General features: G+C 32.2%; 7 protein-coding genes and 2 long non-coding RNA genes across 11 annotated transcripts; 4 read left to right on the forward strand and 5 right to left on the reverse strand.

Annotated features, from left to right (window-relative positions):
* Positions 1-4,945: 4,945 nt before the first annotated feature.
* Positions 4,946-7,990, reverse strand: LOC121219427 (uncharacterized). 2 transcript variants are annotated; one of them, XM_041097585.1, is made up of 4 exons: positions 7,810-7,990; positions 5,977-6,077; positions 5,718-5,892; positions 4,946-5,523 (listed from the first exon to the last, which is right to left on the reverse strand). In XM_041097585.1, the coding sequence occupies exons 1-4, from the start codon at positions 7,835-7,837 to the stop codon at positions 5,474-5,476; spliced, it is 354 nt and encodes a 117-aa protein (XP_040953519.1). In that variant the 5' UTR covers positions 7,838-7,990; the 3' UTR covers positions 4,946-5,473. The 2 variants fall into 2 exon arrangements, with proteins under 2 accessions (XP_040953519.1, XP_040953518.1); XM_041097584.1 differs by lacking the exon at positions 7,810-7,990 and adding an exon at positions 7,124-7,798.
* A 12,403-nt stretch (positions 7,991-20,393) lies between these two features.
* Positions 20,394-21,378, forward strand: LOC107961857 (thylakoid lumenal 17.4 kDa protein, chloroplastic). Its single transcript, XM_041097586.1, has 2 exons — positions 20,394-20,661; positions 20,956-21,378. Exons 1-2 carry the CDS (start codon positions 20,409-20,411, stop codon positions 21,177-21,179), a joined length of 477 nt encoding a protein of 158 aa, XP_040953520.1. The 5' UTR covers positions 20,394-20,408; the 3' UTR covers positions 21,180-21,378.
* Positions 21,379-41,001: 19,623 nt separating this feature from the next.
* LOC107954226 (uncharacterized) lies at positions 41,002-43,992 on the reverse strand. Of its 2 annotated transcripts, XR_005916165.1 has the most exons (4): positions 43,191-43,992; positions 42,991-43,093; positions 41,593-42,097; positions 41,002-41,517 (listed from the first exon to the last, which is right to left on the reverse strand). It is a non-coding gene; the product is annotated as an uncharacterized lncRNA (long non-coding RNA). The 2 variants fall into 2 exon arrangements; XR_005916164.1 differs by having other exon boundaries at positions 42,991-43,992.
* Positions 43,993-45,769: 1,777 nt separating this feature from the next.
* Positions 45,770-49,259, forward strand: LOC107961685 (pentatricopeptide repeat-containing protein At2g27610). Its single transcript, XM_016897763.2, has one exon. The coding sequence runs from the start codon at positions 45,981-45,983 to the stop codon at positions 48,600-48,602; it is 2,622 nt and encodes an 873-aa protein (XP_016753252.1). The 5' UTR covers positions 45,770-45,980; the 3' UTR covers positions 48,603-49,259.
* A 1,383-nt stretch (positions 49,260-50,642) lies between these two features.
* LOC107961675 (protein SUPPRESSOR OF K(+) TRANSPORT GROWTH DEFECT 1) lies at positions 50,643-55,664 on the reverse strand. The gene is made up of 8 exons (XM_016897755.2): positions 54,933-55,664; positions 53,359-53,464; positions 52,273-52,471; positions 51,863-51,931; positions 51,651-51,725; positions 51,396-51,494; positions 51,081-51,236; positions 50,643-50,928 (listed from the first exon to the last, which is right to left on the reverse strand). The coding sequence occupies exons 1-8, from the start codon at positions 55,414-55,416 to the stop codon at positions 50,803-50,805; spliced, it is 1,314 nt and encodes a 437-aa protein (XP_016753244.1). The 5' UTR covers positions 55,417-55,664; the 3' UTR covers positions 50,643-50,802.
* Positions 55,665-63,630: 7,966 nt separating this feature from the next.
* Positions 63,631-64,558, reverse strand: LOC121219428 (uncharacterized). The gene is made up of 3 exons (XR_005916166.1): positions 64,406-64,558; positions 63,923-64,001; positions 63,631-63,851 (listed from the first exon to the last, which is right to left on the reverse strand). It is a non-coding gene; the product is annotated as an uncharacterized lncRNA (long non-coding RNA).
* A 4,367-nt stretch (positions 64,559-68,925) lies between these two features.
* LOC121219429 (zinc finger A20 and AN1 domain-containing stress-associated protein 3) lies at positions 68,926-70,169 on the forward strand. The gene has a single exon (XM_041097588.1). It carries the CDS (start codon positions 69,498-69,500, stop codon positions 69,978-69,980), a length of 483 nt encoding a protein of 160 aa, XP_040953522.1. The 5' UTR covers positions 68,926-69,497; the 3' UTR covers positions 69,981-70,169.
* Positions 70,170-76,099: 5,930 nt separating this feature from the next.
* On the forward strand, positions 76,100-78,283 carry LOC121203243 (beta-1,6-galactosyltransferase GALT29A). The gene is made up of 2 exons (XM_041097589.1): positions 76,100-76,250; positions 76,606-78,283. The coding sequence occupies exon 2, from the start codon at positions 76,753-76,755 to the stop codon at positions 77,941-77,943; it is 1,191 nt and encodes a 396-aa protein (XP_040953523.1). The 5' UTR covers positions 76,100-76,250; positions 76,606-76,752; the 3' UTR covers positions 77,944-78,283.
* Positions 78,284-95,676: 17,393 nt separating this feature from the next.
* LOC107953272 (zinc finger protein WIP3) lies at positions 95,677-98,677 on the reverse strand. The gene is made up of 2 exons (XM_016888518.2): positions 97,882-98,677; positions 95,677-96,565 (listed from the first exon to the last, which is right to left on the reverse strand). Exons 1-2 carry the CDS (start codon positions 98,521-98,523, stop codon positions 96,131-96,133), a joined length of 1,077 nt encoding a protein of 358 aa, XP_016744007.2. The 5' UTR covers positions 98,524-98,677; the 3' UTR covers positions 95,677-96,130.
* Between the last annotated feature and the right edge of the window lie 45,502 nt (positions 98,678-144,179).

Consider the following 144,179-nt stretch of genomic DNA (forward strand, 5'->3'; position numbering starts at 1 on the left):
TGCAAATATTTTATAAATAAATAACTACTAAATATTTTGTGGCAAAGATACTTCGACAAAGAATAAAAATATAGTGTCTATGATATTTATGCGGTAGGTTGGGATTATTCAGAATCAACCTTCATTGTCGATAATGTTATGGCAAAATCCTGATTAACTTGCTGTGCAGAAGAGTCCTAAAGTGGTCTGTCTCTTTTGGGGGTAAAACCTCAAGTTCTTGTCCTTGCTCATACAGGGTCTTACTACAACAGCTTGTATAATTCTTTCTGTATGATACAAGCATCATTTGAATGCTTGCTCATGCCATCCGATATTAGTTAAATTAATCTAAAATTTTTCGTATTAAATTAACTTAACAAGAATAATATGCCATCGACTATTCCTAAGGATTGCACTTATAACCAAGTGCACTAGGGTTTAGCCAACAACCCAAGATTATCTTTTCTCTTATTAAATTCTTTTTGGTTTAAAAATCCATTCCTTTTGGATAGGTGGTTATGAGCTCATTATCTCATAATCTTTTTCCTCTTTTTAAATTCTTTTTCTCTAAGATAAAACCAACAACCCAAGATTTATTTCCTCTTTTTAGGAAGATTTATCTGGTACAGGTAGAGTTGGCTGAAACTGGTACGTGTTAACTGTTGACTCGATCATTTCTCGGAATCGCGAATTGCCACTGCATACAAGTCGAAAAACTGTCCACCTTTTTGCCTCAGTAACCTTCACTCGTTTATTTCTTATTCCTTATCCTGAACTTGCAAATCCACCAATCACAGCCCTTCCACAAGTAATTAAAAGTAACAAATAACATTTAAACACAGTCCAAGCTCCTAATGCAATGATTCAGAAAAAATACTAATGAAATGTCCTAAAGTGCAACTAAATGTACTTAAGTACATGCAATTAGCTAGGTCTAAAGGCATGAAATATAACTCTTTTCAAGAGTTATCACACCCGCAAACCTATTTTATTGCTTGTACTCAAGCAAAATATACATGCATGCATGAATACAAACATTTTGCCAGCACACAAACCAACTCATACTACCAAGCTATTCGAAGAACAACATATTACATCATTTCTCAGCAATCTTATTTTTCCTAAAACTCGTTCGAGTGTCAAAGGTTTGCTTAACAAAGGCAATGTAAAAAATTTCTCCCTAAAAACAAAATTTCCTAAGTACTCATGTATTCTCTCTTTCGGCCTATAACAAACATCTCCTAATTTACTTAGTTCATTTTTTACCTAAACATAAGTCACTTGCTTCAAGTCTATTCATAATATATTACTCACAATTGATTTTGCTTTCTTTTTTTTATGTTTTTTTTTCTTTTTGAAAGTATTATTATTAAGGGATTTAGCATGTCACAAAACTATTTTGACTTGACAATCACAGTGGAGCATACACTAAATTGCGGAGTACTTAATTATGTCACAATTTCAATCAACAGCCACTCATGAAGCGTAAGGCTTTTGACTAAAAAGACGAATGGAGCATACAACTACCTCCTTAGCCACTTAACCCTTTACTACAATGGAATGCCCCTAATTTTTATTTCTTTTATTTCACACTCTCATTTAAACTCACCTTTCTAATCAACAGTACAATGGAGCAAACAAAATGGTGTTGACGTACTGGCAATTCTAAGCATTGGAGTGCCTACTGTCCTTTTATTTAAATAATGCTTTGGCAATATAACTAATGTTTGGATTGAAAAATCCCTAAGTTCATTAAAAGATACCTACTATATTCCAAAAGAAAACTGAATGTTAGGCCATCTCATTTTTAGGAATCAATTTTCAAGCAACCTAAGCTAAATTCACCAAATCCACTATCACATATTCTAGGTATATCGAAAAATTTAAGCTTATCATTGAACATCATAAGTAAAGACTATACTTCTCATAGATAAACAGTACTTTGATAGTTACATGACAGTGGCAAAACAAATTAACTATACTAAAATGAGCATACATAATATAAGGTGCAGCCTAGATGCACAATACACCCCAAACATAAGGGATGCATTGTCCTCAATGCATGTATAAATATGTAACAAGAAACAAAAAGATAGATATGCACAAAAAATGTCATCGAAAAATAAATAAAATGCATGAGATAGGGAAAGAAAACTTTCCTGGCTTGGATTGGAGTGTAGGTACTTCATTCGGCCCTACGAGTGGATTTACGGGTATTGTGTTTATCAGTCTCCGTGAATCTAGAAAAAAAACTGCTCATTTATTCAAAAACAAAAGTAGAAATGAAAACAACATGAAATAAAGATGAAACTAAAGTAAATTAATTAAATAAATGAAAAGTAAAATAAAATAAAATAAAAAAACTACTAACTCAAGCATTGCAGAGGTCAATAGATTGCTTGTCTCATTCCACATGAGCATGCCAGTAGTGCTTTAAGCATTGTCCATTATCTTTAAATGTGACCCTCGTTTCGTGTCTTTGACATCAACAGCTCTTTGAGGATATATGTGAGCTACGAAACAATGTTCATAAAAACTGAAAGGTCTATTTTGCTCCAGCAAAATGCACAAGGGTTTAGATATCTTCGGAAAATTCTTAATGAATCTTTTATAAAATGCTACATGTCCTAAAAATCTTCTAATACCCTTAACACTAGAGGTTCTTTTATATAAGAGCGATCTGATAAATCAAACTTCTCCCTCGATCTAACTACAAACTGCTTAAGTTCATAAAAACTTACTGTATCACTCTGCTCAAGTGATTCTTCGTCAATATCAGAATTGCTATGGCAAAATCTTGTGAATTCCTCCACTGTTGTTTCTGTCAATCCAATGACACGACATTCTTTATTCTCATAAGCACATTTCAGGGCATTAAATTCATTGAACGTGATCTGCTGATCACTTATCCTCATGGTTAGTTCACCTTTCTGCACATCAATTAAAGTTCCGCCTAAAGCAAAAAAAGGTCTTCCAAGAATAATTGGCACATTTCGGTCAGCTTCAAATTCTAAAATGAGGAAATCCGTAGGAAAAATAAATTTATCTACTCTTATCAGCACGTTTTCAATTTTACCTTCCGAATGGGCATAGGATTGATCAGCCAGTTGCAACGTAACCATAGTAGGTCTTGCTTTCTCGATTTTCAGCTTCTTGAAAATAGACATAGGCATTAGATTTATACTCGCTCCTAAATCACATAACGCCTTACCAACATAATGATTTCCAATTGAATAAGGGATAGTGAAACTCCTTGGGTCTTTTAACTTCGGAGGCAGCTTATTCATCAACATTGTTGTGCACCCTTCAGTGAGAGCAATAGTCTCAAATTCTCCCAATCTGTATTTTTTCGACAGTATGTCTTTCATGAATTTTACGTAGTTGGCCATTTGCTCCAACGCTTCAACTAGCGGTATGTTAATGTGAAATTGTTTCAAAACATCCAAAAATCTTTTGAACTGGGCCTCTTGTTTACAATTGTAGAATCGTTGTTTTTTACTTTATTTGTTTTTTTTTATAACAAGTTGACTTATTTTAAATTTAAACTATTATATTATAGTCAAATTATTATTTTAATAAAATTATTTTTATTTAAATTTAGATGAAAATATTTATCTAATGTTTTAATATATTTTAAACAAGATTGCATACGTACAGACTAATAGTGTTTGTCAATGTAATTGTTTTTAAAAAGAATGTTAACATAAAAGAAATTTGATAATACATATTAATAGTATATAAAATGTATGTTTTATTATGAAGTTTGAAAATATTATATTAAAATGATTATAATAAATAGATATGCCAATTGTTAAAATAAATCGAAAAAGTTTGGATTTGAAATATTATATTAAAATGATTTTAGTAAATAGATATGTCAAGATTTTATTATAAAATTTTGTACTAACAAATAAATTTATCTAAGAAAAAAAATTATAACTTACAGTAACAAAAAGAATTTTTATTATAAAAAAATAATAATGAGATTAATTTAAAAAGAGTCTTATAAATTGTAATATATATATATAATAATTAAGTTATATTTAAAGTAAATCATCTAATATAAAACTCAAAAGAAAAATAAATACTTCAAATAAGAAACACCAATTGTCAAAAATTATAATGTCAGCATTCTTATTTAATTACAAACTTCTAATATATATAAAATTGATTTTTCGGATCCCGTGGATTGGGCCAAGTCTTCAGCAAGCAGTTTGTATTTTTTTTTATAGGAATAAAATAGACAAAAATCTAAAGTATTAATTCTAATAATCAGTGAAAATATTGTAGGAATGGAGTTAACTAGAATTTTGATTATCATCATGTAGTGATAAAAGACATTAGATGTTTTAGTAGAAAGTTTAAATTCAAACTCTAGAAATGATATTATTAATAAGGACAACTGAACCTCGAAATGATTAAGTTTATTGGATCATAAATGATATTGTTGAAAGGGGTAATCATGAATCTTGAAAAGATTAATTTTAATTAATTGTAAAATAGACCAGAAAAATACATTAAGGGTCTGTTTGATTGCCAGTAAAATGTTTTCTGTAAAATGATTTCTGGAAAATGCTTTACTTTTCTATAAAATGATTTACTGGAAAATATTTTCTGGTGTTTGATTGAATCTGTGTAAAATATTTTCTGGAAAAGTTGTTTTTACATATATTAATATATTAATAAATTTTTATATTTTAAATTGTTTTTACATATATTGCAATGATTTATTTATAATAATACTCAATTATTAAGCTACAATATTAATCGTTATAAATTGAAAAAAAATGCTTTCTTATTAGTTGGAAAAAAAGTGAAGAGAAATGGCTAAATTTACCTTTTTTATTTTATTATTTATTAAATGGGAAGTAAACTTCATACAATACAACATTCTTGAGCAATAATTAAATTCCCAATAGACTAAACTTGTGATTAATTTGGTCAAAAATCAATCAAAGCTTAGGAGTTTGACACAATTAATTCAACCTTTCTCTATAAAATGAAGTATAAGCTTTATGGTAATCGAACATCTCTCTTAAGATCATCAAATGTTTTGTGAGAGTCAAAATTTCTAATGGTTAACCATTTACAAATGATGAAGTATTGTTGTCTAAGAGAGAGAGTAGTGATATATGTATACCATATAAACATACACTACTTTTTCTAAATGTCTGTACATATTAACAAACTTTAATACAACAATACAACTACATGTTGTCTAAGAGAGAGAGTAGTGATATATGTATACCATATAAACATACACTACTTTTTCTAAATGTCTGTACATATTAACAAACTTTAATACAACAATACAACTACATGCATGGTATTGATCCTTTACCTCTTTTTATGTATGTATATGTACTAGTTGATGTAGAATTTTAAGGGCAAGACTGGCTTGAAGATTCTTCTTAAGTCGGCTCCTTCCTTCATAGGGAAAAAAATATAGAACGAAGCTTGAATGAAGAAGAAGTCTCAACAACTTCAAGCTGCGTCATGATGATTGAGAAATTCTATTATACAAGGATACACTAGATCTACGGCCTGCATCAAAAGGAAGTGTAAATATTTAGGAGAAGCTAATTATGTTGCATCATATATGAAAGTATTAAATCTTACCCATTGGGCACCCACTATATCATAGTGCGCAATATGACAGTTAAAAGCACCAATGCCAAAGTCTACATTTAGCATTTGTGCATTATCCTAGAAGCCAAAGGTGAAGCATATTTTCTTACCGAAGTTTTCCGTAACAAGCTTTTCAAACAACTTTGGCTGCAACATGTCCGGGGCAGAAATTTGAGGACTCAACCAAGACAGGAGGTAGGGAGGGTTAGCTGCAAAAGGATGGGCAGCAGCAAGCAATGTTCCAATTGGAATAATAGGAACATTTAGGACCTGTGCAGGGTCTGCCTACTCACCGAAGAGAAATAACATCAGATTATTGTCAATATATATACAAGCAGATAATAACAATTTCGCTTCAATAACACTTGCCAGGGGTAAAAGCAGTTTGAGTGACGATCTAGAAGACATATAGTCCAATGATGATGCCAACGTAGTGACTGCTGCCAATCCAGAATCCTTTCCTTCATAACCTTATAAAAACAAGACATTTTAGCACTCCTATATATTGTTCAAGATACAAAGTCAAAGTAAGATGAAAAGTTTACTGATTGTTTTAGCCAACAACAGTGTAGTTGGTAGAGGACATGCTCTTTATTCCAATGTTCAGGTTTTGATCCTAGCAATGCCATGTATCAAGAGAGAGAGAGAGAGAGAGAGAGAGAGAGAGCCAGAGAGACAAACGTTCTTTTTTGAAGTTGTGACTATGTAAGGAACTTTTTCTTTTAAATTGATTATAAAACTATTCCATCAAGTAGCCTACCGGGACATATAGAGCTCTTTTGGACTTATACAACAATGATTTTGATTCCATCTAAGGGCCTTAAAGAGTTCAAAATTAATTGGCTCTACTCATAAATGACTCAAAATCATCCTGGTTGACATGCTTTAGCTGTGATAATTAAAACGCAACAGTTTGAACTCTTAGATCAGCCTCAATAAGCAAAATAAAAAGGTTCAAGCATCAGATAGTTGAACCAAGCGTAGCATTTTCTTTTGTGAGTTTAACCAATATTATCAGTACCTAGATCAACATAATTTGTGCACAAAGTTTTCCATTCTTTTATCTATAAATAAATTGCTGTTAAAATGTTTAACCGGTCTAAAAAGTGATTATAAACTGTTTACAAGTCTATTTCAGTCGGTGTTGTGTCCAAAAGAAATGAAATTCAAGTTGGTCTTAGCTTCAAAATGCTAAATAAATTCTAATCATAACAGAACAGAGAAATTAAACATGCAGTTATGTGTTAATATAGCAAACTATTTTGCAATACCAAAAAGGTAATAGCCAAAAGGATATGCAATAATAGGTTTTACATAGGTCATAAATGTAGATGAACAAGCAAGTTTTTACAGAATCTTACCACATCATGATAGCATCGCATATAACAAGATACCACCCATAGAATGACCAATTGCAAGTAACTTGCCATTATTTGTTTCATTCTTATCCTTTATGTATTCGATCTAAGATAAAAATTTTAGTTTAACAATACTCAAGTTAGTTGTCATGGCTTACGAATTGTCAGCTGGTGTACGCATCGCATAAGGGATGGCACCTCACCGCAGCAGGGACGTCTTCTTCTAGGTAGTTGTCAAAGTCCCAATCATACTTGGAAATAAGATTAAGTTGTTTCTGCATATCTTTTAGTGCTGTAGAAATGCTGTTTTGCATATCAAAAGCACGTACTGGAGATGATCTTTCAGCTTCTTCAATTATATTTACAAGCTTTTCAATTAAATCCGTAATTTGACTGGAAAAAGCATATCTTTTTTCTGTTTCTGAAAACCTCTTATAATCTGTACCCTTACCATAAAAATCCTTCCTCTGAGACATAGAATCTAAAGGGTTTATATATTGTCCAAAATTCATTCCTTGTGTACTCAATCCAGCACCTCTGAGTTCAAGAATCTAGGTATCATATCCTTGACCGCACATGAAGCGTGCGAACGAGGACTGAACATGAATTTGCATCATCAATAGACTTAAAAACAAGAACCCCAAGAAAGCTAAAAGCTTAGAAATGACAATCCAATGGAAGAAACTCTATAAACAGAACAAGCATAACCCCACAAAGCCATAAGCTACGAAACCACAATCCAATGGAAGAAAAAGTTAAGAACACCGCGAAATACAATTAAAAGCTAAAAAATTAATAACAAAAAGAAACCCATAAAAGCTATGAGGTTTAGAAAATTACAAACCCATCATGTAGAAGCCTGGAAATTGCATTAATTCACCAAAAGAAATAATTCAATGAGAATGAAGAATGGATTGGAATTCGGGTACAGGGTCGGAGTGGGAAGGATTGAGGGAATCGAAATGAAGAATGGATTGGAATGGGAGAAGCCACAGCAAATGAGTAGAAATGAAAGTGGATATAGAAAACATACCTTTCTAAAGAAAGTCTGCAAAGAAATTTTTGAAGCTGAGACGATTAGAGTGTAGAAAAAGGAATGGAAAATGTCTTACGGAAGGAAAATCGGTAAGACGTTTTCCAAACCTAAGGAAGTGATTTTACCCGTGTTTGTAAAAGGTTTTCCTTGTGGAATTTATTTTCCACTAAACAAACGCCGGAAAATCCAAAAAATAATTTCTGGAAAACCAAATCCCACAATAAACGGACCCTAATATAAAGATTTAAAATTTGGGTTAAATATAAATTTGGTACCTAAACTTGTCCATTTCTCTCAGATTGACACTTAAGGTTTTTATTTTCCTTGATTGATACCCAAACTTTTTTTCTATCAACTAATTTGGTACACCTTTTTAACATCGTTAAGTCTGGGACAGGTGACAACACCAGACAGTGACACGTGTTATTAGTGACATCATGATGATGTCACCATATAAAAATTAAATTAAAAATTATTAATAAATTTAAAAATATATATTGCCTCGTTTCTTTTCTTCTTATTTTTTCCCTATTTCTCCTCATCTCCTTCTTCCTCCTACAACTCCAACCAGCACCTAGCCTACACCATCATGATTGGCAACTTTTCTGGCCCAAAAGTGGCACCTAATTGTTGCTCTCCATTCCCTCTTTTGAATGCCTCCGATTAGATTTCTCGGAAAATTTCTCAAAAGCCACAAAAATGCCTTCAACTTTTGAACTTCTTTAACGCTGATCTGAAGATCCGACTGTTGAACCATCTTATAACTTCGACCATGACTTCTCCTTGGTATGATGAATTTCTTCACCATTCAGACCTCTCAAATGGGTTTCACTGCTCAAATTTCTCAAATGGGTTGGTTGTTACAACCATGGTGGTCGATATTTGGCCCTTTGTCAAATCATTTTTTGCAGTTATGGGGTTTGAGGATCTTGGTATTATTAAGGGTTGATTGATGGGGGTTAGGAGTTGATGGTTCAAGTACCTTATATCCCATTGTTGTAGTTTCTTATAAGCAAACAAAATTGTTGTAGATTTGGGGTTTTCTTTTTTTTTTCACAATTTCAAATTTGAGTTTTTTTCTTTTGTTTCTTGATATTCTAATTGGTTATGTTGAATATCCATTTTAAATTATTAGCAAGCGGTTGTAATATTACTAGGTTTTCAATATTATTCTGAATTTGTGTCTATTTGTTATCTTAAATCATCATTGCTTCTTCTTTTTTTGTATAGAAAACTAGTTAATATTAATTTTCTGAATGTCTATATGTTATCTTGAATCAATGTATTATTGAATTATTGATAATGTTCTTCAATTTTTTTTAATTTTATTTGTAAAATCCCATAAATTCTTAGAACATGCTCTCTTTTAACGTGAAAAAACCCTTCGATGAAAGTAAAATCGATAAAAACTCAAGTTGAATACATCCAACTTAAATAGAAAATATATAATAAAAGCTCTTGTAAGAAAAAAAATGAAGCAGGAGATAAAAGACAATGCAAGCAAAGGGAAATGGAACAAATTTGATGGAGATAATAGAAAATTTAAGGAAGAATTCTTTTATAATTTATCATTTATATATATTTTTAGAGTTTTAAATTTTTTTAAAAAATTTAGATTATGATATTTAAACTTTTTTATTAAATTTTAATATATATTTAAAATTATGACATCATCATGGTGTTATTAATGGCATGTGTAGTTGTCTAGTGTTGACACCTGTCTCATACTTAACGATGTTAAAAAAAACCAAATTAGTTAACGGAAAAAAAATTCAAGTACCAATATGAGACAAAAAAAACATTAAATACCAACCTAAAAAGAGCGGACAAATTTAAGTATGAAATTTATATTTAACCCCTAAAATTTGGATTTGTAAAGGGAGGAAAATAATTATTTCGTTATTATTAAATTGGCAGGAGTTGCATGTCTTGTTGGAAGTTGAGCTTGAAAGTAGGCTTCATTTTCTTTAAAGAAAAAATTGGTGTGGTATTCGGGTGAGCATTCGTTCGAATCGAATAAAAAATTTTCGAGTTAATCGAGTTTTCGAATCTCATTTTATTATCCTAACTTTATTTTAAGTTTTCTCGAATCGAGTCGAGTGAGATGGAATTCGAATCGAATCGAATATATTTGTTCGAGTTAAATTTTAAAAAATAATTTTGGGTCCTTGTAACCATTGTCACCCATCGTAATAAAATTTGTCCACTTTAATCAAATTTTTTATTAATTTTCATCACCTCATAATTTATTTATTAATTTTTTATATACTGGTTAGCTTTTTTGCTTGCTTAGTTGTTTCAATTATCTTCAGATTTTTGTCACTATGTATTTTGGAATTAAAAAATATATTAAATGTAAAAATATAATTTTTAATAAAATTTATTTTAAAAATAAAATGTGAAATTGATACCAATATAAAATTTTAACATGAATATATTAATAATTCAATTTTAATATAAATATTCAATATAACTAAACAATTTAATAATATAAATAATATAAAATGTGAAATTTAATTTAATAATATAAATAGTAGATATAAATAAAATTATTACTATTCATGTTTATTGATTTTTTATTTGAGAGTAAAGAGTGAGCAGTAAAAGTTTAGAGGAAAAATAAAAAAATTTGGGGAATAAAAGTTTGAGAGAAAGTAAATAGGGGGAGTAAAATTTTGGAGGGAAAATATTAAAAAAAAATTGGAGGGGGGGGGAGGGTTTGGGATAGATGGGAGGTGGGATGGGAAGGGAATAAAAGTTTTAGGGAAAAGTGAGAGGGAGTAAAAATTTTGGAGGAAAATAAAAGGTTTTGAGGGTTTTGGGGAGTAAAATTTTGAGAAAAAGTAAATGAGAGAATAAAATTTTGGTGGGAAATAGATTTTGGGAAGATTGGGGGTTGAGAGGGGAGGGGAGTAAAAGTTTTGGGGAGAAAGTGGGAAGGAGTAAAAGTTTTGAAGGAAAAGTAAAAAGGTTTGGGAGTTTGGGGTAAAAATGTAAAATATTATAGTTTGATATTCGAATTATTCGAATTATTCGAATTCAAAAACTCAACTCGATTCGAACTCGAAATTCGAAAAAAAGTTCGAGTTGATTCGAATAACTCGATTCGTTTAACTCGAAATTCAAAATTTTTTTCGATTTTTTCGAATCGAATCGAGTTTTGCTCACCCCTAATATTCATGTGTTTTATTATAAAATATTTAAATCCGTGTTATATTTATTTTATTTCTATTTAAAAGCGATATATGAATAAATTTTGAAATATTTAAGCTTATATACTTCATTCAATAAAAGACACTTACCCATGAATTAATTAAACCAAAAACTAATAACAATTTTTAAAAGCATTTAATATATTAATAAAATTTTTTCTTGAAAACATAAATTTATAGTACAAGTGAAATAGAATTAGGTGCGTAGTGTCATGCTGTTTTGATGGGATACAGAATTCAAGGTTATCTATCAAATCATGAAAACAATAAGAACAGTCTAGGATTAGGGCTTTTTCTTTTTTGCAACAAACAAGAAAATTAACAAAGCAAATATATGAAGAAGTCATATAGGCATGGACTCAAATAATGATCTTAATCATTTCCTAGGGTTAAGCTTTGGCAATGACATAATCTGTTTCCACACTAAAAGGATAAATTTATAACACAATGAAAAACTTGCAACAAAATATATCATAGTAAAGTCATATATATCATCATTAGCTTTCTACAAACCCAATTTTTGCCCTGCCCACTAGCAAATAACCCAGTCTATTATAGCATTAAACCCAATTACAAAACCAGCTCTAACCCGGAGCCCAAACCAAAGGCCCAATGACCAAGGCCCAATTTCACAAAAAAATCAGCCTAGGGTTTAAGAAACAGAAACCCTAGGCGTCGCACTAGGGTCTTTGACCCTTGGCCTCCTGACAGCGCCGAATCTGCTGACTCTTGGCCTCTGCCACCACCACTGTCGCGCCGCACCTGCCACCATCCCATCGCCACTTGCACCTGAAGAGAAGAAACAACAAGGAAGACAGAAACAGACCACAAAATCGGGGGGGGATTTTTTCTTCTTTTTTCTCTTTGCTTTCGGTTATAAAAACCGATGATTGTAAAACAATGGGGTTCGGCCCCTCTTTCATGATTTCAAGGAATAAAAAGGCAAAGAAAACAGATTCAAAAACCTCTTTTTCGGTATAAGCTTTATTTTTTTTCTTTTCTCTTTATTTTTCTTCCATTCGTGTGCATTCGATTTTTTTTATTTTTCTTTTATTTTTAAACAACGTATAAACGTAAAAAAAAGAAGCAAAAAAAAAGTAAAAAATACCTTTTTCGAAATTTTCGGCCACCATGTACGGTGGCCGACATGGCGCCGGCGGGACGCAGGTGCGGCGAACCTGAGGCCGAAGGAAAAGGGGGCATTTGAGAGGATTCTCTCTGTTTTTTTTAAGATAAGAGTCAAAAATGAAAATTTTTAACAAATTTTTGGCTTTTATATAGCCTATACAAAACGACGTCGTTTTACCTTTAGGGGTCAGGTGCCAAAACGACGTCGTTTTGGTCTCTGACCCACGCGGTGACCCGACCCGAGGGGAGGATCTGCGTGTTTTTGCCTCTTGGATTATTTGTGCAATTGGTCCCTCTGATTTTGTGGTGTTTTCAATTAAGTTTTTCGCATATTTTCAATTTTGGCCTTAAATTGTTTCTGTTGTTTCGATTTGGTCCTTAGACCGTGCGCTTGGATTCCGCTGGAACGGCACCGTTTCAGTGACGTGGGAATATTCCACGTTTGGTCCTCATCCATTTGTAGCGTGCTTTAATTCCCTTTTTTTTCATTTTATGATTTGGGCCTTTAAATTTATCCCTTATTTCGATTTAATCCCTTCTGTTTTTTTATTTTATTTTATTTTATTTTTCTTTAATTATTAATTCTTGTTTTGTTTATATTTTCATTTATCTTATATATATGTGTCTACGTTATTTTAATATGTGCCTTTTTTATTATTATATATTATTTTTAAAACTATTGTACATATTTATTATTATTATTTTACAATCTCAAGTATATATATATGTGTGAACAAGTTTTTATGATATATGAATGTACATATTTTTTAAATTTGTATAAGTATATATATATGCACATTGTTATATCTTAGTTTTTTATATTTATGTACATACACATGTTTTTATAACGTACATACTTATATTTTTTTATATTTTTGCATTTTATAATCTATATACATATACATGTAAATACTTATATTTTTATATATATTTTTCATATTTTTTATAATTTTATGTATATACATACATATATAGCCCCCTTTTATATACATATTTTTCATTTTATAATTTTCATCTATTTTCCTTTTTATGTTTGTTTATGTATTTATTTATATGTTCATTTTTATGCTTTAGTTTATTTATGTATTCATTTGCTATAGTATATGCATGATTGATTCATTCTATTATTGTTTTCTATTCATATTTTTTATTCACATCACCATGTTTATTATTCCATCATACATATAAACATCATATTTCAAAAAAGGGGAAAATATTTCTAATTGAGGCAATGTTTTACATTTGGAAATTCGAGGGACGTGCCCTAAGGTGCTGGGTTTCGATTTCTCGTTCAACCAAATGGGTTAATATCCTTTTCAAAAATTACAAAATAAGGCAATGTTTTGCGTTTGGAAATTCGAGGAACGTGCCCTAAGGTGCTAGGTTTTGATTTCTCGTTCGACCAAATGGCTTAATACCCTTTTCAAAAATTTCAAAATAAGGCAATGTTTTGCGTTTGGAAATTCGAGAAAACATGCCCTAAGGTGCTGGGTGTCGATTTTTCTCGTTCAACCAAATAGCTAAATATCCTTTCAAAAATTTCAAAATAAGGCAATGTTTTGCGTTTGGAAATTCGGGGAACGTGCCCTAAGGTGCTGGGTTTCGATTTCTCGTTTAACCAAATTGCCAAATATCCTCTTAAATTTTAATCCATGCCATTCAAGTTTTTTTTAAGGATCGTATTTTAAATTTCTTTAAAATTTTTAGTTTTTCGACATTAAGACATTAATTAATCAACTAGGTACCAATTTTGGGCGTATCGAGGGTGCTAATCCTTCCTCGTGCGTAACCGACTCTCGAACCCATTTTTCTGAATTTCGTGGACCAAAGTCGTTGTTTTAATAAAATTAAATTGTTTATTAAAAACAACCGCTTTGCAAGGTGATCCGATCACACCTCATCAAAAAGGATCGGTAGTGACTCCCATTTTCGTTTTCATTTTCCAAAACCCAAGTCGACCCTGTTTTCCATCCAAAAAAATGGTGTCAACAAGCTTCAATTCCATATCCATCATATTCATAATTAGCGCTTTAAAATCTCTCGAGAAAAAAGATAAAAGCACTAAGGATGAGCAGCAAAGAAGTGAAGGTCTAGAACAAATGGAAATCAAGAGTGGTGCAAAAAGAAGGGCCTAACCTAGAAAATGTTTTCTAGTTACAACAAAGGGGAAAAAAAACATACTAAGGATGATAGACTTGTACGAAGATGGAATCAAATCATAGCTTGAATTTGATCACATTATTGCTTAAATTTGGCTAGAAAGCTTGTATCATTGTCCAAAATAATATTTTATATGAATACATATTTACACTTATGTTTAAACAAAATAATTTTATTAATAAATAATAATGTGTGTCAAATTCAATGAAAATAAATTTTTACTCAAAATAAAATTTGTAGATAGCAATTAGCAAGGTTATATAAGAGCGTTGGTAATTTTTTAATAAATAAAATAAAATAAAATAAAGGTTTTGAAAGAGATATTTTGTAATGACTCAACTTTTGTCAGTATCAGAAAATGAAATTTTAAAATTCCATTTTTGTAAACTGAATCTGTAAGGATGAAATAGGAAGATTTATGGAGTTAATATGAAAATATATTAAATATCGGTTAAATAATTTAATCGAGAAAATTGTTAATTAAAGAAGAGAGTAAATTATAAAAGTTCAATTGCTATCAAGTTTCAATTTTAAATATATTTGAGGACCTAGTTAGCAATTATCCAAAAGATCAAAATGGTTATTTAACCATTTTTAAAAATGAGAAAGTGGGAAATGATGATGATAGCTGCTAAACTTTTATAATTGTAATTAGTAAATATATATTCTTTAAATTAATGGATTAAACTTGATTAATTATGATTAATCAAAGGTTAATCTAAGTATAAATATAAATTTAAGTGGGAGATGAAAACATTGTCATCTTCTCCATTAAGCTTCAACCGTCCAAGCTAAAAAGAAGAAGAAAAACTTCTTTGTTTCCTTCCCATTGTGATCCAAAATCAATTAAGGTAATCAAGCTAGTTCTTTAATTTTACTTTTTTTTTTATAGATTTTGAATCATGGGAGTTTGATCTAGCTAGTCCATGTGTTAATTTCTTCAATTATTTGATGTTTAGCAAGTTTTCATTAAAGCATAATTTATGAAATTAATCTTGAAATTGAAGAGATTGTTAGATGGTGAACTCAGATTATGTTAAGGATTAAGTTAGAAATTAAATTAAACTTGTTAGAAGATTTTGTGACATTAGGGACTAAATTGAATAAATTGAAAACTATCATGAAATTATACTATAGATGAAAATTACAAGGTCCCTAATGAAAGAATATGAAATCAAATTTTGATCCGATGTTAGATATCGAAAAATATAAGCATTTTGAATATATAGACTAAAATGAATAAAATGCAAAATATGTTGATTTTGTGTTTGAATGTGATTTGGATGTGAACTAATGTCATTTTTATAATTGACTTATCAAACGTAGATAAAGACAACGTCAGGCCGTCTCAAGAGAAAGGAAAGATGAAAGTTGTAAACGAGTAATGAAAATATAGTTTGTACTTTTATGATTTGAGTTCAATATATATATACACATACATACATACATGATTGTTGCAAGCTAGCTATTAAGGTAGGCTTATTACTTGTACCATGGCTCAATTTGTATATAATGATATAGAATGCTGAGAATTAAATTGAGCATAGTATAAACCTACATGGTATGAAACTATGATATGTGATCATGAACTTATATGTATTAATTCATTGGTTACCCTATTAAATGTCTCGGATAGAGTCATGTATAGTTAACATACCATAGGATTAGTGTACTGGATTATTGTAAAATCCCAAATTTTTGGTTTAAAGTTTGTAGAATTAATTCTAGAATGAGTAATTGGCTTAGTGATTAATAGTTAATAAAGTTGTCCTTGAGATCTGAGTCTGATTCCCCTTACACGTGCAAATTTTATTTTTGTAAATTTTTGCTTCCCTTCCTTAGGTGTGTCGTCCAACCTAGTAAAAGCCTTAGGTTTAAATACCAACTTTTAGTTCAGAAATTAGCCTTTTGCATTCCTATTCTTTTCTCCTTGCCGCCCAACCCTTCTCCCTCTCTGTTCATCTCCATTTTTCTTTTTCTTTTCCTTTCTTTTCCTATCATTGGTGTTGTGATCCTTAAATTCCATTCTATTGTTTCTTTACTTGTTCGTTGTCATATAATTGGATCGAGAAGGGTAAGATACTTTGAGTTAGATCCGAATTTACATTTTCTTTTCTTCCATTTTTTATTTTTCCTATGCTAACGAAATATGTGATCTCATGAATTAAACCTTGGTGAAGGTTCAGATTTGGATCCCTCATGTAACGCCCCATACCTGGCCTAAACGACAAGGCCAAGTCTAGAGAATTACATCTATGATTTCTCAAAAAAATGAATTCCCAATATTTAGTTTTTTTTTTCTTTAAAAACATTTAGAATCAAAGGAACTTAACAAACATAAAGTTCAATCCACGACTTAACATCTAGGAAATCAAATTTACGAAAAGCATATTAAAACTACTAATAACGTAAAAAAATAATAAGTAGAACGACTAAGCTCCCGATTCGTCGACCCGATCAGCCTTGTGGGTTATCTACAGTTCAATTAACAGTCAAAGTGACTAACTAACTCAAAAAATGAATTCAAAATACAATCAATAGAATCACGTCTGCAAACGAAACTTCTCAACCATATACATAATCAGAAACAAAAATGTACAGTTCAGCTTAATAGAACAGATGTTTAGCAGAGTAACCAATTTCAAATATAGAACAGATTAGAATAAAATGCAGCTTCTTACCCCCATGCGCTACACACCGTCTCCGTCCAACCCAACACACCATAATAGGTATTTACTACCCATCTAGCCCTACACACCACATAGTGCCGGAATGACACATTTCAGAATATTTGCAGCTTAGTTGTTGTACAAATTGCGTTAAATGCCAAATTCAATTACAATCTCCATGTCTTAGCCACTGATTTAGAGCACATCACTACCTCCAATATACAGTTCCCAACCCAATGCAAATACAAAATTCAAATGACGATTAATGCAAAAGTTTATATAACCATTCAGATACAGATCACGCTCGTGCAAAAAATATATATCAACATTACTAACGATTTTCACATGCCATACGCATACAAATATCCAGTACCCAGTCTAGAATCATAAAATAGCAGTTTACGTAATTCAATGCAGTTCATACGAACACCACAGAGGACCGGCATTTGTTTCAAATAAAGTATGCGGGCCGAGGGAAAAATAAAGTTCTTGGTCCACACGCCTGTGTGATTTCACATAGCCTACACAGTTGGCTCGTATAGCCTCACATGGTCTGGCACATACTCGTGTGCCTGCACTTGTGTCTCACACAGCTTGACATACACCCGTGTCAATGGTCGGTATGGTCCTAACACGCAAAAAATGAGTCACATGGCCTGGACACATGCCCGTGTCTCTAGTCTGTATGTTTCTAAGTTGTGAACAGTGAGTGATACAGTTTGCCACACAGTCGTGTGGCATCATAGCCATGGTTTTTGGCGTCCAAAATTTGTAGAAAGTCGGGTTTTCAGTATGCACCTATTAGTGATTCGAAGTAGGAACAACGCAGCAGACTTTCGAAGCCTAAAACGACCATTCAATAACTCCATTAACAACTTAGGCTTCCTTTGGTTTGGTTGTAAAAGCCAGTGAGGTGCAGTTGGGGGGAAAAATGGTACCAATCTCACTGTTATGCTGTTTGGTTCAGCAAATCGGTACAGTGAGATTGCATCTCCACCACACTGCTAAGCTGAAAATCAACTGGAGATTTTAGCTACAATTGAAATCAACTGAACTGTTGGTATTTTTAACAGACAAAAATACCCTGCTGCAACTAGAACCATCGTCAATGGATAAGCTCTCAAAATGGAGATAAAAGAGACAGAAAAATATATACCCTCAAAAATGGTGACCCTTTCAACTCCACTCTCCCATAACTCTTTATCCTCTCCAGAATTATCAACGAAACGCCATGGTTGTCCTCTTCATCAACCCATGTACCTCTCAGAGTCACATGTTCTTCTTCTGGTATGGCCCTTGCTTTTTTTTTTCTTTCTTTATTTCTTAAACTGCTTCCAAATTCTTTTTCCTTTTTTCATCTTTTTGAATGTTTGGAATATGGATTCAAGCTTGAAAGTAATTCCCATTATGTGGGTAAATCTCAATTGTCGGTGATGTCTTCAGTTCAAGTCATGTTTTGGGGTTTATATTGTTGAGTTATTGTCTGGAACTTTAATGGGGGAAGCCATGTTTAGCTTTGTGTTTTCTTTTTAATTACTACCGCTGATATGTTTTCTTCCATCGAAGCAGCTAGCAAACGTGTTCCCAAATTCGAGGAAAGCTCGTCTCCTTTTAAGGAATTGAGGGCTGTAGCTTGTGGCCTTCTTGCTAGGGGTGAGCAAAACTCGATTCGACTCGAAAAAATAAAAAAAATTCAAATTTTGAGTTAAACGAATCGAGTTATTCGAGTTAATCGAGTTATTCAAATCAACTCGATTTTTTTTTTCGAATTTCGAGTTCGAATCGAGTTGAGTTTTCGAATTCGAATAACTCGAATAATTCGAATAATTCGAATATCAGACTATAATATTTTACATTTTTACCCCAAACTCCCAAACCTTTTTACTTTTCCCTCAAAACTTTTACTCCTTCCCACTTTTCCCCTAAAACTTTTACTCCCCTCCCCTCCCAACCCCCCAATCTACCCAAAATTCATTTCCCACCAAAATTTTACTCTCCCATTTATTTTTTTCTCAAAATTTTACTCCTCAAAACCCTCAAAACCTTTTATTTTTCCCTAAAATTTTTACTCCCTCCCACTTTTCCCCTAAAACTTTTATTCCCTTCCTATCTCACCTCCCATCTATCCCAAACCCTCCCCCCTCCAAATTTTTTTTTAATATTTTCCCTCCAAAATTTTACTCCCCCTATTTACTTTCCCTCAAATTTTTATTCCCCAAAACTTTTTATTTTTCCCCTAAACTTTTACTTCTCACCCTTTACCCTCAAATAAAAAATCAAAATTATCCAAAAAAATCACTAAACACAAATAGTAATAATTTTATTTATATCTACTATTTATATTATTAAATTAAATTTCACATTTTATATTATTTATATTATTGAATTTTTTAGTCATATTGAATATTTATATTAAAATTAAATTATTAATTATGCCATAAAATATTCGTGTTAAAATTTTATATTGGTATCAATTTCACATTTTATTTTTAAAATAACTTTTATTAAAAAATCATATTTTTACATTTAATATATTTTTTAATTCTAAAATACATAGTGACAAGAATCTGAAGATAATTGAAACAACTAAGCAAGCAAAGAAGCTAACCAATATATAAAAAATTAATAAATAAATTATGAAGTGATGAAAGTTAATAAAAATTTTGATTAAGGTGGACAAGTTTTATTACGATGGGTGACAATGGTTACAAGGACCCAAAATTATTTTTTAAAATTTAACTCGAACAAATATATTCGATTCGATTCGAATTCCATCTCACTCGACTCGATTCGAGAAAACTTCAAATAAAGTTAGGATGATAAAATGAGATTCAAAAACTCGATTAACTCGAAAATTTTCGATTCGATTCGATCGAATGCTCACCCCTACTTCTTGCTGTATGCACCGTTGCCATTGCCTCGCCTGTAATTGCTGCCAATCAGGTTGAAACCCTTCACCACTCCTTCTGGGTTAAGAACTGCCAGGAACACATAAATTGTTGCACGGTAGCTGTTTGTATCTTAGCCTGAAAGAAGAAATAATGGAATTCATACGTAAATTAGCCTAGTTAATTCAATCAAACTGTCTATCCAAGTTACCTTAGGTCATTTAGTAACTGGCTTGCTCGAGTAAGGATGACTATTGGGGTTGGGGAATCAATGTTCCCATATCCATCTGACGATTCAAATTAACACTGTCAAAAGGCAACTAAAAATGTCTAATTACTAAAGCATTGTCATGCAGAGGCTTCTTCCGTTGTCAACGGAGCATAACCGATGCGAGCGTGCATTCGTTGGTAACACCATAGGTCAGGCAAATGGTGTGTACGATAAGCCGCTCGATCTACGCTTCTGCGATTACACTAACGAGAAATCGAAACTGAAGGGGAAATCTGTTGCGGCTGCACTTATGTCAGATGCTAAGTTTGATGGTGCAGACATGTTTGAAGCTATGATGTCAAAGGCTTATGTTGTTGGAGCTAGCTTCAAAGGTAAATCTTCTTTATGTTTTGCATTTTCTGCAATCATACATATCAGTGTTTTTGAGACAATTATAATTTTGTGCAAATTATCTATTTGATAAACTTGGCACAATTACTCGTATATATTTAGATATAGATATATGAGTATGATCCTCAAAATACATGAAAACATTTAGAAAAAATTAAGCATACACGTACCGAGTACATGTGTGTATTCAACACACATCCAAGTTGAGTATTGGAAATCATGGTGAATAAGTTTAGCATAAAAATGGGAAATGTTCCAAAATATAATGAACACAGGTACAGACTTCTCGAATGCGGTTTTGGATCGAGTTAATTTCGGAAAAGTGAATCTGCAAGGAGCTATATTCAAGAACACAGTGTTATCTGGTTCAACATTCGACAATGCGCAGCTTGAAGATGCAGTTTTCGAAGATACCATCATCGGTGACATTGATCTTCAGAAGCTTTGTACCAACACAAGCATCAGTGCTGAAGGAAGAGTTGAGTTGGGTTGCCGATGACTGATTTATATACACATATATATTCTATGTTCTTACTTTCTTTTTCTTTTTTAATTTTCATGTTGGGATTAAAAATGGTACTGGAAAACAGTTATTTTTGGTTTTGCTGCGTCTTTTATCTGTTTTGGGCCGCAAATGAAACAGATCAAAAATATGTGGAAAGGAATTTGGGTCAATCGGCGCTCAGGCTGATGTCTGATTTGAAAGTTTGCCTTATTATTTAAAGACATAATGGCTATCTAAAAGAAAATTTCTATTTTTCATTTTTACTCCCTTAAACTTGCATTATTTGGTAAAATCTCAAAATTGATAGAAAATTTTACTTGTGTTGATGTGGCATGTACGTGGATGTAATACCAGTAATTAATTAAATTTTTAAATTTAAAAAATTCAAAACTATATATAAAAAAATAAATACATTAAAAATTATAAAAAAAATTATATTTAATTACATTGAATCAAAGTTCATGTATTAAATTGCACATTGGATCAAAATTTATGTATAAATTTGAAATTTATACCTATATAAACTATAGCAAATATAGCAATTTATACTTACATATGTAAGTATTTAAATTTTGAGAAAAGGGATTAAAAGCCATCTAAAATAAACAAGTCGATTAAGGCATTATTGGCGTTAACTGCATAGGCTCCCTTTGGATAGGCGGTGCGTTTATCTAATAAATAATTTCAATTGATTATATAATTCATTAAAATATTAGAAGATACATTTTAATATTTTATTAAATGAATTTATAAATTCACATATTTTAATAATTTTAAAAAAGTAAAATAATTTTAAAAAATTCTATTATATATCAATTCTAATATGATGTCCTTAATAGTCATTTTTTATTCTCATCTCACCGCTACAGCTGCGTTTGAATCCAAACACACACTCCACCATTGTTTCTAATCTCAGCGCTACAGTATCCAATCTCACTGCTACAGTAACTAATCTCACTGCCACCGCTATTTTTAACCTCACCGGAGGTAAACACACCGCCTATCCAAACTCACCCTTAATTAAACTAAAATGCTAATTCAAATTCGAAATTACACTATGTCGAATTTTTGACATAAAACTATGAACACAAAATATTCACTTACCATAGATCGTTCAATCCCTAAATAGAACTTAAATTGTTTGAGGAATACTCGTCTTAGGATCTCCACCTAAACAAAAACAAAATGGGCAATTAACGAGAGCTCGAGGCACACTAACAATAATTTCCAAACTCACAGAGTAACGTCGAAAACAAATGAAACGAAATTACAACAACAAGAAACTTACGCAGAATTCTTCAATCAAAATAATGAATGACACAATATCCTCTATTTAACCTGCTAGCAGAGTTACCAAAGTAATCAAACAAAAGAAAGAAAAGAGAAAGGAAGTAGAAACGAAAAGAAATGAAAAAGAAAAAGAAAATGGGATGAAGGAAGAAAGAATGTCAAATAAAAGGAATAAACCAACCAAGAACATTTAAAACATTTAACAGATAGCACATAAAATGAATGATTCTCTATCGTCTGCGCAGAGAGTCAAACACAGGACCAGGATGTAAACAAAAGCTTAACCATTGAACCAGTAGGCTCATTCTTGGCACACTTAAATAGAATTAAACTTAAGTTAATAGTTCACGGATAGGGATTCAGGCAAAATAAAATAACAAGACTTTTTAAAAAGACTCAAACCCTCGAACTCGAACACATAAACAAAGCAGAGAACCACAGATACAGAGACCTAAATACGATAGAATTCAACAGTCAACATTCAAATTTTTTTGGGCGTTACACCTCAAATCTATAGTAAAGGATGTAGGACGTCCGTATTAGTTAATCGATTAGTAGCAGTGTAAGTAATTTTGGAATTCAAACCTGAATTTTTGGTTTTTATTCATTTGTTCTAATCGGATTCTAAAGTATATCTTAGAGATTATTGCTAAATGTTTGATCTTGGTGTTAGGTACAAATCTAAACTCGATCTAGTTGGATCTTGAGGCTTAAGAGTTGCGATTAACGACAGTACTTCAAAGTGCGATTTACCAGGTGTGTGTTCTAACTAAAAGTTAGCAAATCGAGTGTGGTTTTTGGCCCACATGGGTGGTCGACATGGTCGTGTGCCATTGTAATGCTAAGGTTAAAACTGAGCTACACGGCCTGACGCACGATAGTGTGACCATTATTGGGGAAATGTTATCGATTGTCACACTGCCTTAGAGAGTTACACGGCCTGGCCGCACGTTTATGTACTTCAATTACACAGTTTACACCCCTTCACACAGCCTCCTCACACGACCGCGTGACCCCTGATTCACTATTTTTTCCATTATTCTATGAAATGTTTCGTTTTAATCTCTAAGTAATTCCTTGCATGATAAAACTCCTATAAGTATGATTGCGATTTCATTACTGATTTATTGACTCTATGACCGTGATTGTTATGATAATACTTGTATGTAAGCATGCTACAGATTACTATTGTTAATATTTCTTTCATGGAAATCATGTCTCTAAAACTGTTAATCCAAAGCATGTTGAGCATGCCATTGATATTGTTACTAAATTTTACTGTTTAACATGATATGCTACAGGATTGGTATGCCATTTTGCACTACATGAGATTGGGTTTGTTGGATGACGGAGGAGTTCCATGGATTACTAGTAGCATTTAAAGTCCGCAATATTGTTGTCAGTGCACTACATCGGAGTGCTGAGGAGATTGGGGGATTTAATCGCATTATTGGCAGCTTGTCTGTAAAATTATCGATAGTTTATCTGCATTACTATTACTAGTGGATTATCCACATCGATCTCTAGCTCACACTGTTTAGAGTTCGGTAGGCGAGTTCTGGGAACTCATGGTGTGTAGTGGATGGATGGGTAGGATTATTGCACTATTTCACTAAACATGCCATATACATAAGATATTATGCCAATGTAAACCATATGGATTGTGTACTGAGTGGTATGTTATACTGATTGAATGTATGTCTACTTTTGCTTAGTCTCACACCGAGCTTTCTTAAGCTCACCCTTATAGTTTCATACTTCTCAGGTAGTGCTCAAGACTAGGATCGGACTCGGCATGCGGATGACTCTCGAACATCGGACTATTTTTACAATATATAATTTTCTTTATAATTTTTCATTGGTTTTTAGACGGTAATTTATTAAACTGGATTGTGTCTTGGTAGTCATGTTTTGGGGAAATATTTTATGCATGCATATTTCATTCAGACTTAATAACTGGTAATTGCATGCTATTCAGTCTAAGTAAAAACCGATAGAATTTTATTTTCGCTGCATTATGAATTCTCAATTTTTACGAAAAACAAATCGAGGATGCAATGGTTTTGCTAAAGCATTGCCATTAACAATATAATGAACTTTAAGGATTAGACAATATAATGAATGAACAATTTAACTTAACCCAAAGTACAACCATAGTTTTTCTAAAGCTAGACTAGTTAGAGTTTTCTTTGAAAAAACGATTGTAGTCTGTTTAGCCATTCTAATGGCTAATGTATCCTTTATAATGTGTCAATAATGTCTAGACCAGATTGGGGAGGTTAAAATTATACTTTGGTCTATACCGATGAGGCGCGAAACTCATATTATACTTCAGTTTGTAAAAGGGTAGCAAAAAAGAGGCATATAGGCCAATATCAAAAACTATTTCATTAAACAAAAAACTCAGATACCATGTTAAAGTGATTAGAAGGTTATGAAATGGATCCACTTGATTTATTAACAGAATCCTTTATTTATAGAGGTAAACATAAATGATTACATTTAAAATATTAATTTAAAACAATTCAAATCTAGGGTAAAAGATAACAACAATTTTATTTGAATATTTCAGATCCTATGTTTGCTTCATTGTGTAGCAAAAAATTGTGCCAAATGATATTCCAATAGCAGCTCATAGCTCCCAAGTTTAATACATTGTTCATGCCATAATACCAAAGCAATGACCCATTGATTTAATTACAAATATTCAAGTTTGTTAAATATAGTGCTCATATTTGATAACTTAGAAAATTTACCTTGTCATTTGGAATTGTTAAATCTGTAATTGTTTAATTATTCTAATATGTGTGACGAATAGCATGATTGGGTATATGTTACGAATGGAGTTCATGTTGTATGGATATGTGGTCGAGTCTAAATAAACATTGCGTGTGTGTGTCTGTTGGTTAGAATTAGGTCTCTCTAATTTTTAATGTTATTAATAAATTAAATCCTAAGTTCTTTGTGATAGGGTTGTTTGTTAATAAGGGAAATAATTTCTGCAAGCTTCCTCTTGGTTATAGAAAAGGTAAGGACAAATTATTTTCTAGGCACGATGTCGATAACTATAACTAATTTATTGAGGAATACTAAAATTTATCTTTGCATCAATGATCAAACTACAGACCTACCTAGGTTTAAATAGGTTTCCTAGGGTTTTTTTTATTCGACACCCACCAACTATCTAAAGAGACTTACACAACAAAATAAATTATTTAGGTAGGTCTGTAGTTGGTGGGTTTGTGTAACTATAATTAATTTATTTAGATAAGTGACCTATCATCAAATGTAGTAGTCAATTTGGGCCAATTCCACACTTAATGAACTTGTTTTCTAAGCAATTTAGGATTTTATATTACGTTTTCAGTATTTAGGCCTTAGGATAAAATATTAATAAAATAAGTATTTTTAACACATTTTATAAGTGTTGTGACCCAATAGGTTGACAAGAGCCTTAGGTTGTGCTAATATGTTTAATTGGATGCATAGGATGAAGGTATAAAGGCCCAATTGATGTGGAAACAAAGGATGAGTGATGCACAATCATCCCGAGATGTCAATGCACAAAACGAATGACACAAGGCTGGAATGGGGTGTCATGTCGCGCCACGCAAGGGGTGTGGCGCAACACAGGTTGACTTCCTGCCCAAGCAATTCGGGGTTATTTCTGTCCACGCAATCAAACTTATACAAAGACCTAAGATGTGCAGAAGACTTAATTTGGGATGCCACTAATTCTATAAATAAGACATTAGGGGTTTGATGTAACTAAGTCATCCTAGACGCCTTCAAAAATCCTAGTAGTTTAAGAGTAGATTTAGATTATTTTCTTTTCAGCTTTTCATAACTCTTTTGTTTTTCCTCTTGAAATCAGTTTTGATTCAAGAGTTAATTTATTTAATTCAAGTATTTCAGTTTATTTTCTTTTGCATTCGATTTAATTCTTTATTCCAATCGAGTGATTAGCTACATTATTCCCTATTCGATATTCAATCCACGATTATTTCAATCTCTTTCCTTTCCCGAATTGGTTGTGTTCTTCACATAATTTATTCAATCAAGATTGAGATTATGAATAACATGATTGGCTAAATCCCTTAAGGGAGATTAACGAATGGATGAGGATGTGATTAGTGGAGGATTTAGGGTTTTTTTAGAGGGATTAGTTGGTATGAATTATGTGTGCTTAAACTACTAGGATTGACAACCCTAGGAAGCTATCATATGCTAGACAAGGCCGGAAGATAAGTCGAACTAAGCAAATCGTAATTTATCCTAGTTGAGAAAGTGAGGTTGGGAGATAAGCAAGTATCAACCAATTGATTAGTTAATTGGAGGCCAAGAGTTAATAATTGGTTAATTGGTAACTAATCCACCCTAAAACCCTAATCCAAAGTTAGTTACAAACCCTGAAGCGAGTTAATCTTCCTGATTGATTTATTGATTTATTTCGTTGTTCATTTTTCTTCATTTATTTCTTCTCGTTATTTATTTTTATATCTTCAACTTATTTTATGGTTTATCATAATATAGGGATTAAGTACTGCTACTTAGACTTATTATTGTAAAAATATTTTCATAGTTTATTCCATCCTCCCTCGGGTACGATTCTCGGAATACTTTCAAAATATTTTGTTATACTAAACTATATTACAATTTGACCCGTGCACTTACAGACATTGTCGTTTTTAATTCTTATATTTTTTGTGTGATATTTAACCATAAACGATAACATATTTATAGGCGGTTAGTAGGTCTATAGTTGGTGGTTTTCACATATGCTCTTTAGGTAGGTTTTTCGTGATAGATGTTTTGTTGCACAAGTTTTTTAAGTAGATTCTTCGTTATAGATGTTTTGTAGCGTAAGCTTCTTTAAATAATTTGCTTAACTATAACTAATTTATTTAAGTAGATTTCCTAGATTTGTTTTGGTTTCCGCACTCACCAATCACATACCTACTTAAAAAGACTTGAGTAGGGTGCCTCACTCTACAAGATTGTTGTCATCTATTATTCACATATGGTATAATAATGTTGCATTAGGTCAAATCACAAACCTGCCTAAAAGGACGCAGCAAAGCATCTAATAACAACTCACAAATCACTGGAAGGCATATAATTTACTTGAACGCAAAGGAAACCTCCCTTAAAAACCTGTTGGAGACATAATCAAGGACATTAATTCACCCCTCTACCATCTCCCCATACAGTACTTGTTATCAAAGCCTCCCAAAAACCTCCATTCGGCTATCGATTAAACGCGTGCACCATCCATAAGCTGACAACATGTCTGAGTCCATCAACAAACATGGTTAGAAATTGAATTACTAATTAATTAATGATAAAACAACCAACCAATTTTGTTTATCAAAACATCAAGTAATCGACATTCAACGATTGAGCCTTGAACAAGCTCATTCTTTAAGTCAATTTCTTTCAAAATTGGTTATGATTTTTTTCCCTTTCTTGTTTTGATTGCTATGGTTGATTACATTTGGACTTACATTTTCTGAAAGTTCATTGTCAATGGGGTCCAATCTAGCTACTAACATTTTCTTCCTAACAAGTTTAGTTTTAACCTTCCTATTCGTAAACAAATAATTGTATCATCAAATATTAAACAAAATTATATTAATAAGTTCATAATTAAATTTAAATAAACACATTTTAATATTCACCTAATCATTGGACCCAGAGTTTGGATATGCTGACACATCTATATTTTACGAAGCTGGACCAATTTATTAATTGTTAGGTGATAAAGATGTCAATATATGGCTAACTTTAGATAGCTCTATGTCATAGAAGATTTAAAAAAAAAAACCATCATAGGAGATTATTTCTATTCAACAATTGAGGAAAAATCCAGTTGGTAAATTTCATTTGTTAGATCTAGTGCTGATTCTTATGTGATGAAGATGTCAAAATTATGATTGTGTTTATAAGGAAAAAGAGTCCAAATATATTATTGTGATAGCTCATGGATGAAGCTTGATGGCCCAATGAGCCTTGGTAACTAGACAACTTAGGAACCAATTCAAAACTTAGCCCAACATAAAGGGCCAAAAGATCATGTTCACTTTTTGGCCTAATTATGGTTCTAGTTGTTTATCCATTTTTCTTGAATTTGAGATTTTAGTCTATATGGTTTTTTGGGCATACGTGTGATTCAAACTTGAGAAAGTGAACAATCAATAAATTGCAATTTAAAGTTCAAAATTATAGATAATTAGTTTGTATCTTTTAATTTAATATAATTTAGTCCTAAATTTTTATAGTATCATTAGTTAGCTCAAATAGTGACACCCTTAATTATTTTGATTAAAATTTTAATTTTAATTTTTTAAAAATACTTCTTTCTGACTTATCATATTTTTTCTTTTTAGGGGCTTGGAGTGAATTCTTTTTCAAAAAATCACTTTAATATTTTGATCGGAACAATTAACAAAATTAATTGTTTAAACTAAATAATACTAATATTATATAAATTGAAGGATGAAATCATGCCAAAAGAAAATATTGAAACTAAATCTTAAATTTAAACCTAGTTTAAAAAAAACACCAACACTATAATTTTACCTTCCATCTTTAGATCACCTTACACTAGTTAAAAGGTTAACTCCAGTAGCACATAAGGTTTTTCTAAAGTTAAATTAATTGGCCCACTTGAGAATTTTACATAATTAGCTTTCTTTTCTACTTGTATTGCAAGGGAATAAACGCTTTTATTTTTACTATATATAACATATTTAATATAAGTAATATTTAAAATAAATAATATTTTACAAAAATATTAAAAATAATATAAAAATTTAGAACTATATTAGAAAGTAAATTATAATATTAAATTAAAATAAAAAAATTAAAACAACATTGATACATGTGCAAATGGAGTGAAATTTATCAAAGACAATTTAATTAAGCAGCCAATTTTCAAGCTCAAAATATTAGTCAACTTGCGACGAATTTTTAGATTAGATCCAGGCAATTATGGGTTAAGATGTCTACATAGGATTTGAACAACTATCTCTTAGCTTCGAAACGCACTTTGAATTACTCGATTTTGAGATCGAGAGCTCAAGTTATGATTGTTTTAATGAAGATTGCGTGAGCAAGATTTTTGGACAGGATTATTACCGGAAATTGCGAGTTTTGGACTTTAATTCGAATTTAAAACATATTGGGTTCAATTTTAGGCTTAATTTTTTTATTATATATGAGTCTAATATTGTATATATTAGGTTTTATTATTTTATTATTTTTAAGATATTTTTAAGTATTTAAAGTTGTTTAGGGGGTTTTATGTTTATTAGGGAACAAGAAAGTTTAGTTCTACTAAAACTACTTCTTTAGATTAATTCGAGTTTTATCTTAATGTAATTAGCTAACCTATATAAAGGTCTCTTCATTATTCATTAGAGATAGATCTTAATTAACAAATTTCAACTCTTAGAGTTATTGTAACACCTCGGATTTTGGGCTTAGAAGTTTTGTGATTTGTAGGTAGGGTTACTGGCTAGATCGGGCATTTGAATTCGTTTCCACATTTTAGTGTTAGAATGGGCTTATTGATTTGATGGTTGTTTGTGTGTTAGTTTAGCTTGGGGTTTTGGGTTTGAGTCTTCATGTATGTGGTTTGGGGAAATAATTTTAGTCTACTTTTGTTTTTGGGTTTTAAAATACTTATTTCATTTCATTTATTATTATTTTTGGAAAAAGGGGAGTGATTTCTGAAACTTCCCAAAAACTCAATTTCACGTTCTTTTGTTTTCTCTTCCACCTTCTTAATGCAGTTTTTTTTCTTTCTTTCTTTTTTCTCATTCTACTTTACTCTTCTTTGGAATTTCAAAAAAAATCTTGACGTTTTCTCTGCCATTGAATTCTCTTCTTAAATTTTCGTTGTTGACGTTTGGGTAGTTCAAGAAATCAAGCGGAAGTAAGTGGTGTTCTTGGTTTTGTAAAGCAATTTTTGGTTATTCATGTGTTAGATTGGTATGATGATAATACTAGTATTTTTGGTGTAATTGAGTTCTCAGAATTGTGTTGAGGAAGCTATCTGGTCGGGTTCTGGTGCTAGAGAATTCGTTTTAAGGTGTGTTTTTGAACTCGTGGTAATTAGGGATTTCTTTGTGACTGCTAACTCTTGATTTTTCGGTCGTTTCGGTATGATTTCATGACCACATGGGTGGCCACAAGGGCGTGTGCCCCCACACGGGCAGTTCACACGGCCATGTACAATTGTAAATTAGGGTTTTTGGGAAAATTTTGGTGTCACACGGCCGTATGGCCGATTTGGAGATTTTGTCGATTTTTACACGGCCGTGTCCCTTGGGAACACGAGCATGTGCTTTTGAAAATTAGGGTTTGGGTGATTTAGTGCCACACGGTCTGGCAACATGGCTGTGTGACTAATTTGGGGATTTAGGGATCCCACGCAGGCATGTGTTTTAGACACACGGCTCTATCTGGTGGGCATACGAGCATGTGAGACCCTCACACAGCCGTGTCTGCCCTATGCCCTATTTTAGCACAAATGGACAGAGAGTTACACGGCCTATTCACACGGCCATGTCCCTTTCACATAGGTGTGTACCTTAGTCACACGGCCGTGTGCCCCCTTTCACACAGGCGTGTGTCTCCTTCACATGGCCATGTTGATCCCCCCACGCGGCCTAGGCACTTCCACAAGGCCGGAGCACACGGTCGGGTGGCCCTTTTCGCAAATTTGTTACTTTGAGCTATAAATTGACTTGTTTTTAAATATCTATGCATCCCACTCTCGATTAGGACTCTGTATCCAGTTTAGATTTGTGTGTGTATTTGTAATTACAGGGAATTCGACTAGAACTACCACCTTTGATAAATATGTGAGAGATGTTTACTCGTTAACGTATTTTGCGGAAAGTTTACAAACACTAACAATTCTGAATCTGGTTGAATGATTATGTACACATTTGATTCCGTCTATCCGATGTATGACTGTTTCTTTGTTATTCCTGTGAGATTTTTTGCATACGTGCATTTGCGTAAACTAATTTTTGGGGTTGGTTGTGAAGAGAAGGAAATATGTATTCTGTTCTGATTTGATAGTTTCAACTGCATTACATCAGTACGGCAGTTTACCGTACAGTACTGCACATATGTCAGCTTTGTTGCATATTGATATCTAAGTGGCCTAGTCCACATACTAGGTGTATAGGGTTGGATGGGCCTTTCGAGGTCCTATGGGGTGTGCATGGTTGGTTGAGCTTCATGTAGCTCTTATGGGGTGTGAACGAGGGATAGAGAGGTGTTTGGCTGGATGGGTGGGATTGTTTTCTGACATGTGACATATTATCTGAATCTGTGTACATATTGTTTGTCTGATTGTTGGAAGTTCTAGTACTATTGGGTATTAGCAATATTACTCTATTTTTGTGGTTAAGTATTTTATATGCTTGAAATTTTGTAAGTACGGTCTATATGATCTGAGGTATGATTCGTGTATATATATCCGACCGTATATAGGTCGGATCTTTAGTTTATTGTTTTTTTCTTCGGTTAGACTCACACTAAGCTTGTGTAGCTCACCCCTTAGTTTTTCCCTTTTTCAGGTACGCTCATTTTTCTGTAGCTAGACATAGCATGCGGAGGTCTTGGAAGCATTACGTTTTTTTTAAAAATAGGCTATTAAGGTGTTTTCTGTAAATTTGAATTCTTAATAAACGGTTTTGGACTGTAAGTTTTATTTTAAACACTATGGTATGAATTTTGGGCTTTACGCATGTAAGTGTTATTTGGATTGAATTTTTAGCAATAACGAGAATTTGATAACTGAGAATTTTTACGCAACTAAAATTTTCCTACGATCACTTCGGTGATCAATGTAACCTCCAAAATTCGGTCCAAACTTCTAGGCCAAGTTTTGGGGTGTTACAGTTATTCCACTTTGTCATATTTCTCTTTATGAGATTTCTTTGTTATTTATTCTTGTAACACCCCTAACCCGAATCCGTCGCCGAAACAAGGTTACAGAGCATTACCGGAGTTTACAAAATCAATTATCAGACATTTCATTTCATCTAGCATTCATATTAGAAACCAATCAAAATTATACATCTTGCCCCTTAAACGAGCCATTGAGGCCCAAATTACGCATTAGAAACAAATAGGGACTAAGTCTAAAACTCAGAAAATTTTTCAGAAATATTTAAAATTTTCAACACTGCAGGGGTCACACGGCCGTGTGGCTCACACGGTTTGGAGACACGCCCATGTCTCAGGCCATGTGGGCATTCGAAATAGGGACACTGGCCGTGTCTCAGCCCGTGTCCGTGCCCATGTGAGTATACTGACTTGGGTCACACGGCGAAGTCACACGCCCGTGTGCTAAGCCGTGTGGGCATTTTGTTTTATGCAAATATAAAATTCAGGGGACACATGGCCGTGTCACCTGGTCGTGTGTCACACACGGTTGAGACACACGCCCGTGTCTCTGCCCATGTGGATGAAAATAGGTCTTTTTACAAGCCATATTTCTCTCCCAATTTGTTACTAACCTAGCCCCACCAGTTCACAAATCAACAAACTATAACATGGCATTCAACACAAGCTAAAATAAGTGGCTAATCTCAACAATTTATATATAGCCCAACATTAAACAAAATACCTATACATGCCATTATGATCAAAATTAAAACATTCGAAAATACCGATAGAACCGATGGATAGTGTGATATATCTCTGACAAGCTTCCAACCTAATCGAGCTTTCTATAACCTGAAATGTAAAGGAAAACAATTACATAAGCAATAAATGCTTAGTAGGCTCGTATAAACTTTAATCATATCAATTCATTTTAAATAAGAATTTTATACATATCCAGAATAATCCAATATTGATACCCCAATATTCATAAAGTATATTCAACAACTTTAACTATTCAAAATTTCTAAATTTTCATTTGCATTTCTTTACTTTCCTCACTCATTCCATATGCATAACTCACCAGTCATAAACATACCATACCACCATAACCACAAGCTAATGCATTTGAACATAACCCTTTTTAAAATTGATTACATGATAAACCATTTCATAAGAAATTGTATAACTTAAAACTTACCACTCTTTCATGAGCACAAGTATATTTCCATTTGAGCACTTACCCTTTCAACGCATAATATAAATAAACATATTACCATTTAACCAGTAGCTTGGCACTTGTCTAAGCATCAACAACAACATTTGTTAGCATACTTGAACATATTTCATATAAATTCAACATTTATAAACTTATTTTATCAACATATCACACTTGAGTTTATTACTCATCACAATTTCAATCGATGAATACACTTATTTCAAATCAAAACCAATAATAACCTTAAGTCTTCAAACATTAATTTCATATGTCACTTGTCAGATCTTACCGAATCGGGGAATGACTTACAGATATGAGTACATCGTATTCAGAAGCCCAAAGGCTGCATAGAAGCACATAAGTGCTAAACAGAAACCCATAAGGGTTGAAGGAAAGCTCGTAAGAGCTGAACGGAAACCCATAAGGGTTAAATTGAAGTTCAAAAGAGCTAAACGATAACCCATAAGGGTTAAACTGAAGTTCAAAAATGCTAAACCTCGGTTTACTTGGGTAATTTTGCCATCAATTCCTCTTTTGCACTGAACGACTATACTCAATCCTGCATTCCATTCACTTCGAACACTTGATTCAATTTCATAAATTTAATAATAATTTTATTTTCAACAAATGTTACATATAAATACATAATACCATTAATCAATTTAAAATTTAACATTTAAATTTAACCATACGAACTTGCCTTAATTGAATTGTAATAATTGCAGGAGTTCAAGGACTATTTCGCTATTTTTCATTTTTCACGAGTATCTACGAAATCTTGATCTAAAATATAAAATTACTCATTCATTAGCATATATTTTAGTTCCAATTTATTTCACAATTTATACCCTTTAATTTTTTGAATTTACACAATTACCCTAACTTTTACAACTTTTACAATTTAGTCCCTTAACTAGTTAATCTATCAAATCAACAATTTTTTCTCAATTAATAATTTATCTAAATATTCTAGGCCATCATACAACCCTTAATAAAATATAAATTTAATACCAAACCCTAATATTTTAACCATTTTCACAATTTGATCCTAACATCAATATTTAACAAAATCATTTTATAGTATCACCATACAACAAAATTAAAGCTCTAAACTCACTTGATATTAATAATTTATTTCAATATATTAATTTATACAATAAAACAATTCATTTCATGCAATTTGGTCATTTTTGACATTTTTACAAAATTACCCTTTAAACTTTTACTTTTATTCAATTTAGTCCCTGAGCCTAAAACATGCAAATTAGCCATTTTTTAATGTAAACTCATGCTATCTGAATATTCATATATAGTTTCATCCTCCTCCTCTCCATTCCACATCCTTAATGTATATAACATGCTTGTATGTAACATTATCTATAATTCCACTATTACATATATGTTCATATCAAAGCTATCCACTTGAGTCATAGTCACTAAATTATTTATATCTTGAGCTAAAGAATTCTAAATTAATATCCTCTTGATGTTTTTGAAACAAAAATCAAATATCTTTTTACCATAAAAATTTTAGAACTTAATATTTAGCCAATAAGTACAGTAAAATCTTCAAATTTATCACTGTTCTACTGTTTGACAACTTCAACCTATCTTTACTAAAAATTAATTATCTCTTAGTACAGGGTTTGGATGATGTTTCCATTTATTTCTCTTGAAAATATACTCATTAAGAATTTAAAAATATAAATTTAAACCCCTAATTATTTTTTTACAATTTTTGATGATTTTCCAAATTCAGAACAGGGGAACCCAAAATCATTTTGACATTGTGTCACATAAATTATTATATCTCACAATATACAATTCCGTTTCTTATATCGTTTCTTCTAGGTGAAACTGGCTCAATTATCTTTAATTTCATATTTTATTTAACCTCTAATTGGAATTATACAATTTTTGGTGAATTTTCAAAGTGAAACCACTGCTGCAATACACAACTATTTGGTGCTAATATTTACTTTTTCAAGATTCTTTGCATTAATTTTCATTTAGTCACACATAACCATTATACTTTTGGTTATCATTCAATTTAATCATTATATTTCACTTATCATCAACATATAGCTTTAAAACTACTTCTCTCATTTCAATTATAAATTTCACCACTTTTACAATTTAACCATTATTATCATAAAAAATCATCATCTAATATAATATCACTATAAAATCATTTTGTAATTAATTTACTAACACTCAAATTTTCATTTTAAACTTCCTAGCACAACAATATTTCTCACACATAAACTTTTGTACACTTTAAAATCTAATCATTTTCCTACTACTTCATTGTACTAATTTAAATTCATACATATTATTTGCACATTCACAATTAATTAAATCAATTTAGTATACTCTATACTTGGTTTAAGTTAGATTAAATAGAAATATTGAAGTACTTACCTCAATTGCTTGTATTCTTTACAATCCCTTTATTTTCTCTCTCTTCTAAGACAACCATGGATACTAATCTTGTGAAATTGTACTACTCTTTTCTATTAATTTCACCTACTACTTATGAAGAAATTTTGAAGGTTGGAGCTCAATTGGTTAAGAAATGATAAAAAAAGACTAAATTGAAAGAAAAACAAACCTTAAGTTAATAGCATGGAGGGTAACGTGAGAACCATGGGTGATAGGCTGATTTATAGCCCTTTTTCCTTCATTTCCCTTAATTTCTCTAGACTTTTTTATATAAAAATCTAATCAAAATATCTTTTAAATTGATTAATTACACTTTGACCCTCCAATCATGTTTTACCACCAATTAAGTCTCCATAATTATCTTCTTTACTAAATGACCATTTTGCCTCTTATGATTCTTCAAAATTCCTCCATTGACTCATCACTCAATTTGGTAAAATTATGATTTAGTCCCTCATAATTCTTCACCTATTCAATTTGGTCCTAATTCATCCATTTTCCTTAGTTTCTAGATCATTCTACCCTTAAAATATTTTCATTATTGGTCCTTCAACTTTTTCATATTTACACTTTAACCCCTCAAATTTTGAGTATTTACTCTTGGGCAACAAAACTTTTCTTACTTTTGCGATTTAGTCCTTTCTTGAATTAATATATCATAATATACTTCATAATGTTGACATAACTCAAAATTTCCCTTTTTGTCACTTTATTTACTTATTTTTACTATATCAAGAATAATATCTTACTTTCTTACTATAGAAATTTTCGAGGTATTACAATTCTCTTTGTGAGATTTCTCTTTGTTTATTTTTTTTGAAGTAGGTTTTCTTGTTAGTTATGAAGCCGTGAAGAACTCGTCACCCTTTAATTTACTAGGGTTCAACCTTAAGGGATTGGTTAGAGCCATTTGTAAAATTTGTTGAAGATTATTCTTCAAAGGGTTCCATAGAACATTGATTTTCCATCACCATTGGTTGTTTTTATGTAAACTTTGTTCTTCAAAGGGGACAATCTTTCCATCAACCATCTTATTTTTTTTCTTTCATTCTTCATCCTTCAATTTGTCAAGAATTATTTCTTGGAGGGTTAATTAGAATCATTAATTGAATTTGTTGGAGTTTATGTCTCAAATGGTTCAATTGAACACTCATCAAACATGTAACGCCCCAAAAATGTATATTTTTGTTTGTAAAAATATGACACAAATATTAGTCTACTTTAGTGGTTAAGTGTTTTAGGTGTGAGTATGAGGTCCCAAGTTCAAGCCATACCTTTGGTGAAATTTTGGATTTTTTTTTGATTAAAGCCTTATCCTTGTTTAGTGGCCTTAAGTTTAATTATTTGTAAATCATACTAGAATGAGTCTGCTGGTTCAAGTTGTATGGGAGTTGGAGTGTAGGAGGTTTTGTGTTCGAATCTCTGCGTGAGCGAAAATGTTAATCTTTTTACTCGGTTTCCTGGAAGAGTTATGCAGAAGATGGATTCTGAGTAGTGGATTGTTAGTGCGTAGTTAATTGAGAGAAGATAGGGGAGTTGGGATTTATCAGGATTATTTTTGTTTTATTTTATTTTATTTTATTTTATTCTTTTCAAAATTCGTTTCTCTCTTTGTTTCCAAAATTCTGACGTCAACTTTTTTTCTTCACTTTTCTTCTTTGATTTTTCGCGACTTCCTATTGGATTTTTCGCAGTCAATCATTGCTCTTGCGTTCGTGGCCCTTTTTCATCTGGTAAGTGACCTCTTTTGGCCTTCTTCCTTTGATTTGGGGTCTAGCAACGTCATTTTATGGTAGTTAATCGATGTATCCTATGTTTATGAGAAGATCAAAGTGATGAGGTTTCCCAGTTGACACTTTAAACGCGCGGTTAACGTTGCTTGACCTAAGGTAAGATTTTAGTCAATTTAAGTGGGTTGTCCATCACTTTTGGTTCGATTTAATGTCATTCTAAGTGTTTTAATTCTGGGTTCGTTTGGTCAATTTTAGGTATTGGAGTGCTCGGGAGTTTTTTGCAATGGAACAAAACCAGGTGTGTACCTGAAACACAAAAATAAGGGATTCGGCGAAAAGCTAAAATTGCTTGTTGTTTGGATAACAGCAGCAGATTAAATTTGAAAAATCACCATAAATTGTGGAAATCGAATTAGAGGATGGAAAAATATGGGATTAAATATATTTGAGTCTAGTTTCTCATAGAAGAAACGAAGTAAGCAAAAGAATTTCATATTATGAGATATTTAAATTTTAGTGAGATAGGGTCAGAATGATTTTAGAATCCCCTATCCTAACTTTGGAAAATTATTAAAAATTGTATAAAAATAATTATGGGTTATAATTTATGTTTAAAATCCTGAATGAGTCTAATTTCAAGAGAAAGAAACAGGAACATCATCCGAATTATGCACGAGAAAATACTTAATTTTTAGTGCAGAAAGGTTGAAACTATCAGACAACAGAACAGAGGAAACTTTAAAGAATAAACTTTACTTATTGGCTAAATCAATAATTCTAAAAATTTTATGGTAAGAATATATGTGAGTCTGGTTTCAAGGAAAATTTATGGATCTTAATTTGGAATTCTGTAGCTTAAGATACAAATAATTTAGTAACAGTGACTCAAGTAGACAGCTTTGAAGGATCATATGAGTAAATAGTGGAAACACATATGAATAATTAACTAGCATGGGTTACATTAAAATGGATCACGAGGTCAAGGCCAATTTCGGTCATGTGGGCCACACGGGCAAACATCATGGGCTTGTAGGCCCATTTTCACTGTTTGACTGATAAGGTTGCACGGGTCGCCTAAGTCGACTGTGAACCTACTGTAGGGTCAGTAAGCTTACCTAGATCCCTAATTGACTAAAATGACTGTATGAGTGATATGATTAAACCTGATGATATCCCACTGATTTGATACTGTATGCCCTATTTACATGCATGATATTATGTTATAGCATGTCATATCTATATATTGCATTGCATTGGGTTGGAGGATTAAAATGTTCAGAGGAAGTGTACTGAAAGGCCTCGAGCCTAATTTACTGGTAGCTCAGCTGCAAACTACTATCTAGTGTCGCATTCGGTACTACTTGGAGTGTAGGGATGGTGGGTTGATTATATCCCCACATGGAGTGTAGGGTTGGACGGAGATGGTGTGTAGAGGCTGGATGGGTAGGATTTTTGTGACTGCATATATGTTACTGCTACTGATACTGTGATGGGCTAAAGCCCTACTGCATGACTGTTTTTGTACTGAGATGGGCTAAGGCCCAAATTGGACTGATACTAATACTAAAAAGGGCTTAAGCCCAAACTGTGATTTTCTGTTTACTGTTTGTTCATTTGTATGGGGATTACACACTGAGTTTACGTAAACTCACCCCTTTTGTTTAATCTGTACAGGTAATCTCCAAATTTAGGCGGATCGGTGGGGCGAAGGACTCAGTGGTGGCCACACGACTTCTTTTACACTGTTTATTACCTATTTGTGATTTTGCTTTTATTTGGGAGTATTTTTCTATAATTATGGTCTTTACGAATTTTGGTTTAAATTTGGATTTTATACGGTTTTATGATTTAAATCTGCTAGTGTTAGGTAAAACTCGGGTTTTCAAATGAAATTAATGTTTTATCAAAAATACCACGAATACGCAAACTGTTTAAAAGCTTCCACAATAAAAAAACGTTTTGAAATTGAATAACTATTTGTAAATGAATAATGTTTTGAAAACGAACGACACGATTTGAAATTAATAGAAGATATTGAAAAAAATGGTTAAATAGAAAAGGGGACTTAGCAACGACATATTTTTCGAAAAGCACTACCATGTAACATCGTCAGATTCGGTCATAACATCTAGGTCAGGTTTGAGGTGTTACAAAACATGCATCAATTATAATAATTATTCATAATAAGTACGAAAGATATTTATATCAAAGTAATAAAAACATGTAATAATGTGATTAAAAAATAAATATTGAAATCTTATATGACAAATCTTTTTTACTTTTTTAAAAATCCCTCTCGTTTGTTTACAACTTCATGTATTATAATAATAATGGTGAAAGTATAAAAGAGTATTTGCTTCGCATGGAATAAAGAACTTATAAAATTTTTAAAAAAATAATATTATAGTATATAATGTCATCATCAATTAAAATGATCTTACATATCTCTTCGGTGTCATTGTCATTTGAATATTTCTTTTTGAGATATTTTTAACTTATTAATGTTAACAATTTCCATTCTCTTAGATGCTATTAACAAATAATGTTATTTATATATCTAAACTTAAGTTTTAATTGATATATAACTCTTACACTGATTAAATGATAACTAAAATCTAAAATCAATCTCTATTTATGTACTTAGGGTCTGTTTGATTGCCAGTAAAATGTTTTCTGTAAAATGATTTCTGGAAAATGTTTTATTTTTCTGTAAAATGATTTACTGGAAAATATTTTCTGATGTTTGATTGAATCTGTGTCAAATATTTTCTGCTGTTTGACAGATTTCTTGAAAATATTTTCCGGAAAAGTTGTTTTTACATATATTAATATATTAATAAATTTTTATATTTTAAATTGTTTTTACATATATTGCAATGATTTATTTATAATAATACTCAATTATTAAGGTACAATATTAATCATTATAAATTGAAAAAAAAATGCTTTCTTATTAGTTGGAAAAAAAAAGTGAAGAGAAATGGCTAAATTTACCTTTTTTATTTTATTATTTATTAAATGGGAAGTAAACTTCATACAATACAACATTCTTGAGCAATAATTAAGTTCCCAATAGACTAAACTTGTGATTAATTTGGTCAAAAATCAATCAAAGCTTAGGAGTTTGACACAATTAATTCAACCTTTCTCTATAAAATGAAGTATAAACTTTATGGTAATCGAACATCTCTCTTAAGATCATCAAATGTTTTGTCAGAGTCAAAACATCTCTCTTAAGATCATCAAATGTTTTGTGAGAGTCAAAATTTCTAATGGTTAACCATTTACAAATGATGAAGTATTGTTGTCTAAGAGAGAGAGTAGTGATATATGTATACCAAATAAACATACACTACTTTTTCTAAATGTCTGTACATATTAACAAACTTTAATACAACAATACAACTACATGTTGTTGTCTAAGAGAGAGAGTAGTGATATATGTATACCATATAAACATACACTACTTTTTCTAAATGTCTGTACATATTAACAAACTTTAATACAACAATACAACTACATGCATGGTATTGATCCTTTACCTCCTTTTATCTATGTATATGTACTAGTTGATGTAGAATTTTAAGGGCAAGACTGGCTTGAAGATTCTTCTTAAGTTGGGCTCCTTCCTTCATGGGGAAAAAATATAGAACGAAGCTTGAATGAAGAAGAAGTCTCAACAACTTCAAGCTGCGTCATGATGATTGAGAAATTCTATTATACAAGGATACACTAGATCTACGGCCTGCATCAAAAGGAAGTGTAAATATTTAGGAGAAGCTAATTATGTTGCATCATATATGAAAGTATTAAATCTTACCCGTTGGGCATCCACTATATCATTGCGAGCAATATGACAGTTAAAAGCATCAATGCCAGAGTCTACATTTAGCATTTGTGCATTATCCTGGAAGCCAAAGGTGAATCATATTTTCTTATCAAAGTTTTTCGTAACAAGCTTTTCAAACAACTTTGGCTGCAACATGTCCGAGGCAGAAATTTGAGGACTCAAGCAAGACAAGAGGTAGGGAGGGTTAGCTGCAAAAGGATGGGCAGCAGCAAGCAATGTTGCAATTGGAATAACAGGAACATTTAGGACCTGTGCAGGGTCTGCCTACTCACCGAAGAGAAATAACATCAGATTATTGTCAATATATATACAAGCAGATAATAACACTTCACAGAGAAACAATGCTTAAGCAATTTCGCTTCAATAACACTTGCCAGGGGTAAAACCAGTTTGAGTGACGATCTAGAAGACATATAGTCCAATGATTATGCCAACGTAGTGACTGCTGCCAATCCAGAATCCTTTCCTTCATAACCTTATAAAAACAAGACATTTTAGCACTCCTATATATTGTTCAAGATATAAAGTCAAAGTAAGAAGAAAAATTTACTAATTGTTTTAGCCAACAACAGTGTAGTTGGTAGAGGACAGACTCTTTATTCCAATGTTCAGGTTTTGATCCTAGCAATGCCATGTATCAAGAGAGAGAGAGAGAGAGAGAGAGAGAGAGACAGCCAGAAAGACATACGTTCTTTTTTGAAGTTGTGACTATGTAAGGAACTTTTTCTTTTAAATTGCTTATAAAACTATTCCATCAAGTAGCCTACCGGGACATATAGAGCTCTTTTGGACTTATACAACAACAATTTTGATTCCATCTAAGGGCCTTAAAGAGTTCAAAATTAATTGGCTCTACTCATAAATGACTCAAAATCATCCTGGTTGACATGCTTTAGTTGTGATAATTAAAACGCAACAGTTTGAACTCTTAGATCAGCCTCAATAAGCAAAATAAAAAGGTTCAAGCATCAGATAGTTGAACCAAGCGTAGCATTTTCTTTTGTGAGTTTAACCAATATTATCAGTACCTAGATCAACATAATTTGTACACAAAGTTTTCCATTCTTTTATCTATAAATAAATTGCTGTTAAAATGTTTAACCGGTCTAAGAAGTGATTATAAACTGTTTACAAGTCTATTTCAGTCGGTGCTGTGTCCAAAAGAAATGAAATTCAAGTTGGTCTTAGCTTCAAAATGCTAAATAAATTCTAATCATAACAGAACAGAGAAATTAAACATGCAGTTATGTGTTAATATAGCAAACTATTTTGCAATACCAAAAAGGTAATAGCCAAAAGGATATGTAGTAATAGGTTTTACATAGGTCATAAATGTAGATGAACAAGCAAGTTTTTACAGAATCTTACCACATCGTGATAGCATCGCATATAGCAAGATACCGCCCATAAAATGACCAATTGCAAGTAACTTGCCATCATTTGGTTCACTCTTATCCTTTATGTATTCCATCTAAGATAAAAATTTGAGTTTAACAATACTCAAGTTAGTTGTCATGGCTTACGAATTGTCAGCTGGTGTACGCATCGCATAAGGGATGGCACCTCACCGCAGCAGGGACGTCTTCTTCTAGGTAGTTGTCAATGTCCCAATCATACTTGGAAATAAGATCAAGTTGTTTCTGCATATCTTTTAGTGTTGTAGAAATGTTGTTTTGCATATCAAAAGCACGTACTGGAGATGATCTTTCAGCTTCTTCAATTATATTTACAAGCTTTTCAATTAAATTCGTAATTTGACTGGAAAAAGCATATCTTTTTTCTGTTTCTGAAAACCTCTTATAATCTGTACCCTTACCATAAAAATCCTTCCTCTAAGAAATAGAATCTAAAGGGTCTATATATTGTCCAAAATTCATTCCTTGTGTACTCAATCCAGCACCTCTGAGTTCAAGAATCTAGGTATCATATCCTTGACCGCACATGAAGCGTGCGAACGAGGACTGAACATGAATTTGCATCATCAATAGACTTAAAAACAAGAACCCCAAGAAAGCTAAAAGCTTAGAAATGACAATCCAATGGAAGAAACTCTATAAACAGAACAAGCGTAACCCCACAAAGCCATAAGCTATGAAACCACAATCCAATGGAAGAAAAGTTAAGAACGCCGAGAAATACAATTAAAAGCTAAAAAATTAATAACAAAAAGAAACCCATAAAAGCTATGAGGTTTAGAAAATTACAAACCCATCACGTAGAAGCCTGGAAATTGCATTAATTCACCAAAAGAAATAATTCAATGAGAATGAAGAATGGATTGGAATTCGGGTACAGGGTCGGAGCGGGAAGGATTGAGGGAATCAAAATGAAGAATGGATTGGAATGGGAAATAATTTCTGGAAAACCAAATCCCACAATCAAACGGACCCTTAGACTTCTATTCAAATTATAACTTTATTTTATTATGTTAATAAATATGAAAATAAAAATAAGTTAATGATAAAAAATAAAAATAATTTAGAATTTTTAAAAATAATATTTTAAAAACTTTATTTAGACTTCTATTCAAATTATCAGTTATTTTGACTTATTGATATTGAGTATGATTAGACTTTTATTCAAGTTATAACTTTATTTTAAGGTTAATAAATTATCACAACTAATTTTTTAATAGAGTTATAACTAATTATTCTAAATTAAATTATAAATATTTTTAAATGTCAATTTAGTAATATTGTAGAAAATAAAGGGTATTCTTGTGGATTCAAAAGTTTTTTCAAACTCATGTTTTTATATATACTAGCTTCTAATGTCACATGCATTGCATGTGATTTTATGCTTTTAATATTTACTTCATTTTTAAATATTATATTTTTAATTGTAGTAATTAACGTAACAAAATATTTCTTATTTGAATTATCGAATATATTTAAAATATATTAACTTATCAATTCAAATATTATAATAGAAAATTTTCAAATCATAATTAAAGCATTTTTAATATATTCAACCTATATTATAGTTTTACTTTGTGTAATTATTGTAAAATAATATTATTCAAAACAATAGTTGATTAACCTAGTTAACTAATATGTTATTAAGTGATAATTAATATGTTTAAAATTCTATTTAAGTAATAATTCTATTTTACAATTTACATCAATAGCATTAGCATAACTTTTTTTACATAAAAAAAATCTTTAACTAATAATTATAATTATAATAAAACTTTTCCAATATTTTATGTTTAGAGATCTATTCAAGTAATAACTTTATTTTAAAATTAATACAATGTTTTTTAACTAATAATTATAAATTAAATTATAATATTTTTAAATATGTAATAACTATCACAACTTCAATTAAATTATAATTACTTTTAAATGTATAATTATCACACCTTCTATTTTACTTCAACATTTTTATTTTGAATGTAAATTTAGTAATATAATGGAAAATAAATGTGTTCTTGTCAGTTCAACAGTTTTTTTAAACTTGTGCTTTCATATATATATATATATATATGAGATGTAAAGTTGACTTGATTGATAAGGTTTTGGATTTGAATATTATGGAAGAATTAAATAACCTTAAAGAGAATTTTACCTCTCATTTAAGAGTTTGATCAACTTAATATCGAATTTAATCAAAACCCAGATGTTGTATAAAAAAATTTAATCAGTGCTTTATCCTCAAAGCTGAGACACTTATGTGATGTTTGGTAGGAATACTATTTATTCACCATGTTTAAGTTTATGAGTTAATAATACACTAATTTCAATTAGTATTTTTTAGTCACCCACATGACTTGTTATGGAAAAATATAATAAATTTTTTTCTATTGCTTATTTTGAAGAGATATTATTTTTTGTAAGAGTTTTTTACTATCTTTTTAGTTTTAAGTTTAAATTGTACTAATTATTATTTATTTTATATCTAACTATTATAATTTATATGTAATAAATAATTTTTTCCTTATATTATCACACTAAGTAACCGAACGAAGATTTATGTTTTTATCCCTTTTTTTCAAGCATATAATTTTAAAGTTACGACAAGTGAATGATATGATATATTAGTGTGTCTAAACTAAATTAGTATAAACAATCTCATTAACCAACAAGTGATTGACTATAAATTTCGAATAGAGGACGGACATAGGTAAGAACATTAAAGACAGCTACAAATTCTGAACATAACAAGAATAATAATAATAATAATAATAAGAAGAAGAAGAAGAAGGAGGTTGATGACACTCTTTGCCTCTTTTCCTATTGTATTAAACATTGGAAACTCCAATGCCCTTCCACCCTTTTGCCCTTCCATGAATTCTACCCTTAGGGTCTAATTTGCTCTATATGTGCAGTATAGTAGTTTGAATTAAAACCTCGGTTAGCATGACGTCGAGCCTCTCTCTTACGAGAAATCAAGCAAAACAATTCCTCAAAACTCTCAACAACCCATTCCACAAATTTCTCTCCCTTTTCCAAACCAATGTGTCGACCCCTCAACCTCTAGATCTTTGTGTTGAATCTGCTTCTTTAAGGCACACTCCTCACCTGTTTGAAAAAAGTCCTCAACCAGACCTTGCCCAGTGCAACGGTTTGCTTTTTGACTACTCTCGCAATAACAACAACAAGGAAGCTCTAAATCTCTTTTTGGGTATTCATAGTTTTGGTTTACCAGTCGATGGATCGACCTTATCCTGTGTTTTGAAGGTCTGTGGATGTTTGTTTAATGTCATAGCTGGAAGACAAGTTCATTGCCAATGCTTGAAACTTGGGTTAATTGAGGATGTCAGTGTAGGGACTTCTCTTTTAGATATGTATATGAAAACAGAGAATGTGGAAGATGGTAGGAGAGTTTTTGATCATATGAGGGAAAGAAATGTGGTTTCTTGGACTTCATTGCTTGGAGGCTATGCACAGAATGGAATGAATGAGGAAGTTTTAGAATTGTTTCTGACAATGCAAATGGAAGGGATAAAACCCAATCCATATACCTTTGCGGCTGTTCTTGGAGCTTTGGCGTCTGAAGGGATGGTAGAGAAGGGTGTTCAAGTTCATTGTTTGATTGTAAAGTTGGGTTTCAAGACAGTAACTTTTGTGTCCAATTCTTTGATTAGTATGTATTTGAGGTCAGGGATGGGTAAAGATGCTAGACTTGTTTTTGATGGTATGGCAACCAAGAATGCTGTGACATGGAATTGTATGATTTCTGGTTTTGTAACAAATGGGCTTGATTTCGCAGCTCTCGAAACATTTTACGATATGAGGCTTGCTGGTGTTAAGTTTACTGAAATGACTTTTATTCCTCTTATTAAGTTATGTGCTAATCGTAAGGAATTGGGTTTTGCAAGGCAGCTTCATTGTCGAGTTTTGAAAGATGGTTTTAATTTCGACCCTAAAATCAAAACTGCACTTATGGTGGCTTACAGTAAGTGTAGCGAAATCAACGATGCATTCAAGTTGTTCTCAACAATGCATGAAGCTCAAAATGTTGTATCTTGGACAGCCATGATCAGTGGGCACCTGCAGAACGGTGAAATTCAAGAGGCAGTTAAACTTTTTTGTTTAATGAACAAGGAAGGTGTTAAACCAAACGATTTTACTTATTCTACCATCCTTACGGCTCAACCAGCTGTTTCTCCTTTCCAAATACATGCACAAGCAATCAAAGCTAATTATGAGAAGTCGCCGTCCGTTGGAACTGCTATTTTAGATGCTTATGTGAAGCTGGGAAATATTGAGGAAGCTGCTAAAGCTTTCGAACAAATTGATGAGAGGGACATTGTTGCATGGTCTGCAATGCTAGCTGGTTATGCTCAAATAGGAGACTCTGAGGGAGCTACCAATATTTTCATGCAGCTGGTAAAGGAGGGGATTAAACCTAATGAATTCACCTTTTCGAGTGTTATAAATGCCTGTGCATCACCTACAGCGCCTTTCGAACAGGGAAAGCAGTTTCATGCATGGTCAATCAAATCAAAATTAAGTGATGCTTTATGTGTATGTAGTGCTCTTATTACCATGTATGCTAAGAGAGGGAATATAGATAATGCATATCAAGTTTTTAGGAGGCAGCAGGAAAGAGATCCCGCGTCATGGAACTCAATGATCTCTGGATATGCACAGCATGGTCATGCAAAGAAAGCTCTTGAGATATTTGAGGAAATGCAAAGAGAAAACATGGAAATGGATGATATAACATTTATTGGTGTCATTTCTGCCTGTAGTCATGCTGGATTAGTGGATGAAGGTGAAAAGTACTTCAATGTGATGATAGAAAAACACCGTATTTCTCCAACAATGCAGCTGTATTCTTGCATGGTTGATCTATATAGTCGAGCAGGCATGCTTGACAAGGCCATGGATATCATTAACACAATGCCTTTCCCTGCTGGTGCAACTGTCTGGCGAACTCTCTTGGCTGCCAGCCGTGTTCATCGCCATTTAGAGCTCGGGAAACTTGCTGCAGAACAGCTTATTTCACTTCAGCCACAAGATTCGGCTGCATATGTTCTGCTCTCCAATATTTATGCTGCTGCAGGAAATTGGCATGAAAGAAGGAATGTGAGGAAATTGATGGACCAGAGAAAAGTGAAAAAGGAGGCTGGTTACAGCTGGATTGAAGTTAAGAATAAGACTCACTCATTCTTGGCCTCTGATCATTCTCATCCCATGTCATATCAAATTTATTCAAAACTTGATGAGATAAAAATGCGACTGAAGGACATGGGGTATCAACCTGATACTGATCATGTACTTCAGGACATTGCAGATGAAGATAAAGAAACTATCCTGTCTCAACACAGTGAGAGACTGGCTATTGTTTTTGGGTTGATTGCTACTCCTCCCGGAACAGCACTTCAGATTGTTAAGAACCTTAGAGTATGCGGAGACTGTCACACTGTTATTAAGTTGATATCACTGATTGAAGGAAGAGATATAGTTGTTAGGGATACAAACCGGTTCCACCACTTCAAAGCAGGTAGCTGTTCTTGTGGTGATTACTGGTAACCATCCATCGTTGCAGCTTGCAACTTCCGAAGTGTTACTCCATTCATCTAGGTGCAACAAAGGGCAGAAATATAACATAAATCTCATGTGCTAGGGATGGCAATTCAACCCTATTTATATGCATACGAGTCAGCCCTGGTAGAGTGATGGTTGCTGAGCAGTAAGGCTTACATTTATCAGAGGCAAAGTGACGGTTGCATGTGTTCCTGATTTTGCATTCAGTGAACATGTTTGACGAGGCAAGTGTCAATTCAATTGAGTTGCTCTCCTTCTTTTGTTATTTCCTGATTGTTGTTACTCTTAGTAATTGTGAATGTATTGTTTTCATTGGTATAAATCCGGATTTCATCCTCTGTCGCATAGACTCTTTCGACAATGATTGCATATCCATGTCCGACACTCTGATATGTTGTTAAGATGCAATACCTGCACTTCATTACGAAAGTAAACGAGGCCCTCGCAATTACATCAACGAAAACTTCAACTGAAGGAGGAATCTAAATGTTCATAGATCGAACCAAAGTTGACTTCGAGTTTTAATTTTTTTAACAATCACATTCAAAGGGAGTTGTCCACTGCTCCCATGGAGGTTCAAACCCGGATGAGTTCTAAGGGTGAACAGGCCCTAGCTACCAGACTAATCAAGGGAGTTCGGATTTATTTTTAGATTAAATACCTAGAAGATCAATGTAGGTAGGAAAGTATTTAATCTTTCTCAAAATAAATGGGTCAATTTAATCTTTATAATATTTAAAATTGAACAAATAAATATAGTTGAAGTGGCCTAAATTATTTTTGTTAATAAAATTTAATGTGGCCAAAAGCACAAAAAAAAAACTAATTGCAATGTGAAAAAAATAATTTGTAAATGCAGAATTGCTTAAACTTTTTTAAAAATAAAACATTATATAGTATTCATATAACTTAGAAAATATTCTAAAATTTTAATGATAATTAATAATTAATTCCAAAATTTTGAGAAAAAAAAATCTTAAAAAATCTCTACAACATCAAAATAACAAAAAATTATTTTAAAAAATAAAATTAAAAAATCTTTAAAGACTTTTTTGTACTTATAATTTCTTTATTTAGAATTTAGAAATGTTTATTAACTTTTATTTTTTCTATTTTTCTGAATTTTCATAATATTTAGAATTTTATATAATATTTTTATTATTTTATCTTTAGATATTTTCTTAATTGTATTTGTATTCACTTATCCTTATTTATTCCCTATGGATTAAATTACTTATAATAATTTAGTAATGAAAATAGTTAATACCATCGTTAACTGTTCTTTTTACTTTGTAATAGAATAAGAACTAAATTACCCGATTTATTTTGAGACCCTGAATATTATACTACATAGACCTCCCCGAGTGCTTATTCCTTTATTTTCTTTCCAAGCGATCTTTTTGTTTTACCATTCATTTAGGGCATCGACTTGCTATCATCCAACCACATAAAATGAAAAACGATTTAAAGTCCACTAGTTATAAATTTTGGCATCCTCAAAGGAAAATGATAGATTATATTTGATTAGGGAAAGCTTCAGTATTGCTTGATGAAATGATCAATTTTCACTTTTAATTTAGGGCATCCAAAGATGTGTTGTATTATGCATGTAAAACAATGCCCTTCATGTGATTTTTGGATCCCAAAAACAGCAGTCATTAAAAGAATTGAATCAATCTTCAGGTTATGAACCTTGAAAATTACACCCAAACCAAGTAAAAAAGATGAGGCAAACTTTAAGAGTTGTGACTCAGAGCCATTAAGCACCAATTTTATCAAGTAAAGAGAGTTTATAGAGTTCAATATTCTGCATTCAAAGCCAAGATAATATGAAAAGTAGAGGCCATCATAAATCACATTCAAAAGTATACACTTTCACCTCTCTTTCCACTCCAAACCAGCCCATACTCCCAACTGGTAGGCCAGCAAGTAGTATAGTAAATACTCCAAATGCTTACCTCAAAATTCAGATCATTTCAAAAACCAGAAAATTATGTTGCAGAAAAAGGGTACAGCTCATATTCATGCGTTATAAGCCAAATTTCTTATAATCTTATTTACACTGTATAAACAAGAGATTCGGATTGTGTCAAACATTCATTCGATGATCCAGAAGTTATAAATAAAATACAGTGTTTGCACTTACAACTAGTGTAGATCAATGTGAAAAGTTACATTAAATCTATCAACCTTCCTCTCCGAACTCATTTGTAAATCTTTCATGGACCTCAAGATCAGCTTTGCTCACTGTTGGCCTCTGTCTTGCAAGCACCTTGTCAAAATCTGATCTTGAAATAGGAGGTGGAAGGATCTGCAATGGCATTAATCAACCAATAGATATTTAATTACTTCAAAAATCACAACATCAAGAGAATCTCCAACAGCAATGAGAAGCATAGGAACACAAAGGTTAATACTCAATACTTAATACTCAAATACTTTCTATCTCAAGCAACTCCATACCTGTGACGCAAGTCCTTTGGCAGCCAATTCCTGCATAGTAATTTGGACAGCACCTGGTTGCTTTGGTCCACATGGCATCCACATATCATCAGGTGTCTTGAAGAAAAACATGGCATCTTGGGTTTTACGAACAGGTTCAAAAAGAACATCCTTAACCTGTGAAGACAGAGACAAGTAAAGAAGTGCAAAAGTGACCTACTCCATATTGGCCCTTCATAGTAAAACTCGCATCCAAGATAGAACTCATAGAATGGAAAAGAAGAAAGATAAATGAAGAGAAAATATTCAAATGTTCCATATAGTTGTTGCACTTACACAAACAGATATGTCTGACCCTGAAAACCCATCCGTCCTATGAGCTAAGCTTTCAAAATCATTTTCAGTCAAGTTGTGAGGAGTATCACCCAGATGCACCTGTCATCATTTATTTTACCAAAACATGGCAGCCATGTCAAGAAACAAAAGTGATTTAATGATTCTATTATGAAAAAGACAAAAAAAAACAAGCATTTTCTTCTCTCTTTTTTTCACAATACTTTGAAGGACAATGTTAAGGGAAAGGTCAAGTACTTTGAACATATGTTGCCGAGCCTTCAAATCTGGAAGAGGTATGTAAATACGCTTATCAAAACGCCGGCGGATGGCCTATATGAACAATTTATTAGTAAAAGAATTCATTACCAATTCAATATGAACAACTTTATTTATCATTTTCAATGCATTAGATGTTAATAAGAGTGCCCCCTAAGGATGCTCATTAACAACATCCTATTTCCCTTTACCTGATCAAGCGCGTAAGGAGTATTTGTTGCTGCAAGCACTAGGACTTTCTGATCATTATTTCCAACGCCCTAAAACATAAACAAGGTAAAAAAAATTCATTCATTAAGCTAAAAATCTTGGAAGGAAACAATAGCTATGTGTCACAATTTGGGATGGGTGTAAATGAGACATGAGCACCATCAAAATACAAACACGCCATCATGGAGGTTCTCAAAATTTTAGGATAAAGATGCTAGCATACTGCAGAATATAGCAAAAAATATCTTGCATAATATTTAAATAATTTCTAAACAATATAAACTTAGTCTTTCTAAATATATAAGATTTTGGAAAGGAAAATAATTTCTTGAATAGCTTCTGGCAAAGAAACTTTAAAACTCTTCTTAGCAATTTCACCACACTGACATACCTGCATCTGCACCAAAAGTTCAGTTTTGATACGTCTTGATGCTTCACTCTCATTGCCCTCACCACGCTGTCCACACAAGGAATCTATTTCATCAATGAATATGATGGATGGTGCACTGTCACGAGCCATCTGGAAAAGGTTTGAAACTAGCTTTTCGCTTTCCCCCATCCACTTTGAGACAAGGTCTGATGAAGAAACACTAGCAGAAAAGAAAAAGGAAAAGATAATAAACTTTAAAACAGAAACAACCAGAAGCCTATCCATAATACATGCACATAAACAGAACAAAGGGATATTAGGCATCCATGCTCAATAAACAAAATGTTCAAAATTACATATAAAAAATAAATTTTAAAAAAAGCCAAGAGAAATATGCACATCTGATTGGCACTTATAAAAATTCCTAGATTATTCCATAACTCACTATGATTCAGTTTCATGACAGAAAACTACATGCAAATAATCAACTTAGATTCCAATAAAAGACCTAAAAGCCTAGAACCTTCTCGACTAATATAAACTCAATATGGTACACAATCAACTAAGGTTGAAGGAACTGTAACTTGTAATCTGCTCCTGAATGACAATCACTAGAATGCGTGATATACAGAATCCCGGATTGTTGAAATAAAATCACATAAAATGGAGCACCAAAATGACTGCATCAACCTTTTGTGGTATTAGACATCATAAAATGGTTCACACGTAACTTCCCAAGCACAGCGGATGTAAATTTCACTTAACAGAACAAACATGGAATTAAGAAAGGTGGGGAAACTTGCAGTACATAACCACAAATTCTCAACACTGCCAACACTTTGCCAATGCAATCCAGTGATGCATATATTGGAGTCTTCACTACTGCCACCTTTCCCTTTCTCCAGATAAAAAGGAAAGTGGTGGCTGCATCACAGAGAAAGGGTAGATGACACAACATCATCAAACATATTAGAGGTGACCTTTTTCCCCATTGTTTTCATGATTCAATATGCGCCTAAATTTTTATTTGAAAAAGTATAAAAAGGGTTCAAATTCTTGTTATGGGCAGGGGCAGATAAAGTATTCAAATATGGAAGTATATATTACCTAAAAAATGTAGAGTCTGCTTCAGTTGCAACAGCCTTGGCCAAGTATGACTTACCAGTCCCGGGTGGCCCATACAACAGAAAAGCTCTCCATGGCCTTCTATTTCCTGAAAGAGAAGTAGGAAAACTTTAACAAAATTAATCCAATTGTATCCCAGCATATCTAATGTTTAAATGACAATAAATAGAATTGAAAAAGAAGCTAAATGAAAATACAGATTTTATTTAGTGATTTGCTACTCCACATCCCAACTACAGTTCGAGCAAACATAATACAAAAGCAGTTCAAATCTTACCAACTCAATACTCTAGCAAGGCCAATACTAGAAAAGGTAGGAAAATATATGGACAGGTTAATGAGAGAGCTCTATTCCTACCATATTGCAAGCTCGATACCACTTTGTTTAACTCCATATCATAAGAGGGAACAAAATTTCAGCTAGACAGCAAATGAAATGAGTTACAAGACAAGTTTTAAGGTGAATCCAACAAATCCTACAAGAAAATTATAATGGAACCTTAAATATATTTAAAAACTTGACTGTCAAAACCAAATTAGCCCATCTGATTGAAATGGCAATGTTGCTAACTCCAAATGAGGGAGTCTGTGACCATGCAAGCAGCCAAGCAACAGTTTCTATAAGATAAAATTGACACTAATAGAGGTAGCAAGCAAATATTAGCAAGGTGATGTCAAAGGTTGTTTGTCACATTTAAGTTTCACAAGAAGTGAAGAAGATGATGATGATCATGAAGTGATGACAATGACGATGATGTTTGTATGGCCATTGTCACTTAACAGCTATGATAATTAGATTAGCAACTCAACAGCAAAATAATTGGTCTCAAATGTGCAACTATGCTTTCTCAAATTAACTCCCTCAAGATCATCATATGGTTTACTAGTGAGCAAAAATCTAGCCTTGATGCTTGTGATATTCAAGGAATCAGTTCAAATCCTGCCTATAAAAATGACAGCATGACACAGCACAAGTAGCCATATCAATAATTTGCTAAAGTCTCTCTGCCTGCAACAGTCCAATAGAAATTAACAGGAGCTATATTCGCATGCAGTGTGTCATAGGTACTCAAAAAACAGAAAAACTAAAATCTGCTATTCACATTTAAGACTAACAAACTCGAGCAAAGGAAATTTGTGACAATTAATTGACAATGCAACAAGATTAGGCACTCTCCATTACTACAATCAACTTAAAGAAACAGGCTTGTTTGTCCTAACAATATCAAATATCAACACCAAGATTGCATGGCATCTAAATAATATCACTAAAAAGAACAAATTTCTTAACAGTTCGACAATCAACAAGAAACCATTTCACTATGCTCTTCCAATTGAAGAAATTAGAAAAAGTCAATAATTTTATAGTTAAGAAAAAATCCTTAACCACTCCTACCAAGTAACCGCAAATAACATAAAATTCCTGGATAATTCAGCAATAAAAAATTAACCCATTTCATTGTCAATTACTAAATACTAAAAGCCACCAGTTTTATATCAGTAAACTCAAATCATCCTCAGAAAATCAATAACAAAATCCCCCAAGAAAAACTAACCAGTAAAAAATTGAGGAAATTTGACTGGCAAAATAACAGCTTCTTGCAAAGCCTGCTTAGCACTTTCTAACCCAGCCACATCATTCCACTTAATATTAGGCTTTTCCCTAATAATAGCCGAATCAAGCCCAGCTCTCAACTTAGCCTGATCGGGATCCTCCCCATCACCTCCTTCCCCTCCGCCGCTACCATCCTTGGGCTTACTTTTGGGGCGAGTGGCAACAGCAGCGCCCCCATTAGTAGCCGGTCCAGGCCCACCTTCATCTAGAACGGTACGGATCTCCTCGGCACGGCGTAAATACTCGGTGAATTTCTGGGTAATAGCCTCCCTAATTTTGGGGTTCTTCTCGTATTTCAAATGGGTCTTGAAATACTCGAGCGCGTTCATGTATAAAGGGAAAGCTTTGCTATAGTTCCCAGCATTGTCTTCTTGGACCGCTTGCTTCACATACTCTATCGCTTGTTCTTTGAAATTGCTATACATTTCTTTTATTTTGTTCTGGGTATTAGATATATTTTCTCAAAGAAATTGCATGGGATCGATGAAAAATTAATCAATTTTTTCTTTGTTCATTGTGAAATTTAGGGATTGGATGGGAGGATAGGGAAGGATGAAAGGTAGGGATTTGGCTGATGCTAATTGCAATGAATTAGGGAAAGTTTATTCTGCACCTCTTTCTCTTTGCGATCGATCATATGAGGAGGCTTTGACGAGGAAGGTTCCTTCGTCATAACTTAAAATTAATTTATACCAGTGTATAAAAATAATATAAAAATAATTAATTACGAAAAAGGTATAAATAACATATTAATTATTAAAATAGGCATATGATAGAAAAATTTTATAAAAATATTTTTTGGTAAAAAAAAAAACAATTTGGACTAACCGGTAAGAAGTTTCTCCATTTTGGAGGTTAAAAAGGGAATAAAAGAAAATAATAAATAATGGGGATTTATGAGGAAATTTACTCTTTTGAAAGTTTAGTGCTGCTACAGTATCACGCTGCACTTTAAAGTCTTTTTTCAGCTGTCAATTAAAACGGTAAATTTACATATTAAGTCTTTAAATATTTTATATCATCACATTTTAATCTGGTATCGCCAATATATTAGATGGCAGCGTCAAAACACTATAACAAATACTTATTTTTGTAATTAATTTATTTTTCATACTTTTTTGTAATTAATAATTTTTTCTATTATTTAGATAAAAACCCATAAATTTTATTTCCCGTTTCTATTTTGAAATTTTAATTATTACGTATCTATACTATATTAACTATTTAATTGAATTAATATTCGAACAACAACTTAATTTGAAAAACACAACCTTCACTTGAAAATGACCAAAAAATATTTACTTTTATAATGGGATGATATTTTTCTTAATAAAACAATATAGAATATATGATTTTTAAATTTCTAATTTAATTAAAGTGTTAGTTGATTTTAAAAGATTTGTAAATATTATTTTTCATTCATATATATTCCAAAATTAAGTAATAATTGCAAGGATGTTGGTATGTGATAGGATGGTGCATGGCTGCAAATAGTATGTTTGTAAAGAGCCGCCCAACTTGAATGGGTTGGCCGAATCCCACCGAGTCTTTTGCAAATAGTAGCCATTCGTGCAAACGGAAAAGTCATGAGCTTTTAAGTTTCTTTTTTTACATACAATAAAGAAGGGGTAATAATATCATGGTTTAACCATCATCCATACAAATTTGTATTTTTTTTTAACACACATTTAAGTTGGATCTATAATTACACAATGAATAATAATAATGTTATTATGCTATAAATTTGAATACATTATGAGAAAAATTATGCATTTTAAAACAAAAGGGAATGACCGAGGTAATGAAAGAAATAATAACAAGAAAAGCTCAAAGTATTGAAGAACGTTTTTTATTACTGAAAAATACAAAATTACATTAGATAAAATGACATATAAATAGCTTAACTACATGTAACGTTAAAGCTAAAAAACCTGCAACTAATAGCCTACTAAAACCTCAACTAACAAAACATAATCTGATCATATCCCTATAAAATAGGAACCAACTTATTTGATAAAGAAAACAAGTAAATTAAAAAATCTAGTAAGATGCACTAATTTTTAACACTCCCCCTTAGTGCATGCTTACGATCAAGAACTCCAAGAGCATCTCTAAATTGCTGAAACTTAGGCTTCACCAAAGCCTTAGTGAAAATATCAGCCACTTGATCGTTGGTGCAAATGTTTACAAGCTCAATATCTTCACTTAGAATCTTTCCTCGAACAAAATGATGTCGAACCTCAATGTGCTTCTTTTGAGCATGAAAAACCGGGTTCGATGCAAGCTTAATAGCACTTTCATTATCACACTTGATTTTTACAGCATAATCAACTTTGCATATGTCTCCAATCAACCTCTTCAACCGAATGCACTCTTGTGCAGCTATAGTTGCTGCCACATACTCGGCTTCGGTACTCGACAAAGCAACAACACCTTGCTTTTTGCTACACCAAGAAACCATTGCTGAACTGATGCTAAAGCAATATCTCGAAGTCGAGTGACAATCGTTTGTATCTCCAGCCCAATCGGCATCAGTAAATCCACTCAACATAAAGCTATCACATGTCTTGTATAGAAGACCATAACTAATAGTTCCTTTAACATAACGCAAAATCCTCTTTGCTGCATCCATATGAATAGTTGTTGGATTCTGTATAAATTGAGAAACAACACTAACAGAGTATGAAATTTCAGGCCTTGTAATGGTCAAATAAATTAAGCTTCCAACAAGTTGTCGAAAATTCATTGCATCTTCCAACGGCCTCCCATCATCTTTCTTTAACTTCAAATTTGGCTCCATCGGAGTAGCTTTTTCTTTCAACTCCCCCATACCGAAACGCTCCAAGAGATTCCTTGCATAGCCTTTTTGAGAAACAAAGTAACCTTGATCTGATTTTTCCACTTCTAGACCAAGAAAACATCCAATCTCCCCCAAATTTTTCATCTCGAAACGAACAGACAAGTCATTTATCAAATTACAAATTTCTGATTCATTATCTCCAGTTATTATCATATCATCAACATATAATAATACCAAGAGATGTGCACCTGATTCCAATTTTATAAATAAACTAGAATCTGATTCAGAAACTCTAAAGCCACAAAAAATGAGATATTGAGCAGCTTTACCATACCATGCTCGTGGCGCTTGCTTAAGGCCATATAACACTTTCTTCAAACGGAAAACACGATCGGGAAATTCCTTAGAGACAAAGCCAACTGGTTGCTCCATAAATACTTCATGATCTAAATCTCCGTAAAGAAATGCATTCTTTACATCAAGTTTCCATAGTCTCCAACCTTTAAACGCAGCAAGAGAAATAATCGATCTCACTATCACCATCTTTGCTATTAGGCTGAACGTCTCCTCATAGTCCAATCCATAATTTTGAGAAAAACCACGAGCCACCAGACGAGCTTTAAATCTATCAATGGTGCCATCTAATTTTTTCTTCACGTGAAAAACCTATTTACAAGTGATCGGCTTACAATTTTCTGGTTTAGGAACCAACTCTCACGTCTCATTTTTGTCTAAAGCTTCAATTTCTTCTTCCATGGCTGCCTCCCATTTTGAATGGCCTTTGGCTTCTTCATAATTTACTGGTTCTTCATCAGATGCTCCAACAAAGAAACAAGAAGTGATACTGCAATGATTAAGCTGCACCTCATAGTCTCTGAGATACTCAGGTTGTCTCGTTTCTCTAGTAGACCTCCTCACTCTCTGTTGCTCACCGTCCTCATGTCGTTGAACATTCTAACTTGGAGTTGGTGTTGGAGATTCATTTTCCAACTCATCATCAGTAAATGGTTACAAATTAACTCTTGGAAATAGCTTATCCAAGTTTTCACCATCACCTTCAAGAATAATATTTTCTGCAGCAAATCTTTGAGTAGAGTAGAAAGATGATACTTCATCGAACACGACATCTCTCGAAGTAGTAAAATTCTTCGTATCCGGATCCATACACCTCCATCCCTTCTTGTAAGAATCATAGCCAACAAATACACACTTCTTTACTTTCGGATCAAGTTTAGTTCTTTTCAATTTCGGAACATGTACATAACAAATAGAACCGAAGACTAAAAAATAATTCACATTTGGCTTTTCACCATATAAAATCTCAAAAGGAGATTTCTGTGTACCTGGCCAATGAGGCAGCCTATTTGTCACATGATATGCACAAAGAACAACTTCCGCCCAAAGCTCTCGAGGAAGATTCTTATCATGCAACCATGAAAGGCAAATTAAAGCAAGATAACCAAGCTTTCTTTCTGCAATTCCGTTCTGTTGTAGAGTATCTGGACAAGTCATTTGACGACAGATGCCGTTGTCATCACAATACTGAAAAAAATCATCAGACATGAATTCTCCGCCATTGTCACTTCGAAGACACTTAATCTTCTTTCCAAACTCTTTTTCAATAGTAGCTTTGAACTCCACAAACTTGGATAATGCTTCACTCTTCTCTTTCAAAAATTTCACCCGAGCGAACCTTGAGTAATCATCCACCAAAACCATGACACAACAGTGGCCGCTACAACTCGGTGTTCTCGTTGGTCCCGTCAAGTCCGTATGAACCAATTCGAGCAAAGAAGATCTCCGATTTGATGAGCTTTTGAAAGGAAGACGATGAGATTTACCATATTGACAGCCTTGACAAATCACATCTTCACGTACACTCTTCAAGATTGGCATCCCATCTAACAACCATTTCGAAAAAATTTGTTGCAGCATTTGGTACCCCACATGACCCAATCGAGCATGCCAAATAGCGACGTTATCGGTTTGGCTTGTTTTCTTCACATAAGCTTCACCTGCCGACATAATGAACAACGAGCCTCTCTTTTCACCGAAAAACACAATATCAGCAAAAATTTCTTTCACATTATCAAGCACCTTCACATCTTTAGGGCCAAACAAGACATATTTTCCAGAATCAATAATTTGAGAAACTGAAACTAAATTTTTCGTCAAACCTGGAACATGATACACATCAGTCAATTTGACACTTTCGGTTCTCATATCGTCAGCAACATCGATCACCATAACGCCCTTTTTTGCTACCGGATGAGTGGAGTTATCCGCATTTACAATAACTCGATCTCCACGGTGTTCATGCATCTCCGAGAACAAAGTATCATTTCCGGTTAAATGGTGGGAACAACCAGAATCAATGATCCACTCCTCATTCTTGTTATCAGCATAATTGACAAAAGCTTTTGATGACTTTTGTTCAATAGCTTCAACAGTAAAGCAATGCTCCCATTTGAGTCGATCATCGGTTTCTTCCGTGGACGTGACATTGGCCTTGGAAATCTTCACACGGTAATTTCTCTTGATATGTCCAGTCTTTCCGCATCTGAAGCATTTGAAAGACTTTTTGCTTTGCGAGTTGCCATCTTTTTTCGAACTAGAGTCTTCAGATCTGCCTTTATTTCCAAACTCATTCTTCTTGCTTGGCTTCTCTTTTGAGAAGAGAACGGTATTAGATTCGAAACTTTTCGCCATATGTTTTGCCAAAGCTTCTTGATTAGAGAGCAAATTCTCTAACTCCTCCACTGAAGGCTGTGTCGACCACCCTTGAATAGAAGTGACAAAAGGCCCATACTCCTTCTTCAAACTGCGGATAAGATAACGACGCAAATGAGCTTCACTAACTTTCTCATATGTATCTATCTCTGAAATTTCAGCACAAATATTTTTAACTCGTAAAAAGTATTCTAAAATTGACATACCTCCTTGTTTTAACCCGGCCAATTCGTTCTCCAACAATTGCAACCTTGCGGTATTCTTCTTGGTAAACAACATTTCGAGCGTTTCCCAAACTTCTTTTGGAGAGTTAACATCACGAACATGATCAATGAACTCTTTGCTAATAGAAGTCCTCAAAGCAAAGAGAGCTTTACCGCACTTAACCTTCCACCTCCTTCGTGACTCGACATTCTCGGGAATATCGGGAGGGATTGTTGCATCAGCGTCAACAACCAATCCCCACAAGTCCTAGCCTTGAAGAAATGCCTCTATACACATCCTCTAATACTTGTAGTTAGTGCCTACAAGCTTCTCCATACCAATTTGATTATTTCCTCCATTTGAAACCTTCATTGCAGCAACTAGCAAAACACCCTTTTCACACAATTAACCAATGAATAACCTGGCTCTGATACCATAAAACAAAAGGGAATGATCGAGGTAATGAAAGAAATAATAACAAGAAAAGCTCAAAGTATTGAAGAACGTTTTTGATTACTGAAAAACACAAAATTACATTAGATAAAATGACATATAAATAGCTTAACTACATGTAACGTTAAAGCTAAAAAACCTGCAACTAATAGCCCACTAAAACCTCAACTAACAAAACATAATCTGATCATATCCCTATAAAATAGGAACCAACTTATTTGATAAAGAAAATAAGTAAATTAAAAAATCCAGTAAGATGCACTAATTTTTAACGCATTTTTTCCATTTTAATATTTATATATTTTTTATCACTTCCCATACTATTTTTTCCAAATTGATGTCCAATCATTAATCAAATTATTAAGTCTATTTTTTAAAATATAACCAATAAAAAATTGCTATGGAACCAAAAAAAAAAAAACTAAGTATTATTTTCACTTTAATATATATGTATATTCTTTTTACTTTATATTCTTTTATTCATTTTTCCTCTCATCTCGAGTCTCTTTTACAAGTGTGAGCATTTTAGGTGTCATGGTTTAGTTCAAGGATTTAGAATCGGATCGATGGTCAAACCAATTAAGTCATCAGTTCTCGGTTTAACCGATTCATCTAGTTCAATCAAATAAATATTAAAATTTCATAAATAAAAAAAATTTAAATAGAGAAAATCGATTCAACCAGTCTGTATCGGTTCATGGGTCAATCAGTTCAATGTCTATCTTTGAACCAGTACACCAATCAACTCTCAATTTGACCGACTAGTCCTGTTCAATTCTGAAAACATTGGTTTTGATCGATGAAAGAAATTTTTCAATCTCATTTGGTCGAGCAGGCAGGCGGTGAAGTTCAAAAACATAATTAAATTGCCAACGTGACCTCAGGATGGTGCATTTCGAGCATTACTGGTATTGCTAGACATTATAAAAGAAGAATAAAAAAATAAAAAGAGAAATAATGTAAAAGAAAATTAAAGAATTAAAGAATATAAAAAGTTTATGACATGGCTGTCTATTATTGGTTGAAATCTTTTTAACAGATATAACATTTTGGTGTAAAGTGGGTAATGAAAGCATAGTTTCGGTGTTATTTGTAACAAAAAAAAGAGAGGTTTAGGTGCCGTCTTGGGAAAAATGATATAAATTAGGTACTAATTCATGACTTAAGCCTTCTTTTAAAATAGATTTAATTACTTTTTACTATCAAGAGTACCAACTTTGGGGGGGGGAGTAATTTAGGCACCACTTGTGACAAAAAAAGTTTAAATGTCAATATAAGAAAATTTATATAATTTATATACCAATTTGTGAGTTAAACCTTATAAAAATACTTTATAAACATAGAAGAGTGTCAAAATTATAAAATAAATATTAATATTAAATTATGACAATTATTACTTGATTGAGATGGTTGCAAGTTTACAAATTATAGTTCAAATCACATCATTGTCAATTTAATTTTATATAAAAACATAAAAAGACAACAATACCTTCATAATAATATAATATAATTTGTAGGAAGAAGTTTAATTTAAAGGGAGGGGAGAGCATTTGACACACTACTAATGCATAAATCTCATGCCTCATCAATTAATAATAAGATGACATGTCATTTGTATAAAATATATATTGAAATGCTTAGAAATAAATACAAGAACATCAAATTCGAAATTCAAAACCCAAAATCAAAAGAGAAACAAATTGATTATAATTAATATTTGATTATGTTTAAATAAAGCTAATTATATTTATTTTTAAGTCCTTCGATATTTTTAATTTTACACCAATAACGATATGTCATCTTATTATTAACTAATGGTGCATGAGATGTTTGGATCTATTGTGCATCAAATATCAATCCTCAATCTAAACTTCTTCACACAAAGTAAATTGGTAGCAGGTATTATTATTATATTATGACACACCTATGACATAGAAAAAATTTATGTAATAAATATATTTATTAAAATTTTATATAAGAATCAAATAAAGCTTTGGTTGAAATGATAAAATTTAAATTTAAAATACATTATGTTCTAGGTTTGAATCACGAGTTTTTTATTGATTTTATATAAAAATATAAAAGATAAAAATACTCTAATAATAATATAACTTACTTTGTATATAGAAAAATATTTTAGTCATTTTTCAATTGAGTGCATCAACAAAGTATGGAGCTTAAATATAATATAAATACATTTAGAAGGAGAGATATGTTTTTAGGAGAAACGTGGTAGTTGCTTTAAAATACAGAAGCTTTCTTAAAAGATAAGTAAGGTTTTCCTTTTTCCAAAACTACTAAATATACTTGGTAAAAGGAAACATGTAAAAATTATATAAAAGTTAAATAAAGCTTTAATTGTAAAGTTGAATAGTTATAAATTATGATGTTTTAAGTTCTGTATAATTTTTTATTGGTTTTATATAAAATATATAAAAAACAAAAATACACTTAGAATAATATAATGGGTAAAGAACACCAACATCACCCAACTTTCAAAAAATAACAAATCAATCCTACTAACCTTTTTCCGTTATAGATGTAACGAAAAAGTGACTTGTCATTTAACCAGCCACGTTGGAGTCCTTACTGTCATTTAATCGGCCACGTTGGAGGGTTTGTTGTCATTTAAACAATAGTAGAAGAGGAGGAGGAGGAGGAGAAGCCAAATTCCTAATATGAAAGGTTGTTCGATTATACCAAGAAGGTGCAAAAAAGAAAAAAAAATAGTACTAACTACTAACCATTAGAGATTGAAGAACAAAGAGAAGCATTTGCATCCATATCACCAATAAGGCCGTCATTTTGATCACTAGCAAGGCTCTGCTAAAAACATATAAGAGAAGTCAAGACTCATAAATAGAGAGCAAAAAAAAAAAAAGAGACAACTAATCGAAATCCAAGAAAAAAAAGAAGAAGACTTTATAGAGATGAGATATAGCAAAAGAAAGACTAAAGAGGAAAGATAGAAGTTTAGGTCTTCTTCTCCTGTAATAACCAGGGCTCATCCACACGAAAACAAGGGTCTCTGCCTCTTCATCTCCACCCTTTGTCAACTAATTGTAATGACTCAACCCAAAAAAAGAGAGAGGAAATCTATAAAAGCCCCAGTTCCCAATAGAACTTAACCCTAGATCTAGAAATCATTAAGAAAATCTATAAAATTGAGGTTGATTCACAGAGGAAACATCGTTAAGGAAAACTATAAAATTGTTAAGGAAGCTTACAAATCAATTGGAAGATCTTCTTCACCAGGTTAAGCGACGGGAAGTTGGGAGGGGGTGAATAAACGGTGAGGAAGGAAAAGTTTGGATCTCTGGTAGTTTTTCTTGTTTCAGCATCTCCATTTCTTCTCTTCTTCTTCTCCTCCTCCTTTTTATTTTTCTTCCTCTTTTATTGTTTTGTTTGGTTCTTAAATTAGGTTTCCACTGTGACAAGTTAGGCAACATCAGCTAGTTAACTAGTCACGTCAACTGTCTCATTAGGCCTATAACAGAAAATGTTAGTGGGTGACTAATTTGTCACTTTTCGATAACGTTAGTGACTGATTTGTTATTTTTTAAAAATTAAGTGACTGAGTTGAAAATTGAGTGATTATTTTGTTATTGAAATCAAAGTTGAGTGACTGTCGATATACTTTACCCTAATATAATTTATTTTATAAAAATAATAAGTTTTTATTAATTTTCTAATAGAATTAATACTTAATTAATGAGCTACACCAAAACACTATAAATTTTTTCTACTGAAGCTTTAAACTCCAATGAAAATATTGTATGTCCACTTATATTATTTACATTTATATCTTAACTCTTTTATTTATTACCATGTCTCCTTCTTACTTTTATTATTATTCTTTCCCCTTTTACATTCTTTTATACTTTTAAAATTTATTATTATAATATAAACTATTTATACTTTCTTAAATTTTGAATTTAATAGCTTTTAAATTATTTATTCTACCTTTTAATTATTTAAATGTCTTCAGAAAAAAACTATTCATTTGATATAATATTTTTTATAATTGAATAAGTAATTAAGTAAAATGTTTTAAATTGATATATTGAATAGCTGTTAATGTTTTAATAATATTTAATAATTTATTGAATATGTTATAGTATTAATTATATAGAAGGTTTAATTTGATGTTTTTAATGGTATATTATATTTTGACTATCATTAGTCTCATTATTATAATAATTAATCTCATTACTATTGTTATTTTTAATATCACCGGAGTTAATTTTACTGCTCATCCAAACTAAACTATGACACACATATGACATGGATAGAAAAGATTGTATAAAAAGTACATTTATAAAAATATCATATTAAAAACAGATGAGAGTTTGGTTGAATTGTTAGAGTTGAGCCTTTGGAAACTATGATTATTTATGATGACATCTCAGTGTGTTGATTTAAATTAAGTTTTTATAGATTTTATATAAAATATAAAAAAATAAAAATATTCTCAAAATAATATTTTGGGAGAAGGCAACATTTAGTCTCAAACTTGACAATTTTTTTCAATTTGGTCTCTAAAATTTTTTGGTCCACATTAACCTATGAACTTTACAACTTTTCTCAACTTTGGTCCATGTGGTTAAGGGTGGACGTTTGACCGAATCTAGTCGAATTGAGTAAACTTTTTTTGATTTAATCGAGTTGACGAGTCCTATTTTATCATCCTAACACAATTTGAAATTTTTTCGAATCGAGTTGAGTGAAATGAAATTCGAGTTGAGTCGAATCGAGTAAAATTGTTCGAGTTAAATTAAAAAATTAAATATGTCAAATTAAAATATTGTTACAGTATAACTAATTCCAGCACATAAATTTGAAACAATATATATTTGAAAACTTTTTCAAAGAAAAATAAAAAAAAATATTTTAGTATAATAAACTCGAATTATTAATTAACTTATTTAGATCCCAAAATTATTATTCTAGAAAATTTTTAATTTTTCAACTTTCTTTATATATTTTTATTTTTTTGAACTTGTTATATTTTTTAAAAAATATAAATTTTAAATTTTTATAAATATTTTTATTTTTTGAAAATTATTTTGAATTTTTTTTGTAATTTTTGTTGAGAGAGACCAATTTGCTTATTTTCAAACTTGACAGGGATGGTATTTATACAAGTTTGTTATTCGAATTATTCGAGTTATTCAAAATGTAAAATTCAATTCGATTCAAACTCTAAACTCAAATTTCTTATTCGAGTTGACTCAAATAATTTGAATAACTCGAATAGCTCGATTCAATTAACTCGAAATTCAAATTCTTTTTTAATTTTTTCGAATCAAATCGAGTTTTGCTCATTCCTACATGTGATGATGTTACACTTTGAGATTATGTCCGACCATCACCTAAAAGTTGCCAAGTTCAAGGACTAATGTGAACCAGAAAAGTTTAAGGACCAAGTTAAGAAAAGTTACCGAATTCAAGGACTAAAAGTTGTTTTATCCCTAATATTTATTACATTGTGAAATGAGGGGATTTATTTAGTCAAGCATATTTTATTTGATATAAATATCTATACTATTATTTAAGTTACTGACTGAGTTGGTGACATGAGTTAATTGGACACTAACTTGGTTAGAAAAATTACAAAAATGTTCTTCTGTATTTAAAATAAGTTATATTATTTGAGGCTACTTTAGTTATTTTTTTTAATTTAACGAAAACCAATAAAAATTTGTATGCATATGGTGGAATTTAAACCCACGTCAATTGAATTGATAAAATCTCAAATTCACTACTCAATCAAGATTCATTTTGATGTGTTTTATACATTTTTTGTTTTAATATGCACATTTTATTATCTCCGTCTGTATATCTATACTTATATATTATTATTAAAGCCCTTGACTGAATTGGTGTAATGAGTCAACCGCGCACCAACTTGATAGAGAAATTATGAAAATGCCATTTCATATTTAAAATAAGTTATATTATTTGATGGCACTTAGTCTTTTTATTTTAACAACCACCAATAAAAATAAAAATATGTATACATATGGTGAAATTTGAACTCATCGCAATTAGCTTGATAAAACTTCACCATTCAACCAAAGCTTCATTTTAATGTATTTTATACGTTTTTATTTTAATATGCATAATTCAGTATCTCCATCAGTTGTATATCTATACTTCTATACTATATTATTTAAGCCCATGATTGAGTTGGTGTAACGAGTCAATTGAGCACCAACTTGGTTAGAGAAATTATAAAAATGTCCTCCTGTGCTTAAAATAAGTTATATTATTTGAAGGTCACTTAATTTTTTTTTATTTTAGCAATGACCAATAAAAATAGAAATATGTACATATATGTTCGGATTTAAACCCACACCAATTAGATTGGTAAAATCTCAAATTTATCACTCAATCAAAACTTCATCTTGTTGTATTTTAAACATTTTTTATTTATGCACAATCTACTATATCCATTAGTTGTATATCTATACTATTTATTAAGCCATTTATTGTGTTGGTGTTACTCATCAACCAGGTCTCAACTCAGTTAGAGAATTACCAAAAAGCCATTTTATTTGCAAAGGAAGTTATATGATTATGTGTGTGATTTGTCTTTTTTATATTTTTACAAAGCAATAAAATATTGTCTATAATGAGATTTGAACCAAGGATACCATGCATATAGAATTATTTTATTTACCATTTAAACTAAAATATTTTATATGAAACTTTAATAAGTATATATGAGTTCTAAGTTTTTATATATTTTTGTATCTATATACTTACTTTTTATAATCCTTTTAGTAAGTTGATGTTACCCATCAATCGAGTCCCAACTCAGTTAGGGAAATTATATTATTTGAGGGTACTTTATTTATTTTTAAACAAAAACATGCATACGGTAGGTTTCAAACCCACACCATTTAGATTGATAAAACCTTAAATTTGTTACTCAACCAAGTTTTCATTTTATTGTATTTTATACAAATTTATTTTATTATGCACAATTTATTATCTCCACCAATTATGTTATAAATATGAGATTTTCACACACATACGTGTATGATAGAGTTTTTAGTTGTTTATATATATTTAGAAAACATTCAGATAAAAAACAAATGAGACTTTACTTGAAATGACAAATTTAAAGCTTTGACGATTTTAATACCTTAGGTAGTAAGTCTCATTATCTATAAATTTATTTTGAGTTCAAATTATTTTTATATATTTTATATAAAAGGCAAAATATTTTTCTAATAATATTTTTTTTATTTTTTAAATGAAATAAATTTTTAGTTATTTCTTAATTGAATTAGAGTACAGCTAAATTATGGGACTAACTCAATCAGTGACTTTTAATATAGTTAGATTTATGGCATACCACAATGTGGATGAAAAAAATTTATATAAGAAATATATTTATTAAAAATTCATATAAAACTGATTAATTCTTTGGTTATAACTTATAATGATAAAGTTAAATATTTATTATGTTTGGGTTCAAAAATTATTATGATTAAATTTATGTTGATTTATTATATAAAAAATAAAAATAATTTCATAAAAATATAACTTAATTTACACATGAGATAATATTTTAGTAATTTCACAATTGAGTCGGTGTCCAGTTGGCTTATTACACTAACTCAAAAAAACACTTAGATAGATAAATATTATGTTAAATACAATAATTAATAATTTATTATATTCAATATTTGTACCTAATATAAGAATGTTAAAGAAAGACTCGTTAATAAAGTGGTAATGAAAATATGGAAGGCGTGTTAAAGAATGGCGTAGCTTAATCATTGATGTGTCATGGTAGGCCATGGGATGAAGTGGCCACGGCGGCATTCATACATTCATGGGCAAAAAATGGCAAACACGGCGGCGACACGGACGATAGAGATACGCAGCTGATTACGTCCACCAAAATGTTTATTGATCTTCCCAAGAAGAACGGTTCAAGATTTCTCGTTTGTCATTATCAGCCATGAATGAAACAAAGCCCTCAAATTCTGCCTTGTATGTATATACGAAAATTGTAAAATTCATTTCAAACAGTTGTTTACTTTATTATATTCAACGCGTAGTAATAATAGTATTTAAGATCTTAAAAGAAGAAATTAAGAAACCCCATAGTGGGGATTCCTTTCCTTTGTTGCCTTTGCCTTGCCTTTCCCTTCACTTTTTCTTTTATTCCTTGTCATTTCAACTTTAAGAAGAAATTAGTTATTAGATTAGGGTTTCATTTCTTGTTTAATTCTCTCTCAAACTCTCCGGTCAGGTAATTTTCTTTTTCTTTTTAGAGAATTGAAAAAAAAGAAGATATCAGATATGGCAGAAGAACATAGATGTAAAGCACCGCCACAATGTACAAACAATTGTGGATTCTTCGGAAACCCAGCAACCCAAAATCTTTGTTCTCAATGTTACCGCCATCTCCAGCACCTTAAAGAACAAGGATCTTCCTCTGCTGCCAAACAAGCTTTTAATCAAGCCCTCCTCCCTTCCTTTTCTTCTTCATCATCGTCGTTTTCGGTTTCCTTGGCGGTGAAGCATGAACCGTTGGCGGAAACCAAGGAAGAGGTGGTCCAAGCGGAGGTTCAGGTCCACGTTCAAGTTCGACCTAACAGATGCATGACTTGCAAGAAGCGCGTGGGGCTGACGGGGTTCAAGTGCAGGTGTGGGATGGTGTTTTGTGGCACCCATAGGTACCCTGAAAATCATGGTTGTAGTTTCGATTTCAAAGGGATGGGAAAACAACAGATTGCCAAATCGAATCCGGTTGTCAAAGGCGAGAAGCTTCAGAAAATCTAAAGGAAAAAGGGGATTGTTTGTGATTGTGTTATGGATGGTCTCGCCGGCCGTTGGTGCTTGTAATATGACATACATTCAAATGGTATTTTAATCTTAATGCGGGTGCTGATTTCCAATTGGTTTGTTGGTTGCTTTTGCAAGGAATTATTCCAATAATGAAAGAAAACTGCTCCCTAATAATTCATACTACATTCTTAATCATTGTTGTTCCAAGTTCTTTTATTTATTAAGTTGATTTTAAAGGATTAGTATATTGTTTGATATCTGAGTTATGTTTTTATGATTTTGATTTATTTTTATTTTTATAAAATTATGGAAGTTTTTTTTATTTTTTCAAAAAACTGTCTTTTAATAATTTTTTTATTTCTCATAAGAATTTTCTTTTATAAAATATTATGAAAAGTATAAAAAATAATTTTTTAAATTTTTTATTTTTATGAAACATTATAAAAATATTTTAATTTTTAATAATTTTTAATATATATGTTTATTTTTTTATAAAATTTTTATAATTTTATTTGTTAGAATTTTTTATAATTTTCAAATGGTAACATCATTATGGCATCATCGCCACAACGTGTTAGGTATTGAATTGCCCACGTTGTAAATATTCATCGGATAATATAAAAAAGTTAGCATTATTTATTCTTGTTGGGATCGACCCATATATATAACGAAATAATAAAAGTGGAGAAGAACAAACACACATTTTTTACTTGAAAACTATCAAAGACGGAAAAAAATATTGACAAAGGAGGCTTCGACTTTTCACTAATGAATAAACAAACAATAGTACAAGATGGAGTAAATAACCTAAATGTACAACCTGTACATTACTCAAACCCTAAATACAAAGCTCAAAATCCCAAAGAGCAAATCAGTAAACAAAACCCTAAATCTCATAGGGCACTCACAAAAGGGGCACAAAATAATTTCCATAATTACCACGAAACTCTCACCAAAACTCATATGTGACTACATTTTGTCGCCCTCAAAGAAAAAGCCTACGATTAAATCTTGATTGACTTAACCAAAACAGGGATACAATGACCCCTTTAAATAGGCTAATATTAGAGTTCTAATCATACTAAAATATTCCTGGAATAATTAGAGTCTAACTAGGAGGAGAAGTATTACTTGAAGTTTAAAACATGGTGCCAAATAAGAGAACACGTTGTGACGTTGCAACGTCCCATTCGCCTCGTCATGACGTCATCCATCATGTTGTCCCGATGAGCTGGCCCTCATCGTCCCAACATTGGGCCTATTTTGGCCTTTTTTTGGTTGCTCATCAGTTCTCATTTAAGATGCCTCCAACGTGTCCGATAAATGTGAGGCATACCCCACAAATCTCCACATTGACTCGTTTATATCACGCCTCCTTTTTCATGCTCGTCACGAGCCAAGCTCGAACTTTGCATAATGTCAACTGAGTCTATATTGTGCTCGAACTTTGAAACTGAAAGACTTCTAATCTTTAAATCAAAGTTGTATAATGCAATAAGGGCCAATAATACCCGAATGAGAGAGAAAATGTTAACTCTCTCCACCTTGATTGTAACCCTCTATGAACCATTCGAGTCCTTAAAACCAAAAAGGGATGAGATTCTTCTTTAAATTAGGCACATGTTTGACATCTAACACGACTCCACCTTCAATTTGATCATGTGTAGAGAACAACGAATCATCACCCTTGTCCTTGTCCACATCAGCTACCTCCGTAATATCTAAAACTGCCATAAATTGAAATTTTTGGTTCGTCGAATTTCTCGATATCCAAAAACGTTGTTGTGGCACTGAACAAGTCAATCTGTGAAAGCTAAACCGTAGCTCTGATACTAGTTTGTTGGGGATCGACTTGTATAAACAACGAAATAGTAAAAGTGGTGAAGAATGGACACAAATATTTTACATAGAAAACCCTCTAAGAGGGAAAAATCATGGGCAAAGAAGGCTTCGACTTTTCACTAATGAGTAAACAAACAAGAGTACAATATGAAGTAAATAACCTAAATATACAACTTGTACATTACCCAAAATCCCAAATGCAAAGCTCAAAATTTCAAAGAGCAAATCGGTAAACAAAACCCTAAATCTCATAGGGCATTCACAAAAAGGGTACAAAATACTTTATAATTATCACGAAGCTCTTACCAAAACTCATATGCGACTACATCTTTTTGCCCTCAAAGAAAAAGCCTACTGGTGTATCTTGATTGACTTAACCAAAATAGGGATACAATGACCCATTTAAATAGGTTAAGATTAGAGTTTTAATCATACTAAAATATCCCTAGAATAATCAGAGTCTAACTAGGAGAAGAAGTCCTACTTGAAGTCTAAGATGCAGTTGCTAAATAAGAGAACATGTCGTGACATCGCAATGTCTTATTCGCCTTGTTACAATGTTGTCCATCGCATCATCCCAACAAAGTGATTCTCCTCGTCACGACTCCGGGCCTGTTTTAGCCTTTCTTCGATTACTCATCGATTCTCGTCTATGGTGCTTGTAACGTGTCTGATAAATGCAAGGCACACTCCACATTTCCAAATACCATTTTGTGTATCGGAAGCCAAATTTAGGTACCAAATTGAAGGAAAAAAATTGGGTATCACATCGAACATCTAAGCCAAACTCATGTACTAAATGGTATATTAACATTTTTTTTAAGTGTAAACATCATTCCTGTAAACCTTGACCAAGCTGCACAAAATGATCAGGAATCGAACCAACATAATTTTGCCAAATTGTTGTTACCTCAGATTCACAAAACTCTTCTAAAGTCCAACAAGATTCAAAATAGAACGGTTGTAAACCAAAATCTCTTCAATTACTCACCACCCTCGAACTTGTTTGAAATTATAAAAGGCAATGATCCAAGAACCTATGAGATAAATGTTGAATCATATATTCTGGGAAAAGATCTGACCACTGCCCATTAGCCACCCCTCGATCAAGTCTTTCTATGATATTAGTATATACAAATCTCCCCATTTCCCAAGTAAACCATTGGCCTTTAAAGCCCAGATGGAAATCTTTAAAAGTAGTCTTTCTCTAATCCCTCGATCAAGTCTTTCTCTTGTACCCGACTCCATATTTTCTCCAAAGAATAAGCAATCTTGTTGAAATTATTAACCGCTAACCAAGGTGCATTCAGACCATAGGCCAATTGACGAAGCAAACTTCATGAATAATATCTAAATCTCTTATTCGGTACTCCATAAAAACTAGTGAATCTCCTTGCATTACCCTCCAAATCTTGTTATACCTTGAAATCAATATGTCTCCCCAAATAACATTTCAACTACATTACAAATTCTTGTTTCCATCTTATTGATAAACCACCCATTGACCCATCCGCACTCACATTAAATCCATTCAAATAACCACATCTCCGTCAAACCCCTCCATACGACTCATATTTAATTTAGTCTCAATAAAAAAAACAACATAGAGATTATACTCCCTCAGCATATACTAAAGTCCTTGTACTGTCCGTGGGTTCCCCTGCCCACAAACATTCCAACATAAGATTTTCATTGTACCCGATTGGCTTGCCTTACGGAGCCTGTTGATCTAGCATTTTGAGAACCATATTGAGTTCCAACAGTAGAGTCCCTCAAGTCCACGCCATCAGAAACGACGTAAATACCCAACCCAAACTGTGGCCTTTGTTTCACATACATACCTCCTAGTGGGCTTTCCTCTAAGCCCAAATCCATATCAACATCTATTCGCTCAACAACCACCTTTCCTTTTCCATCACACCAAAAGTCATGGTTAATTTTCATCCTAAATTCACTACCAAATTCAAACTAATTTCTTGTAACGAATTAGATTTTTAAAAATCAGCCAAAAATCTATCCTTACCATAATGAAATCCCCCAAAAATCCCCGGATCATTTTCCCTTTCATCTCGCAAAAAATAACTTATCATTGCCGATGCCCTTCACGGCAACGCTTGCTACGAATTATTCATTCACTAATAAGCTCCTTACCACAAAGAAAACAAAACAGATATTGACACTCATACTTAAACTTCGCATATATCTCCCGTTTCACCCCAAAACAATCTTCTTCCTCCTCTTCAATGGAACTCGCACATGAATTTGAAACCGGATATGCATATAACTCGTAACACCTTTAGCTATAGATTTAGAATCATATTCCAATATTTCCCAAATGAAATTACCAAATTGTCTGGTTAAAACTTTTGAAACTAGACCAAACAACAAATCATGGATCTAAAACTACAAAGGTACGGATAATAAAAGAACCAGCTTTAGATCCTCCTCCAGCATCAGCCTATGAGTCACAAGTAGGTAATTGTTAAATATTCAAGGCCCTTCAGACACAACTTGATCAATATCCACTTTATAGTACAACCGAAACAAGAAACACTTTCCCCCTATGTCTGTAATCAATACACCCCCAACAGGTGCCATAGATTAGCCATCATATTGTGCATATATAACTTGAAATTGAACAACACTTGCAGTAAGAAAGGAACCCACCAAACAATACTCAAAGCCCCATTCTCCCCTCAATTCCATCCCCAATTTGCCACGCCTCCTCCTCTTCATCCCCTATAGCAAGCTTAGCCAAATCCTCCTCCATTCCTTAGACACCTTCCAAAATGAGAAACCAAATTTAAATAGAAACAAAAACCCTCAGACCAAATGGAACAAATCAATAGAAAAACCTAAAATGTGCCACAAAGGTAAACATTTACCTTTTTATCTTTAATTTTTAAAAATTCTAATTTCTAACTTATTTTAAATAAAATCAAATTATAAAATTTTTATAGGATAATATAACGTTAAAACAAATAAAATAGAATATAACTAATTAAAAATATTCTCCATCAAATCATAAGTAACTCTTATCTAATTAAATTTTATAGTTTTTCTTATAAAAATTAATTTTTGTTTATTTTGGATTATCAAAAATAAATTATGCAGCTCATTTATTTTTTTTCAATAATTGATCTGGGCTTTTTAAGTTTATGAGGTTGTTGAAGGGTTTGATTAATCATTGACAAGACCTTGAATGATCATTAGTAATTGGGTGCAATAAAAATTGATTGGTCTTTTTGCCTTTTTATCTAAGGATTAAAATGGTTTAAACAAATGGAGTAATATATAATTTAATATAGTGTGAGTTAATAAAATTGATTATTTATATTTGTTTTTATCAAATTTTAAAGAAGTTCAACATTCTTTTCATCATGTATAATTTTACTATATCACATCCAAACTCTTTTTCTTTGAACACTTTTAAAATCAATCTTACTGTATTATCATAAAAGGAAAAACTTCTTTTATAACATAATAATTGTATACCTTTTTTTTCTTCAACTTTTTGCAGTGTTTATGTTAATTTATCTCATATTTAAAATCAAATAAAAATTTAATATCTAATATTTATAATTAAGCATTTTATCTTTAACCGGATCACTAACTTAATTATGAAATTATAGAATAATCCATTCTTTTAAATTGCAATATATCTTTTCATACTTTTATAATATCTTTCAGTAAAAGATTAAAATACAAGTTTACTACCAATCTACCTATATTTATTATTAAATAAAATTTAAAACTTTTATCTTTTCATACTTTTAAATCATCTAATTTCAAACAAGTAGAGGTAAATTAGCATTCCGCTTATATATTTTAAAATATTGGAATGTTTATGACATCATCAATACATCATAAATTGTTTTTGATAAAAATCTAAGGTATCATATTTTAAGAAACGGTAGTTAGAGTAAATAGATTAGAAACAAAATTAGAGGAGTAAATGGAAAAAAAGAAAGAAACAGATGTTGGAATTTAATAAGTAGTGAAGTTGTTCCATTCCCATCCCTTTCAACCAAATATTTTTAATCCAACTTATCCAATTAATTCTTAATACTACTAATCAATTGCCATTTACTAAAGGTCGAATTTTGTGATTTTTATATTAGTAGATAGATTAAATCATGATTTAAGAATTTATCTTAAAAGAAATTCCATTTATTTACAAAAGTTTACTATAATTTTGTTTAAAGAAAGATGAGTTACCTCCGTACTAATAGTAACAATTTCTAACATTACCTCGCGCTACCAATGGCAATGATGCTGCAAATCACATGCATTTAAATATGTACCCAAAACCACATGGATTTTAAAGGGGCAAAGAAGAAGAGGAATAGAAGACTGTTCCTCACTCCACTCCTTTTGCTTTTTCCTCATCCTCAACCCTTTCTTTTAGGGTTTGCATTGCAGGTTCCTTTCGATTTCCCCCCTTTTTCTTTTTCTTTTTTGCAGTGTCTGCTTTTAGTTTTAGGCTTTTGGTTGGTTCAGTGCTTAATTCTTGTTCTTAAGATCATGTTCAACAAGAAACCATAACATTTTTGACTATTCGAACAATACCATTCCTATCATTAACTTTCACCTGCAATTTCATGCTACTCTTTCTTGCCGTATTTCTCCCTCCAAGATTTCATCTTCGTCTCTTTCTTTTCCGGGTTTTCCTCAAAATAGGAAAAATATTTGTCCTTGGGTGAAATACATTTGATCTTCTTCCCCCCCCCCATTTTTTGTTTCTTACAAATCCCTGATTGTTTCTATTTATGATTAGGCACCCATCTTTGTGGATGTCAAAATCTACTGCACCTGAGAGATGGATCTGAACCTAATACAGATAAATTCAAGATCCGTATTTTTTAACCCTTTTGGCCATATCTAGCAAACCCAATTTTACGGTTCAAGCAATTGTATTGCTCCCATGAAGAGGTCGTTTCGACCTTTGATAAGCATTTTAATGCTTGTTGCATTAGCTGCAACATTAAGCTGTCGGATTGCCATCCGCGGGGGCAGCGGTGGTGGATTTGCTGTTTCAGCTGAATTGGAGACCACCAGGTCCAGGGTCCTAATCCAACCCCCACCAATCCAAAATTTTAACTCAACTTTGCTCAAGTTTGCTGCGGTTGATACAGGTGAAGCAAAATCCAAGCTTGAAATAGAGCAGCTGCTGGAAGGGAGCTTTGCGGGTCAAGGAAGGTATAGGACTTTTGCAACATGGAGGAGGTTCAATCATCATGATGTCAAAGCTAGGAATTCTAATGGGATGCCGGTAATGCTCAGGTCCCCTAAATTTTATCGGTATTGGTTAGATTTTAGGAGGAACTTACAGCATTGGGCTAGAAAAAGAATGTTCCAACCTGATATTATGATGGATTTAGTTACACTAGTAAAGGTTCCTATTGATAGCCATAATGGTTTAATAAGTTCGGATAACAAGTATAAATCTTGTGCTGTTGTGGGGAATAGTGGGATTTTACTGAATACTGATCATGGGAAGTTCATTGATGGTCATGAGGCCGTGATTAGATTGAACAATGCTAGGACTGAGAGGTTCGAAAAGAATGTGGGGTCGAAAACCAGTATTTCGTTTGTAAATAGCAATATACTGCATCTTTGTGCTAGGAGGGATGGATGTTTTTGTCACCCTTATGGAGGGAATGTTCCTATGGTTATGTATATCTGCCAACCGGTTCATTTCATGGACTATTTGGTATGCAATTCGTCTCACAAGGCACCTTTGTTGATTACAGATCCGCGTTTTGATATGTTGTGTGCTAGGATTGTGAAGTACTATTCAGCGAAACGGTTTGTGGAGGAGACAGGGAAGGCATTGAGTGAATGGGGGTCTACTCATGATGGTTCCATGTTCCACTATTCCTCTGGTATGCAGGCTGTTATGTTAGCCTTGGGAATTTGTGACAAAGTTAGTATATTTGGCTTTGGCAAATCGACTTTGGCGAAGCACCATTATCATACTAACCAGAAGGCTGAGCTCCGGTTACATGATTATGAGGCGGAATATGCATTTTATCATGATCTGGTGAAGAATCCACGGGCAATACCATTCATTTCGGACAAATTCAGGTTCCCTCCTGTGGTATTCTATCAATGATTTGGGCTGGTTGGTTTCTTTTTTAATTTTATTTTGTCCTTGTTTTGTTGGTCAAGACTAAATCAGTGTGTTCCATGGTGTATCAGTAATTCTGTAGTGGATAGTCAAAAGAAAACACAAATGCTGAAGATCTGTGTTTCATATTCTGGACCTGCACTGTCGAAGATGGTTTAGGGTAATAGGAAATGTAAAATTGGAAACTAAGAATATGAAGTAAGATATGGTGGATTCTTCATATGCTTTTTGTTGAGCTTTTGAGATGTTGTTCTTTCTGGTGCAATGTTTGGGGATTCAAGACTAAGTCCCTTTAAGGTATTGTAAGCCTCTAGAAATTCAAACTCATTCATCTAGCTTATAGATCAATTAGTATTTGTTTTGCTGTGTGTATTCGGATTTGGGTTCTGAATTAGTGGGTTGGGTCCTCTTTAGACAAATGGGTCCAACAAGGGCTGGCTTAGACACCTTCATTAATTGTGTACTAGAATTTGATTACATGCATATCATGAATAACGTGGTCATACATTATTCTACTAAAATTGGAATATGATTGTTATGATTTTTGCTAATTTTTGGCATGTCATAATGATACTAGAATTTCGAGTTAATATATGCATTTGGCATTTAATCTTGTTTACATGCGGCTCCAAGATGAGCAAAATTTTTGTACCTAGCAATAATTATAGAGATCATTTTGTTGCTTTTGTATTTAATTATAAAATTCTTTTTTTTTAACTATTATTCATAATTTTATCATTTTAGGATTTTATTATTATTATATATATTTATCATTTTAGAGAGAGAACTCCTCTCTATAAAAGTTAAGAAGTCGACATCTACTTGGGGGACAACACTTTTGGAATTTTTTTTACGGTAAATTACATCACAGCTCATCTAACTATGAACTCGTCTTTTTTGGACAATCAACTATTAATTATTTTAAATTAGTTATCCGACTAATTGAGATTATTATTATTTTTGTCAATTTTCGTTAAGTGCCATTAAGTGTCTAATGATGAGAGGGTGATGTGGTAGTTAAAAAATTGGTACAACAACAAATTTAACCTTTAATATTTATATATTATATCGATTTAGTTATAATTTTTTTAAAAAATAACCCTCAAAATTTACAAATGATCTCAATTTAATCTTATTTCTAAAAAGCTCAAAGAAATATGTAAAAATATATATAATAAAAATTTAAATTTATTATATATATTTGACAACAAATCCCGATCTCATCTCATTTGCAAAATTTCCCAATCTCTCGAACACCTCTAGTCACTTTATAACATTTTCTAATTGGTTTTAAATTGTTTCTAAAGCCCCAAATTATATAAAACTTGATTCAGTAAATTTGAAAAAAAAATGTTTTAAGTTTTAAAAATTATTGAATCAAGTTTTATATAATTACTAAATGGACTCATCAAGTATATGGTTCAGTGAGACGGGAGAGGGATACTACAAAAGCTCTTAATAAAATTTTGGTAAATCCTATTGGTGGTTGACATGGGAGAGAGAGAAAATTTTATTTTTAAATTTTAAAAAATATAAAAGTTTAATATAAAATATTTATATTTAGATATTATTATTTTAAATTTTTACTACATATAATTGTTTTATTTTGTAATGTATATAAAAATAAAATATTATTAATTTTGTCTTTTTACATTTATTCCTTATTTATTTTTAAATCATATTCCAATAAACCAAACAATACAATAACATTCATTGTTCATTCCATTCAATCTAACCAAACAATGTAATTCCTATTAATTCTCTATTCCATTTCCACTGAATAACTATTTCATTCTACTTTATTCCATAACCAACTCGATTAGGAAAATTACAAAAATATCTTTATATTTAAAATAAGTTATATTATTCGAGGGTATTTTAATTTTTTTATTAAATAAAAAAATAAAAAAAATTGCATATTGGGGATTTGAATCCATACCATTTACATTGATAAAATCTTAATTTTACTACTCAACTAAAGTTTATTTTAATATATTTTACACATTTTAATTTTATTATTCATCATAAATTGTATATATTGATAATGTTGTTGATTGAGTTGGTGTCACAAGTTAACTTGAAATTAACTCAATATTGATGACAATATTATCATAAATAATTGTAGTGCATTTAGTATTCTTAATATAATTTATTTATGTGTTTAAATTTTATTTTACTCATAATTTAATCTATTTTTTCATCTTAACATTGTACATATTTTATGTATTATTAATAATTAGTACTGATAATGTTGTTGATTGAATTGGTGTAGACACCAACTCAAGATTGATAACAACACCATGATAAACAATTGTAATGCACTTAGATAGTATTTAGAATGCCACCTAGTAATTATTTGTAATTACATAAGTGTGATATGTTTGGGCAATCAATTGTAATTGATGAATCCCACTGAATTGGGTGTAGTTGGAGAACCTTAATTACAATTTCCAATGCTTAGGGAGGGAGTGAGAATTAGAGTAATTGTGCAAATAATTACACTCAAATTCAATTTTAAAAAATTATTTTTAAACAAGTTATAAAAATTATATTATAAATATGAACACGTATGAGTCTTTTGGATGATTATGACCAACAATTTCTCATAATATAAATCCTAAAAAATTATATTATAAAAATAATTTGTGTATTTTATAAAATTATAACAAAAAATTATACTATTTAAATCCTATAACATTTCTAAAGTTATGGTAAAAGAAGTTTATTATAAAAAATAATTTACATGATATAAATGTGTTATAATATATTTATTTATAAAAAATTATGACCGAGTATGAACATAACTTATTTATGTGTCTATGCTATATTATAAAAATAATATACATATTCATAAAAAAATGTTATAGTTTTTTTTATCATAATTTGTTTATAAAAAAATAACTTTTTAAAGTTAGACAAAGTTATAAAAGTTTTGGACAATTTATAAAATCTATTTTTTATAAAAGTTGTATATATATTATAAATTATATATATTATTTAATTTACGTATTATAAAAAGGATATAACCTAGCATAAGTCTTTCTCAAAATTAAGTTTATATAAGTTTTTATAATTAAAGCTATAGATTGTTTGGATTATAAACCTAAATATTACGAGGTCGATGCTAATTATGTAAATAGAAAAAAATTTCTTGCACCATACCGTGGGGTATAATATATATCATTTGAGAGAATGGTGCTAGACAAAAGCATCATAAACAGCTCGCGATCTTTTTAATTTGAGACATTCACGGCTTTGAAATATGCTTGATAAGATATTTGTGGTTCTATAAAATATTTCTATATTAACAACATCACCCTTGTATAATATAAAAAAACAAGGTTGGATCATACTAAAATGTTGCACATTTCATAACTTCAATCATATGTGGAATTAAGATAATCCATACTTTGAAAAGTACAAGGAAGAAAGAAATCTTGATAATATTAATGACGCAAATTCAAATTCAGATGACGATGAACTTGATTAAGACCAATATATGATGATACGGAGCATATGTTAAATATTAAAGAAGAAAAAACCCAACAAAATGCACTAAAATTACAATTAGATAAAGTTGCATATGATGTAACGCCCCAGTTTTCTTATAGTTAAATTGTTTAAATCATGTTAAGAAATTTCATTTGGTTTGGTGATTAAGTGCTTTGAATCTTTGCGTTAGGTTCTGAGTTCAATTCTCTTGTTTTTGGAATTTTCCATTAATTTTGAATTATGTTAGATTTGAGTCTTAGAACTTATCTTTTATTTTTATTTTTTGAGTTTGTTGATAGAATGAGTCTGTTGGTTCAGTGGTAAGATGTTAACTTACCTTTTGATCTTGTGTTTGAATCCCCATAAGAGCAAAGTGGAAATAATTATTGCAAATTCTCCTGTGTGCCGCCCATGGTAGTAGGATTGTAATTAGTTAATATCTTATCATTTTTATTTATTTGTTTTTATTATTTTTAAAATATTTTCTCCTAAAATTGCTCCCCACAGTCGTCTATTACCCCTATTTACCAAATTCACGTTTTTTCTTGTTCTTTCTCTTTTGTTACTCCAAGCTTTTAATCTTTTGGCTCTTTTCTTTTTCCCTTTTTGTTCTCCCAATTTTCTGTGTCGTTACCTCTAGTTTTGTGATACGGTTATTTTCCTTTCATTGCTTTGTTGCCGTTTTTAAAAGGGTTGTGTTGTTGTCTCGATAAAGGTGAGTATGTGTATTTTCTGGTGGTTTGTTTTAATTGATTTTTTATTGTGGATTTGTTGGAAAATTTTGGACTCTTGAAACTATCAATGATAATTGTTCACATTTTTTTTAGGTGAAGGACGTGAGTTTCACAACATTCCTCCAACGAATTAAGTGCTTTAGGACCGCTATTACTTCCGAGGTATGCACTTGAATGTCATTTAAGGGACTGTTTTTAAGTGTTAGGCATCGTAATTGCATTTTGGTTTTGTAATTAGATGATAATTTGATCATAGATGTGTTGATGTGTTCAAGATCTCTTTGTGTTGATGTGTTCAAGATCTCTTGCTTGCGTTAGTGTTGTTATTCCAGTAGTATTAGGTATGTGTTTCTAACACGAAAACACCACTAAAACTCGAAAAATGTCAAAAAAATAGGCTATTTTCGAAACAACAGTTTGTGTCACATGACTGTGTGACTGGCTATGTGACAGGCAGTGTGGAGCACACGGGCATGTGTAATTACATGGGCAGTTTGTGTAACAGCCCGTTTTCAGTGAAATTGGAACAGTGGTTTCGGGACCACAAATTCGAGGTCTGAAGAAAATTTATTTTAAAATTTTTTTATAGTTTATAGTATGGTAGAAATATCATATGAAAATTTTGTTAAGAAATTTTACCGTTTACATCCCTAGTTTGATAAAAAGGACTAAATTGCATAAAGTACAAAAGTTGAATTCTAGTAGCTAAAGGTATCAAATAGCTATGAAATTTAAAATTGGAGGTCCTTATATAGAAAATAGACCATTTAGAGTAGTTGGTAGATAATAATGATTATTCATCATTGGAAATTGAAGAAAATAGTAAGGTTAATTTTGGAAATTAAAGATTTAAAGTAATATTAAATAAAAGAAAAAAAATCTATTTTCATCATCTTTCATCAAAAAACATAAAAACCCTAGCCATGGAAGTTTAAATTTTAGCAAGCTTATTTTTCTCATTTGGGTAAGTATTCTTGTCCCATTTTTAATGATTTTTATGTTTTCGAGATTGTAATAGCTTACTCTAGCTATCTCGGGGATTAATTTACAAAAATCTTAAAGTATTAGGATTTTTCCATGGATGAGTATAGTTGAATTTTGAAGTCTTATGATAGAAAATGAAAGGTTCTTGTTAGATAAACAACTTTTGTAAAGAGAATTTTGATGAATTTATCAATTAGGGACTAAATTGAAAAGATGCTAAATTTATGGAAAAATTATGAATTTCATGAAATACATGGGTTGCTATTACTATGTATGAAAATCGGCTAGGCTTGAATAAGGATTAAATTGTATAAATTTCATTTTTCAAGCTTAGGGACTAAATTGTAATTAATTAAAAATATAGGGGCAAGATAATAAATTTTCCAAATATGTGTGTTGGATTAAATTGAATATGAATTATATTAAATTAAGGTAAATTCATTCGTATATATTCGGATAGACCTAATACGGAGTTAGATCGAGGCAAAGAAAAAGTATTAAATTAGTAGCCTTCGTATCTACATATACTTATCGAGGTAAGTTCGTGTAACTAATTTGTATATTTAAATGTTCTAAATTGAATACTGTTGTGTGTGATTTGTACAAATTTCAATGTGTAATTATAATCACATATCCAATAATTATCGAGTCTCGTTTGAACCTTAGAAATTTGAAAGATACAAATGACATATCATTAGGGTTCCCGATATGGTTGTGATCTTGCATGTGTTGCGGACACACCACAGCTCTCTTGAGCTTCCCGATACTTGGCTCTAATGAGCTTTCCGATAATTGGCTCGCAAAAGCTTCTCGATATACAGCTCGTATGAGTTTCCCGTTACTTAGCTCACATGAGCTTCCCGTTATATGCCCCGGAAGAGCTTTCCGTTTACATGCTTGTATAAGTATACAAGTACATGAATTGACAGATTACAAATTTTCACACTTCGTATGTACTACCCGTATATCTAACGATATTTTAAATGGTTCAACGGGCAAAGTTCTGATATGAAACAATATGAGTTCGAAATGAACAATTATGGGTATATACTTGAATTACATGGAAATGATATTACGTGATATATTGAAATATGAGATAGATGATACATGTATGTGAATCTTACCTTGTGATTTTGTACATTTATTGGTTATGGAAAGTGTTACATGGCTAACATATTGAGGATATGTGTTTAGGCTTTTGGCCAAATTGGTTTGGTTATGTTAGCATGCTTACCTTAAATGTGATTAAATGGTAAGTTAATTTCCTTGTTATACAAACTTACTAAGCTTAAATGCTTACTCTATGTTATTTTCCCTGTTTTATAGTAATTCGAAAGCTTATTTTGGTTGAAAGCTGGTCGGAACAACTTCACACTATCCATCGGCCTTTTCGGTATAATTAGTAAATTAATTTTGGTTATAATGGCATGTATAGGTTAACTTGGCCTTTAATGACATATAAATGTTTTGATGGAACTAGCCATTTGAGTGACTTGTGATGGATAAATTTTGATGTGTATATAAGTGGCTTTATCATGTTTGATGTGTGTTTGAAATGGTTGAATGATGAAAATCTTATAAGTATATTGATAATTGGGTTGAATTTGTATATTTGGTAAATTATACATATATGTATTAGGTCATATAGGTGAAATTAGTTATTTGGTTGATATGAGTTATGCTGTCATTTAAAAAGCCTAAGGGCATATTATTGGTACGTGATAGTATTACATGTTTAAGTATTGATTTTGGCTTGCTTTGAATGCCTTGTTATGGCTTGTGGATGTCCAAAATGTTGATTTAGGTTGATGACAAATTGGGTGAGAAATATGGCTAGGAAAATGACCTATTTTTGTCCACACGGGCAGAGACACGGGCATGTGTCTCAGCCGTGTCTGACACACGGCCATGTGACACGGCTGTGTGTCCCCTGTATCTTTAATTTGCACAAAAAAGAATGCTCACATGGCCTAGTACACGGGCGTGTGGCTTGGCCGTGTGACCCAAGTCAGAGAGTTACATGGGTATGGACATGGGTTGGGACACTGCCGTGTGCCCCTATTTTGAATACCCACACGGGCGTGTGTCTCCTGCACCTTTGAAAAATTTTGATGTTTTTTGAAAATTCTTTGAGTCCCCGATTTAGTCCCGACTTATTTTCGATATGTATTTTGAGCCTCAAAGGCTCGTATAAAGGGACAATATTGATTTTGATTGGTTTCCGACATGAATGTTATATGATATGAGATGTTCGAATATTTGGTCTGTAAACTTCGGTAACACTCAGTAACCCTGTTCCGGCGACAAATATGGGTTAGGGGTGTTACATTTATTGGTATCAGAACTACAGTTTAGTCGATTCTCGGACTAACGTAGCCTATATGAGTCTAGCTATACATGCCATTATATAACTTGTGATAGTGTGATATCTCTTGACCATTTTAAAACATGTTTTCATATAGTAATGTCATCCAACTGAGCTGATTCTGAAGAAGCTGAAAGTAATGCTCAAGCCTCTGTGCAAAGAGCAGTTCGAGTAGTAAGAGGCCCGCATCTGTTGAAATATGTTGAAATATTTACTTTCTAGAACATGACTCATTACGAAAATGAAAATCAAAGTTTTATAAAACTCGCCACAATTTCTTGATAGGAAAGTTTGTCATTCTTAAAACGTTTATGTGAATTTATTAATTGCTAACTTAAAAATCCAATTTTATGAAATCATAGAGTTTAAGTCACTTGCTTCAAAAAACTCGTAATTCTAAATAAAACTTTGTAGCGGAAATTCTTTAGCTTGTTTAATTTTTTAAAACCAAACATTTATTTTTAATTAACAAAAAAATATGTAGAAATCTTTAATTGAAAAACAAAAACCAAAACCAAAACCAAAAGTCTAGAAAGTTTGAATACTAACATATCAAACCATTTTATGTGAGAGACCAATTCGAGTCCCCAAATGCCACCCAATTCTAATTCTTTCGATTACCTGAAAAGTTAGAAAAATTTAGTGAGCTAACAAGCTTAGTGTGTAACTAAACTAAAAAAGAATCACAAATAACACAATAAACAAATCAAAATGTCATAGAGAATTCATCAAACTCAAATGGCAAAACTGTGCATGCATGGTTATGCCAATGCAATATTTTAGAAAACGAAATGCATGTTTTTCAAAAAAACTTCCTACCCAACTCTGCTACACACCAAAAGGGGTTCCTCAGAACTCGTCCATCTAACAACACCAATAGATAATTGTAAACATTTCCACCAGATTTGTAGTTAAACTGCCAGATTAGATACATGTGGTCAAGCCACTATAATTGCAACTAAGCTGCCAGAACATAAATGTGATTAAACCACCAGATAGTGCAAATCATTAAATTATTAGAACTTCCTCCATACCATATTATCCTAACCCCATGCAATGTGACATGACATGCAAATACAAAATCTGAATGAAAAGCATGTAAGACATGCAATTGTACAATAGCATAAATCAAAAGGCATGAAATTCCACGCTTTTGCAGAATAGATGTATCACAAATTCAACAAAAGCAAATCAGTTTCGCCATAAAGTCACATGCATGGTCATATAAAAGATTCAGAAATATACAAATTAATATAATTAAACATCATATGCTTATATACAAATATAGCAAAATAGGAACATGCCATCAAAATTATCAGTACAGTTCATGCATATATATTACATACCTTTTCCACATTACTTACAGTCTCATACTATTAGATATCGTGTTTTTAAGTCTAATTTATACAACATGGACCTTACAGAATGGCTAAATACGCATCATAGACAAATAAGACCCTAGGTGAAAATTTCAAACAATGAGCCCACACATCTGTTTGGCCCACACGACCAAATTGGCCTAGCCTGTGTGGCCCACACGACCTAACACACACCCGTATGGCCCACAGGGTACAATTAACCCAGACCGTGTGACATACGGTTGTATGGCTCACACGGTGTGCCACATAACCATGTGACATCGACAGTGAGTTTTTCAGCTTTCTATTGTTCGTTGTTTTTGTGAGACCGAGTCGCACACCTGAATGTTTCTGATAAACGATGATCCGACACACTTCCAAACCCTAAAACCAATATTTAAAATAGACTAATTAGCAATGCTATATGAAACCCAATCACTAATTCAACCACTAGCACTAAGCATTCGACCTTAATCACAAAGAACCAACCCCAAGGCATTCAATTACTTACCCAAAGAATAAATAGTCCTTAAATCCTTAATTTTCCAGAGAAACACCCATCTCTCGAACCTCGCCTAATAAAAAACAACAATTTTATGATCAATACACAATTTATCGCTCATCCCACACATCTACCAACCTCCATTGAGAAATTGAAATCAAAATGAAAATAATAACACAATTGTCCCCATAAGAAAAGAAAATATGGCACTTACAAAGTGATGTAACCTTGACCTTAAAAACACCCAAATTTCTCTTGGCTATAACAGAACAAACAGGAACAACGACACATCCAACGTAGTAACAAAGTAGAAGATAAAAGAAACGGCAACAGAAGAATCAAAATGGATAAATTCGCAAATCACAAAAATGCACGTGAAAAAGATGGAAAAGCAAAATAATTACCAGAAAGAAAAAATTGCCAAGAATAAACTAACGTGTGGGAAAAAGTGGAAAAAGTGGGAAAAATGAGGAAAGTGAAAAGAAACGCAAAAAATCTAGGAGAACTTTTAGGAGCTGAATTTTAAAATAAAATAAAATAAAATCCTAACCTATCAAATTTCCAGAATTTGAGTTACCACATAACGGCACAGGTAATGGATAGCAAAATATTTTTACTCTGCACACACAAGAACTCAAACATAGGACCAAAGGGTAAGCTAAAGCCTTACCATTGAACCAGCAGGCTCATTTTATTATCAATTGAGCAAAAATAATATATAAGCTAGATGTTCAAGGATAGGGTTAGGAAAAAAAAATAAAAATTCAAGGGAAAAGATTCAAACCCAAAACCTTTCACACACAAGCACAACACCTATCCATTAAACCAGATTCACTCACTTGACAAAATTCCTATAACCTCAATTCAAAAACTAAACAGGACCACTCTTGGTTTCACTAACCCAATTTCTTCTAACCCGATTTTCGGGTTGTGGCAATTAGGATGTAATTACACTTTGTTAGTCAACACACGTCCAGAGAATTACAAATTCTTTATAATTACAAAAGAGTGTAATTACTACCCTACTAATTATATTTTCATTCAATTAGTCTCGAATCAATTACTCTGTGTTGTCCAAACAAACCCTTAATATTTTTAATATGATGTATTTACAAGTTTAAATTTTGTTTTACTAACAATTTAATCTATATTGTTTTCATTTTAATATTGTACATATTTTATGTCACATCCCAAAATTAGAGCTAGAAGAAATAGGGATAAAATTTAAAATTTTTTATTTTTTTATTAAGCATAGTAAGAAGGGGAAACAAGCTTAAAATTAGGGGTGAGCATTCGATCGAATCGAATCGAATCGAAAATTTTCGAGTTAATCGAGTTTTCGAATCTCATTTTATTATCCTAACTTTATTTGAAGTTTTCTCGAATCGAGTCTAGTGATATGGAATTCGAATCGAATCGAATATATTTTTCAAGTTAAATTTTAAAAAATAATTTTGGGTCCTTGTAATCATTGTCACCCATCGTAATAAAATTTGTCCAACTTAATCAAATTTTTTATTAACTTTCATCACTTCATAATTTATTTATTAATTTTTTATATACTGGTTAGCTTCTTTGCTTGCTTAGTTGTTTCAATTATCTTCAGATTCTTGTCACTATGTATTTTAGAATTAAAAAATATATTAAATGTAAAAATATAATTTTTTAATAAAAGTTATTTTAAAAATAAAATGTGAAATTGATACCAATATAAAATTTTAACACGAATATTTTATGGCATAATTAATAATTCAATTTTAATATAAATATTCAATATGACTAAACAATTCAATAATATAAATAATATAAAATGTGAAATATAATTTAATAATATAAATAGTAGATATAAATAAAATTATTACTATTTATGTTTAGTGATTTTTTTTGGATAATTTTAATTTTTTATTTGAGAGTTAAGGGTGATAAGTAAAAGTTTAGGGTAAAAATAAAAAATTTTGGGGAATAAAAGTTTGAGGGAAAGTAAATAGGGGGAGTAAAATTTTGGAGGGAAAATATTAAAAAAAAATTGGAGGGGGGAGGGTTTGGGATAAATGGGAGGTGGGATGAGAAGTGAATAAAAGTTTTAGGGGAAAAGTGGGAGGGAGTAAAAATTTTAGGCGAAAATAAAAGGTTTTGAGGGTTTTGAGAGTAAAATTTTGAGAAAAAATAAATGGGAGAGTAAAATTTTGATGGGAAATGAATTTTGGGTAGATTGGGGGGTTGGGAGGGGAAGGGAGTAAAGGTTTTGGGGGGAAAGTGGGAAGGAGTAAAAGTTTTGAGGGAAAAGTAAAAAGGTTTGGGAGTTTGGGGTAAAAATGTAAAATATTATAGTTTGATATTCGAATTATTCGAGTTATTCGAATTCGAAAACTCAACTCGATTCGAACTCGAAATTCGAAAAAAAATTCGAGTTGATTCGAATAACTCGATTCGTTTAACTCGAAATTCGATTTTTTTTTCGATTTTTTCGAGTTGAATCGAGTTTTGCTCACCCCTACTTAAAATTACTTAAAAATTATTATTGATAAGGAATTAATAGGGATAAACCACTAAGCTTAATGGTTAGGCGTTAGGCAAAGATAAGGTCATAGGTTTAAACCCCCTTGCTCTTTGTTGTTATTTTTTTTTATTTTCACCTGATGCTTGTTAAAACTAGACCTGTCCATGGGCCGGGCGGCCCGGTCCGGCCCGACAGCCTGCCCGAAATATGGGAGGGTTCGGGTAAAAATATAGGCCCGAAATATGGGCTTGGGCAAAAAAACGAGGCCCGTTTAAAAAATGGGCCGAGCTCGGGCTCAACTTTTTTGGCTCGGGCCCGGCCCGGCCCGGCCCGAATATAATAAATATATATTTTTTATTTTTATTTTTTAATTTTAAAATACTTTAAAAATATTTTTATTTTTAAAATATATTTTTTTGTGTTTATTAAAAATCGGGCCGGGTCGGGCCGGGCTCGGGCTTACTCTTTTTTCCGGGCCGGGCCTGGGCAAAATTTCAGGCCCATATTTCGGGCCGGGCCAGGCCCGGGCCTAAGAGTAGCGCCAAAAATTTTTCTGGGCCCGACCCGGCCCATGGACAGCTCTAGTTAAAACCCATAAAAACATTTTCTTAAAGGCTTATATCAAGAATGAGTTTGTTGGTTCAATGGTCAAGACTTAGCATTTTTTTTTGGTCCCAAGTTCTAAACCCTTTGTGCACTTTTAGCCAAAATATTTTATTTTCTTACTTTTACCCTATAAAAGTTCCAAATTTCAAACCAACCCCAACCTAAAAACTATTTTTAAAATTTAATCCTTAATTTAAATCAATCCTAATTCTAAAAAAAATTCCTAATCCTATTGCAATTAGGGAAGAAAAGTTTTTTAAATAGCCAATCTTTTCAAAAACCTAGAATTCATATTTAACAGATTTTTCAAGAAAAGCTCCCAAAATTCTTTCCTCTTCTTCTTCATTACCAAAACCCTCATTGCAATTAAGGTTCTTAAAATATTTCAAAGTTTTCAAATACATCCCTCTTCTCCCAATGATTGCCGATTTCCTCATCCAAAAATTAAGTTTTTTTTCTTCAATTAGGTGTGGGATCTAACTTAAAGCCATTGTGTATAAATTGAATCGTTAAAAATTTGGGTAATCTGTTAGGCAAACCCCTCATGTATGGGAACCCTCTATGTATGTGAATCTACATGCAAACCCTTATAGGCTCAGTATGTAAACCCCATATGACATAGTATGCGAACCCTCATGTTATGTAGTATGACATAGTATGCAAACCTTCATGTTATATAGTATGACATAATATGCGAACCCTCACGTTATATAGTAAGACATAGTATGGGAACCCTTATGTTATATAGTAAGACTTAGTATGTGAACCCTCATGTTATATGGTATGACATAGTGAACTGTTAGTATATGTATGCGAACCCTAGGTGAACTATTATGCGAACTTTTATGTGAACTGTTAAGCGAACCCTTAGTACATGTAGGCAATCCCTTAGTGAATATGTATGTGAACCTTTTATGCGAACCCTCATGTGATATAGTATGTGAATTAGCATGTGTGAACCTTATATGTGCGAACCCTATACATGCGAACCCTGTATACAATCCCTTGTGATTTAGTGTGCTTACTATGTGCGAACCCTATATGTGAACCTGTTATGCGTGTGTTAGCCTAACTGGCATGTTATCAATCTAATGTTAATATATTGAGGCAAGTTTTTAGTTCACATGAAGGAACTGTATATACGAAATTGTTATGAATGAATGCATGACTACATGCCATTGATGATAGTATGAAATAATAAATGTGTTTAACAAGTATAACATCAATTGTTGATAAATAGCATGATAATGCTGAGTTTATGTGCTTAATTATATGAAATTGGGTATGGAGGATGGACGATGGAGGAGTTCCGTAGGAGAAAGTGGCAATATAAGTCCACACCGAAAGTCAGTATTGCTCAAAGTAGGCAACAATGTCATCAAAAACAGGTAAATAGGGATGATAGTTTAAAAATGCCATCAAAATTGGGCAACCCAAGATGGTAAATTATTGTAGTAAAAGTCATTGTCACGGATGACAAGTGAATGTCCATTGTCATCGAAAAATCTGGGATGATAAATTATTGGTAAGGGTTTTGGAGTATCGAGCGATGTTCGAGGGCGGATAAAAAGGATGGATGGGATCTTAAAACTAAGATTGCATTGCATTACAAACATAATTTGTACATGCATTAACTTAGTGAATGTTCCTTGCATTATGCTTATGTTGCTATGATGCTATAAATTAAATACTTTACCGTTTGAACTATTATACATATAATGGTTTATAAGTTAGACTTACATTGGGATATCACAAGCTCACTCCTCCTTTTTCCTTACCTCCCAGGAACCTTGGACTAGCCCATTTTTTTTATTCATTATTATTTAAAAGTTTCCGTTAAAGCTTTCCTTAATTGTTTTATTAGGTTTATTTATCAGGGTTGTAAATTATTAATTATTTATTGCTTTTATAACTGTGGTTTGAGATTATTTAGCATGATATTTAGTTGTTACTCTAATAATTGCATGCTAAACGGTTTAGAAAACCATTACTTATATTATTGTTTTTGATAAGTCATTTTAAATCTTAATTGTTTTCTCATAAATCCCGCTTTAATAATATTGAAATTAGATTAATAAGTAAAGCAGGTTTGATTAAATGAATGTTTTCTTAAAAACAAAATAAAAATTTTCATGAAATTCAACACAAGTAAAAGTAGGGCTTCATAGGATTACTTCAGTGATCAATGTAATGCCTTCGACTTAGTCGAAACTCCTAAGTCGGGTCGAAGATGTTATATTTTATGTATTATTATTAATTAATTTTAAATTTTAAATTTAATTATTTATCATAAATTATTTTTAAGCACCTTTATAAAATTTTTAATAATTTTTTATTGCATTGTTATAACATTCGTTATTATATATATTTATATATAAAACAATCTAGAAACCCAATATTTTCAAATAGTAAATGCAAACACACATCAACTAAACATTAAAGCAACACCGGCATCAGAAAAATGTAGGCCGAAAGATAATCGCAATCAAGAGTAATAGATATTCTTATTTTTATATTATTTGTTAGTGATTGGGTTGAATCAATCTAGCAAAACTATATTGGGGGTTCTTTCTTTCAGCATTTGGCATTTGTTATAGATTCCAGTAAAAGTAGTTGAGCTAAAACCAGTTCATCAAAACTGGTTAAGCAATTTTGCCTTAACTACTGATTGTTTTCTTCTTCTTTTTTTGCCTTTTACCCGACAAAGCATGGTGGAGGTCCCAATTCTTTCTAAAAATTATACCCCTCAGGTTTTCCCCACAATTTTTTCAATCGGTCAAGCCTAATCCAATAGGACTCAATTTCATTGATTTTTAAAATGTTTTCATTCTAAAAAGTCATTACAAAAACACAAAAAATCTATCTTTCTCCTCCTTTTTAATACATATTCGAATAATTACAAAATAGAATTAAATAAATATAAAATACAAACAGATTATGAATAAGAATAATTTAGGAGAAAAGTTCTATTAAATTGAACCTACACATGGCAATAGCAGATAGTGGGACTCGAAACCCACACATAACAAATGAGTATAGTAATATTTGAAATTGAATACTCAAAAGACCCAAAATCTTAACTATTGTTGACAACAACAAAATCTCATTATCAAGTATTTTGTGACATGTTAAATGACGTATCATATATAAATTATTTTTTAAGTTACAATTATAATCAATCATTAAATATATATGAGCTAATTAATTGAATCTCACACTAATGCATAATACATCTAGACAACTTCAATATTAATATCAAACTTATATATAATAAAACTCAAGCTTTGATTCTCAAAGTTGTTAAGATCTTTTTTTTTACCATTAAATCAATGTTAATATATAATAAACAACCTCTTAATCTAATAATTATATTGTAGCATGTGACATGAAAGTTAAAATTTAATCTTCCTGCCTCACAATTATAAAAAAAAAATCACAATACTTAACATATAATCACCATCATCTTCATATATGATAATTATATGCATAATTCAATTAATTTGTTATATAATATTTTTTAAAAATAACAAATATTTAAATTCTAACGTTTAAATTTCTTTTACTATTATTAAATTTAATTTTAAAAATTATTTTTGTAAAACTACGAACATTTCCCTTTTTCAACTTATTAATAGTTAGTGCTTATATTGGTTAAGCGTCCAACTTAGACTTACTTCGATCTCTCCCACCTGTAGCTTTTGAAAATTGTTAGATAAGCAGTGACTGTGGTTGATTGATTTTTGACGTCATTTATTTATTTTATACTTCTATATGAATATTGAAGGGTTATTTTATAGTTTCCTCCTTTCTTATCTTCAAAGTCTCCCTTTTCATTTCTCAAAATCTAAACCTAAAATAACTTCTCAAAGCAATTTCAATTGCTTAATTTAATTAAGTGTACCAAATTTTTAATTTATTTTTTAACACCATAAAATTAGATTTAAAATTTTTTTATACGATTATGCATAATTTTTTTCAGTTTTTAAATAAGAGGATAAACACACGCTTAAAAGTGCTTAAATAATATCAATGACAATTAATCTAAAACGTGGACTTAAAAATCTTAAATAATGAAAATTTCCATAATTAAATGAAATCTAAAACTGAGTTTTGTTTTTGTTTTTAATTTCAAAATCTAAATCCAGTCCCAACACCAATTTCTATAATTAAAACTTGAAACATAAAAAAGAAATTATATGGAACCAATTTGAATCCATCCAACTGATAATACTTCTATTAATTGAAGTGTTAGTGTGGGGTTGGTGCCGTGATAGGCGTAATTAAGCTAAGTTTAAACTTCAACCAATTGGTGTCTTTATTCTTTAGCATTCAACCAAAATACTCAAAAGAGATGAAGAAAGCATGTTATTAATTATTAACCACATTAATTTAATTAATTAACTGGTTCATGTGGGAAACCTTTTACACTATGCATAAATATTTATTTATTTATTTATTTAATGTTGAATATTGTCCTTATTTGGCCTATATATATTAGCTTGTATGTGGAATATTTCTTTCTTTTTAACTTGTTGGGTTGTTGATGACTATGGATCTTATATGCACGCGTGTACAAATCTTTGTGTTTAGACTTCAACACTTTAGATTTTGATTAAATATAATAATGCATCCTTTAATTAATTCAACTCCCATGGTTTGAGGAATCTAAGCTTCAAATTTTCAACTTAATTTCCGATGTTTGATACTTCATCAATTATTTTAATTATGGTAAGAATAATTTATCAAATTAATTGTTATTTTCTTTTAATTTGGCGATTCCCATAATTATATTTAAGTGTTGTTCATTCATAAAACTCATTCAGATTCAAGTTTCAAAGAGAGTAAGTGGTAGGTTTTTATTTGACAATTCCCTTTGAACGTAATGTGTGCATGTGTGATGTGAGTTTAGCTCCGTCTTATGTGCATGCGTACTAACCTTTTAATTGTATAATACCAAAAAAATATTTATAATAATTATATTTTGTAAAATGAACATATATACTAATAATAAGACATTTAATACAAATTGTGTTTAAAACCCTAAAGGGACTTAGATGTATATACAAAGGAATTTTAGATTTAGCAATTTAATAATTATCTATAATGCTTCTCATGCATGCAGGCCATATATATTTAGAAATAAAATTAAGCATAGAAAACGAGATAGAAAACATATATATAAAAAGATAAATAAATTGTCTAGAAAACAATACAATATCCAGTCCTAATAAAGATCACCAGTTAGCAATGAAGCAGATAAATTTACTCCCTTAGAAAGAAAAAAATCCAAATTTCTTTTCCCAAACCTTCATCATTGAAGAGAAGAAAATTCATCTACTTCACCACATGAGGTAACCCATTTGTTTTTGTTTTTCTAATTTATTTCCCAATTATGGCTAACCACAAAGTGTCTAAAAAAGTTACTGAGGCTCAACCCCTGATCAGCAATGGCTCCATAGCAAAACTCTCCCCATGTTTTGTTTGAGAAATTTTTTGTTATAGAGCAAAAGCTCAATTGGGGTAAGCCTAAGAAACTTTTAAAGCTACTACATCTCTCTAAATGATCTCAAAAACAAAGGAAACTAAAGAAAAGAAAGAGTACTTGTCGAATACGAGAGAGTCCGTCGTTGTCTAGTGAGCGAATTCGTCTTCGGAACCAGTGATACATTCCTTGTCATCTTCAAATCCTTCAAGAGAAGGATGAGGGGAATGACCTTTGCCAAATGATCGGATGTGATCTTTCAAGGACCTTTTATGTTTAAAATCGGAGCCACAAGTGCAGTACCATAGCTTGCCACAGTTCTTTTCGTGGGTTCTCCAATCCCCTTTGACAGCAAAAGTCTTGCCACATTTCCTACACATGAAGGGCTTGGCACCATGTTTCCTTTTGTAGTGAGTTTGAAGTGTTCGAAAGTCTTTCAATGGCTTGGCTCGGGGATGGTTGATGTTGTTTTTGCAGCCCTGGGCACAGCAATAGCATGGCAGCCTCAGCATTGCTGCTGGTTGTGATCCTTTAAGCGAATCTGGCCCTTTCCTATATTCAGATCCATGCCCCCACATATGCATCTGTATTAATAACAACTGGTTATGTATTTATTGCATTACATGATTTCATAACTCAAAAGTTCATTAGTGTATGTTATAGCTCTGGCTATCATGGGTGGATCATACTTTATAAAAAAATTGGATATGTTGTATTTAAGATTATCATGCCTTTGCAAAAGGAAACCCTGGACTCTTTTAAATAGTGTACAAGGATCATTAAGGTATGTTTTTTAATTAAAAAGTTGAATAATTAAAGTGATTAAAGAGTGAAAATTAGCCACTAAAGATAAGAATCCAAAGCTCTTAAATTTAATTGCCCTCTCTCGGAACCCCTGGCCCCCTATTATTATTATTATTATTATTTTGCCTAATCAATTTCAAGTTCCTACCACTATAACTTCTTTATAAGTGAAAATGGTAAAGAATGTTTCTTTTGGTACCCCAGCTTGCTTTCTTCCCTCACAGCTTTCCACCCAAAAGGGAAGCAATCAAGGACAAAAGTCAAAAGAAAATTGGATATGGATTAGTTAAATTAAGGGGGGAAATAAGGGCCAATTTTTCATTGCAATTTTCACTTCAAATTTAGTTTCATTTTTTTTTGAAAAAAAGGGTGCCTGCTATGCCAATAAAATTTCTAATGAAACTACTCAAAGGGTTATAAGGAAAAGGAATTAAGATTGGAATATGATCATTTAGACTGATTAATTAGGACTTTCTTGGCACTCAATTATTATTTGTATTGTTTGTTAGCTGTTTCTTAATTTCTATCTAATCTTTGGAATCCCAAGGAACTGATAATACAAATTGACGTTTGATTGGAACTCAATGAGCATCAAAATCACAAACGTATCCAAATTATAGATGGGGTTTGGTTTTGAATTATATCCAGTGTGAAAATGTTTCCAATAAAAGAAAATAAAGCCTCTACTTTTCTCTTAAATAAAAAAGAAAGAAATTACTATCACAGTTTGCCCTTAAAACAATTGTATCTTTTTTCTCTGCAATTGTCTAGTTTTTATCATTATATTTCTATGTATTCTTTCTTGTTTATGTTCTTTTGATTTACATGAACAAATAAAAATAATTCAATCTATTTTTCCACTTTCCATGGATGTTGCATTGGTTTAATATCTAGTTTCCTTTGTAAAAGGAAGATGATTTTGAACTTTTAACTCTACAAAGTTTCTGAAAAAAAGAAGAATGATTTCGCATGCAATAAGGATGAATTTTTTTTTTTTTTTTACTTTTGTATCAGACAAAACCCAGTAAATTTGGGTTTATACGGTGATTTACTTGATAAAATCTAAAGAATGGAAATGATGAAGAACTCTACTGACCTGCATGTTATTGTACCTATTGAAAGTCTTGCTACAAATGGAGCAAGCAAACTGCATGGGGCCAACGAGGATCTGAGCTGGAGTTGGGATCCAAAACCTACTCATAGTGTTGAAAGAGCATCCATGGAAGGTCTTCTTCATGGGTTCTTCTTCTTTTAAAATCTTATGATCAACAACTGGAATATTATCATCCCCTTCAGCTGCAGCAGCAGCGCTACTATTAGGCAACCCAATGTGTAAAGAAACTGTAACTTTCTCTATCTTTTCTTCTTTTACATCTCCAACACTCATCACCTTTTGCAAAGCTTCCTCTTTCAATGGTTTGTTCTCTGTAAACCTGCTCAAAAGGGGCAGGCATTGAATAGTTTCCTCCCCAACCTGATGCTTATGAAAATCATGATATTGTTGCTGCTGCTGTTGTTGTTGAAATGAGATGAGAGGCAGCTTCATGATATTCATGGGGTTTATGAGCTGAACATGCTGAGCCACATAAGAAGAAGAAATAGTAGATGATGATGATGATGATGGTGATGATGATGGAGATGAAGATGAAGATGGCTTGAGCCATTCAATGAAGGTAGGAGCTTGAAAACACAAGGTTTTGTCCTCTGCTACATGGTAGCTCCTAAAACCCATGTTCATCAGAGCTTGGGATTTGAGTTTCCTTTTGGGGGATCTCTCCTCAGATATATGGTTTATATCCAGAGTTTATGTGGGAAAAGCCTTGCAAATATAGCAGCTGATTTATGAAAGTAGGTTTGGTTTGTCTTTTAGGGAAGAAATAGTCTTTTTTATTATTTTTTTTCCTTTCAATTCCTCTCACCATCTTTTATATCTTTTTAGTCCGACTTTTGTCATTTGTTTGATTTAAGGGAGAGAGAGCATGAGAGATTGAGTTGAAAGAGAGATTAGTGGTGGGGTTTAAGACAATGACATGCATATATAATCAGGCTCCCTTCCATGAAGAGCATCCTATAACATTCTCATCTACACTCTAAATCTATATATATCAGAATAGATTTCTACATTTTTTTAATATTTCAACAAATTGAGTAATTGGGTCAAAATATTACTAATAAAAAGCTTATATCAACTGTATAAAACTAGTTAATTTGTAAGACCTTGATGGAATTTGACCCATAACCAAACATTTCTCATACAATAAAATACTAATATAGACTACCTCAAAATGAAGGGAATTATATATAAAAAGGTAAAAGATAAAATGTCTTTTTGAAAAAGATTGTAAAAAATTACTATAATACATCCACAGTTCAGTTTAATATCCACAAAGGGGGTATTTTATATATGTATATATTTATGGTTAAAACAAGTATGCAGGCATGATTTCAACATATGCTGCTCCCACATATTTTTATGCAATCAGTGTGACACGCACCTGGGGAACTATGATTTTGAAGATAATGAACTTGCAAATTGCCATTAGACCTAATTAAAAGTCCTGGATTTACATTCGGAAAACAAAATAAACTTTTCTATTTACAGTATAATTTAACATAAATAAATCAGAAATTGGCCCTCCAATCGGTTTTTGAAAGAATAATGCACTATCATTCTCACCCTCTGCAATTGCCCCCACTGTCTCCTCTTTTCTCATATGAACTCAATCCTTTGGGCTCCTCAACCTCTTTTTAATAATTGAGGCAGATAAATTAAAATACCTATTCATATGTATCTCCTCATATTTATTACTCTTCTAGTCATTTGAATTAATTGCAAAGCGATGTCATAACTAATTAGATTAATTTTTTCGCTCAATATTATTATTCTCCCTCTCTCCACATCGAGAATTTGACTTAAACATCAATTTTCTCTATTTTTGAACTATTTTGTAATTAAAAAATTGTTAAGTAGTTTTGGTCAATAAAAAAACATATTTCGGCCAATAAAAAAAATATTAAATTTAAATTAAAAATAGAATTATAATATTAAATATTTAAACATTAAAAAATATTTGAGTTTGATCGGCTATTAAAAAATGCCACATCTCAATTATTTTTAATATTATATATTATATTGATTAAAAATGTAAAACAATTCATATATAATATATATTTTTTTATAAAACTTTAAAATATATAATTATAAATTTTAAAAAGTTAAAATAATATATAAAAATTTATAAAATTTATAAAATAAAAAATATATTTAAATTACTTGCCTTTTTAGAATTTTATAAGTTTTTATAAGTTTTACAATTTTTTTTTACATTTTTTAATAATATTATTAATTTCAACTAATTTCTTTTCAATTATCGTATTCTTTTGTAAAATTTATTTTTTATAATGTTTTATAATTTATATTTTTTCTAGGTTTTATATATATTTGAATTTTTTTATATATTTATTTGAATTTTTATATTTTTAATGTGTATATACAGAGGGGTGAAGGCAAAAAATTTTGTTAGGGGGGCCAAAATGAAATTTTAATTTTTAATAGTCTACATTTTTATAATTTTTAAAAGATTAAATTAAATTTTTACGATTTTATGGGGGCCAAAGTGCAATTTTACCTACTAATTTAAAATTTTAGCGTTTTCTTAAGGGTCTAAACAACAATTTTCCTAGATTCGCCTCTGTATATATATATTTAATAAGAGATTTTTTTTACATAAAGACATTACATGGAGATTTGTGATTGGCTATAATAAATTTTTTTAACGTCTTTAAAAAATGGACTAAAAAATATAACAGAGGCATACTTTAGGTACCAAATTGAGAATTTGAGTGTACTTTAGGTATCAAATTGAGATAAAAAAAGTTTAGGTACCAAAGTGGAAAAAAAGTATATTTATAGGTCAAATCGTGAATTAAACCAAATGATAATAGTATTTTTTAATATTTAAATTTAGAATAAACTACTCAGGCAATCACTCTAAGCTAGTATTAAGGTGTTTATATTTTGATCACCGAATATTTTTTATTAATTTCACCACTTAATAAGTTAATTTCAAATTCTAATCACTCCTTTATTCATATATAATTGGTCACTTAACGAATGTTGATGTGACCCTTTTTATTGATATAATAATAAATTTAGTCCCTAACATTTACTTATTTTGTTTTTTAGTCTCAAATTTAAAAAAATTCAATAAATTTATCTTACAATATTTACACATTTTGTCAATTTAGTTTTATTCTAAAAATCCAAAAATATTAAAAATTACAAAAAAAATAAAAAATTCAAAAAATTATAATATATTCAAATTAATATTTAAAAAAATACTTAAAATTGTTAAATTTTAATATATGTTTACGCCTTCCTTTTTATTTTTATTTTCTCTTTTTTTTGCGTTTATTATTTTCCTTGTTTTCAATTTTTCTTCCTCTTTTTAACTAATTAACCTTAACTACTTTTTTATATATTTCTTTTTTCTTTGTAGAGTCGGTTTTGAGTTAATCCATATTTCACTTTTAATCTTTCCATTCTAACTTGTTTTCAATATATATACCTTTTCATTTTCTCTTTTTATCTTGAACACCTGAAGTTTGGACTCAAATCCAAAATCATTTGTTATATTGGGGGATAAAGATAGTGGATTTACTCATTAAACTAGGCTCCACAAACGTAGGGGAACTGAATTACATAAACAATCATTTGTGTCAGTTGTTTACTCTGTTATTCAGTTTGTTCATTGTTCTGGCAACTGAAGCACTTAGTTTTTAAGCAATTAACAACTATTCAATTCAACAACTTCCAACATCATCAGGCTTCTAATTACCCTTAACCAAGCAAAACCTTCCCTTGAACACCCTTCTTCACTTTCACCATCATTAACATCTATTCAAGCACAACTCCTCACCTTTTCAGAAACCCCTAAACTGAAACATTCAACTAACCATCACCTTGTCAAACTTTCAACTACCACAACACCAACGATACCAACTCCATCAACCCCTTCTTAACACTCTCACCGCTAAGCTCATCCCCAATATCCTAAACAAGACCAATAACCCATTCCCAAACTTGAAATGTTATCAAAATCAACACATAAAAATTCAAATCAAACCTTAAACTTGAAATAAAAGGGAGAATGTCACATCCCAAAAATGGGGTTAGAAGAAATGAGTTTGTGGTTGATTAATTGATTGGATTTAAGCTTGAATAAGCATGATTGTTAAAGTTTTGGATACATGATGGATGATATGCATGTGCTTAGTGAATTATTGTTATAGAATGACTTGAAAATTTGCATGGTTTTACTAAATATTTTACTAAATTTATGAATTAGTCCTTAAACTTTGCTTTAAAAATAAAATAAGTTTTACTTATCAGTTCTTGTATTTTCTTTCAATTATTACCCTTATTAAATTGTTTTATGTTGTACGTATGATTTAATTGTTGAATTACGAATGTTACTTATATCGTATGTTAAATAAGAAATGAATATTAGGCTTGATGATTTCTGTGTATCTAAGTCATTTTATTAGAGTTTACTAAGGGTGAAGTTAATTAAAATATTAATAATGAGACTTGACTATGAGTATTAATTGTTATATAAAAACTAAAGTGGAATGTGCTAAGTAATATAAGTTAAATAAGTTAATAAAAAATTAAGTAAATGCGTAAAATAAAGAATATGTAAGTTGAGGTCGAAATAAATATATACAATTAAGAAATAAGATTAAGCAAGAAATAGACTTCAGGCCTAACGGTTAAGAGTTAGCTTCCCTCCCTTGTGATCCTAAGTTTCAACCCCTTCTTCCCCTTTTATTTTTGGAATTCGGCAAGTCTCCAAAAAGAAAGCAATATGTATAATTAAGTGTCTAAATTAAGCAAGAAATGAGTTGTAGGCTCAATGGCTAAAACGCTAGAGCCTTTCCAGATCCAAGTTTGAAGCCCCTCTTTCTCCCATTCATTTTAAATTCAATTTCGGCAAATCTTGGGAAAATTGCATGTGACGCCCTTACAAACCTTAGGAATTTAACCAATTCTTTCCTAATTAGAATTTACAACTTGCTCCTTCTCAAAATTCCAATAGAATTAGAATTCCACCATCCTTTTCTCTTTTTTTCCTGACTAGAATTTCAATTTTCTTTTTTTTTTTCAAATCTTAATAGAATTTGCTCTCCATCTTTCCATTTATTCTCTTTTTATTTTATTTCTCTTTTTTTTACACCATATTTTCATCTTCATTTTTGATAATTATTTTTCTTTCCCTAATCAAATCATCCTCCATTCAACTGTTCTTTCTATCGATTTTGTGATTGTCATCAATAGCATATCTATTCTTGCCAAAAATCAGTAAGTACATCTTGTTTCCAATGTTTAGATCTCGAATTTTCGTAATACTTCCATCCAAAGCTAATTTTTCATTCAATCTAATCAATCTTTTACGATCTTTTACGATTCTTGCTGAAATCTTCCGTTAATCTTGATTGAATCTTGATACCCAATGTTAACTCATGTATAAATATAATTTGAATGACTCATTTTATGTGTATCAGATCATATTTCACCGCAAGGGATGTCAATCGGGCTTCCGATGAAAGGTGTGTATTCTTTTACATATGAATTGGGGAAATTGTGCCTAGGATTAGGGCCACACGGTCAGCCACATAAGAGTGTAGACCACACGGCCCCTCACACGGTCATGTACCTCTGAAACCCTAGGATAGTTCGAATCTCACACGACTAGGAACCCTCTACAAGGCCTGCTACACGGTCGTGTCTCCTATGAAGGGAAATTTTTGCAAATGCAATGCCATACGACCATAGTTTGTTAAACGGCCTGGTCACACTGCCGTATTACCCCTCCACACGACCCTATAGCCTCTCACACAAGTTGACCACACGACCGTGTAACTTATTTTTTTATAGATTTTCCCAGGATTTTATAATTTATTCCTTTTAGTCCCTAAATAGTTCCCATTTAGAGTTTTATTTCTCAAAATTGAACCCCTAATAATATGAGTATTGGAATTCATGATCTAAATGACTGAATTATTATTGTATATGATTTCGGATTGTATGATCAACATGCCTTATGTTACTGTTAAACCAAATGCATGATAAAACATGTCTTTTGCTACTAAATTGAATTGTTATAAGCATAATAATTGCTACTATATTAATCTGTTATGAGCATATTAAATGCTACCATATTGATCTGTTATAAGCATATTAAATGTTATTGTATTGATCTGTTATAAGTATGTCACATTGCATTGCATGGGGTAGGATGATATGTATGGAGGAAGATTGGAAATTTATCTGTAAATTTGCTGTGTATACACAACCAGAAGTAGATTCCATATGTGGGATATTTGCTATGCATACACAACCAGAGGAAAATTTCATCTGCAAGTTTTTTGCTGTGTATCTACAGCTAGAGGCAGATTCTATCTGAAGGATTTTGTTGTGTGTCCACAGCCACTAGCAATTTATCTGTAAACCATTGGTGGTTTAACCACAACCCGGTGTGTAGGTGGTTGGAGTTCAAGGGAACTCCCATTGTGGTGTGTAGCAGAGGTGGGTACGATCTTGATTTTGATATATGAAAATTGCATTGCTATACACAAACACGTGCATACATTAACTGTGAACTATAGATTGATAAATGATGATGCTTATTCTATGCTTTGTTATTTAGTATGTTTTATTAACTGTTTGCACTGATTTTCTTGTGATGGAACTCATATTGAGCTTCATAGCTCACTCCAATTTTATTTCCGTCTCTACAGATAACTCACCAGGTTAGGACACAAACATGATATTCGGAGGGTCTCGACTCGGAACAATTTATTAATTAATTTAAGTATTATAGGTTTATAATTCGTATTTTCTAGTATTCAGAGACTGTAGTGTTTTATTATTAAACTATGGCATGGGACTTAGGTTTTTTGGTTATTTGACATGCATGATATTTACTTCAATTTTAGGATGTTGAACTATGGATTTTAAATTATGCATGAAATATGATTTTTATTAAAACTGAAGTAGATATCACTTTTTTTGCTACTAGATTATAAATAAATTTTAAGTAATGAATAGATTGAAAATTAACTAACACTACAGCAAATTAAGCTTTTAGCGGCATTTTTAGTGGCGCTTGGATAAAAAATACCGCGAAGGTTGAACTTTTAACGGTGATTGTATTGAAAAATGCCACAAATATATACCATTAGTGGCGCTAACCGAAAAATGCCACAATAAGTCGTTACATAGTAGCGTTAGTGGAAATAGCACCGTAAATAGTATATATTTAGCGTTATCCAGAAAGATCAATTGCTGAAGGTTACTTAGTAGAGGAGTTTATGAGTTTCGGCTCTAGATATTTAGAAGATGTTGAAACAAGACTGAATACACTAAGTAGAAATACTGAGCTCACTAATAATAACTTAGCTAAAACTTATCTATTTCGAAGTTATGGACAACCAATCAATAAAGTTGAAATTGCACACTTAGATGATAGATCTTGGGTACAAGCACATCGATATGTTCTTTTTCACCATTATTCAATTGAACCATTACGCAAGTAAGTTTTAGAATTTGATAAATATTAATCTTTTTCATTTGTTTATTTTTTAACCAAGTAATCCACTTTTTAACATAGTGAGTTTAAACAAGTCTTGAGATCTTGTTCACACTCCCTAAGATTACAACATCGAGAGATTCATAAGTTATTCATAAAGTCTTTTCATGAATGGTTAGGGCAGACGATATGCAACTGAAGCTTTCAATGACAAATAATAATGTTTTCGTATAACATTATAATTAATTAATTTACTTTCAATTCAATAGGTTTGGAGTGGCAAGAAGTTAAATGGCTTTCCCAAGGTCTGAATAGAGTAGTAAAAAGATATATTGCCTTCCTCATTAATGAATTCAGGTTTCATATAAAATCTCATAAAAGATTGAGGAAGACTCAAAATTGTGGAATAGTTGTTAATTCTTCAATTACAAGTTATGCTAGTGCTAGGGACAGTAATCCTGTTGAGGGAAATGTGGAGTATTATAGACTTCTTACATATATTATTGAGTTAGATTACTATGGAAAATGGAAGGTTGTCTTATTTTGATGTGATTGGGCTGATGTTAATACTGCTTGCGAAATTAAAAACGATCAAGTTGGTTTTACAATGGTGAACTTCTCTCGATTAATTCACACTGGACAACAACTGATAAACGAGCCGTATGTATTTTCTTTTCAAGTTAAACAAGTTTTTTACTCAAAAAATCCAACTAATGAGGGTTAGCACGTTGTACACTGTAACACTCCTAGAGACTTGTTTGACATGGGCAATGGAAGTAGAGATGACATCGACGAAAGATTAGAAACTTTACCTTTTCCAGAACAAAACTGAAATGAAACTATCCCTAGTACTAGTACAAAATTTCAATGGGTTCGTCAGGATGTGAATGAATATATTTACGTATCATGATGTAGAAATATTTTACGTTTTTTAATTGTAACGCCTCCAAAATATGAGGTCTTTAAATTTTTGACATCTGACGCATGTAGCTTATTTGCTTTATTGGCTAAGTGATTTGAGTGTGTTTGGGAGTGTGTGACAAGTCCTAGGATCAAACTTAGGCTCTAGCAAAATTTTGGATTTTTCTCTTAAGGGTTTGAATCTAGCCAGAAGGTCTTAAGAATAATTGTAGGGGAAATGAGACACAAGGAAGCTTGTGGCCCAGTGGTAGTGGCGTGTTCATGGTGGTAAGGAAACTCAAGTTTGAATTCCTTGGCATGCAAGTAGTATTTATTTTAACTCCTAGTAGCAAGAGAAGTGGAGTTAGATTGAAATTCTGCAAGGTGAGGTTTGAATGGGTCATGGAGGGATTGTAGAAGTTGTGGAATGGATTATGAAGAGATAAGGGGAGAAAATCAAGGAAGTGGAGGAGTGTGGGAGTGTGGTTCCGTTTTGGGGAGGTTTTGCTTGTGCATTTTCGCTAGGGGGACTTTTGGTGGCATTTTTCGACATTTTGGTGAGTTTGGATAACCAATTTTCCTCTATGTCTTTTGGAGTTTTTTTTTTCTCTTCTTGAGTGTTCTTCTTTTTCTTTTGGATCGACTTTGAAACTGATCATTCATGTATTTTCGGTTCTTTCTTTCTTTTACTTGTAATTGACTATTTTTCTTCTAACATATTTGCACCTACATCTACCGAAGCCGTCATTCATCTTCATTTTCTTTTTCTCTAAGGCCGAACCTATCACCATAGTCTATGGACTTCTTTCAATTTTTCAGTTTGTGACTGAAAGCTCTTTTCTCTCTGTTTTGATTCTGCAACGACTCTAACAATTGGTAAGTAATCAAAGGCTACTCTCTGCTTCTTTTAAAACTGAATTCTTCGGTGTTCTTTTTTTCTAAAACCGAATAGCCTCATTAATAGATTACTGTCTTATTCTTCTTGTACTCCACTCTTTGAGTTTTCTAGGGTCTTTCTCGAGGAGTGGCGAAGTGTGAACAGTGGGGAGAAGAGGCGCTATCATCATTAAACGTCCAGTAAGGTAATAAGTTTACCTCTTGTCTTTGGGGATGGCCGAATATGCCTAACCCCTTTCTAATCGATTTTTGTCTGTACCTTAGGGAAGCAGCATTGGCTTGTAATCATTTTCGAACCACGAGCGTTGAGGGTTTAGGGTCACCCTCATTCAAACAAGGGAAGAGTGGTATGTCAGATCAAATGCTGCTAAGATGGTATTACCCTAATAATTAAGAACTAACATTAGGTCTTTGGTGATGCTACGTGGGGTACTCGTAGATCTTGGAGCGACTTTACAAAAAGGTGTGTAATCACACACTTTCTCGACTACTTATGGATAAAAGTCGAATAATCAAAAAAGACGACACTGTGACCGTGAGAGCGTGCGAACGCTTGCGTGGTAAACCAAGATCGCGGACACGGTGTTGATCGAAATACACTCAATGGGTAAATTATCGAAATACCCTCGATGGGTAAATTACCAAAATACCTTCGATGGGTAAATTACCAAAATATCCTCGATGGGTAAATTATTGAAATACCCTCGTAGGGTAAAATTACTGAAATGATTGATATGACTTTATGATATTTATTTAACTGATACTGAGTATGACATATTGTATGTATGTATAATTCATGACATGACATACTGCATGGGTTGGGTTTCTGTTATGAAGGAAGTACTGTTTCTGGTGGCTCTACCACAATTACTATTACTGGTGGTTATGCCATATATACTGTACTGGCAGCTCGGCTGTATTTTATTGCTGGCAGCTATACTGCAATATTAGTGTGTAGGTTTGATGGGTCGACTTTGTCCCCACATGGTGTGTAGGGTTGGTACGGATGGTGTGTTGGGCTGGATTGGGGTGGGTTTTACATATTTGCACCATACTGATATTGTAATGGGCTTAGGCCCACACTGTTATTACATTGGGCTAAGGCCCGCACTGTTCTGATAATGTATTGGGCTAAGGCCCACACTGATACTAGAAAAGGCTCAGGCCCAGTTTGTCACTGCATGATAGGAGATTACACACTGAGTTCTCGTAACTCACCCTTTTCTTCTGACTGTGCAAGTAATCCCCAACCTTAGTTGATTTGGAGCTGCGAGTGACTGAGAGGTGGCCACACATTCACTAGTATTTTTATTCTAGACCGGTTTCTTTTAAAGTTTACTTTAGGTTGTTTTTATGTAATAAGGCCTTTAGTATTTTAATTTTCTTTAAATTGGGTTTTTTTTATTTTGAACTGCTTAACAGGTACAAATAAGTTTTCAATACAAACACATATTTTCAACTTTAAAATAACCTTAAATGAAGTAGCTTCCACTAATTTAAACCTCCAATAACAAACCATTTTACCACATGGTAGTTTTCTTATAATGTACCAAATGATTCTAAGAAGTAAGAACAAATTGGATTTTTACGAAACGATTTTCTTCGTTACACTTCAATTTCATAGAACACTTCTATGTGACATGTCAGATTCGACCGTAATATTTAGGCCGGGTTTGGGGTGTTACATTTAGTAGTATCAGAGTCAAGTTACAAAACTCGACTGTGGAATAGGTTTTCAATTTTTTTTTATTATAAGTGGTTGGTTTCAAATTTGTGAAGTGTTTGGAGGTATTTTTCTTGAAAGTGTGGCACAACGAGTCTCCAGCGCCAAATCTGTAAGTTCTCTGATTTTGATTATTGATATAACTGTAAAACTTTAGACAGAAGATATTTGGAATCGTAGGAGACTGTAAACTGTAGTGAGATCTCGATCTATGAAAACAAACCCCTCATGACTATTTTTCATAATACATTTGCTAATAATTACTGAAATTATAAGTTGATGCATAAAACTTTTTAATCAGATAAGCGTATACCGAAATGAGCACAAGGGGTACTCGCGGTACGGGTACACAGGGCCATGGTAGAGGCCGAGGAAAAGCTCGGGCTGGATCGTCAGCATCGGGCTATATTCCTGCTAGGGAGGCACCTGCCTCACCAGTAACTAAGGCGAGATCAGATGATCGAGTAGTTGGGGATGATGCTCTAGCCCAAGTAATGCTCCGTGTTCTAGAGAGGGTTGCTGGAGCTAGTACTGGAACAGTAGGCCGAGGGTCAATTTCAGAATGACTCCGGTCTAATGGAGTAAAAATTTTTAAAAGTATTTCTAGTGTAGCCCCAAATGTGGTAGAGTACTATTTAGAGGCGACCGAACGAATAATGGACGATCTTGACTGTGCCGTAGAGCAAAAATTAAAGGGGGCAGTGTCTTTACTGCGATATGAGGCCTACCAGTGGTGGCTTACTGTGAGAGAGGGTACACAGGCTAATCATGTGACATGGGATTTCTTTAAGGCAGCATTTTAAGGAAAGTATGTGGGCGCAAGTTATGTGGACGCCCACCGAAAGAAATTTTTGAGCCTGACCTAAGGAAGTAAAATAGTGGCTAAATATGAGGCAGAATTCTTGCGTTTGAGTTGGTATGCCCAAGGGATAGTAGCAACTGAGTATGAACGTTGTGTACGTTTTGAAGATGGTCTTCGAGATGAGTTGAGGGTGTTGATAGCTTCGCAGAGGGAATAGGATTTTGCTGTTCTTGTAGAAAAAGAAAAAATGTTGAAGAAGTGAAGCGCTCAGAGCGCCAGAATCGTGAAAAAGATAAGAACAGGAATAAGAAGGATTTTGGACCCTCAGGTTCTTCTGGGAGGTTTGTTAAGAAGGCCAGGTTTGATAAGCTGGTTCGGACTAGAGTCCTTATTACTATAACTAGGCTCCAGTCTTGTGCTGATTGTGGAAGATCTCACCAAGGTGAGTGCTGGAAGAGGATTGGGGCATGCTTTAGATGTTTTTCCATGGTTTATTAGATTAGGGATTGTCCTTAGAGATCGGTTCAGATACAAGCTGCAGGACTGGGTCATGTTCAGCCAATGAGAGGTGGTCAGCAACCACCGAGAGGCCGTGGGTAGGTCAGAGGTAGAAACGGTTTGTGACGAGGTCATAGGGCCCCAGGCAGGGGTACTGGTAACACTGTAGCGAGACAACCAACTCTGGTGTATGCTGCTCGTCCCTGAGAGGATGGTGATGCTCCTGACGTTATAATTGGTATTTTTTTAATTCGTAATGTAGCCTACATTACTTTAATTGATATTGGGTCTACATATTTGTATGTTGCTTGCACTGTGTCAAGAACTTTGGGTATTCAGTTCAAAAATATTGTTAGTGGGATAACTGTGATGAGCCCACTAGGACAGTCGGTAAGGGTAAATAAGTTATTTAGAGATGTGCCCCTTGAGGTCCAAGGAGTAGTTTTTCCAGCAAAATTGATGGAACTGTCGTTTGGCGAATTCAACCTTATTTTGGGTATGGATTGGCTGGTGAAACACCAAGCTAGGTTGGACTTTGCTACTAAGCGTATGATATTAAAGACTATTGAGGATGAAGAGGTGGTTGTGATTGGGGAGCGAAATGACTTTTTGTCTAATGTGATTTCTACTTTAAGGGTCAAAAAATTAGTTCGCAAGGGATGCGTGGCATTTTTAGTGTATGTTAATGCAATTGTTCCTGAGGGTACTTCCATGGGAGATATTAGAACTGTTAAGGATTTTTTGGATGTGTTTCCTAATGAGCTCCCTAGGTTGCCTCCTAACCGCGAGGTCGAATTTGGTATTGAGCTCTTACCTGGAATAACTTCAGTGTCCATCGCCCTGTATAGGATGGCATCAAGGAGTTGGTGGAGTTAAAGGCCCAAATCTAAGAACTTTTAGACCGAGGATTCATTCGACCGAGTGTGTCTCTATGGGGAGCACCAATATTGTTTGTAAAGAAGAAATATGGGTCCATGCGCATGTGCATCAATTACCAGCAACTTAATAAGTTGACTATTAAGAATAAGTATCCTTTGCCGATGATAGATGATTTGTTTGATCAATTGCAAGGAGCTTCGGTTTTCTCCAAGATAGATGTGTATAAGACTACGTTTAGGACTCGTTATGGTTATTACGAGTTTCTAGTAATACCGTTTGGGCTGACGAATGCACCTGCTGCCTTCATAGACCTAATGAATCGAGTATTCTAGCCTTACTTGGATTAGTTCGTGGTAGTCTTCATAGATGATATTTTGGTGTATTCGAGAACTGAGGATGAACATGACGTACATCTCTGAATTGTTTTGCAGATTCTAAGAGAGAAACAACTATATGCTAAGTTCAGCAAGTGTAAGTTCTGGCTGCGAGAAGTGACATTTCTAGGTCACGTGGTGTCTGCCGAGGGGGTTAGGGTGGATCCTCAGAAAATTGAGACTGGATTAGATTGGAAACCACCAAAGATCGTATCTGATATTCGAAGTTTTCTGGGTCTGGCAGGGTATTATAAACATTTTGTTGAAGGGTTTTCTTTAATTGCTGCACCATTACTAAGTTGTTGCGTAAAGGGGTATTGTTTAACTGGATGGATAAGTAGCAAGAAAGTTTTGAAAAATTGAAGAAAGTTCTGACTGAGGCCCCTGTCTTAATACAGCCAGGGTCAGGAAAGGAATTCACTGTCTACAGTGACGCATCACATGTTTGTTTGGGTTGTGTGCTGATGTCGGAAGGTAAGGTGGTGGCTTATGCGTCTCGGCAGCTTAAGCCTCACGAGGCGAATTACCCCACTCATGACTTGGAGTTAGCTGCGGTGGTTTCCGTATTAAAAATTTGGAGGCACTATCTCTTCGGTGAGAAGTGTACTATCTATACTAACCATAAGAGTCTTAAGTACCTTCTCACTCAGAAGGAGTTGAATCTTAGGCAGCGTAGATGGATAGAGCTGCTTAAGGACTATAATTGCTTGATTGAATACCATCCTGGTAAGGCTAACGTGGTAGCTGATGCATTGAGTCGTAGGGCTATATCTGAATTGAGAGCGATGCTTGCTCGTCTTAGCCTGTTTGATGATGATAGCTTGTTGGCTGAGTTGCAAGTTAGACCGACATGGACCGAACAGATTAAGGGTCAACAATTATTGGATGAGTCACTGGTTCCTCGTTTTCGTCAAGTTGAGAATGGAAAAACTTTAGATTTTGGGTTGAATAATAAAGGAGTACTGTGTTTCCGTGGAAGAGTCTGTGTACCAAGGGATAATGATTTGAGGCAGTCTATACTGTGAGAGGCACATAGTAGTCCTTATGCTATGCATCCAGGCAGGAATAAAATATATCGAGATCTACGTGAGTTATACTGGTGGCCGGGTCTAAAATGTGAAGTAACTAATTTTGTGGGTAAGTGTTTAACTTTTCAGCAAGTGAAGGCTGAATATCAGTTACCTTCAGGGTTACTTCAGCCATTTATAATTCCACTTTGTAAGTGGGAGAGAGTAACCATGGATTTAGTGAGCGGGCTACCCTTGACGCCTACCAAAAAGGATTCGGTATGGGTCATCGTTGATCGACTGACTAAATCTGCTCATTTCATACCAGTCCGTACCAATTACTCCTTGTAGAAGCTGGCTAAGTTGTATGTTGCTGAGATTGTAAGACTGCATGGGGTATCGGTTTCTATTATATATGATAGAGATCTGCGGTTTACGTCTCGATTTTGGAAAAAGTTACACGAGACTTTGGGTACAAGACTGGACTTTAGTACTGTGTTTCATCCTCAGACAGATGTTCAATCTGAGAGGGTGATTCAAATACTAGAGGATATGTTAAAGTGCTGTGTTTTGGATTTCCGAGGCAACTGGGAAGATTATTTACCGCTAGTAGAGTTAGCGTATAATAACAACTACCAGTCCAGTATTCAAATGGCATCGTATGAGGCATTGTATGGTCGTAAGTTTCGTACGCCTACTTGTTGGACTGAGTTAGGTGATCAATGAGTTCCGGGGCCAGAGTTAGTTACTGATACCGAAGAGAAGGTAAAACAGATTTGAGACTGTTTAAAGGAAGCATCTGATAGATAGAAGTCCTACGCGGATCTGAAACGCCGAGAGATTGAATTTTCGGTGAGGGACTATGTATTTCTCAAGGTTTCCTCATGGAAAAAGATATTGAGGTTTGGACGGAAGGGTAAGCTTAGCCCTAGGTTCATTGGGCCTTACCGTAAACTGAAGCGTGCAGGATCAATTGCATATCAGCTTGAGTTGCCTCCAGAGTTAGATCAGATTCACGATGTATTCCATGTCTTCATGCTTAGACATTATCGCTCTGGTCCTACTCATATTGTTCCAGTTGAGGAAATCGAAGTTAGGCCAGATCTGACTTTCGAGGAAGAACCAATACAGATTTTGGATCATGAGGTTAAGGTACTGAGGAAGAAATCTATTCCCTTACTCATGGTGCTATGGCGTAATCACAATTCAGAGGAAGCCACATGGGAACCCAAAGAGGTGATGCAACAACAGTATCCTCATATTTTCTAATGAGGTAAATTTTGAGGCTGAAATTTCTTTTAAGGGGTAGAATTGTAATGCCCCAAAAATATGGGGTCTTTAAATTTTTGATATCTGACGCATGTAGCTTGTTTACTTTATTGGCTAAGTGATTTGAATGTGTTTGGGATTGTGTGAGAAATCTTGGGATCAAACCTAGTCTTTAGCAAAATTTTAGATTTTTCTCTTAAAGGAACTTTGAATCTGACTGGAAGGTCTTAAGAATAATTGTGGGGGAAATGAGACATAAGGAAGCTTGTGGCCTAGTGGTAGTGGCGTGTTCATGGTGGTAAGGGAACTCAAGTTCGAATCCCTTAGCATGCAAGGAGTATTTATTTTAACTCTTAGCAGCAAGAGAAGTGGAGTTAGACTGAAATTCTGCAAGATAAGGTTTGAATGGTCATGGAGAGATTGTAGGAGTAAGTTGTGGAGTGGATTATGAAGAGATAAGGGGAGAAAATCAAGGAAGTGGGAGAGTGTGGGAGTGTGGTGCTGTTTGGGGAAGGTTTTGCTTGTGTATTTTCAGCTAGGGGGACTTTTGGTGGTATTTTTCGGTATTTTAGTGAGTTTGGATGACCAATTTTCCTCTATGTCTTTTGGAGTTTTTTTCTCTTATTGAGTGTTCTTCTTTTTCTTTTGCATCGACTTCGAAACTGACCATTCGTGCATTTTCGGTTATTTTTTTCTTTTACTTGCAATTAACTATTTTTCTTCTGACATATTTGCACCTACATCTACCAAAGCCTTCATTCTTCTTTATTTTCTTTTTCTCTAAGGCCGAACCTATCACCCTAGTCTAGGGAATTCTTTCTCTTCTTCGGTTTGTGACTGAAAGTTCTTTTCTCTCTGTTTTGATTCTGCAATGACTCTGACAATCGGTAAGTGATCAAAGGCTACTCTTTGCTTCTTTTAAAACCGAATGCTCCGATGTTTTTCTTTTCTTTTCTAAAGTCGAATAGCCTCATTAACTGATTACTGTCCCATTCTTCTTGTACTCCACTCATTGCATTTTATAGGGTCTTTTTCGAGGAGTGGCGAAGTGTGAACGGTGGGGAGAAGAGGCGCTATCATTATTAAAAGTCCAGTAAGGTAATAAGTTTACCTCTTGTCTTTGGGGATGGCCGAATATGCCTAACCCCTTTCTAGTCGATTTTTGTCTGTACCTTAGGGAAGCAGCATTGGCTTGTGATCGTTTCCAAACCACGAGCGTTGAGGGTTTAGGGTCACCCTTATTCAAACAAGGTAAGAGTGATGTGTCGGATCAAATACTGCTAAGATGGTATTACCCTAATAATTAAGAACTAACATTAGGTCTTGGTGATGCTAGGTGAGGTACTCGTAGATCTTGGAGCGACTCTGCAAAAAGGTGTGTAATCATACCCTTTCTCGACTGCTTATCGATAAAAGTCAAATAATTGAAAAAGACGGCACTGTGACCATAGGAGCGTGCGTGGTAAACCAAGACCACGGACACGGTGGTGACCAAAATACCCTCAATGGGTAAATTACCAAGCTACCCTCGATGGATAAATTATTGAAATCCCCTCGATGGGTAAATTATCGAAATACCCCTGATAGGTAAATTATCGAAATACCCTCGTAGGGCAAAATTACTGAAATACTCCTAGAAGGGTAAATTGACCGATATACCCCTATTAGATGAAATGATTGATATGGCTTTATGATATTTATTTAACTGATACTGAGTATGACATATTACATGTACGTATAATTCATGACATGATATACTGTATGAGTTAGGTTTCTGTTATGGAGGAAGCACTATTTCTAGTGGCTCTGCCACAATTACTGTTACTGGTGGCTATGCCACATATACTGTATTGGCAGCTCGGCTGCGTTTTGATTGCTGGCAGCTATGCTACAATATTGGTGTGTGGGCTGACTGGGTCGACTTTGTCCTCACATGGTGTGTAGGGTTGGTACGGGTGGTGTGTTGGGCTGGATTGGGGTGGGTTTTGCATATTTGCACCATACTAATACTGTAACGGGCTGAGGCCTACACTGTTAATATATTGGGCTAAGGCCCGCATTGTTCTGATATTGTATTGGGCTAAGGCCCACACTGATACTAGAAAGGGCTCAGGCCCAGTTTGTTACTGCATGATAGGAGATTACAGACTGAGTTCTCGTAACTTACCGTTTTCTTCTGACTGTGCAGGTAATCCCTAACCTTAGTTGATTTGTAGCTACGAGGGACTCGGAGGTGGCCACACATTCACTAGTATTTTTGTTCTAGTTTGGTTTCTTTTAAAGTTTACTTTGGGTTGTTTTTATGTAATAGAGCCTCTCGTATTTTCATTTTCTTTAAATTGGGTTTTATTTATTTATTTTAAACTACTTAATGGGTATAAATAAATTTTCACAACAAACACTATTTTTTCAAGACAAACCGTATTTTTAACTTTAAAATAACCTTAAATGAAATAGCTTCCGGTAATTTAAACCTCCAATAACAAACCGTTTTACCGCATTGTGGTTTTCTTATAACGTACCAAATGATTCTAAGAAGTAAGAACAAATTGGATTTTTACTGAACGATTTTCTTCGTTAGACTTCAATTTCATAGAACACTTCTATGTGACATGTCAGATTCGGTCGTAACGTCTAGGCCGGGTTTGGGGTGTTACATTAATTATATGTAATATTATAATTTAAATCTTGGTCTTGTTAAATATATCCATTACTATTATTGTTGTAATTAGTTACTAATATTTCAACTATTTTATGTGTATTGCAGATAATATGCCTAGAAGAAGATTACGAGATCTAAGTATTATTCAAATTTCCTCTAAATTTGGAAGAAACAAATAGTGATCAACAGACTACTATTGGATCTTCGAATGTTCTAAATACAGTTGACGAACCTGTAGACATTCAAAGTAATGTAAACTTTAATTTACATGCATGTTGACTTCTATTATTGATTTTTGTTTCAAATTCTTATATTACCAAATACAATTTTTTTAGTTGAAAATGGTGGGAGACGCAAAACTCGAGGATATACACTATTAAAGGATTTATACAATTTAAATTCTGTGGAGTGTGTTAAAGTATCTAGAAACAATCATGGTCAGCCTATTGGATCAGAAGCTCGAGTTTTAGCAAGATACTTGGGCGTTATAGCATGAAATGTCATTCTCTTGCCAATCAACTACGAGTCATGGAATCATATGCCTGATAGTAACAAAAATCATGCTCTGGATAATATTAAGGTAATAACGTGAATGTAATTTATAATACTTTGGTTTAATTTTTATTTATATTTACTTTCTAAACTTGTGTTATTTGCAGAAGAGATTTGCTTTAGAGGTCTCAGATAATTATGTGAAGAAAGCATTAGCAAAGAAATAGAGAGACCATAAAAGTACTTTAAAAAAGGAATATTTTAAGAAAAATATAAGCCTCGAAGAGAAATTGTGAAATGTCCCGTTGAGAATGCTGAGGTAGTTAGATTTTGGAATTCAAAGAAATGAGAGGTATTACATACTTCCAAACTCTTATAATTATTTCAATTTATAGTATTTACTATATATGTAATAATAATTTCATAGTGTAGGATTGTGAGCTATTTGGAATTATAAGTAGGCAAAAATAGCTGGGTCAAAAAGTTTTGCTTGTGTAGTTGAAGACGAGGTATTTTGAATTTATTAATTGTGTCAAATATTAATTACTTTCTACTAAATATATTTTTCCTACTATATGTAGGAACTGTTGTCTAGTCACAAAGTTGGACGCCTTCAGCTTTTTGACATTACACATAGAAAGAAAGATGGATCTCCTATAACTACTGATGCTACAAAAATTATGGTATATTTACTTAATAAAATTTGAATTATTTTAAATATTTATCATGTTCGTCATTTGTAATGCAAATAATGCCAAGTTATGTTGCATTTGCTTGATTATATATTTTGCTTCTAACTCCTTAATTGATTTATTAGGAGAAACTAAAGGATAAAAGGGCAGAGTATGAAGTTACGGCTTCAAGTGATAATTCTATTAATCTGGACGACATTGATAACCGAGTTATTACTAAAGTTTTTGATCTTGAAAGGTATGGTCGGGTTTGATTTCAAGGATCTTTCATTAGCCCAACCCAATATTTTGTATCTAGCTCGCATCAATACATGCCTTCGGCGAATCAGGCTCAAATTGAAGTTTAGGGGTTAAGAGACCAGATAGCTTAGATGCAAGCGAGCACAGTTGAACAAATTGCTCAACTTAAAGCGGAGGCAGCATCGAGAGAAGAAGAGGCTAAAAGAAAATATGATGAACTCCAGCTACAACTTAAAGTGGAGGCAGCAGTAAGGGAAACAAAGGCAGCAGCAAGGGCAGCAGAGGCAACAAGAAAATATGACGAACTCCAACTACAACTTCAAAATATGATAAAGATGTTTCAGCAGAATCAATTGCAGAATCCGCCATCTAAGACTTTTGTTTTCTTATTGTGAGAATATCTTAACAATATAACTTTTGAACATATTTTGTTATTTCAGTTATTAATTTAGATCATATACCATATTTCTTTCACGATAGTATCATATAGATTTGAAGTTTTTTTGTTGGATTTGAAGTTACAGGAAAATATGTTGAAAATTCGGGTTCTACATGAAATAAAATGGGTTGGTAAAATCTGTTAATGTCAGTGGCATTTTCCCATAAGCGCCGCTATAGAGCATGATCTTTAGCGGTGATTTTACCACAAATGCTACTAAAGAATATGATTTTTTGCGGCGGTTCTAGCTACAAACACCACAACATGCTTGACTCTCTTGGGCATTTGTAAAAAAAAAAAGTGCCGCTAAAGGTCATGTTCTTTAGCAGCGTTTGTAATAAAAGCATAACTAAATATCGTGTTCTATAACACCATTTTCCCACATAAACGCCTTAAATTTTAGCGACGTTATCTATAGCGGTGTTTTTTGCGGTGCTTTGATAAGCGTCGCAAACTGTTTTAGCGACTCTTATAAGTGCCGCTATAGAAACCTATTTTGTTGTAGTGTAAGTTTTCTTTCAAGATAAAACGAAATTTTAAATATAATTATTTTATAAGTCTTCGGTCGTACTAGGTCATTTTGGTGGCCGATGTAATCTCCCAAATTCGGGCTTAACATCTAGGACGGGTTGTGGAGGTTATAGAGAAACTATTGGTAGAAGTTAAGAAAAATATAAGGAAAAAAAGAGAGAGAAAACCATCATTGTTGAAGATTTGACCTAGGGGGTTCTTAGTGATCAGGGTGTCGCCTCATGAATTCAAACGATGGGAAAGAAAGGGGAGGTGCAAGGAGGCCCCAATCTAGTTTGGAGTTTGATTCAACCGCTAGTGGGGGAGATTAGACTAAGGGGGTAGAAAATCTACTTGAAGTATCATGGTTTTCCGGAAGAAGAAGAAGGAGAAGAATAAGAATGATGTAAAAAAGGTTAAGGTTAATTAGTTAAAAATAAAATAAAAAACTAAAAAAAAATTAGCAACCAGGATAAAAGAACAGGAAAATGAAAAAAGAGAGGAAGGTGTCAACATATTTTAAAATTAAAAAAATCTAAGTATTTTTTTTTATAATTTTTAGTTTTTTATAAAATTTTTTAGAAATTTTAATAAATTTTGATTTGTTTTTATATATATTTTTATAATTTTGAATTTTTTTATAAGTATATATTATTTATTTATATTTTTTAATTTCCACAATCAGGACTAGATTGATAGAATATGTAAATATTAAGGGTTAAATTTGTTGATTTTTCAAAAATTGAGACTAAATTAATAAAATGTGTAAATATTGAGAGCTAAATTTGTTATTATACCAATAAAATGGGGCTGTGTTAGTATTTCATTAGGTGACTAAATACATTTTAAAGGTAGAGTCTCCAGAATTTGGCATTGGCTTAACGAGATAACAAAATTAATAAAGATATTCTAAAGTAATTTACCAATACTTGTATCTATCCAAGTAGTTTACTTTTAAATTTTGAATATGCATAATTAAGTTAAAATTTAAATTCATTATCCATAAAATAACATCAAATTCAGATATTTTATATCTATGATTCATATAAGTAATGCAAATGCAAATGCAAATTCAAATATGAATATAGTTATTAATGTGTTTATTTTGAATTATTTTAATTAATAATTATAATATCTGAATCAAAATTTGTTTAATGAGTAAGTTACATGTCTAAATTCCAAGGTCTATTCGAATTTTAAGAGGGCTTGGACAGAATTATTAAATCTTAAAATGGGCTTAAATGAAAAATAAGGGTTAGACTTCAATTTTTGAAGCCCGAGTCTTATTTATTTTCAAGTTTATAATGTCATTTTTTTTCTTTTCAATATATATAAAAATTATAGGCAAGCCTAAATGGGCTCGAGTTAGTCATTGCAAATATTAAAAGCTATGTTGAGTTGTTTATGATAGACCTATTCATGAGTTGGACTACCTGCATAAGCTCGAAGGCTCGTTTGAAATTTAAGAGATTTTGTGCAAAAAGATTATAAGCCTGAAAAATGAACTTGTAAACATTTATCCAAAATGAAAGTATTTAACATAAAAATAAAGTAAATATAATAATAAAAATACAATCTTAAATTTTTTTATCAAAAAAATTCATCAACTTTTTCCATCAAACATTTATTTGATTTTGATTTTTTAAAACGAAATTCACTTTAGATATATTCCTATGATACTAAAAAAAAAGAAAAAAAAATCTTCATGGAATCAAAAGTGTATCTTAAAAAATGATAACAAGTGTAGACATTGAAAATTTTTATGAAATATTATCAATATTTTTATTGTTATGAATATTAAGTATAATGCATAAATGTGCATGTAGTTTTCTACTTTCAAAATTTGTTTAGTAAATATGGTAAACATTTTAAACTAGAAATTAAAAATATTAACTAAAAGAATACATTGAAAATTAAAGTAAAATTATTCCTAAACAATTACAACATACACATGGTTTAATTTAAAAGTATGGGTTGCAACATTAATCATATGCAATTTTTTGGTATATATTATTTATAAAAACCATTCATATGATGAGATATTGGGATTAAAAATAAAGGTTTGACAAGAATGCAAATTATTCAAACAAATCTATTTTAAGGATTCAAAAATTGAACTACACAATCATTTTTGTGCAAAGCATAAAACAGTTCCTACATTAGCATTTACGAAATGTTTGTGTTTCTAATATTTAGACAAAAAAGAAAGAAAGAAAATCATGGATTGACCCCACTCACTCCTCTAGGTATTTTGGAGCTAAGCTTAAGCCTTTTCTCCATAATTTTTATTTTGCCGACAAGATTTTGTGAGCGGATTTTCAGGGCATAAAACAATTTTAATCCTTTCCTTTTGTATTTTTATTGCTTGCTTTTTATTCTCTCGTGCTTTCAAACACACATAATCTTTACTCTCTCCTTTTCTACCTTTCATATTATCAAATCTTCAATATTCTTTTATATAAAATTTCAAACCAATTTCCCTCTAACCTTTAAATAAGAAGATAAACGTACTTAAATTTATGTTTTTCTATACTAATTTTTTATATTAAATATAATAATTAACACTTGCATGCATACATGTAACCGATGAGACGTTTGTTGAAATAGTAATGTTAAAACAATGGGATCTTGAACATTAGGTTTGAGTTTTTATTTGTGTAAATCATATATGAACGGATTAGTTTGTTAAATTAGTTATTCAATTCAATACACATAATAGTAAGCATTTATGTAGTTACAAAAATTTGTGATATTTTTAGATACTGGTGTAAAATTTTAGTGATTTTATACTCTTTCATAACTTTTTACACTATTAATATTTTAACAATCAAACCATCATACTCAATATACTTTTTATGTAGATCATGCATATCAAGTTTAATATAAACTAAAAATTCCCAACTAATTTTATGTTAAAAAGAAAACATTCAACCATTAAATAAATTTTATGACTGGAAAATTGGAAAACGGAAAAGCTAAATTACCAATGAGTGTTTAATTTCTAGGTAAATTTTCTATATTTTATTAGACAAATAAATTCTCAACCGTCAGTTCATACGTAACTAAGTCTGGATACTTAAGTTTTATTAATCTCAATGCTACTTATTTTTGTTTCTCCACATAGAAGTCAACGTGGATTGATTTTACAAATTTATTTCATAGAGATAAAATAATTTATATAAAAATGAAAAGTTGATTGGCATAAATTAGAGATTATAAGTACAAGTTAAAAACATTAAGAACTTATTTGAATATAATGAAAGTAAAAGTTAAGTAAAAAATTGGGATTTTTTTTTCTCAATTAAGTGAAGATATATATTGAAGGAAGAAAGTCTTATTAGTCTAAAAAGACTTGTGATTCAGAAAAAGTAACTTTGGTTTCCAAGAGGGTAAAGTCATTTTCTTATCTTGGGGGTTTAATTTATTATTGCCATTGAATTGAAATCGTCACTTGTTATTTACTACTTACCAACCCTTATTAAATTATCACAAAAACTATTCCTTATAGGCTAATCAGATTCAGAATTGTCATCTCTCAATCTCATCGTTGGTTTACTCAATGTCTATACATAATTACTACCGGCTGAGAAGTAATTTAGTTCTTGTGATATATGATGAAAGGCCTTGCATTGGCTTAAAAATTTTTCATGATGTATCTCCATTGGTTGACGATTAGATATGAATAAATAGATAATTGTTGATTAGATCATAATTAATGCTCTTATTATCTTGTTACAGACATTAATAAGTATTTGTGTTAATAAACTATAAGATAACAGAGTAATTTATAAACTATAAGATGACAAAGTAATTTAATCTTTTTCAGAATACATCAAACAATTTAATTTTGATACTATTCAAAATTAAAATTTGAGTAAATGAGGACAAATAAAGATCACATTCATTGATTTAACAATATTACTTTTTGAACTCATTTTTAAGTTTTATAATCATTATAATATCATATATCAATATTAAAATATTAAATATTGATATTGAAGAAATGTTGATTTTTGCCTATTAGACGAGAGTAAGCTATAATACAAGTCACACACATTCACTGGCTAGTAATCTCACCCCTATATTCAACACAAATAATTTTCCTTTTTAAGACTTCCCTCCCTAAAAGCTTAGATATAATATGATTAACTTAATGCACTTATCAAATTTGCACTCAATAAAACAGTTCTTATATAAACAAATAAAGTATTCTCAAACCTCATACCAATAACTTAAACAAGGCGTGCATATATAAATGTTAAAATCATCTTATCTCACTGAAATAGTTAAGTAAATGGTCTTCAATTATCTTCATAATGGTTGAGATCTTGTTAGCATCAAACTCTTTTTAAGATTTAATCTTTTATATAAGGGAATTTGGATTTTATTGGAAGCCTTCAATCTAATCTTTGCTTAGTTTAATTCCCGTACGTTCAATCATTACAAATGAGCTTTTAACACTCTTAAAGATTCAATGATTAAAGGTCCAAACAATTTTATTAAAAAATATGTCAATGTAAGTTTTATCATAATGTCAGATAAAATTTGTTTATAATTTAAATTTTAATCATATTATTTGTAAAACGTTGAATTTTTTGAAATTATTTTAAAAGATAATTCAATATATTTTAAAAGATATATATACAACAAACCTCTACATATTGCAGGAATATACAACTATAAAGTAAAGAAAAAATTAGTCACTTTAAAAAAATACACGAGACAATCCTTGTACCACTTGTAATTGAGTAAATAAGGTGAATTGAAGATGCCATTATAACCTGGTTAATTTATAAAATAACTTTTCTTTCATATTTTGGTGTGCAAATTTGGTGTTTTATCTACTAATTTTTGGTTAATTTTATTTTTTGGGTTTTAATAATAATTTTATTCTATCTTAGTAAAGGAATTTCATTCTTAAATTGTAATTATTCCTTATCAATAATTTTAAATATAATGATTAGACTAGAAATTGGTATGCTCAATGATCATCCCAAAACCTAATATTTGATTACTTTGTAAAGATTCATTAGTCACAGAAAAGTTGGCTAAAGCCTTTTCAATCCATCAAAAAAACTAATAGTATTTAACAAAATCACCTTTATTTAACTATTTAATCAATTATGAACATCTTATGAAGAATTATTCTCACTCTATATCTAAATTTGATTATAATTACCACTATAAAGTTGTCCACCTTTTAAAACATTGATTGACAATTTAACTACTAAAACAAGATCCCAATTGCAAAATTACAAACCAGGGTCACATCTCTTTATAAGTCCTTCTAGTATAGGCAGATTAATATTTTAAGCTGAACTTTAGTTTTTTATAATTAGATTTTCACTAAAAAAATAAAATTTAACATAAAATCTCTTTTTAGGCCGATATGTACATCTTTTGGGCACAGTAAATTGCTATCACAGCAACTTTTCATCAATTTGTCAAATTGCAAAATATAAATCCGTGATTATATTACTTTTTGCTCTATAACTAAACTTACTAGCTATAATTTCAAGTTAGGTAAACCCTCCTAGACAACTTTTTCAGATTATGACTTTGATAACATGAACCTTTTTATTTTTATTTTTCTATGATATATTATCTCACCCTTGAATCTTGATGATGTGAAGGGGATGTGAAGGGAAAATGAGAAGATAAGATTTTGAGATCTCTGGATAATCTTTGGTCAAATATGTAACACTTCAATATCCATCCTAAGAGTTTAGATCGAATTTCGGAGGTCAAATTGATTACTGAAATGATCATGGGAAAATTTAGTTTAATGTAAACGGGAAAATATATAGGATTTTTCCTATGTAATTTATCACCTTTTTACTTAAATCCGTTGTTAAAACTAAATAATTGTTTAATAAATTAATGAAATATGTGAAAATATGAAATTAGTACATAGAAATTATTAAAATTTGATTTTATGCTTTATTATATAGTTTTCATGCAATAAATGGCTTATTTTATATTAATTTGAATATATTATATTTTTAAGACATAAAGTGGGCTATGATTAAATTAAATAATAAAATATAAAATTATATTTAATAATTCATTTTAGAATATTTCATTAATAATTTAGGTTTTAATTAATTAATTAAATTGGATAAATTTAATTCTTTGGTTTTCTAACTTGTTGATTTATTTTGGACAGGTTTGATAGCTTTGCTGGATTACAAAACCGTCCAAATTGGAGACCAAGTCAACCCAAAATTCGGCTGCACATGGCTGTCCATAAACCACTTTTTGGTTTAATTGCACAAGGTCCTTGAAGAGTTGAAAAAATTAGAGATTTACATGAAGATTTGCACTTGACTGAGTCTCAGTCCTGAGTTGTTGTAGCACTCAAATTGGCCAAAAATCAAGGAAAAATCAGCTTAACTTACTAAAATTATGGCCGGCCACCCATAGAAGATGCTTCAAAAGATGGAAACTCCTATTTTTAGCAAACTATCTCTCTCTCCTCACCTATAAATAAGACCCTCTAATTCCTTCATTCATCATCCCTCAAGCATCCATCAAGCATCATTCTCTCTTTTTCTCTTAGCCTTTTCCATTCCCATGCCTAGCATCATCTTTTCATAGAGATTTTAGCAATTAAGCCTATTAAATAACCCTTGGTCGGCCACCTTGGAGAACCATCAGCAAATGAGCAAACGAAGTCTCGTCAGTCAGAGTCTTGGGTGACATCCACTCTGAATTGGGTTTAATCTTTCTTTTCTTTAATTTAATATAAAGATGTTTTCTATGTGTTCTTTGTTCTTGTTTACAACAATGTTAGCTTAATTTTATTTAAGCTAGGATGATTGTTTTGATTAAATAATATTTATTTGATTCATGCTTATAATGTTTGTGCCTTAATCGATCATGTTTTCAATCAAAATCAAGTCTGTATTTTGTTCATACGTGATTGAAATGCACCTGAATTAGCTGAGCGATCCTAACCAAACGACGGCTAATGGACGCATAATTGAAATGTGCAAGCTCAATTTAGATCCTAACACGATTAAATTGTAGGTTGCACAACAACTCTAACCAAGCTTTGTTATCTGCATAGTTTTTAGATTTGTGTGATTAAATTGTTTCAAACCTAACATGTCCCTGTTACCTCACACAAATGCTAAGAAACCCTTAGTAAATAAGGATCAGTAAAATGTGTATTTACTAAGTAAAGGATTCCGAAAGGACCTCACATGGTTTCCAAACTCATGAAAGATCGAGTTGCCATGAACTGTTCTTCCGAATGTTATTAAGCATGTTGATAATAAATTGAGTTTAATTAAAGTAACTGTCCTAGTTTATTTATGTTATAATTGTTGCAAATTATGTTTAGTTTTACTAAAATCTATTTCATTCATATAGTTGCATACTTAGGATAATTTGCATTAGGGATCATTGCATTTAGTTTAATATATTTTAATCACCACTTCTCAACTATATTGTGTTTTTATTTACCAAATTGTTAATATAATTTTACAAATTAAGTGACTTAGCACAAATACAATCCCTGTGGAGACGATAACTCGATACTTACTTATTAATTGATAACGACTGTGTACACTTGTACAAACCTAAGCGTTACATTTAACAAATCGAAAAATGTTACAGTATTTAAGTTCCATAAAAACTCTTAGATATAAAATCCCAGTATTACAAAAACCTCAGTCCAATTAACGCTTACATGTATTTAATACAAAACTTTATACCATATTTTTCAAAACAGGACTTAAACTAATTATTTAAAATGCGTAACTTCGAGACCTCTGGCGTGCCGAGTCCTGCATCAGAATTTGAAAATGTACCTGAAAGGGGAAACACTAAGGGGGTGAGCTACATGAGCTCCGTGTGAGTCGAGACATGACTAAAAATAGAATTACAGGCTGGAATTTCAGATAGCAGTACAACAGTGAAACGTACTTATAGAGATATATAGAACCGGAAGGTATACACGAAGCCAACGTCCCAATCGAACGTACTCAAGCAAAACACTTATCATCACACATAGTGTTACAAAACGTCATTACACACAAGAACAATCACAAATGATAAGTCAAACAGATAGAGTGCAGACAAACAAACTTACACCCAATCACTTAATTAGACACTTATGAATGCAGTCAAGTAGTGAAAACCCACCCATCCAGCCAAAACACCTCTTCATCCCTTGATCACACCCCAATAGAACTATTTAAGCTCAACTAACCAGACACACCACATAGGACCTCGAAAGGCCCATCCAACCCTACACACCATGTGGACTAAGCCACATAGATAATAGTACGCAGTAAAGTCGACGTATATTCAGTACAGTGCATTGCGGTAAACTGCTGCACAGATATGTTACAGTTAAACTACTAGACAGATTAGAATTAGTCTTCCTTCTCTTTACAACCAAACCCAAAATCATGATGCAAATGCAATAATGCATACCAAACATGAACAGTCACACAGACATAGAAGGTTGTAAATAGTCAGCCAAAAATAGAATTCCATGCGATTACAAAAATAAACACTCTTTAAAATCAGACACACAGAATCAGAGTACAGAATCAGAATGCTCTTACACACACAAATTCAATGTCAAATTTCTTCATAGTTATCGGACACGGTTTCATTTTGCAGAGCATACTACAAACATGAATTATCAAATCAAAAGTTTAACACCATGCTTACAATTAATCACACAACCTTAAGTTGCATTAGAGTCCTTAATACTTATACAGAGGCCCCAACAACCGTTGGACGACACAAGATACATAACGGATAAGTTATGCTACAGAACAAAAAATTTGCGAAACAAGGCCACACAGCCGTGTGCTCCGGCCATGTGGAAGTCAACACACCCATGTGGAGAGACACATGCTCGTGTGAAAGGAGACACATAGCCGTGTGGCTAAGGTACATGCCCGTGTGCCTAGGGACATGGTCGTGTGATCTGGCTGTGTAACTCTCTGTCCATTTGAGCTAAAATAGGGTATAGGGTAGACACAACCATGTAAGGGTCTCACGCGCCCTTGTGACCTACCAGACACGGCCATGTGTCTATAACACGTTCGTGTGGGATCTTTAAATCCCTAAATTGGCCACATAGTCGTCTGGCATCAAATCGCATAACCCTAATTCCGAAACACACACGCCCATTTAAGGAAGGGATATGGCCATGTGGAAGTTGACTAAAATCCCCAATTTGATCACATGACGGTGTGGCACCAAAATTTACCCAGAAGCCCTAAATCTCAAATGTACATGACCATGTGTACAGCCCGTGTAAGGGTGCACACTCGTGTGGCCACTTATGTGGTCACGAAACCACATTGAAATTGGCTGCAAATCATGTATTTCCTTCCCGAAATGCATTCTCAACATCAGTAGATCTAAAATGACTCCTATCCGCTTTAATCCCAAAAACATATAGTTTAATTCCTGTTGTTTTCAAGACATAACTAAACTCCATGGAATCCAATATCAAAACTAAATAATTTCGAAACGCACCCATAATTGCCGAATTTCACATATCTATTTCAGAATTTCAATAATGTAAAAGTAAAGTTTGAATCCCACACCTGATTTGCAAGAACAACACCCAAAATGATCGATTCCTCCAATCCCAATTTTGATCTCGAAACCCAAACGAACGAAATACCCTTTTGGCAATTCTCGTAGTCACCAAACAAAAATACGAAGAGAACAGAATCAAAAGAGAAAGGGCAAACGAGGAGAGAGAGGAGCCAAAAAATATGTTCAAGGAAAAAATGAAAGAAAAGAACGTGGAATAAAAAAATTTGCAGATAAAAATTAATTGCTTTATTTAAAAAAAATAAGCATTTCACACTAAAACAATTTGAAAGTGCAAAAACAACTCCTCAAAGCATGTATGAGTACTCGAACCCAGAAACCCAAGCTAAACTAACAAACAACCAACCACCAAACCAGTAGGCCCATTTTGACACTAAAACACAACAAAAACCCCATTGTCTGATCTAGCCATTGACCTTACCTACAAAACTCAAAACTTCTAACCCTAAAAACTGGGATGTTACAAAATATAACAGAAGTCCATCACCATATTAAATGTAGGTCTAGTCATAGGATTACGCTGATTAGTTTCTTTCAAACCATGAAGCACAACATGCAAAGATTTGTAAACCTTCGTCAATTGCACTAGGACCTACAGAAGGATCCATTAGCAAGACAATGCATTCTTGAATCACGTCTAGAAGCACATGTTCAAGACTTAGCTAATTACTCTCCTACAACAAGACACCTACATAGTGAGGGTTCTATTATCAAAGGTTTCATAACCAAACTCCACCTTTCTAAAACACAAACACTATTTCCAAATAAAATATCACAAGAAGTTAATAAGCTCCCAAAGACACACGTTACTTTCTCTCAACTTATTTAAAGCTCTTTGCACTACCATGTAAACCTATATTCCTTCTCCACACCTAAACTTTGCATCAACAGTTGGTCACATTTGTGAGAAACCACATTATGTCTCTACCTAAAGAGGATAACACCCCTCCCATCTACCAAAGAAAAAATAGAAAATTTTAGAAACAAGAAAACTCATGGATCATTTTACAACTTCCACACCTTATAACACTACTTTTTTCTAGTCACCAATCACATGGGGCCAAAATACCAGGTGATGCTTTCTTATAATTGGTAAGAGACTCTTCCTAGAGGCTATTATCATGATCATGAAAACTATCCTCTTATATGTTATTCTTATTATGCTACATATCCATCACAACCAGCTATTATATAGGCACATATTTCCCAACCTTATTTTAACTTTTTACCACCTTCATGAATAATCCCTCTTACCACTTCACTTGTACAGAAAACACCCAGTGATTTCACATTAGAAAATTCTACTCCCTAGCTTGCACTTCTTCCTCCTCCATAAAGTCAATCCCCTAAATAATATGTTTTAACAAGAGGTTCAATGGATCCTAGCTCATCAACAATTTTGTATGTAGGAGATGTAGCTCGTAGAACAACAAGGTTCTTTAGCACGAGATCTTGAGAGAGTAGAAATATCTTCATGTTTCCAAAAGTTATTGCATCAATTTCCACTTCATTTTTCACTAGTAAATCAATCAATCGTTGATCTTTTCCCACCCATATCTGTTTTTGGTTGTAACTTGGCTGAGTAGCAACTTGTCTTCTACCATTTACCCTACTTAGATATTTCAACATATTATAACAATGTGGCCTAATATGACCAACCATTCTACAATAATGGCAGCCAATTCTTCTCTTCTTATGGTTCTTCATACCATGTAATGATATCTCATTTTTCCTCCAATCTGGTTCTTATTTTTGACCTCGCGATGTGAGAAGTTGGCAGTTCATTTTTCCATCTTTGATCTTTCAGCATTTTGAAGCATCTAGGTCTAATATGACTAAAAACTCCACAATAATGACAAATAACTTGATGATTAGATGTTACCTTATTTTCAATACGGATCAAAATAGGATTCTTAAAGGATTTACCTTGATCAACACTATTTCTAGTTTTTACTAAAGTTGTTCAACTTTTCATCATAGTTTTTCCTTTCTTCTCAACATAACAAATGCCACCTTTTTTAAATCACCTTTCCCTAAACTCCTTTTTTCAATAGCAAGAATTTCATCAAGTTTACCACTGCTAGCATTGAATTTTTCTACCATGGATTCAGCCGCTGTAAGATCTTTATGTGTATTCTCTAAACTAGCAAACTTCTCAACAAGTAGAGAAAATTTCAACTCCATTTTCTTACCCAAAATTTGGTTTTCTTCTTTGAGGCTAGAGTTTTCATTTATCAACTTTGCATTCACATCAGACACCTCCTTCTATTTCTCTAGCATTGTTTTGCAGTTTTGCATGAACTTAGAATTTGATTTAATTTTTGATTCACTATATGTGTTTGAGTCAATCACGCTAGGGGAAATAACCTTTGTACTGAAGGCCATATAATTGCTCAAGTGCTTCTCATATGAATCTGAGTTGCTTGAGGAATCCTCATTATTACACATAAAGAATTCTTTCTCATAGTGTTTGGGCACTCGACTTGAATATGAACACAGCCTTCACATTCGTAACTTTGAATGCATTTCCTCTTTGCTCGAGGGTTGTAATAGTCCATTTTCAGTGGTGTCAAAAATAGTGGTTTTGGGACCACAATTCCGACCTGTGAGTCAATAAATTTTATTTATTTAATATTTACAAGGTTATTAGAGTGTTGTATTAAAATTTGGGTTGGTAATTTTAACGTTTGGATTGTTAATTAAGGAAAAAAGACTAAATCGTAAAAGCTACAAAAGTTAATCGCTATTAGTTTATGTGTTAAATGGATATAAAAACATGAGTTGAAGGTTTTAAAAGGTAATTAGAGATAAAATAAGCTAAGTGGATGGTTAAATGGTTAATATTATGTATTTTATATGTTAAAAATATGTTTAATTAATAATATTATATGTAAATTAATAAACAAAAGAAATGAATTATCATCTTCATTTTGTCTACCATCAAAATAAACACCCAAAACACCATTGTTAAAGCTTCCCAAGTTTGGCCATACAAAACTCCTTGCATGTAAGTGATGTCTTTACTCGTTTTTAATAAATTTTATGTTTTTTAGATTGTTGTAGCCTAATCTAGCTAACCCAGTGACTATTTCATAAAATTGTTAAAGGTTTTGAAACTTATCATTAATGTTTTTTAGATGTTTGGGAAGTTGAATGGTAGATTTAAAGGTTTGGCTGTTAAATAGGAATATTTTGTAAATAAATTTTAGTTAATTTTGAGTTTAAGTACTAAATTGGTAAAGATGAAATTTAATAAGGAATTCTTATAAAAAATAGTTGCTTAAGGGCTATTAAGGGGCTACATAGAATTTGACATATGAGATAGATTTGAATCATGTGCTTATCATGTTAATAGATTGTTTTTAAGAATGTACTAACCTATTTGGTTATGTTTTGAAAGGTGTATGTGATATGGAATGATTCATATGTAGGTTAACTGCATTAAGTAAAAATATGAAATATCAGGTACGTTGTGTTTAAGTTTTATACGAACTTACTACGCTTTGAGTAAGCTTACCTCGTTTCGTTTTTCTCCTTGTAGATTATCGAATTCGAGTTGTCGATTGGATCGTCGTTGGAGAATCACACTATCCATCAACTCTTTTGGTAGCTATTTACTCGTGTAACACCCTATACCTGGCCCGATCATCGAGCTAGAATATCAAGATGTCATACCACCGTCAGGCATCATACACATTATAAAATATCACATTAATAGGCAAACATCCTCTTTATTAGCGTTCTTACAAATTTTTAAGTCAAGCATATATTAATCATCATTAAAACATGCCAAACATACTTCAAACAACTTATAATATCAATTAAACATGCATTAGAGTCACTTAGAAAAATTCCAAAACAAGTTAAGCAAGTATCGATACTAAAACAAAGGTATCGATATTTCTCTTATATGGTATCAATACCAATTAGAAAATCGATACCAAAAAAATATTTTATTTCTAGTCTAAAAATCTATTAAAGCATCGATTATTTTACCCTGAGTATTGATACTTGTGGTAAGGTATCGGTATGGTATCGATACCAAATTACAATATTGACTTCCTGCATATCGAAGTATCACAGAGGTATCATTTTTATAACCCGAATATCAATACCTCTAATCCATACCACAAAAATACATCACATATAAGCATTTAATCCATTCCAACAAATATATGATCAACATGTATCATTTACCTCTTTAAACCAATGTCAAAACGACCAAAATAACAGTTCAAAACATCAAAAACATGTCCAGGCAAGAATCAACATACCAAGGTCCAAGCCTATAGTTCTTAGGAATAATTAAGCTATAAAATATCCAAAACATCATGGCAATATCATGTAACCATTCAACCACATTATTCAATATCCATTGACCTTACATACAGTTCATGGCACTTCAACATAGCAAATATTCAAACCAAACAATACCAATGAAATAATTATGACATCCATCAACTGTGATAGAAAACTAAACCCATAAAATATCATGAGGACCACAATAATAACCAATCAAAATCTAACCACATTGCCTTACCCCCACACTTCAGAATAATAATAAATCACCTACTCAAAACTAGAGCCTAACTTGGATCACTTCCTTAGTATCCCCCCCGTTCACACTTCAAATGCTAAGTATCTGCAATGGTTAGAAAGAGTGGGTGAGCTTAAATAAGCGCAGTGAGAGTTGGAGCAACCACAATGTATACACAACATCAAAGGTTAAACAAGAACATGCTATAACACATTTACAACCATATTCTAACCAAGTCTCAATAACATATTCACATTTCATTAAATCATAAAACTAGCATATACTCTTACGTATAACTACTCTTAACTTATATACAAATAATTCATTTTACAATAATTTGTCAAGACTAACAACGTATACATGCTATAATAACTCACAAGTCTAGCTTATATATTCACATTCATTCACAAGTTCAATGAAAACGACCCAAACCACAATTACATACGCAAATTATTATGAGAACATACTAACATTTTCATGAAACTTAAATCAACTTATTTAGCATATTATTCACATGTTTATGTATCCATCTTTCATCGTATTATCACAATATATAAGATCACATTTAAACAATAATTTGACACTTGAGGCTATGAAACATAAAACTGGGCTCTATTACCACACATCGGATACACGAATCTCTAACACACCAATTGACTCATAGAGTCAAACATATCCCAAAAAGTGAAGCATAAAGCTAACACTCTCCAACATACCAAATATGTCCCGTTGAATGGAGTTTAGCTCAAATTTCCTTATCTTTCCAACTTGTCCCAAGGCTTTAATGCCCCAAAACATAATACATATAGGTGAGTACTCACAATCCTATGGCATGCCAACTATATCCAACGGTTTTAAGAGATCATAAAGCCATTAAGCACATCATCTGTATGCCCAAAAACACAATACATTTTTAATTACTGATTTAATGCACATCATCTCTATTCATATTCATCAATTTACATCACAACTTTTACACAATTCATGCTTATTAAATTCACATTTAATTGCACTTTAAGTGCCACAATAATGCTCATTGAGCCATTATATATCCGACCACATATGTGTGCATTAAAATTAAAACATCATATATCACATACAAGTATTCTCACATATTACCTGTCATAATAATATCACATTCCACAATTTAACACATACATACTTACCGAAATTTCACTTATTTTCGCTACGTATTTGCATTATTATCATATCATTATCACTATCATTTGACATGTATATCATGCCCACAACACAAAGCAATTCACAATAGTCATTACACATGTTTCATATCACAATATCACATCATAATAATCAATCAACAACTATTCACAGAATCACATAATTTGCCAAAATAAAATAAGGAAAATAGAAAGTTTACACTTGGAACTTAGTATAGGGGTTTAGGCTATGCCTAAGCTCCCAATTAACATTATGAATTGTGTCTACAAGTAGCTATTTCAAACACTCATCGATCACCCTTTCGCCTAATTGCTGAAAGCTTAAACTAGCTTTTCCTCGCCTTTCGCCTTACTCGTAGAAGGCTCCAACGATTCTAATGCTTCACACAAATAATCACACAACATAAACCATCAATTAGCAACCAAAGACTCACCTAAACCAACCAAAAACACAAGCCTAAGCTATATTCTCTAGTAATCGAAACCTTCGACATAACAAACTTGAATTTCAATTATCTTGGTCTATACTTAATATTTTTTTCCTAAAACTAATTCTGTTCATCTAATTATCCACCTATGACTGATTCTCAACCTTTAAACTACTTAAAACTATGAAATTCATGGTATCAAAATTTTCAACATTTTTATGGTAATTTTCACCAAAATTTATTAAAACGTTAGAAATCTTCAACGAAACTTTAAAGTAAGTTTAGAAACCTTATAATCATGTCAAAATAATTGAATAACACTTTCAATCCACGTTATTACCCAAAATCTCGAAATCTACCATTAACGACCTAATTTTTTACTTTTATTTAAAACATACAATTTAACGATTAAAAACTCAATTTAAAGGATCAAATAACATCAAAAACTAATAAAGATTCGAATCGTTACCTTAGTTTATGAAAAATATAACGTTAGATCGAAAACCCAAAAAACCCAAAAATTCAACAATTGATAAATCTATGGTGTTCTTGGATGTTTTTCTTGAAATACTATGGAGATTTATGACTTATGGAATGATAGAAATCTAAGGAATTAAATTTGGGAATCAAAATTGAATGAGAGGAGCCTCAGAATGCAATAGATGGTAAAAGAAAAATAAGGAGAAGAGACTAATGTGGGTTTTATAAAGATGAAGGGGAAAATAGGGTGAAAATTAAAATTTGGTTTAGTTGCCTTTTAAAAACTCATAATTTAGGCCATTGTACAAATCAGTCCTTATTTCAAAATTGAAAGTTTTTTGAACATTATTTTCAAAAATTATTTTAATTTCCAAAATGCCATAGACAAAAACATTTTTGAATACCATGCTAACGAAATTCTCGAGCTCAATAGAGCTAAAATCCCCATTTTATCCTCGAAACTTTTAGGCCCAATTTTAGGGTGTGACAACTTGTTTTGGCCTGGTTATAAGTGGCATGTAAATAGGTTTATGGTAATTGTATATGTATAAGTACTTTGGCTAAGTTTTTTGCCATTTTTAATGAACTATGTGTATAAGAATGCAAGTTGTGATGGTTGTTTGGTTGATGTTGATATATGCAAGTTTTAGTACCTTTAATGCACTTGGCTTGTTGAATTGGCACTTATGATTTAGGGTACTTGGAGGACCTTCCTTGATGATATTTTAGTCATGGAAATGATGATTGTGTGTGAATGCTTGAGGTATGAATACTATGGCATGATTAGTAATGTATGTTTGATGTTTAATGGTTGAATTGAAGTGTCAATTTTGGCATATTGATTAGACACTTAGGTTGGATGTTATGTGGTGTATTTTGGAAGGTTTTTTTATATTTTTGAAAAGGTTAAATGGTTGGTATTTTGCATGACTTGTGGTTTAAGTGAACTTAGGTTATGATTACTTGTTTTGGAAGGCTTTTTAGGCACACACAACTTGTGACACGTTTTTCCACACGACCATGTACCATACACGGGTACATGACCGACCTGTGTTATGTTGAATTTAGGTACAGATTGATCCATACTGCCACATTTTGTTACAATGCCTGACGACACGGCTGTGTGACCTTAGATTACACGACATCAATCTGTTACACAATTTGGGGATAGGGCTGCATGATAACACCACATGAATGTGTGATAACACTGCTCAGCCTCAACCTTGTCACACGGTTTGGCCACACGGTCATGTGACCCCTATTTTCATTTTTTACCTATCTTTTTGTACAAGTCTCATATTAGTTCGAATTTGATTTCGAGTTGGTTTAAGAGCTTTATAAGCTAGATTAAGGATTTATTTTGATTGTAAATCATAGTATAATGATGTTTTCAAATGCTTGATTTTTTAACTTGCTTTTAATTGGAAATTAATGATGTTGAATGTTGTTAATTGTCGTAATACTTTATAGCTCAGATTTTCGACAACTAGACCGGGTATAGGGTGTTACAAGGGTTTTTATCAATGACCACACCTTTTTTTTACCTTGTTGAATCTTTAATCGCCTTCAAATCCTTTGTTCTATTTGGACAACTTCTTGAAAGCCTTGTTGAAGTTTTCAGTGAACATCTCTATTGTTTCTAAAGACTTTCAATTGAAATGGAGTTAAAAGAGGGCACTTCCTTTGCCACTTACAGAGCAATACTCTTCTCACACTTGGTTTTGCTTCTTTTGGTTTCATCGAGGTTCATCTTGAAGGTTTATAAAGATCCAATAAACTCATCAATCTTCATGCTACCTAAATCCTTAGCTTCCTTGATAGATATGAATTTAGTTGCAAATCTTTTGAGCAGAGATCTCAACATATTTCTAACTAGTTTTGAGTTAGAAAATTCATCACCAAGTAAAAATGCTTGGTTGGACAAGTCACACAGTCCTGCATAGAAGTCACCAATAGTTTCATTGTTCAACATCCTCAGGTTCTCAAACTTGGTGGTTAACATCTATAGTTTCGTTTGCTTCCCTTGTTGGTTCTTTCATAGACAATCTCAAGGATCAACCAAGCTTCATGTCTAGTAGTGCATTTAGAAATCCTTTTAAACTCTTGAATATCAACACCACAAAAGATTGTATTAAGGGCCTTTGAGTTTGCATTTGCAAGTCTCTTTTTTTTAGTGGCTTAATTAATTTAAGCTTTAGGAGTTTTGACATCAGCAACATAAACAGTACGAGGCTCCCAACCATTGAGGATTGATCTCCATGCTTTCTCTTCTACTGACTTTATGAAAACTTTCATTCTTATTTTCCAATAAGAATAATTTGGTCCATCCAACATAGGGGTCGTACCAATAAAGAACCTTCCATCTCAAGCAAGTATCAACACTAAGAACACCATTCACTACATTAAGTGGAAGGCTTTGATACTAATTGTTAACTTGAACCAATCAATAATTTCAAGAAATAGACTATGAGTAGAAGTGGAACTATGAAAACCAAAACAAAAAAAAACATGGGACAACAAAAAAAACATGGGACTTCTTCACTACAGGAATTGTGAAAAACAAAACAAAAAAAAACATAGGACAACAAATTGATTATGTAGTTCGGTTTCCCTAAGTCTAGTGAGCCTAGCTCAATGAAATGAATCCATTGTTTTTTTTAAACAAATACAACTAGTGAACCTAGTTCTAACACATCCCAATGAAGAATCATCATTCTTGTACCTCAAAAACTAGACCTCTCACCACTAAGTTTTCCTCTATAAAACCAACAACAAAAGGTTTTACAATCTCAAATGCACTCACAAAACAATGTTCCTTTATGAACTGATAAATTCTCTCTCTCCTTAGTTTTAACTTACACAAGCCTTTAATATATAAGAGTTTAAGACATGTTATAAAGATAAATTACAATCAAGATCCCACTAAAATAGCCTCATAAAAAGGCTTTACAAATTTCCCATAGTGCCTAGAATAAAACAAAGATCTTGAAGATAAGTCTTCAAATCAATCTTGATTTAATCTAAATATTTCACGAGATTGAATTGCTTGATATGATCTAATCCAATTTTTTAAATATTTTTTACTTTACAAGATGAATATTCAAATATGGGCCATCACATGTCCACAAAATCTGCCCAACATGTTTTATTGAAATGATTTTCAACTCCAAAGAAGACAAGTTATATTGTCTGTCGATGTGCTAGCAGAAGTGGCCACTTCCATTGGCATATTGACTGCCATTTAAAAAAAAAAGCTTGCCTTAACTATAAAGCCTCAATCTATGTTGAACAAGCCTTTCATATTTAGAGCATGAATCCATCTTCATAAGGATATAAAAAATCATAAAATCAACTCATATCTTCATGGATTGCATATATAAATATATAAGGTAAGTGAATCATATAAGAATCCTTGAAAAATAATATTGTTTGATTTAATCTCTTCTCCAGTGATAAACATGAGATTTGCTGCACAAGATCGACAGAAAAATATAAGTAAATTATCAAAATATTTTGATCAAACATATCAGCAAATAAAACAAATTATATGCTTGCAGCACTTCCCTTAATACATAAATAATCACTTCACAAACTTGGGTAAACAAAAATAATGAATAAACACATACTGATTTTGTAAAGTTGAGAAAAAGCAAAACATCACGATTTTGTAAGTCTTGCGTCAACAAAAAGACTTGGACCTGGCTAATAAGGGGACCTAAAAGGCAACCGACTCTAACAATGACTACACTTTCAAATTGAAAGAATCAATGGTCAAAATTTATCTGTAAATCAGGTTTCCTTTTGTCTGAAGAATTGTAAATCAGATTTCCAAGTTTAGTGGGAGAGTGTTGAAGAAAATTAATAATGCTGTGATGATTGCAAGTGTGGAATACAATTATAAACCTTTAAATATAATTTCGGGTCAACATTTGAGAGCTTAATTTCGTTTCATCCAATTAAGATTTTGTTCAATTCTTCAATCAAACAATGCTGTCGTTTCATTTTCAAATTTCATAAACGCGTTAAGTATTTAAGTCTAATTCCAGTAAATTAGAGGGTATACCCAGTCAATCGTTTTTAAACTATTACTTCTGCAAGTATAATCACCATACACCTCAAAAAATATTCAGAATGAATTGATAAAATTTTAAAATATATTAAAATCTAAATCAAAATAATTTTAGAAAAATCACTCAAAACTTCTACAACTTTACTATCTCATTTTAACTTATAAAATTCAAAGCTTATTACCATCACGCAATAACCCTTTTTAATTCACATTGTGGGGTAAAAGTAGGATCGATTTTTTAAATTAAAATAAAAAAGCGTTGTAAATTTTGAGACTTGAAAATTCAAAACTTTAATTTTAAATTCGTTAGATATTATATTTTAAGATAAATACATGAAATAATTCAATTAAATTTGACTTAATATTTTTTAATTACAATTATATTTTTACAATTTATGATGTAATCATGACAATTTTACTTAAAGATATTTTTTTAAGTAAAACAAATAGATAAGATAATCACTATCAACTAGTAATATTCAGCTGACTCTCTATAAACAGTTACAAATTCTCATTCTTGTCGAAAGTCAATTTAGCGATACCGTCAGTTTCTATGTTCTCTTCTCTAAGAATATGTCAAAATTTTCATTGACTTACTTCCAACAAAAATTGTTGTATACATCTGATAAATGATGAATAAGATGTTTTTGAGAATACTTCCTGAATACCCTAAATAACCTCCAATCTATCTATCCAAATTAACATTAACAAAAAAAAAAACTAATAGACAAAATTAATTGAATTAAAACAACTTCTACATTAATTATGAATTGAACTGAAAGATCTCTCTAGGGGTAACGCTGACATTAAATCCTAGCAACTTTTAGTCTTGGTTAGGTCAGTCATTTTCCAATATTGGTGATTGGCACACTTTAGTTTAGTTACCCCGCAACTTCTCAATTTGTAATAAGGAGCTCAATGACATTTTATTTTTTATTGGAAATTATTTTTCTTTGACGGTTTAAAATTATAAATGCAACACAATCATAACCCAACCACAAATACATATTTAAGCAACTATAAAATAGAATTAAATCAATATAAATATAAAAAAATTCAAAATCAAAATAATTTAAACTAAAATTTATATATAACAATTACTTATAATACAATTTAAACATAAGTATTCACGAATCTAGAATATCAATGTTTGCCAATATGGTCCTTGTCTAATTGACGAAATGATATATGTTTACTGTTAAATCAAGCTATTGTATTTTTCGTTTCAAAATAATATTAATTATAAATTCCATAATATTAGACATGACATAAAAATAAAATAAATATACAGTTCACATGTAAATAGCCAAATTTTATATAGATATATAAAAAATTTAAACATAATTATAGTTGGAAAATTAATACCCGAAATTTCAGCTTGAGCTACCGAATTGACCTTGACTTGGAGTCTACTGAGTAAATAAATGGCAGTTTTAAGGGGTCTAAAAACAGATTTCTCCCAAATGGGGGAATACCAAACCTTAGGTATAATTTCAACACCTGGAACCTTACAGAGACTTTTTTCTGGGATTTTGTCTTCACTGTTTATTGTCTCAATTTCCAAATCCCCCTTTTTGCTAACAATATAAAGACAGGAAATTGTCAGAATCGTCATCATTACCTGTGGGTTTATTCCAAACAACCGAGTTAGAATTGAAAAATAAGAAAAGTTGTATTATGCAGTTTTGTAGCTTGGCAATTTGGCATTTGGATTATTTTATTCACATGATTTTTTCCCCTTTTCTTCCTAAGTATTTTACTTTGACTTTACCTGATTCTTTTTCTTTTGCGTAATCGACATTACCTGTTTTTTTTGGTATTATGAGGCTTTCAATGCTTATTCTATTTATCCTTTAGGAAATTAGTGATAATTTATTTTTATTAAGAAAGTCTTAATATGGGAACAGAGGATTGATGGTGTTTTGTTTTGTAAGGGAAGTTGTAATATGGGAATAGAGAATATGAAAGTGTAGGACCATAGTAGGACTGTGGCAACTGATAAGTTCGTTAGGACATCAAATATGAGACCAGGAGAGTAAAACCATGGCACAACTACAATAGCTTGTGGAGTCTATTAGGACACTGAACAAGGAGAAGTCTGTAGGGACGATAAACATGGGTGTTCATTCAGAATGATAATCGTGGGAAATGTTGCAATAAGGAAAAAGGTTAGAAGGATAATGGAAGTATAAGATGCAATGGTTAGACAATAGATTAAAGGAATCTGTTAATAAAGGAGGAAGGTAAATGAGAAGAGACTACTAGAATGGTAGTTGTGCAAGCTAGAAGGGCATAAGAGTAATAACCCGACTAGAATCAGACACGAGAAATGACCTATCAACGGTGGTTGGTATAAAGGCAAAAGAATGAAATCTTGACCCAAGGGATGCGGATGAGAACTCGCCATTAGAGATCCATGCAAGTGATCAGGGAACCCAACAAGCTGGTAATTGATCGAGAGTACGCTAACTAGTTTGTAAGGAAATGAGGGGTTAGGTAGAACCTAAATGATAAAGGGAGTCCCCAAAAACAGGGGAAACTCCAAGTGACAGACTTGTTTGTTAAGACTATTCCTTTCTAAGGGGAAAGAACTAGTGTAAGGGTATGAGCCAAATTACTAGTTCCATGGGAACCAGAGAGTAAGAAAGAGAACTCATGAACTTAGATGGTCACTCAACGATAGTGATTGAGTATTTCAAAACATAGGGATCCGTAACAGAAGGATGTGCTTCACTTTAGGGTAAAAAGTTAAGGTGGATTATGAAGAAGTAATCCGTCTACTATTTAAACATAACATGACGTAGTTCGCTAGAGTGGTATAATACCATGATAATCACACCAACGGATGGAAGGTGTAGGTCATACGTAAATAAGTTAGGGAAAGGGTCCATCGTGGACTAAATCGATTTATAATACTCAGCAAGAGCCTCCAAAGGGGTTAGTTGGAAGGCTGCCTCAATAAGGCACGATGGATGAAAGGAAGAATGAGGTGAAGGAAAGGATAGAGTGCATAGAGGTGGCGGGACATTCCGAGATACTGTTAAGGATGATCACAGTTGGCAGAGTAAACAAAGGAATTTGTTAATCGATAGGAATTCATTAATCAATTATTTCGTTGATGGAGGGAACCAGAAATAGGATTAAGCCCACTTAAATGGTTTAAGAAAATTGATCCAAATGAACAGGGAGTTGTCATGTTTATTGTAAGAATAAAAAAACTCATTAAGTTCATTTGAACTTACAAACAATTGACCTGTGGATGCAGGGTTCACAAAGCAAGGAACTCGGGGAAGGACCAAGCCAGAACGGGATGAGTCTAGAAGCTTCAAAGAAAAGTGTCATGAACACAGGCTAGGGGTCACCTTAGGAAAACTTGCCAATAGGGCGATAACATTGTATCTATTTAGATTCTTTAGAGTCCGTATTCCTGACAATAAACTTTGTTTATAGTTCAAATTGTGTACAAGATTATTTAATAAGTTATACAGTAGGATCTAACGTAGTGAAATTTTATTACGTATGATAAACCGATTCAATTTTGAACTTCGTACTCGGATCTGACGAATAGATCGGGTAGGGGTGTTACAAAGCACTAATTTATGGGGCTACAACTAGTCCAACAACTGGGTGTAAATGAGTCGATAATATTCACCGATTCTGTAACACCCCAAACCCGGCCTAGACGTTATGGCCCAATCTGGCGATATCACATTGAAATGTTTTACGAAAACATAGTTTCAATGAAAAACCCGTTCTATATTAATTCTCGTTTATTGAAAACTCAAGTTATCTTTAACTGTTTGTTAATCATATAGTTTGTTACTATATTTAAAACATTGTTTGACGCGGAATCTTTTACAGTATTTTACGAAAACGTGGTGTCTTGAAAAGCATACATCTTTTGAAAATCCATGTCCTACTACTATAAGTAAGATTTTAAATAATTAAAATCTCAAATTAAAAGTTAATAATTTAAAGAGGCCTTATTACAACAAATATCCAATTTAAATTATTATCAGTGAAAATCTAATTTAGAAGCATGTGCAGTTGTGTGGCCACCTCCGAGTCTCTCGCAGAACCGGTCCCTAAGACTGGGGATTACCTGTAAAATAAACAGAAACTCAGTGTATAACCCCATATAAGCAAAATGGCCAAACAGGCCCTAGGCAAGTACAGTCTGGGCCTAAGCCTAATTCAATAACAGTTCAGTTCAGTTGGGCCTTAGCCCATTACAGTATCAGTATCAGTGTGGTCTAAGCCCATTACAATGACAATAACAGTTCAGACATGCAATCAGAAATCCTACCCAACCAACCTCTACACTCCACTCCATCTAGTCCAACACTCCATGTGGGGATAATATCACCCACCCATCCCTACACTCCAAAATTAGCACCGGTTGCAACACTAAACAGTATATGCAGCAGAGCTGCCAGTACAGTACACTTCCTCCAATAGTAATCTCATTCCCATGCAACGTATCATACATGTATGCAACATATATATATCGTGGCATGTTTATATACAGTCATACATAACATAGATCATTCAGTCATTTTATATCATTTTGGGAGTCTAGGTCTACTTACCGACCCATTAATAGGTCCACAATCGTCTTGGGCGACCCGTGCAACCTTAATAGTCAAACAGTGAAATTGGGCCCAATGTTCATAATACAGGCCCATGTGGGCCCACGCACTCGTGTGGCCCACATAGCCCAGAATTGGTCTCTATCATGAAATTACACAATTTGGCCCAATTTTCTCTACACGCTCGTGTAGTTTACCCGTGTGGGGTCCACAAGTCTGTTGGGCCCACACAGCCCATTTCGACCCATCTTGGCCCAAAACGGCCTAAGACCACGAAGTCGCTCATGGTGACCGCAATAGTCTAATGCCCACATTTTTATGCATTCGGTCTCGTGTAGCGTCAATTTCCATAATCTCTGGCTTTTGCCGGTTTACGTTTTGGGCAGGGTTTACACACGTATTTTGACATTTCACCGATGTCGTTTACGGAGTACTATTACATACCTTGTTTCTATTCACTTAGAAGGAAAAATCCGAAGCCTTTGTGTCCTACAATTGGCCATACAACCATCAATTAATCATTTGCACACCCACTCAATCAAAAAAATAC

This window comes from Gossypium hirsutum, chromosome D07, assembly GCF_007990345.1.
Source record: "Gossypium hirsutum isolate 1008001.06 chromosome D07, Gossypium_hirsutum_v2.1, whole genome shotgun sequence".
NCBI classification, from domain to species: Eukaryota; Viridiplantae; Streptophyta; class Magnoliopsida; order Malvales; family Malvaceae; genus Gossypium; species Gossypium hirsutum.

Bases quoted from the DNA above. Each gene is read 5' to 3' on its own strand.
- LOC121219427 (XM_041097585.1), bottom strand. From the start codon at position 7,837: ATGCAATTTCCAGGCTTCTACATGATGG. The intron at 6,078-7,809 runs GTTTGTAATTTT...TGTTTTTATAAG, and splicing joins TCCAGGCTTCTACATGATGG to GTTATGAAGGAAAGGATTCT. The intron at 5,893-5,976 runs GCAAGTGTTATT...TTCGGTGAGTAG, and splicing joins TCAAACTGCTTTTACCCCTG to GCAGACCCTGCACAGGTCCT.
- LOC107961857 (XM_041097586.1), top strand. From the start codon at position 20,409: ATGCAGAGGCTTCTTCCGTTGTCAACGGAGCATAACCGATGCGAGCGT. The intron at 20,662-20,955 runs GTAAATCTTCTT...TAATGAACACAG, and splicing joins TGTTGGAGCTAGCTTCAAAG to GTACAGACTTCTCGAATGCG.
- LOC107961685 (XM_016897763.2), top strand. From the start codon at position 45,981: ATGACGTCGAGCCTCTCTCTTACGAGAAATCAAGCAAAACAATTCCTC.
- LOC107961675 (XM_016897755.2), bottom strand. From the start codon at position 55,416: ATGTATAGCAATTTCAAAGAACAAGCGATAGAGTATGTGAAGCAAGCG. The intron at 51,726-51,862 runs GTAAAGGGAAAT...TTGTTCATATAG, and splicing joins CTCCTTACGCGCTTGATCAG to GCCATCCGCCGGCGTTTTGA. The intron at 50,929-51,080 runs GTATGGAGTTGC...ATGCCATTGCAG, and splicing joins CCAAAGGACTTGCGTCACAG to ATCCTTCCACCTCCTATTTC.
- LOC121219429 (XM_041097588.1), top strand. From the start codon at position 69,498: ATGGCAGAAGAACATAGATGTAAAGCACCGCCACAATGTACAAACAAT.
- LOC121203243 (XM_041097589.1), top strand. From the start codon at position 76,753: ATGAAGAGGTCGTTTCGACCTTTGATAAGCATTTTAATGCTTGTTGCA.
- LOC107953272 (XM_016888518.2), bottom strand. From the start codon at position 98,523: ATGAACATGGGTTTTAGGAGCTACCATGTAGCAGAGGACAAAACCTTG. The intron at 96,566-97,881 runs GTCAGTAGAGTT...TTATTAATACAG, and splicing joins ATAGGTACAATAACATGCAG to ATGCATATGTGGGGGCATGG.